At 42.7% G+C, this 144,179-nt stretch overlaps 1 protein-coding gene and 1 long non-coding RNA gene across 6 annotated transcripts; both read right to left on the bottom strand.

Moving 5' to 3' along the window:
* Positions 1-6,148: 6,148 nt before the first annotated feature.
* Positions 6,149-81,762, bottom strand: LOC110536366 (potassium channel subfamily T member 1). Of its 5 annotated transcripts, XM_090189157.1 has the most exons (31): positions 81,728-81,762; positions 57,137-57,216; positions 51,086-51,188; positions 49,730-49,792; positions 49,409-49,457; positions 49,059-49,118; positions 48,363-48,437; positions 46,636-46,719; positions 45,623-45,717; positions 43,159-43,342; positions 39,827-39,991; positions 36,877-37,013; positions 35,538-35,601; positions 35,077-35,185; positions 33,907-34,015; positions 32,079-32,228; positions 31,517-31,752; positions 28,068-28,284; positions 27,115-27,220; positions 26,554-26,726; positions 24,480-24,551; positions 23,434-23,568; positions 19,314-19,425; positions 18,845-18,946; positions 18,008-18,091; positions 17,704-17,832; positions 17,066-17,086; positions 15,676-15,982; positions 13,390-13,452; positions 9,089-9,173; positions 6,149-8,863 (listed from the first exon to the last, which is right to left on the bottom strand). In XM_090189157.1, exons 1-31 carry the CDS (start codon positions 81,745-81,747, stop codon positions 8,734-8,736), a joined length of 3,519 nt encoding a protein of 1,172 aa, XP_090045283.1. In that variant the 5' UTR covers positions 81,748-81,762; the 3' UTR covers positions 6,149-8,733. The 5 variants fall into 5 exon arrangements, with proteins under 5 accessions (XP_090045283.1, XP_090045285.1, XP_090045286.1 ...); XM_090189159.1 differs by lacking the exon at positions 17,066-17,086; XM_090189160.1 differs by lacking the exon at positions 13,390-13,452.
* A 35,834-nt stretch (positions 81,763-117,596) lies between these two features.
* On the bottom strand, positions 117,597-137,433 carry LOC149979862 (uncharacterized). The gene is made up of 3 exons (XR_016484286.1): positions 136,746-137,433; positions 119,329-119,377; positions 117,597-117,768 (listed from the first exon to the last, which is right to left on the bottom strand). It is a non-coding gene; the product is annotated as an uncharacterized LOC149979862 (long non-coding RNA).
* Positions 137,434-144,179: the final 6,746 nt, after the last annotated feature.

Raw genomic sequence — 144,179 nt, forward strand, 5'->3', positions numbered from 1 at the left:
AATATCCAAAGTAGCCATCCTTTTGTCTTGATGACAGCTTTGCACACACTTTGCATTCTCTCAACCAGCTTCATGAGGTAGTCACCTGGAATGCATTTCAGTTAACCGGTGTGCCTTGTTAATTTGTGGAATTTCTTTCCTTAATGCGTTTGAGACAATCAGTTGAGTTTTGACAAGGTGTTATACAGAAGATGGCCCTATTTGGAAAAAGACCAAGGCATGAAGGTCAGTCAATGCGTAAAATTTTAAGAACTTTGGATCCAATTTTTTTGGATTAAAAAAGCGCTATGATGACAGTCTCAAATCAAAGTTTATTTGTCACGTGCACCGAACACAACAGTGAAATGCTTACTTACAGGCTCTCATGAGGACTGCCACAGGAAAGGAAGACCACGCTTTACCTCTGCTCCAGAGGATGAGTTCATTAGAGTTAACTGCACCTTAGATTGCAGCCCAAATAAATCCTTTACAGAGTTCAAGTAACAAGAATTTGACTTGCCTAGTAAAACAATTAATGAAAAAAAGACCTCAACATCAACTGTTCAGAGGAGACTGGGTGAATCAGGCCTTCATGCTCGATTTGCTGCAAAGAAACCACTAAAGGACACCAATAAGAAGAGACTTGCTTTGCCCAAAAAACACGAGCAATGGACATTAGACCGGTGGAAATCTGTCCTTTGGTCTGAGTCCAAATTTGAGATTTGGTTCCAACCGCCATGTCTTTCTGAGATGCAGAGTAGGTGAGTGGATGATCTCTGCATTTGTGGTTCCCACAGTGAAGAGTGGGGGTGCTTTGCTGGTAACACTCAACACATAAAATTCAAGGCACACTTAACCAGCATGGCTACCACAGCATTCTGCAGCGATATGCCATCCCATCTGGTTTACACTTAGTGGGACTATCATTTGTTTTTCAACAGGACAATGACCCAAAACACACCACCAGGTTGTGTAAGGGCTATTTGACCAAGAAAGAGAGTGATTGAGTGCTGCATTAGATGACCTGACCTCAACCCAATTGAGATGTTTTGGGATGAGTTGGACCGCAGAGTGAAGGAAAAGCAGCCAGCAAGTGCTCACCATATGTGGGGAATTCTTCAATACTGTTGGAAAATAATTCCTCATGAAGCTGGTTGAGAGAATGCCAAGAGTGTGCAAAGCGTGGCTACTTTGAAGAATATAAAATATATTTGGATTTGTTTAACATGTCTTTGCTTACTACATGTTTCCATATTTGTTATTTCATATTTTTGATGTATTCACTAATATTCTAAAGAAAAACCCTTGAATGAGTAGATGTGTCCAAACTTTTGACTGGTACTGTACATGTGTATGTTCTCGTCAGAGACACTTGCAAATTCACAGTATAGTTTTGCATGCCTTGTTTTCACCCCACACCAGTTACCTAGGGATTATTGAAGGCACGCTTCACTTAAATCATTTAGGTGTTCCAAACTTGTTCCACCGGGGCTGGGCCAAAAAGACTGAATATAATTCATTTCAACCCATATCACGTCACTATAAGGGAGTTGGTGGATGTGCTGCTATCCTCCAGGCCTCCCTAGTGTGAACTGTCTCTCCCTCTACCACTCAACTGGAACAATGGTGATCTCCCAGCCATGCTTCAATGGCATGCAGCACTCATAACCATGGTAAACTGTTGCAGTCATGCATACACCTACCATGGCAACGGGCAGTTCATTCTCTTGAAGTGGCTCTCTGAGTGTCGTGTATTCACAGAACAGCACATACTGTCAAACACTCAGCTTTCTGTCCACATCTGTGGTAGATTTACTCCTCAGTTCTGTGTAAATGCTACATGTTCTAGTAGGACATAGGAGTCTCATGCAAGGCTACATTCTGAGGTAGATCATCGTGAATAGTGAGTATTATACCTATTTCTATTTACATAAGTATTCAGACCCTTTGCGATGAGACTCGAAATTTAGCTCAGGTGCATCCTGTTTCCATTGATCATCCTTGAGATGTTTCTCCAACTTGATTGGTTTCCACCTGTGGTAAATACAATTGTTTGGACATGATTTGGAAAGGCACACACCTCTCTATATAAGTTCTCACAGTTGACAGTGCATGTCCGAGCAAAAACCAAGCAATGAGGTCATTGGAACTACGAAGACTTCCTAGAGCTGACACCCCGGCCAAACTGAGCAATCGGTGGAGAAGGGCCTTGGAGAAACTCCAAACTCCCTAAAAACAGGTGTGCCAAGCTTGAAGCGCCATACTCAAGAAGACTCGAGGCTGCTTCAACAAAGTACAGAGTAACGGGTCTGAATACTTATGTAGATGTGACATCAGTTTTTTTATTCATAATACATTTCTAAAAACCTGTATTCAAATCAAAATCAAATCAAATCAAATTTTATTTGTCACATACACATGGTTAGCAGATGTTAATGCGAGTGTAGCGAAATGCTTGTGCTTCTAGTTCCGACAATGCAGTAATAACAAGTAATCTAACTAACAATTCCAAAACTACTGTCTTGTACACAGTGTAAGGGGATAAAGAATATGTACATAAGGATATATGAATGAGTGATGGTACAGAGCAGCATAGGCAAGATACAGTAGATGGTATCGAGTACAGTATGTACAAATGAGATGAGTATGTAAACAAAGTGGCATAGTTTAAAGTGGCTAGTGATACATGTATTACATAAGGATACAGTCGATGATATAGAGTACAGTATATACGTATGCATATGAGATGAATAATGTAGGGTAAGTAACATTATATAAGGTAGCATTGTTTAAAGTGGCTAGTGATATATTTACATCATTTCCCATCAATTCCCATTATTAAAGTGGCTGGAGTTGAGTCAGTGTCAGTGTGTTGGCAGCAGCCACTCAGTGTTAGTGGTGGCTGTTTAACAGTCTGATGGCCTTGAGATAGAAGCTGTTTTTCAGTCTCTCGGTCCCAGCTTTGATGCACCTGTACTGACCTCGCCTTCTGGATGATAGCGGGGTGAACAGGCAGTGGCTCGGGTGGTTGATGTCCTTGATGATCTTTATGGCCTTCCTGTGACATCGGGTGGTGTAGGTGTCCTGGAGGGCAGGTAGTTTGCCCCCGGTGATGCGTTGTGCAGACCTCACTACCCTCTGGAGAGCCTTACGGTTGAGGGCGGTGCAGTTGCCATATCAGGCGGTGATACAGCCCGCCAGGATGCTCTCGATTGTGCATCTGTAGAAGTTTGTGAGTGCTTTTGGTGACAAGCCGAATTTCTTCAGCCTCCTGAGGTTGAAGAGGCGCTGCTGCGCCTTCTTCACAATGCTGTCTGTGTGAGTGGACCAATTCAGTTTGTCTGTGATGTGTATGCCGAGGAACTTAAAACTTGCTACCCTCTCCACTACTGTTCCATCGATGTGGATAGGGGGGTGTTCCCTCTGCTGTTTCCTCACACATTTGACTTTTTCCTCATTTTACAGCCTTATTGTAAAATTGATAAAATTAATTATTTTTGATCATCAATCTACACACAATCCTCCCATTCTTCTCTGCAGATCCTCTCAAGCTCTGTCCAGTTGGATGGGGAGCGCCGCTGCACAGTTCTTTTCAGGTCTCTCCAGAGATGTTCGATCGGATTCAAGTCTGGGCTCTGGCTGGGCCACTCAAGGACATTCAGAGACTTGTCCCAAAGCCACTCCTGCATTGTCTTGGCTGTGTGCTTAGGGTTCTTGTCCTGTGGGAAGGTGAACCTTCACCCCAGTCTGAGGTCCTGAATGCTCAGGAGCCGGTTTTCATCAAGGATCTCTCTGTACTTGGCTTCGTTCATCTTTGCCTCGATCCTGACTATTCTCCCAGTCCCTTCCTCTGAAAAACATCCCCACATTATGATGCTGCCACCACCATGCTTCACAGTAGGGATGGTGCCAGGTTTCCTCCAGATGTGACACTTGGCATTCAGGCCAAATAGTTCAATCTTGATTTCATCAGACCAGAGAATCTTGTTTCTCATGGTCTGAGTCCTTTAGGCGCCTTTTTGGCAAACTTCAAGCGTGCTGTCATGTGCCTTTTAAAGGCTTGATTAGTGGAGTGCTGCAGAGATGGTTCTCCCATCTCCACAGAGGAACTCTGGAGCTCTGTCAGAGCTGGGTTCTTGGTCACCTGCCTGACCAAGGCCCTTCTCCCCCGATTGCTTACTTTGGCCAGGCGGCCAGCTGTAGGAAGAGTCTTGGTTGTTCCAAACTTCTTCCATTTAAGAATGATGGAGGTCACTGTGTTCTTGGGGACCATCGATGCTGAAGAAATGTTTTGGTGACCTTCCCCAAATCTTTCCACGACACAATCCTGTCTCTGAGCCCTATGGACAATTCCTTCGACCTCACAGCTTAGTTTTTGCTCTGACATGCTCTGTCAACTGCGGGACCTTATATAGACAGATGTGTGCCTTTCCAAGTCATGTCCAATCAATTGAATTGGACTCCAATTAAGTTGTAGACACATCTCAAGGATGATCAATGGAAACAGCTCAATTTTGAGTCTCATAGCAAAGGGTCTGAATACATATATAAATAAGTTTTATTTATTTTTACATATACATTTGCACAGGGTGGAGACCGATAGAGAACTACACAGGGTGGAGAAATACACAGGGTGGAGACTGATAGAGAACTACACAGGGTGGAGGCTGATGGAGAACTACACCGGGTGGAGGCTGATGGAGACCTACACAGGGTGGAGACTGGTGGAGAACTACACAGGGTGGAGACTGATAGAGAACTACACAGGGTGGAGACTGATAGAGAACTACACAGGATGGATACTGGTGGAGAACTACACAGGGTGGAGAACTACACATGGTGGAGACTGATTAGGAACTACACAGGGTGGAGACTGATTAGGAAATACACATTGTGGAGACTGATGGAGAAAACCTGTATAAATATATGAAGACGTCAGAGGTAGAGCAGCAAAGAGCCAGGATGTAATGAGTCCAGGTGGGAATTAGAAACCTGACAGGAAAAGATGATCTTACTGATAAAGCGAGTCAGGAACATGAAAGTGATGATGATGACTTATAGTGATGACTTATAATCTATAAAATGGCAGCAGAAATACAACCCAGGCTTCTGAGGATACAGAGATCATACCTTATCTATTGCCCCTGACTCTGCCAAACCTGACCCTGACCACAACAAAGGTCAAAGAAGGCCATAGTGAGGGTCTCCCCCATCTTGGTTCAGTGGCAGGTCCACAATGCCACACAGAGGGGGCTGAGTCTCTTCACTGACCCCGACCCTGACCAAGAGATCGAAGTCAAAGCAGACAACCAATCACCTGATCCTGACCAAGAGGTCGAATGTGAAATGGACACTATCTCAGTTGATGTTTCTCTGTGGGGGCAACACTACTGTCAGTGTTCTAGAATCTTCACCCCCAGAAGAGGACAGTGGTGAGGAGTTCAAGAGTAGACTCTGAAACAATCTCTCCAGATCATGATGTAGTCCAACTGGACAATGCTGAACCCTCAATTGAGTCAAGTGTGTCCTTGTCAAGCTTGGTCAATGCTACTCATGTCCAGTGAGGTCCTTACCCAGCTCCAGAAAAGCCTGAAGAATTGGAGAACGAACCTCAAGAAACCCCACAGTTTTCTTCAGACAGAGTTGAGTAGAGGCCAATCCAACCCAAAGGGGGTGCCAAAGAGTCGCAGCAGGGAGAGAAGAGAGTGTAGTGGTGATCCACCTAGTGGTGGTTCTCCCAGTGATGACCACCTGCTGCTGGAGAATGAATACACCTTTACTGACTTGCTGCAGGAGGTGGTTCAGAACCAGGTGTTTCAGAACCAGGTGTTTCAGAACCAGGTGGTTCAGAACCAGGGCCAATGGACCAGAGACAGGCGGTAAACGACACCAGCAAACAGAGGAAGGGACAGGACCGGCCGTGGCTTTAAGAATTTTAAAGCACTATGTAGTCTTTTTTTATATGATACTGGTGTGATATTATCTTTTTACTTCTATTGGTTTATGTTTCATAACTGTGTACATTGTCAACATTAGAGTGAATCAATACTGAACATGTGTTACCCCAACCAACGCCACCACCCTGTTAATAATGATTAACAGCAATGCTATCTCAATGCTGTTTCTGAGTGATCATTTTTCTCTGTGATTCAAACAAACAACAGGAGTGTTTATCCATTTCAATGTTCCCTGCTGCATGTAGCATTTAATGTTTCATATTTTACATCATGGTAGAGAAGTACACAGACTTCATAATAAGAAATAGTAGAAAATTGACCTTTTCACAACGAATCAAGAACATGATAAAGTGAACAGAGGTTTTTGGAGAACATGCATGGTTCCATATAAAGATATCAAATGATATGCTTACAAAAAAGAAGCGGGGAATATTATCATCAGATTCATTTTCTAGGTGTGATACTTCACACAGGTCGGCAATCTAGCTGTAGGAAAACACATCTGGTTTGGCAAGCTTTATTTAAAAACATGCTTTTTGTGTTTGCATGCCCCTTTCTAAACTACAGTATAAACTTCAAAAACCACAAACAGATTTTCTATGGATTCTAATTATATGGTGACTGATGGGATTGTACACGCTCATTGTTTCCATGGTGATCAACTGTACTCTTCTTTAGTCCTCCAGATCTGTAAACTGCCTTTCTGTGGGGGCCTGGCTAGAATCAAACATATTCTATCTACACTTACAGTAAATCAATGGACAACGTGGGAATACATCTCAAACACAGCAAGAAATATATATTAAACAACTTCAGTCCTGATATCAAAGTATCAATTGCCTTTCCTCCATCATAACAAACTTTCTCAACAACCTAATCGTATTCATGCAGTCAGGAAATGCATGTATTATGGTGTACTCTTTTTGTGTTTATTTGTATGCTGGCTTCACCCCCAAAAATTCCATCTAAATGGACAAAGTATATTGTGTCATTTACAATGACAATGAACCTTAAACTTTGCAAACTTAACTAAGTTGATATTGTGTTTATAACACCTCTCTCTGAATGTATGACTCATACTGTGCTGTGAATTTTGTAGTCTGTTTTATTGTATAGTTTAAGTTTCGGGTTAAAGGGTCATGCTATAATGCTCTTAACGACCACAGAGCTTAGTGCAAAAGTATTTCAAGACCTTGTTATAATTTCTGTAAAAATGACCCAGATTTTTTTGGAAACGAAACAATGAAGATTAAAAGTGTTAGACTATTTACAATGATAAAACCACACATATTAGTCCAACAGTATCGAAAAAAATAAAATAAAACATAAATACATCTCCTAACCCTTAAATAATGATTCAATATCTAAAGCACACACAATACTACATTTACTGTACAAGTGATTCCTGTATAAGTGAAAGGACATATTGGAATCCAGCTTGCAACACTGTACTCCAAGCCCATGTACTGGCCATACTAACAGACTTCAAGTGATAGTTAACTCCAACTCATCTTTACATTGGATTACTTTTGACATCTGAAAACATATAACAAACTTTCATTTTGTAGTGAACGTTCACTTTTCCTGTGCCTGTCTTTTATTGTGCAAAACAACATAGGTTTTCCACGGTAAACCGCTTTGAAAATCAGGATCATTGTACTGTAATGTACAATGATTCATAAAATCCTGCCAGAAATAAGGAATGGTTGTACATTAGCTTAAGTAGAACACTGACAGATATAAAATAAATATCCAGATACCATATGGCACAAATAGAGCGACATATTGTAGTGGCATGGAAGAATTTATATAGGTTCTTCAATTCCTTTACTATTCTAGACTTCTAATAAGAAATGTCATGTTATAAAACAAAATGGGGAAACATCCAGCATGAGCAGTAAAAGGGTCCCTATATAAGATACAATGTTTTCTACATTGAAAATAGGAAATAAAAAAACGAAAATCAATGTCATTTAAAAAGTGCTTATGTACTATCATGATTGATTTGTAAGAATACTGTCTTAACATTGTGATAAGGAATAACCATTTCTGTACCAAACTCCGTACATGACTTGCTATCGTAACTGATAACTACACAGTCCCCCCACACACACCAGGTGTGCTTGGTCGAGCTCACCAGCATACCATACAAGGCAGAGTTTGCTCTTGTGACACCTTTCCATTGGTCCTAAAGTGCGAGCTCCATCCACCAAGCGTGTGAACGAGCTAAATCAAACTAACCTCTAAATATTAAGAGCATCACAGGACCTCTGACATCATCATCTCTTCTGGTTGCTTACTTGTCCTGAAGGGGGCGTGCTTACTTGTCCGGAAGGGGGCGTGCTTCCAGTCCGTCTCTCTCTCCCTCCAGTGACTGGTGCACTCTTTCTGTTTTATCTGTTGCAAAGAGGGCCTGTCTGATGCTCTCCAAGAGGGCCTGTCTGATGCTCTCCAAGAGGGCCTGTCTGATGCTCTCCAAGAGGGCCTGTCTGATGCTCTCCAAGAGGGCCTGTCTGATGCTCTCCAAGAGGTGAAGTAGTTAATTAATGATGAGGCAGTCTTTATGCATCCTTCCATAGCAGCTCTGTGTGTGTGTGTGTGTGTGTGTGTGTGTGTGTGTGTGTGTGTGTGTGTGTGTGTGTGTGTGTGTGTGTGTGTGTGTGTGTGTGTGTGTGTGTGTGTGTGTGTGTGTGTGTGTGTGTGTGTGTGTGTGTGTGTGTGTGTGTGTGTGTGTGTGTGTGTGTGTGTATATATATATTGTGCCGGGGGTTGGCAATCAGGGTGAGGTGAGGGAGTTTCAGAGGTGGGTCTCGTCCCTGGTCTCAGTGCCAAAGTCTTGCCTCATCCGGCCGCCACCGCTGCTCTGCCCTTGGGCTGGATCCTCTGGCACGTTAGGGCCCGCCAGAGGGTCAGACCGGATAATGTACCTGGAGAGAGACGAGGGCAAAACCAACTCTATTGGGTCATATCCACATTTTTATAGAACACACTACTAGAGAACTGTACTGTCCAAAATAGACTGCTGTGCCCAATCGGGAACAATATTTTACCATACCCAAGGTTGTGTACAGTCGACACAGCTTGATACAGTATAGTACATACTGAAAAGAGAAGAAGAGGCCACTGATCCCACCTCTCTTGTCGGTACTTACACAATGTCATTGAGCTCCAGCATGGTGTCTGGAGGGGGGTTGATGAGAACGTAGGAAAGAGTGTTCTGGTGGTCGTTCATCTCATCTGCAACAGAACAGGGGCAGGTCTTCACAGATGGTCTGGTTTTACTAGTCAACATCAGCCCAATAATGCTCTGTTTAGCAACTGAAACTATAGGATTCCCTGACTCCTTGATCTTCAGTAAGGGTGTAGACTGGTATAAAAATTAATATGCATATAAAGCAAGTCTACAGTATATATCTTGTTTGCTACGAGTTCTGTGTTCATTTTCTTAATGTCTATTCAAATATAATCAATGGTGTGTAACTGTGTACCCCTTGATATAGGATCCCCTGACGTCCTGTGCTTGTCTTGAAGTAGGATCAAGTTGCCCCTAGTCACTGATCTAAGGTCAGAGTTGTGTGTGTTTTACCTGTTTGTGTGTAAGAGTGAGAAGCTGTGTACCTGGGACAGAATGGGGCTCAAGCTTGGGGGTTGGGGGGTAAAGTGCATCTGCTTCTCCAAACCCACCTGTGTTTGCCCCTTATAATGCCAGGCGGAGTGGGCAGGAGAGAGAGAAGGTCTAACCGTTACTGACAGGGCATGGCTGGTACAGGGTAGGCCCATGCTGCCACAAGGCAAGCGTATCTCTCCATGCGCGGTTTAAGAAAGACATGCAGACACTGTCCGACTGTATAGATTCACCTTCTGCACATTCTAGACGTCTGCCTGGTCACTCACGTCAACACGTCACCATGGTTGCCATGCCAATGACACTCAGCCCCCCATATAGAAATGTTGACAGACCCACAAACACAAATAGGACATGCTCTGGCATCCGGCAGGACAGGCTCAACCAATCGAAGTGAGGCTCAACCAAACGAGGTGAGGCTCAACCAATCGAAGTGATTCTCAACCAAACAAGGTGAGGCTCAACCAATCGAAGTGAGGCTCAACCAAATGAGGTGAGGCTCAACCAATCGAAGTGAGGCTCAACCAAACGAGGTGAGGCTCAACCAATCGAAGTGAGGCTCAACCAAATGAGGTGAGGCTCAACCAAATGAGGTGAGGCTCAACCAATCGAAGTGAGGCTCAACCAAACGAGGTGAGGCTCAACCAAACGAGGTGAGGCTCAACCAAATGAGGTGAGGCTCAACCAATCGAAGTGAGGCTCAACCAAATGAGGTGAGGCTCAACCAATCGAAGTGATTCTCAACCAAACGAGGTGAGGCTCAACCAAACGAGGTGAGGCTCAAACAATCAAAGTGAGACTCAACCAAACGAGGTGAGGCTCAACCAATCAAAGTGAGGTTCAACCAAACGAAGTAAGGCTCAACTAATCAAAGAGTGAAGCAAAATACATTGGTAGTGTGGGATTGGAAGGGGTCAAAATATAGCATCTAGGATCGTCTTGTAATGTAATTCAGAGGGACTAAAATGTGCTGAATATTACAAATGATTTGGTATTTAGGCTAATCAAATGCTAAATGGGATTATATGTTAACAACCACAGTTATATTTCTACACAATTCCCAGTGTAGCTTTGGTGTGTGGATAGCTATGAACTGTTGGCCTTCTGAACAACACAGGAATAATGCTTTCTGCTCCACTCTGTCCTGCCCCTAATGCATCTAACCACACTTTCCTGCCCTGCAGTAACTTGGTACTCCGTCTGGCCATCTCTCCTCATCCATCGCCAGTCAACAAGGCTTAGTTAACACAGGTAAAACTGATGGAGCCTACAACATATTTGACTACCGTACATCAGTTGTTCAACCTAAGTGTGAACTAGGCCTATGTCTCCCACTTCAGTCCACACAATGCAGAGGACAGAGAGAAAGAAAGACTGTGTGTCTGCCACCCACCACTGCCATCATCACACAGAGTCATGCAGTAGTGATGTTTGATCATGAGTCTCCATCTAACCTGTTCTGGTCTCCTCTCCTAACGGCTGCTCTGAAATGCCCTGTAACTCTAAGACGGCCAACACTGTTAACTCACAGGCTACTGTAGTCTTGTTCAATAACACAGCATTCTTACTCTGTCACTCACAGGCTACTGTAATCTTGTTCAATAACACAGCATTCTTACTCTGTCACTCACAGGCTACTGTAATCTTGTTCAATAACACAGCATTCTTACTCTGTCACTCACAGGCTACTGTAATCTTGTTCAATAACACAGCATTCTTACTCTGTCACTCACAGGCTACTGTAGTCACTGGCGAACCAGACACCCCCAAAGCCCCCGCAAGACAGGGGGCCACGAACTCTGGAGGGCCATGCACCTGTCATTGAGGTTTATATGTATATTTAGAAATTCTTTTGACATTAACCCTTCAAAACGTCATTCATAAACCTTTTTAATGTCCATATGTACTAGGAAGCTAAGTATTTGTTTCTTGGGCTTCAGGAATCTGACTGATCAAAGTGCCTCAGGCCTTGAAAAATGTACTATTGAACTGATTTAAAGTAAGGGGATATCGGTGAACAAATGTCATGGTCAAGGCTATGATGGCGCCAGTGTAATGAGTGGAGCTTACTCAGGCGTTCAAAAGCTCATATCAGACCGAGAGCCTAATGCTTCTTAGGTAGTTCTTTATGCGTTTTAGTTTAGAAAACAACCTTGCTGTAGAAGCGACAGTTACAGAGATGGTTAAAAACAGCTTGATTGCCGTAGCAACATCAGGGAAACTGGGCAGAAGGGAGTGGTGCATCGAATAAGAAGTTCTGCAACATCTTTAATTGAGCCTCTCATTCTCCTTTATTGCCAGACTCCAAACATTACAGAAAGAGATGAACTGTAAAGGAAGCTCTGGGGACAGGTCGTCTGGATACTGGACAGACAATAAATTGGCAGATGCAAACAGATTATCATCTTTAGCGGAGGACAAGAGTTCTTGAGGGTTGGTACAAATAAACATATGTTTGTGATATTGTTCATACCGGTGAACCAGCATTTAAGTTGTGTGCTTGCAATGTCAACAGTCCCCTATATCTGGCATATATTGGCATGCATCACTCAAGACTAAGTTAAAATTGTGTCCAGCGCAATGGACATATAATGCACAATGTCTCAGGAAAGACTGTCTGAGTTGGCAGTACTCACTATAGAAAACAGTCTGGCCCGCAATCTGGACCTACAGGCCGCGGTGAAAACATTTTCACACAAAAAGGACTTCAGGAGACCAGGGGAGTCTGGAATTAATTTAATTTACCTTGAATATTGCAGCCCATTTGTTTAGGCTTTTAGACATACGAAAAATTCTAACATTAACTGTGGCTAAATTTACCCTCCAACCAACAAATTCTTCCCTCATTGTTAGGCTAGATGATGTGTCATTTGTCTAACAACTTTATAGTAAATAGCAGACAAGTACTGTACACAGCTACAGATATTAGCCTACACTGCATAATGAAGCGATCTCTAGTGAGCTACTGTTTTGAGGGTGGACTGACTGTATTATTTAGCATTAATAGACTAGTTTTATTCACAGCAACTTTCTATCCAAGCTGGGAGAGAGTGTGAGGATGGCTCATGTCATGCAGTCAGGTTCAGGTAGGCTATACAGGGCAGTTGTATATTTAAAAATAATCAATTGGTAGCTGATTAGTATACAGTTGCATCAAACATTTATTTGAATTTCAAACTTGAATTACATTTTTGCCGCGAGTCAGCAGTCTAACTGGCAGCTTTGCGACACTGTGTATAGCTTGAGAATATGGGAAATTACAAACAGACAGGCCTACCAATAAACATGTATCTATTACCTAAAGCTAAGCTAAGCCCTGGCACCACAGAAAGACCTCCATTGATCCGATAGGCATGCAGCCACATAGACATGTTGCAGTTTCAGCACCATGGACAGTGATCGGTAGTCTGTACTTCGATTTTACTTGGGGAGAGGCGAACTCCGACCTTGCGGGGGTCCAGAGAAACTGTGTTACGCCAGTGACTGTAGTACTGTCATTCAATAGCACAGTATTCTTACTCTGTTACTCATATAGATGTGAAAAACAGTTACTACTACTGGTTCAATCCTCAACCTGCCTCCCCTTTTAGAGGGATGGTGGTAGGCCTATATTCACTACTTTGTTACAAAATATAATTATTTGAAATATTAGATGAAAACATTCCCCTAACAACATTCTTACCTGACCATAGTTCGCAGAATAGCACTACTCTCCAACATATAGGATGTCTTTTAAATGCTTTCAGAACACTTGACACGTTTAAGAGAGTGATGACTACATTAAATGTGTTGCATACTGTATGTGACCACTACTGTACGTGGGATTACCTTGTAAATATCCTAGATTTACTCGGTTCATGACATCGCTCGCGGTAAGATTAGCAACATCCTCTACAAGCCAGACGGGAAAGGCAGAAAGGAAACAGAAAGGAGAGAAGAAAGAAAAGGTCAGGCAAGCAGCAAAAATGCAAATTGCAGTTTTCAAATGGGGAAGTAAAAACAAACTAATATTCAAAGAAAGAAAAAATCATGTTCCCATGTTAAACGTTAGGCTATTAAATATGTATTCTTTAATAATTGTAGAATTCTTTGATTATTTATAATGTAAATATCTATTTCTGGCTCAAGCATCCAATTTCAAAATAACGGTAATCCTTTATTACGTATTACGTTTTTCAGTTTTTTAATGGCTTTCTGGCTGTATTACGTAATAAGCATTATATGGAATTATATGGAGAATTATATAGAGAAATAATTTTTTCTTTTGCAAAAAGAGGGCGAAGGAAGCTGAGGAGAGAGGAAAAGAAAGGGAGGAGATGCAGGCAAAATGCTTCATATGCTTCAGTCGTCCTTCCATCCAAGTGAAGGGTTATGCACATTCATAGAGCGGTTAAGCACATCCATAACAGGTTATGCAGGTTCATTGTCATACTGTCATGTAGAATACTTTGAATAATGGGGAATGAGAATGGGATACTCCTCAATGTTAATGTAAGGCATTGTGGGATGTTTATATGTTTACTGATGTTATGAGGCATTATGACACTTCTGTACACCCCTTGAAATGATGTTCAATGAAGTGAGGTGAATGGATGGCAAGGTTGTACGGTGAAAACAACTGTCTTTAAAAAACCAACACAACTTAATTATATTACTACGATAGGATTTTACATCTGCTGAGAACAGTAATTAGTCAATTGAGAAACAATAATATCTAATTTACATCAAAATATACTGCAAACATCTCTAACAATAATGTCCATCCTAAATTCTCCAACTAATCCCGTATCATTCTCATTCCATACAACACCAATTGCCAAACTATGAAAGATGACACATATACTATACTGCCCCCTCCGTAACTAAATATGACACAGCACCCTGTACTGCCCCCCAGTTAATAAATATGACATAGCACCCTGTACTGCCCCTCAATAAATATGACACAGCACCCTGTACTGCCCCTCAGTTAATAAATATGACACAACACCCTGTACTGCCCCCCAGTTAATAAATATGACACAGCACCCTGTACTGCCCCTCAGTTAATACATATGACACAGCACCCTGTACTGCCCCTGAGTTAATAAATATGACACAACACCCTGTACTGCCCCTGAGTTAATAAATATGACACAGCACCATGTACTGCCCTTCAGTTAATACATATGACACAGCACCCTGTACTGCCCCCCAGTTAATAAATATGACACAGCACCCTGTACTGCCCCTCAGTTAATAAATATGACACAGCACCCTGTACTGCCCCCCAGTTAATAAATATGACACAGCACCCTGTACTGCCCCTCAGTTAATAAATATGACACAGCACCCTGTACTGCCCCTGAGTTAATAAATATGACACAAAACCCTGTACTGCCCCCCAGTTAATAAATATGACACAGCACCCTGTACTGCCCTTCAGTTAATACATATGACACAGCACCCTGTACTGCCCCCCAGTTAATAAATATGACACAGCACCCTGTACTGCCCCTCAGTTAATAAATATGACACAGCACCCTGTACTGCCCCCCAGTTAATAAATATGACATAGCACCCTGTACTGCCCCTCAATAAATATGACACAGCACCCTGTACTGCCCCTCAGTTAATAAATATGACACAACACCCTGTACTGCCCCCCAGTTAATAAATATGACACAGCACCCTGTACTGCCCCTCAGTTAATAAATATGACACAGCACCCTGTACTGCCCCTCAGTTACTAAATATGACACAGCACCCTGTACTGCCCCTCAGTTAATAAATATGACACAACACCCTGTACTGCCCCCCAGTTACTAAATATGACATAGCACCCTGTACTGCCCCTCAATAAATATGACACAGCACCCTGTACTGCCCCTCAGTTAATAAATATGACACAACACCCTGTACTGCCCCCCAGTTAATAAATATGACACAGCACCCTGTACTGCCCCTCAGTTAATAAATATGACACAGCACCCTGTACTGCCCCTCAGTTACTAAGTATGACACAGCACCCTGTACTGCCCCTCAATAAACATGACACAGCACCCTGTACTGCCCCTCAGATACTAAATATGACACAGCACCCTGTAATGCCCCTTAGTACTACATTCTGCTCACCATATCCGACAGTGGGCAGTCCCAGGTGCTTCATGCGGTTCTTAACCAGCTCAGACAGCTCCTGTCTCTCTGAGCGCCGGTACAGGTTGAGGCGCTGCTGTGAGAACCGCTCGGTGCGGCTTGGAGGTTTGGTGTTCTTACGGCTCAGACGCCGCGCCCACTGGAGGCTCTTCTTCCTCAGTAACGGGTGTTCTGATTCGCTGGTGGTGGACATCCGGTGTGTTCTGGTCTTCTCCTTCCATGACTCGCGTCTGTTGTCCCTCTGATCATCACCGCCAGTGTCCTCTACATTGATGGAGACTTGAGACTAGAGGGAGGGTGAAGGGTTAATACCATACCAACTGTGATGAGACTAGAGGGAGGGTGAAGGGTTAATACCATATCAACTGTGATGAGACTAGAGGGAGGGTGAAGGGTTAATACCATACCAACTGTGATGAGACTAGAGGGAGGGTGAAGGGTTAATACCATATCAACTGTGATGAGACTAGAGGGAGGGTGAAGGGTTAATACCATACCAACTGTGATGAGACTAGAGGGAGGGTGAAAGGTTAATACCATATCAACTGTGATGAGACTAGAGGGAGGGTGAAGGGTTAATACCATACCAACTGTGATGAGACTAGAGGGAGGGTGAAGGGTTAATACCATATCAACTGTGATGAGACTAGAGGGAGGGTGAAGGGTTAATACCATATCAACTGTGATGAGACTAGAGGGAGGGTGAAGGGTTAATACCATATCAACTGTGATGAGACTAGAGGGAGGGTGAAGGGTTAATACCATATCAACTGTGTGGACAGTATGAGACTAGAGGGAGGGTGAAGGGTTAATACCATATCAACTGTGTGGACAGTATGAGACTAGGGGGAGGGTGAAGGGTTAATACCATATCAACTGTGATGAGACTAGAGGGAGGGTGAAGGGTTAATACCATACCAACTGTGATGAGACTAGAGGGAGGGTGAAGGGTTAATACCATATCAACTGTGATGAGACTAGAGGGAGGGTGAAGGGTTAATACCATACCAACTGTGATGAGACTAGAGGGAGGGTGAAGGGTTAATACCATATCAACTGTGATGAGACTAGAGGGAGGGTGAAAGGTTAATACCATATCAACTGTGATGAGACTAGAGGGAGGGTGAAGGGTTAATACCATATCAACTGTGTGGACAGTATGAGGATCCAATAGGATGTTTTGTTAACACTTTCCATCAGCGATAGAAGTTCTATAAACTGGAAGCATTTATGATGCATTATGGGTGACAGCTTCACCAAAGTGTTTAATGCTGAATAAAACAGAATAGCTACATAGTTGCTGTTCTTTTTTGATGCACTGCACATTTCAGCAGATAATGACAGTTATGTGACCATAATGCCATCTTACCTGTGGGTACCCATCCTTTAACTAGGAATGAGACAGACCAAACAAACAAAAACACACCATGGATGAAGTAAAAAAAAATGAACAGAGTAGCATTGACAATAGTAAATATTATTTACTTGACCAAGAATGTTTGTGTGTATGAATTGCAGCACCAAATAACTAATTGACGCATATGAAGCATCATTACAATGAATAGCAGCACAATTATAGCACAAATATATTGGCCATAATCTATGGATGACTCAAAGGCGGGCTTGTTCAAATACTTTTTCAGAATGCATCCTTCCTTTTTTCTCACCCTTGAGACAATCACTGATCATTATGTGATTTGACAAGTGAAAGCAAGGTTACTATCCCTATTGCTTTCACTTACTTCAACAAGGAAGGAACAAAATAAGAGATACTTTGGGATTTTGGCAACGAGGCCCTTTATCTACTTTCCCAGAGTCAGATCAACTGGTAGATACAATTTTTATGTCTCTTTGTCAAGTATGAAAAAACCCTGAAGTATCCTTCTAAGGCCAAAAAGGAAGAAAGAAGGGAAGGAAGAAAGGAATTAAGGAATGAAGAAAGGCAGAACGGAAGGAAGGATGCATCTTTAAAGTATTTGAACAGGGTCTGTGTCCATTCTGTCTTACCTCAGAAGAGGGGAACATGTGAGACTCTGTACGGTAGATGCCTATAGGAATCTCAGCACTGGAGGAACACAGCTTCTGGAACAACCTGCCGTACGTCCTGATCCACAGGTCCTCCTCTGTCACCTTCATCTGGGGAAGAGCAGGGAAGTAGACACATTCAGTACACACACACGCACACACGCACGCACACAAACACACATGCACGCACGCACGCACACACACACACACGGACGCACGCACGCACGCACGCACCCACACACTTACAGTACACACATCCTAACATACTGTAGATATCCATACTTACTGCACACAGGTAACCCGACCCTGGTGTCGTGTCCAGGCCTAGTAGAAGTCTTGCTATGGGAATCATATAGTCCTTCACAAATGACTGTAAAAAACAAGAGAATGCATTAACAAACAGGAGGAACCATAGACTGAAAATGCTCATTTCTAGGCCCAGAGGAAACATTATAGAGTAGGGTTAAGAAACTACTGAATGATCACATGATCACACTTAAACATACGGTAGGTCTCTCTCACTCTATTTTTCTGATTAGTATTGCCTTGAGACACTGAGCTAAGATCAGTTTTGAGGTTCTCCACCTAATAGTTCAGATTTAGAGAAGGTAAGCTGATCATAGATCTGTGCCTAAGGGAGAGACTAAGCTGATCATAGATCTGTGCCTAAGGGAGAGAGTAAACTGATCATAGATCTGTGCCTACGGGAGAGACTAAGCTGATCATAGATCTGTGCCTACGGGAGAGACTAATCTGAGCATAGATCTGTGCCTACGGGAGAGACTAAGCTGATCATAGATCTGTGCCTACGGGAGAGACTAAGCTGATCATAGATCTGTGCCTACGGGAGAGACTAAGCTGATCATAGATCTGTGCCTACGGGAGAGACTAAGCTGATCATAGATCTGTGCCTACGGGAGAGACTAAGCTGATCAAACAGTCCATTTACACTCTGCTGGCTGAGACAAGGTGATACACCGCGGACAAACTCCCTAGCTAAGTCCCAAATGGTATCCTATTCTCTACATATTCAGAAATGTCTTCAGTCCCTATGGCCCTGGTCAAACGTAATGCACTACATATGGAAAAGGTTGCTATTTGGGATATAACCCCTAATACCCACCTGGTAGAGCAGCGTATCCAGCATACTGATACTGAACACTCTGCCTGCAGCGAACGGCAGACGGAACATGAAGGCCAGGTTGGAACCCTTATCACGCTCTATCTATAAGAGGGAGAGGGAGGAGAGAGCAGAGAGAGGGGGAGGGAAGGAGAGAGAAAGGGAGGGAGAAGAGAGAGAGAATTGGAGGATAGAGCAGATAGGGGAGAGGGAGGAGATAGAGAGGGGGAGGGGGAAGAGAGAGGGGAGAGGGAGGAGATAGAGAATGAGAGAAAGAGGGAAGGGAGAGAGAGCACATGAAATGTCATCAGCTGGTTTGTTAACCCAGTCCAGAGCTTTATATCTTCATGTCTGAGTCTGTGTAACAGAGTTCACCTCCCACATGACATCCACACAGACAGAGAGTCAGTAATGAGGGCTGAAGCCTCAGATCTAAAGATGGAGGAGTTACATGCCCCCACGCTGAACTCACCTTCTCTAGTTTGGAGAGAGCCAGAGAATAGCAGTCCTTAGCTCTGAACTGCATAAATCTCATGTTGGAGGGGTGGGTCAGCTCAGTGATGATACTAAGACTGGGGAACAGCCTGGAGGGATAGATGGGTAGATAGAGGGAGAGGGTGGTGGAAGAGGAGAGAGAGAGAGAAATTCAAAAGGAAATTATCTTAATTAACAGAGAAAAATGTCCTCCTGTGTGCTACCTATATCCCCCCACTAGAATCCCCATACTTTAATGAAGACAGCTTCTCCATCCTGGAGGGGGAAATCAATAATTTCCAGGCTCAGGGACATGTACTAGTCTGTGGTGACCTAAATGCCAGAACCGGACAAGAACCTGACACCCTCAGCACACAAAGGGACAAACACCTACCTGGAGATGACAGCATTCCCTCCCCATATGCCCCCCGAGGCACAACTAAGACAACATAACCAACAAAAACGGGTCACAACTCCTGCAGCTCTGTCGCACGCTGGGTATGTACATAGTCAATGGTAGGCTTCGAGGGGACTCCTATGGTAGGTACACCTATAGCTCATCTCTTGGCAGTAGTACTGCAGACTACTTTATCACTGACCTCAACCCAGAGTCTCTTAGAGCGTTCACAGTCAGCCCACTGACACCCTTATCAGACCACAGCAAAATCACAGTCTACTTGAACAGAGCAAATCTCAATCATGAGGCATCAAAGCCAAAGGAACTGAGTAACATTAAGAAATGCTATAGATGGAAGGAATGCAGTTTGGAAACCTACCAAAAAACAATTAGGCAACAACAAATTCAATCCCTTTTAGACAATTTCCTGGGTAAAACGTTCCACTATAATAGTGAAGGTGTAAACTTGGCAGTAGAAAATCTTAACAGTATATTTGAACTCTCAGCTTCCCTATCAAATCTAAAAATCTCAAATAGAAAACCGAAGAAAACAATGACAAATGTTTTGATGAAGATTTAAGAAAGAAATTGAGAAACCTGTCCAACCAAAAACATAGAGACCCGGAACACCTGAGTCTACGCCTTCACTATGGTGAATCACTAAAACAATACAGAAATACACTACGGAAAAAGAAGGAACAGCACGTCAGAAATCAGCTCAATGTAATTGAAGAATCCATAGACTCTAAACACTTCTGGGAAAATTGGAAAACACTTAACAAACTACAACACAAATAGTTATCTATCCAAAACGGAGATGTATGGGTAAACCACTTCTCCAATCTTTTTGGCTCTATAACAAAGAATAAAGAGCAAAAACATATACAGGACCAAATACAAACCCCAGAACCAACTATTAAAGACTACCAGAACCGACTGGATTCTCCAATTACCTTGAATGAGCTACAGGACAAAATAAAAACCCTCCAACCCAAAAAGGCATGTGGTGTTGATGGTATCCTTAATGAAATTATAAAATATACAGACAACAAATTCCAATTGGCTATACTAAAACTCTTTAACATCATCCTTAGCTCTGGCATCTTCCCCAATATTTGGAACCAAGGACTGATCACCCCAATCCACAAAAGTGGAGACAAATTTGACCCCAATAACTACCGTGGGATATGCGTCAACAGCAACCTTGGGAAAATCCTCTGCATTATCATTAACAGCAGACTTGTACATTTCCTCAATGAAAACAATGTACTGAGCAAATGTCAAATTGGCTTTTTACCAAATTACCATACAACAGACCATGTATTCACCCTGCATACCCTAATTGACAACCAAACAAACCAAAACAAAGACAAAGTCTTCTCATGCTTTGTTGATTTCAAAAAAGACTTTGACTCAATTTGGCATGAGGGTCTGCTATACAAATTGACGGAAAGTGGTGTTGGGGGTAAAACATGACATTATAAAATCAAACAACACACACATTTCTTCCCACGGGGCTGTGGGGTGAGACAGGGATGCAGCTTAAGCCTCACCCTCTTCAACATATATATCAACGAATTGGCGCGGGCACTAGAAAAGTCTGCAGCACCTGGCCTCACCCTACTAGAATCTGCAGTCAAATGTCTACTGTTTGCCTATGATCTGGTGCTTCTGTCACGAACCAAGGAGGGCCTACAGCAGCACCTAGATATTCTGCACAGATTCTGCCAGACCTGGGCCCTGACAGTAAATCTCAGTAAGACCAAAATAATGGTGTTCCAAAAAAGGTCCAGTCGCCAGGACCACAAATACAAATTCCATCTAGACACCATTGCCCTAGAGCACACAAAAAACTATACATACCTTGGCCTAAACATCAGCGCCACAGGTAACTTCCACAAAGCTGTGAGACAAGGCAGGGGCATTCTTGGAAACTGAGTTGCACTTGGTGGAAACTGAGCTGCACTTCCTAACCTCCTGCCAAATGTATGACCATATTAGAGACACATATTTCCCTCAGATTACACAGATCCACAAAGAATTTGAAAACAAACCCAATTTTGATAAACTCCCATATCTACTGGGTGAAATTCCACAGTGTGCCATCACAGCAGCAAGATTTGTGACCTGTTGCCACAAGAAAAGGGCAACCAGTGAAGAACAAACACCATTGTAAATACAACCCATATTTATGCTTATTTATTTTCCCTTGTGTACTTTAACCATTTGTACATTGTTACAACACTGTATATATACATAATATGACATTTGTAATGTCTTTATTGTTTTGAAACTTCTGTATGTGTAATGTTTACTGTTAATTTGTATTGTTTATTTCACTTTTGTATATTATCTACCTCACTTGCTTTGGCAATGTTAACACGTTTCCCATGCCAATAAAGCCCCTTGAATTTAATTGAGAGTAGGAAGGAAGGAAAGAGTCAAAGAGATTCAATGCTTTGGGCTCATGGGTAAGTACCAATCTAGCAGTGATGCATGGTTTCAGTTTTGGGATGTTGAATGAAACGTTTCTACCCTGATAGATGCTCTGATAGATGCTGTTTAATACAGTTTCACCCAATGGTTTATTCATTTTACTTTCATGAAAAACAACAACATCATCTAACACTTTCATCTGACTGTCATCTAACACCTTCATCTGACACTTCCATCTGACTGTCATCTAACACCTTCATCTGACACTTCCATCTGACTGTCATCTAACACCTTCATCTGACTGTCATCTAACACTTTCATCTGACTGTCATCTGAGACTTTCATCTGACTGTCATCTAACACCTTCATCTGACACTTCCATCTGACTGTCATCTAACACCTTCATCTGACACTTCCATCTGACTGTCATCTAACACTTTCATCTGACACTTCCATCTGACTGTCATCTAACACTTCCATCTGACTGTCATCTAACACCTTCATCTGACACTTCCATCTGACTGTCATCTAACACTTTCATCTGACTGTCATCTGAGACTTTCATCTGATACTTTCATCTGAGACTTTCATCTGACTGTCATCTAACACCTTCATCTGACACTTCCATCTGACTGTCATCTAACACTTTCATCTGACACTTCCATCTGACTGTCATCTAACACTTCCATCTGACTGTCATCTAACACCTTCATCTAACACTTCCATCTGACTGTCATCTAACACCTTCATCTGACACTTCCATCTGACTGTCATCTAACACCTTCATCTAACACTTTCATCTGACTGTCATCTAACACTTTCATCTGACTGTCATCTGAGACTTTCATCTGACTGTCATCTAACACCTTCATCTGACACTTCCATCTGACTGTCATCTAACACCTTCATCTGACACTTCCATCTGACTGTCATCTAACACTTTCATCTGACTGTCATCTAACACTTTCATCTGACTGTCATCTAACACTTTCATCTGACTGTCATCTGAGACTTTCATCTGATACTTTCATCTGATACTTTCATCTGAATTTCAAATGACTTTGAATTCCCAGAGTGTATTTCATTGTTTTATGTCAGTTCCATGCTTGAAAAATGATTTTCCCTCTTGAATTGTAAAGACAGAGTATATATAATGATTTACTATACTGCAAGTAGTCCACACTGTGCCGTAATAGGTTACTTGAAATGAAGACCTGCAACCAATCTGTGTGCAGCGCATTTACTGTATATCATTAAACATAGAAGCAGGCATATCACAGCATACCTGAACATGGTCTGTACGTTGACTATGGTTTTGGCGTCTGCCATATAGTCCTCCTCAGCACTCATGGTGCTCTCCTTGTCCACCACCACCAGGTTATCAGCATAGATGATGCCACACTGCAGAAGATTGTCCAGGCTGCCACAAAGAGAACCCATCATAACACAACACATCGTGACAAGCTGCCACAAAGAGAAACCAACACAATATACCATATTATGACATTCGTGACTTTTACCTGACCTATAATATGTCATTAGACACTCGTTAATTGCAAATCCCCTGGATAGTAATATACATAATATACAGTGCATTCGGAAAGTATACAGACCCCTTGACTTTTTCCACATTTTGTTAAGTTACAGCCTTATTCTAAAATGAATGAATTAAAACTATTTAACATAAATAGAAAGCGAAAAAAGGTTTTGGACATCCTGTTTCCATTGATCATCCTTGAGATGCACACAGCCAAGACAACGCAGGAGTGGCTTTGGGACAAGTCTCTTAATGTCCTTTAGTGGCTCTGCCAGAGCCTGGACCTGAACCCGATCGAACATCTCTGGAGAGACCTGAAAATAGCGGTGCAGCGATGCTCCCCATCCAACCTGACAGAGTTTGAGAGGATCTGCAGAGAAGAATGGGAGAAACTCCCTAAATACTGGTGTGCCAAGCTTGTAGCATCATACCAAAGAAGACTCGAGGCTGTAATCGCTGCCAAAGGTGCTTCAACAAAGTACTGAGTAAAGGGTCTGAATACTAATATATATATGATATTTTAAATGTTTTATTTTGAATACATTTGCAACAATTAGTGTTTTTTGCTTTGTCATTAGGGGATATTGTGTGTAGATTGATTCGGAAAAACAACAACTTCATCAATTTCAGAATAAGGCTGTAACGTATACTTTCCAAATGCACTGTATAGCTAATTAATGTGTAAATGAGGGAGGCACTGCATAATATCATTGGGATGTCATTGGAATTGACCAGGGTCATTGGAATTCTGTGAAGTGAGGAGTTCCAGTAACGAAAGAGTAATGAACACCTACTTATCTATAGTTCCGGCCATGAAGTAGACCATTGGGAAACAGCAGATGGCTTCTAGGAAGTGGTTGTCAGGCCTGCAGGAATCACAACACTATATCATTAGGGTGTAGTAGAATTACATCATTATGTTAATCACATTACTTTTATATTAGAATGTATTCATATTAGTATTTTCACAATGTCTGTTCTTCTGAAATGAGTCTCTGAGGCTTAACGCTGACAGTTGATTTAAGATGCCTAGGTGATAAAACCTAAAGACTGCATTCCAATCCATGATTGGTGTCTGTGTGCCTGACTGCCGGTGCCAGGCAGAACCTCCCTCCAGTTTATTTCTCCCACGTGGCAGATGAATACTGGACTTCATGAATTAAGGGAAGGAACTGGTGTCCTATGTTGCATTAGTATGTTTGTTTAACAAAGTAGTTAAATGACATAGAGACAGAAACCTGGTGCAATGTAAATGTTGCATGAGAGCACAATGTACCTTCGTATAATTTCACAAATCTGTTGTTTGTCACATATTCAGGAGAATATGTCTTAACTATGAAATGCTGTGGCTTAGTTCTGCTCTTAGAGTTCTCAGTGATTACCTTAAGGGTGGTTACCGACCAACTCCGTTAGTGTAGTAATTAAATTATAAAGTTGTGTTGTTTTGAAGAAATCTAAATCTCTCTCTTTTGATTAGAATAATTCCATGACAAGGGGCAGAACATAGACAACTGCAACCACACATAAAGTACAGTACATACATACTAATGGTTATTAGACTATTAGAAGCCTCAGCAAATTTTGCAGCCAAACAATTTTCCTTTAAAAAAAATTAAACTACACAATGTCCTAAAATACTGTACATATGCAGCAAATATGTATTCTGTTTTTTGATTCTACGACAAAATACTGCTTCCTGATAACTCCTCCAGATATGCAATATAGCCAGTTGCCATGGTAACTCCTCAGGAAGTAGATAACTGTATAGTGGGACTAGGATAGATACAGTGTGAAATGTTAGTCTCTGCCCCAGACTATATGGGATTACAGAGCTCCATGGCTTTCTGTTTAGCTACACAAACTTCCCTGGAGAGTCCTCTGAAGTTACTGTAATGAAATCCACACTGAATTATTATAGGCAAAAACATCACACAAACACACACCCCTGAATCTTCCCAGAGCTCCATTTATCCAACAGAGAGGCACAGCCAGCAATATGAATAATGAAGAAATGATTTCTCATCCTGCAGCAGTTAAGTTAACTTCAGGCTGCAGCTGTTTAATCACATTACTCTCCCTACAATTACTTAATGTCACTAGATTTCATGCAGCCCAACACTAAATCTTGGCAAAACTTTATATTACAATAACCATCTGAGTGTAATGCATTTAAGTACTATACCAAGTCCTATAACAATGAATATACCAAGTCATATACCAAGTCATATACCACATCATATACCACATCATATACCAAGGCCTATACCACATCATATACCACATAATATACCAAGTCATATACCAAGTCCTATACCATATCCTATACCACATCATATACCAAGCCCTATACCACTACATATACCAAGTCATATACCACATCATATACCAATATCTATACCACATCATATACCAAGTCATATACCACTACATATACCAAGTCATATACCACATCATATACCAGGTCATATACCAAATCATATACCAAGTCATATACCAAGTCCTATACCACATCATATACCACATCATATACCAGGTCATATACCAAATCATATACCAAGTCATATACCAAGTCCTATACCACATCATATACCACATCATATACCAAGCCCTATACCACTACATATACCAAGTCATATACCACATCATATACCTTTTCAAGTCTCAATCAGCAAGTGTAATGCATTATGAAAACATGTATAGGTGTTATTATGCATTTAGTCTGTTTAAATGCATTACACACAGGTGGATACATGATATGTTATCTAAAACCATTATAAAGAGGCGCAGACCAGTCATGTGGTTGCTTATGGGGTAACCTCACCCTCAAGCTATTGCGCCCAGTGCAGTCCGGTGCGTGAAACTACTTACGGGTAGTCTAATAGCAGGACGATAGGGTTGAGCTCTTTCCTGGGGCGGTAGTAGGCCCGCAGAGGGACGATGAAGTTATAGAGGCCGTTCCCTGCCATCTCTGCAGATACTATGATCAGCTTGTTCTTAAAACCATAGGCCTTGGCATCCTCAAAACTGTTGTGCCTGCAACCCTGGATGTCATGGAAAGTTAGGTAAAAGGTCATTGTGTTTCAGGTTTGTTATGATGATTTAAATGTTTGTCAGTGTTACTGGGTGAAGTCTAAGGCAAGTTTTTTGTCCATAAACATATGATATTCCTTGAACTATTGTGACAACACTAAACAGTTAGGTTTGTCTGCTGTATTCTATTATTTCAATTCATACAGTCAAGTTTACAAGCTAATGTACAATACAATTGTTAAGACATGGTGCAACCAACACAGCTCAACACAATAAGATATAATACATTGTTTGCTGTCTTTGGAACAAGACTGTGTGGCTTAATAATTACTACATGAGAGAACAAAACCAAGTTTGTTTGTCAACTATAGACTTCATTACATCCTTGTCTCTACTCACCTTGTCCAGACGAAGGCAGCAGAACGAGGCTTTCTGGGGTAAGAGATGGCACAGGGTTGGAGAGCTGCCAATGTAGGGCGAGTTGGGAGGATATCCTTTCACAAAACTGAGGTGAAAAATTTAAATGAACAACAAATACACACACTTTCAGTCAGAGAGACTTTAGAAGAGGCAATGAACCAAAAACTTTAGCGACAAGGCAATCTATTGAAAATGTTTCAATGTCAATCATTGACACCATCTATTTGTCATTGTGTCATTGACACCATCTATTTGTCATTGTGTCATTGACACCATCTATTTGTCATTGTGTCATTGACACAGCTATTTGTCAGTGTAAAGTATTGCACACATGTTGAAGGTTAACACAAAGGATTGATGGATTGTTACATACAGTATAGAGACCGAGTGTAGCCTTTTCTCAAAGGCTTGTTTATCATGACCACACAGGGGCACTGTGGGACTTCAAGAGATGACTGTATGGCTCATGACCAGAACACAATATAAAATTCTCTCTCTCTCTCTTCCAGGCAGCAGTCTGCCATACCACAGTGTGTTACTTATGTAACTGTTGTCTAAGGGCTTCAATGGTATGCATTGAAAGATGTAAAGAAAGGGAGAAAGAAATAGAGTGAGAGAGAGAAAATAAGAAAATAAAGAAAGAAAGGATCCACTCTAACCCCCCCACACATCTTCTCTTTCCTTTGGTGATGGAATGGATAGAGTAGCTGTGTGACTCAACATTAAGCTGAACAGACGTTATAAAAGCCGACTAGACATTATCATATTGACTGTCAGTTAATAATGAAAACAATAATTCTAGCTACAGCCCAGCCATAAGCCATGGCCTGTAGCGTTGAAACCAGTGAGTGCTGATACATCCTTTCGGAAACACAGCCCAAGCCCTTCCAACTTCCCTTTGCCCTCCGCGACATCTCTGATTGGACACTCACTCGGACACCGACGAGCTCTCCTCGTCTGATTGGTTGGTCTCGTCCTCTGATTGGTCACTGAGCAGGTCGCAGGGCAGGATGGAGGAGGAGTCAGCGATCTCCAAGACGGGGGCGATGCTGGGCCGTCTGCTTCCAGACCCGTTCTCTGTGGGCAGGGTCAGTTTGCTGCTGTCCTCTGGGGGGTCCGTCGGGTTCTGGAGGTCCATGGCGACCGTCCCTGAAAGAGGTGGTTGAATGGTTGGTCGGTACAATGGGGTGGTAGTGTGATGGGATTGGGCACCACTGATAGATAGATAGATTAGTTGTTGTAATTGTTTACAGAAACCTTAAGTTGATATACTATGATTCCCTATGAATACTCTATACTATACAGTGCAGTGTAAGCACATTTATGTTGCCTTGCCTTGCATGATTCATTATCTAATCATCTTTTCGTGTGAAATGAACCAGCACAGCTGACGTGCTAACTGCACTGTCATTGCTTCTGGTTGAATTAGTGAAGTCACTTAGTCTTTTGTCCTTGCCCAAAGCAGCACACTCATCCATCAAACTCATGTGTCCTCAATGCACTGAATTTTATTAGACTTTACAGACGAATGTCCTCAATGTTATCTATTCAACACTATCCGATCTACCCCCCATCTAGTTGAACAAAAAGTACATGTATCCATATAAGACAGTTGTACTTTTCAGTACCTGGACAAAGAGCAGTTGAATACAACATGTTTTTAATAGATTGTGTCAACTGAATGAATGTCCTTGAGGTTTTTGTCCTCGTGATAAATGACATATTCTAAAGCCTTCAATCCATTTAAATGTGTCTACCTTGTATCTCATTTCTGAAAGGTTAAACATCGGGCATATCTTAATCTTGTTGTAATGGGAAGTAGCAGGTACAAGTACATTTTTTGATAAACAGAACTAAAACGATGCAAAACTATGTGCAAAAACCCTGCAAAGAACAGCAAATCACAGGAGGTTGGTGGCACCTTAATTGGGGAGGACGGGCTTGTGATAATGTCTGGAGCGGAATGGCTGGAATGGCATCAAATACAGCAAACACATGGTTTGATACCATTCCATTGGCTTCGTTCCTGCCATTATTATGAGCCGTCCTCCCCTCAGCAGCCTCCATTGCAACACATTTACAGAAAACATCAACCTATACAGAACAACTGTGTTGACAGAAATCCTTCTCCAACTACACTACGGTGTTGCCTTACAACAGGACAATTCAATAGTAGCAACATGCACAAACTTACCATACGAAGTGGCCTGATCAACTTTAACACGTCGTAGCAAAACAACAACAACAAAAACAACAACAACAACAGAAACCAAGTCAACCCAGAAAAGGAAAAAAAACAATAGTCAGACAAGAACACATGCATGAAGTCACAAGCATACAAAACAACCATCACCACCAACATGTCAATGGCAACATTGCACTGTGAAAGGTAGCATTGCACTATGAAAGGTAACATTGCACTGTGAAAGGTAACATTGCACTGTGAAAGGTAGCATTGCACTGTGAAAGGTAACATTGCACTGTGAAAGGCAGCATTGCACTGTGAAAGGTAGCGTTGCACTGCGAAAGGTCGCATTGCACTGTGAAAGGTAGCGTTGCACTGCGAAAGGTCACATTGCACTGTGAAAGGTAACATTGCACTGTGAAAGGTAACATTGCACTGTGAAAGGTAACATTGCACTGTGAAAGGTAGCGTTGCACTGCGAAAGGTAGCATTGCACTGTGAAAGGTAACATTGCACTGTGAAAGGTAACATTGCACTGTGAAAGGTAGCGTTGCACTGCGAAAGGTAGCATTGCACTGTGAAAGGTAGCAAATATATAGCAGTGACAAGTGAAGAATCCCTCCTCGCCCCCATTCTCTCACGCCCTTGCAACACTAGGCTCACTCCTCTGATTTTCCCTCCCTCCATCCCTCTATCATTCTGATCTTTTAAAGACTCTGTCATCCAACCCTCCCTCCCTCCCTCCCTCCCTGATCTTTATAACTCTGTCATTCTCCCTCCCTCCCTCCCTCCCTCCCTCCCTCCCTCCCTCCCTCCCTCCCTCCCTCCCTCCCTCCCTCCCTCCCTCCCTCCCTCCCTGATCTTTATAAGACTCTGCCATTCCTCCTCACTCCCTCCCTTCCTCCCTGATCTTTATAAGACTCTGCCATTCCTCCTCACCCCCTCCCTCCCTGATCTTTATAAGACTCGGCCATTCCTCCTCCCTCCCTCCCTCCCTCCCTGATCTTTATAAGACTCTGCCATTCCTCCTCACCCCCTCCCTCCCTGATCTTTATAAGACTCGGCCATTCCTCCTCCCTCCCTCCCTCCCTCCCTGATCTTTATAAGACTCGGCCATTCCTCCTCCCTCCCTCCCTCCCTCCCTGATCTTTATAAGACTCGGCCATTCCTCCTCACTCCCTCCCTCCCTCCCTCCCTGATCTTTATAAGACTCGGCCATTCCTCCTCACTCCCTCCCTCCCTCCCTGATCTTTATAAGACTCGGCCATTCCTCCTCCCTCCCTCCCTCCCTCCCTCCCTCCCTCCCTCCCTGATATTTTTAAGACTCGGCCATGCCTCCTCCCTCCCTCCCTCCCTCCCTGATCTTTTTAAGACTCGGCCATGCCTCCTCCCTCCCTCCCTTCCTCCCTGATCTTTATAAGACTCTGCCATTCCTCCTCACTCCCTCCCTTCCTCCCTGATCTTTATAAGACTCGGCCATTCCTCCTCCCTCCCTCCCTCCCTCCCTCCCTCCCTCCCTGATCTTTATAAGACTCGGCCATTCCTCCTCACTCCCTCCCTCCCTCCCTGATATTTTTAAGACTCGGCCATGCCTCCTCCCTCCCTCCCTCCCTCCCTGATCTTTATAAGACTCGGCCATTCCTCCTCCCTCCCTCCCTCCCTCCCTGAACTTTATAAGACTCGGCCATTCCTCCTCCCTCCCTCCCTCCCTCCCTCCCTGATCTTTATAAGACTCGGCCATTCCTCCTCACTCCCTCCCTCCCTCCCTGATCTTCATAAGACTCCAATTACCAATTACCAATGACTTTACACTGGAATAAGTTAAGCTACACTAAAGCTACCCTTAAGAAAAATTATCAAAAATGTCATAGACTACAAATTGCAAGAACAGATCACTCTGTAGTCAGATGTCAACATAATGTGTGATTTAGCCTAAAAAACACAGACATTTCAAATAGTTAGCTACACCACTACATGGCAAAACAATTTATTAATTACTGAACAAAACACTACAAAGATTAGAATTTAGATCAACTATAACCAAGCTAGTGCAAAATGTACTGTAATTAAATTACTAGTTGTTACATTACATGTAGTTCATTACCTCCCAACACTGAGGCTCACCCATCCCTCCTCCCTCTCACCTGCTCCCCTTTACTAAGCTATCCCTCCCTCCCTCTTCCGTTCGTTCCTCACCCATACTGGCGATGATGCTGTGTACAGGCAGCCTGGAGGGGGCATCGTACAGCCCGGCCACCGGCAGGCCCTTGTTGTCCTTCTCCTCCTGTTTAAAGATGAAGGCGCTGTTCTCCTCCTTGGTGATGTTGATGTAGTAGCAGGTGTCTGGGGCAGCCATGATGTGGCGAGGACCAGGGTTCAGCAGGATGCTCTTGTTGTCCTCCCTCTTCACCCCGATCAGACACACACCATACCTGAGGGGAGATGAAGAACAGCCATCTGGTATGCTGTGCTTAGTGTAATCCAGTGGTGCACAACTCTGGTTCTAAAGGGCTTCTGGCTACAGGCTATGCCGGTTTGCCTTGGTTTGACAGAGAGTGATTAACCTTGAAGACATGAACCAAGAGACAAATACCCAGGGAGCTAATCTAATCGAAACCCAAGAATATGCCACATATTTACACATGTATCAATCAAGTCCCAGGAGAAACTGACACTAAGACTGCTGTCCTCAAGGTTTGCAGAGTGTCAGAGAACAGCAAGAAGTTCTTATACAAGCCATGGCAGGAAGTCTACTCACTTCTTGTGTGCGTGGAAGGAGGCATATGTGAAACTCTTCCCATCATACTCCCCAAAGAACTTGCTGTCACAGAGGCGGATATGGTAGACCTCGTTCCCCGAGCACCGTCCGTACGTCCTCTGCCACTGTTCTGGAGACAGCTGGCCTTCCCTGTAGTCAAAAACAGAAGAAGTGGAGAAAACTCATTGTGGCCTTATGTCCCAATGGGGAGGAATATGACTGATGAAGTAAGGGGATGAAGATGACTGATGAAGTAATGTGATGAAAATGATTGATGAAGTAAGGGGATGAAGATGACTGATGACGTAAGGTGATGAAAATGATTGATGAAGTAAGGGGATGAAGATGACTGATGACGTAAGGTGATGAAAATGATTGATGAAGTAAGGGGATGAAGATGACTGATGACGTAAGGTGATGAAAATGATTGATGAAGTAAGGCGATGAAGATGAGTGATGAAGCCTTGACCTGAGATGTTAAAGAAACATGAAGGACTGTTAGAGCAATGTGAGGGCCTGTGACAGTGATGAACTATCATGTAGAGACTTTGATACCATTTTCACATTACTGTCTCCACCTGACCCGTAATGTGCTGTTTGAGATATTTTATTTTCCAGCACAGTTCCAGTAACTATAGTCAGAGAGGTCATGCCCATATGGCGCGTAGGGGCACGCGGCCCCTCAAATTTGTCCTGTTAAAAACGTTAAATGTAAAAATATATATATTTAGTATTTTCTGGTATAATTTTTTGTTGTTGTTTCTCTGTAATACTACAAGCCACATGTGAATTGTATGAAGTTGTCTTTAGCCCAGAAAGGTTACCCATCTCCCAACCTCATAACTAGCTACCAAGAAGTAATTTCAGGCTATCAATCAAGTTAGACCAGTTATCTCCCAACTCATTGTAATTCCCTGACTTGATTTGCAACTCGGCACCTTTCCTTGTCTTGATTGACAGCTCCATCAAACAAATTGCTTCTGAACTTTTATGAGCTTGTAACTCCAACCAATAATTACCTTGTTGAGAATAAGGTCATCCCAACACAGCAATTACTCTCTCTCTCTCTCTCTCTCACGCTCTCTCTATCATTCTCTCTCACTCTCTCTCGCTCTCTCATTCTCTCTCATTCTCTCTCCTCATTCTCTCACTCTCATTCTCTCTCTCTCATGCTCTCACTCTCTCACTCTCTCTCTCACTCTCTCTCACTCTCTCACTCTCTCTCTTTCTCTCTCACTCTCTCTCTCTCTCTCACTCTCTCTCACTCCGTCTCTTCTCTTTCTCTCTACCTTTTAACCTTTTAATCAATCTGATGACTTCAGAGAAAACTAATTTATTGGAGTTGTCTTTTCCCAAAAAACCTGTCACCATGTATGACATAGCCTTTCTAATTATTTCCATAAAGAGGATAAGAATGGATTCTCTGCTGCGTCAAGCTGTTGATATTATAAGGATGCTGAAAAGATTTTATCATCTTGGCTTGGTGTTGATGGCAGCGCGCAGTGAGATTGATGAGTGTGGAGGCCCAAGGTAAAGTTTATGGCAACGCAGTAGATTTCAGGGAGGAGTCATTAATTAGGTACGTGCTTTAGACTAATGACAAATGTGCCTGTTGTTGTTGTCGTAGCAACTTGGGACTTGTTTACAAAGGAGGACACCTCATTCACAAAACAAAACCTGCAACGATCTCTGTATAATAAGGCATTTTATTTGTAGAACGCTTTCTCACAAACCCAAAGATTGAGGTTTATGGTTTCAATAGTGATACCTCATTGTGGAGTTTTCAGTAGGAGGAGAGAATCATCAGTGTTTTAATGGGTGTACTCACTGTCCTCTGGAAGTGTGCACCAGGAGTGTGACCAGTGTGGATGTGGCTGGACAAACACAGTTCAGGGCCAGCATGGCGAACTTGAATTCCTCCTCACACACTACGTGATCTAACAAATAAAACAGAATACTGCAAGCCAGAGCAAATAGGTGATGTAACAACTTTGTTTTGAAAGGAATGCACCGGACAGAGATGGAGAGAGGGAGCTGGGGATGGGGGGGACTGAGGGGAGGGAGCTGGGGATGGGGGGGACAGAGGGGAGGGAGCTGGGGATGGGGGGGGCTGAGGGGAGGGAGCTGGGGATGGGGGGGACTGAGGGGAGGGAGCTGGGGATGGGGGGGACTGAGGGGAGGGAGCTGGGGATGGGGGGGACTGAGGGGAGGGAGCTGGGGATGGGGGGGACTGAGGGGAGGGAGCTGGGTAAGGGGGGGACTGAGGGGAGGGAGCTGGGGATGGGGGGGACTGAGGGGAGGGAGCAAAACACAGAGTTGGAGAAAGAGAGTAAAAAAGAGAGAGAGGGACCAGGAGACAACAGTCTAAGAGACAGGGAGACTGAGAGAAAGAGAGAGAGGGACAGGGAGACAACAGTCTAAGAGACAGGGAGACAACAGTCTAAGAGACAGGGAGAGAAGAGAGAGAAGGACAGGGAGACTGATAGAAAGAGAGAGAGGGACAGGGAGACTGAGAGAAAGAGAGAGAGGGACAGGGAGACTGAGAGAAAGAGAGGGACAGGGAGACTGATAGAAAGAGAGAGGGGGACAGGGAGACTGAGAGAAAGAGAGAGAGGGACAGGGAGACTGAGAGAAAGAGAGAGAGGGACATGGAGACAGAGAGAGAGAGGGACAGGGAGACTGATAAAAATAGAGAGAGGGACAGGGAGACTGATAGAAAGAGAGAGAGGGACAGGGAGACTGAGAGAAATAGAGAGAGGGACAGGGAGACTGAGAGAGAGGGACAGGGAGCGTGAGAGAAACAGAGAGAGGGACAGGAAGACTGAGAGAAAGAGAGAGAGGGACAGGGAGACTGATAGAAAGAGAGATTGGGACAGGGAGACTGAGAGAGAGAGAGGGATAGGGAGACAGAGAGAGAGAGGGAATGGGAGCCTGATAGAAAGAGACAGAGGGACAGGGAGACTGATAGAAAGAGACAGAGAGAGCAAGGAAAGCTCACCAGCAAACTTCACGTGGAATTTGTTCTCTGGTTTGAGTATCTGGACATACAGGGGGCAGTTTGGGGCAAAGTCCTTCACAGCCCAGGCTCTGAGGATGGTCTGGTGGTCCTGCAGGACAAAACAACATTCATTTCCATCTGCTACTTCTAACACTTTCACCCTCACTCAACCGGAAATGTAATTTCGATTGCCGTCCCGAGTCCTTTTATGAGGCCAGCCGGACTGTTATGTGCATACAATATGAGTTTATAAATCCAATACTTATTTTTCATTTCTGTCCATTTTGTAAAATCAGCTGAGTGGAAAAGTTAAATAGTTCTTAAGCCACAGGTCCAATACGCACAATCTCACTGAGTTAGAGTGGAAATATTCAGTTCATTGCAATCACAACTCAATTCATGTATTGAGTAAGGATTGCAATGCGCTAATTATGAAGTCATGAGCCTGATAATAAACTTACAGCCGCAGTGCGGTCCACCTCATTCCTACTGCTCAGGATAAAACAGGCTTCTGCATCATCCATCCTGTAGGAAACAAACTGGTTTAACAGAAACACACACACACACACACACACACACACACACACACACACACACACACACACACACACACACACACACACACACACACACACACACACACACACACACACACACACACACACACACACACACACACACACACACACACCAGGGCCAGGGAAGCTTCAGACAGGTAATATTAGTGAGAACTGTCCGAGAGAAAAGCTAAGAGGCTAAAATCTGCATGCTGTTGTAATGTTCACCGTATTGTCACACTGTATTACTGTCATGGTTTTCATCAGAGTATTTTCATGTGATAACGGCAGAGTGGATGGGTGAGCTGCTGGGTGAATTTATGACTGTTATCACTGAACGACCATGCAGTCCTGTGCTGCATTGGACAGGGTAAATGTCATGCCATCCCAGTTTCCTCTCATGGAGACAAGCAGTATTACCACAATTCAACCATCCATCACCACCCCTTAACATCCACCCTACGACTACAATAAAATCAGAGCAGCTGCATATATCAATGGCTTCCTGTATTGTGTTCCTGACAGGGCAACTTCTGCCACTGCTAACACTGCCAACACGATTTGATGTGATCGATCTCAGCTATGATTTGTGTTGATGCATATGAACTTGGCTGTTGTGATGAGAGTGAGCCGTACGGAGAAATCCCATTGCACTGATATACTAGGAGAGGACTAGCCAACAGAATTAACACCTTTGACTGACCTTTCTTGACTTTACCACTCTCTTATCTGTCAGCAGCACAAGGTGCACAAACTCACTCACAGACTCTAGATTCATATCTGAGATCAGAAAGCCTATCAACCCGTAACTGAACTGTGAGGACTCAACAACAGGCTCATTAGAGGTTTAATCTGATCTGCAATTACCAACTCAGGCCTCTGTGACCTGAACGGATGGTGTTATGATCTTCTCTGATGCCCCTTGCTTCCCTTTACACTCTTAGAAAAAAATGTGCTTTTTAGAACTTGAACTTTTTGGTTCCAGGTTGTCGTAGGTTTCTACATGGAACACAAAATAGTTATACCTGGAACCACAAAGGGTTCTAACTGGATCCAAAAAGTGTTCTCCTATGGGGACGGCCGAAGAACCGTATTGGAACCCTCTTTTTGCAAATAAAACCGTTATAGAATGGAGCTGTCAAAGTGATGTTTCTTTCTATGTATTCCACAACGTTCCCCTGCGGAACACTGCCCTTCTCTCCCATCGAGACTCTTTAGGCCCAGTGGGCGGTGGGTCACTCACTTGGCCCTCATGAGGTCTGTGTCTTTGAGCGCTGAGCCCTGGAGATAGATGACCCTCTGGGACCACAGGGGGATCTGGAGGACACGGCGCACCTGGATGTCCATCTCCGTAGGGCACAGGATCACCACATAGTAGTCCTGCAGGGTAGATACCTGTTAGACACCTAACATCAGGAGAGCAGGGTAGATACCTGTTAGATACCTAACATAAGGAGAGCAGGGTAGATACCTGTTATATACCTAACATCAGGAGAGCAGGGTAGATACAGTGCCTTGCGAAAGTATTTGGCCCCCTTGAACTTTGCGACCTTTTGCCACATTTCAGGCTTCAAACATAAAGATATAAAACTGTATTTTTTTGTGAAGTGGGACACAATCATGAAGTGGAATGACATTTATTGGATATTTCAAACTTTTTTAACAAATCAAAAACTGAAAAATTGGGCGTGCAAAATTATTCAGCCCCCTTAAGTTAATACTTTGTAGCGCCACCTTTTGCTGCGATTACAGCTGTAAGTCGCTTGGGGTATGTCTCTATCAGTTTTGCACATCGAGAGACTGAAATTTTTTCCCATTCCTCCTTGCAAAACAGCTCGAGCTCAGTGAGGTTGGATGGAGAGCATTTGTGAACAGCAGTTTTCAGTTCTTTCCACAGATTCTCAATTGGATTCAGGTCTGGACGTTGACTTGGCCATTCTAACACCTGGATATGTTTATTTTTGAACCATTCCATTGTAGATTTTGCTTTATGTTTTGGATCATTGTCTTGTTGGAAGACAAATCTCCGTCCCAGTCTCAGGTCTTTTGCAGACTCCATCAGGAGTTTTCTGCACCAGTTAGGCCTGTTTTGGTTTTTCACGTTTATTGTTTTGTATTCTGTTCATGTTGAGTTACCTTATTAAAATAACATGAACTCTAACGATGCTGCGTTTTGGTCCGCCTCTCCTTCCCAGGAAGAAAGCCGTTACAAAGGGCTCTATTCCTGTAGAGACCTACCAAATAACATAGCCCTGAACAAGGGCTCTATTACTGTAGAGACCTACCAAATAACATAGCCCTGAACAAGGGCTCTATTCCTGTAGAGACCTACCAAATAACATAGCCCTGAACAAGGGCTCTATTCCTGTAGAGACCTACCAAATAACATAGCCCTGAACAAGGGCTCTATTCCTGTAGAGACCTACCAAATAACATAGCCCTGAACAAGGGCTCTATTCCTGTAGAGACCTACCAAATAACATAGCCCTGAACAAGGGCTCTACTACTGTAGAGACCTACCAAATAACATAGCCCTGAACAAGGGCTCTATTCCTGTAGAGACCTACCAAATAACATAGCCCTGAACAAGGGCTCTATTCCTGTAGAGACCTACCAAATAACATAGCCCTGAACAAGGGCTCTATTCCTGTAGAGACCTACCAAATAACATAGCCCTGAACAAGGGCTCTATTCCTGTAGAGACCTACCAAATAACATAGCCCTGAACAAGGGCTCTATTCCTGTAGAGACCTACCAAATAACATAGCCCTGAACAAGGGCTCTATTCCTGTAGAGACCTACCAAATAACATAGCCCTGAACAAGGGCTCTATTCCTGTAGAGACCTACCAAATAACATAGCCCTGAACAAGGGCTCTATTCCTGTAGAGACCTACCAAATAACATAGCCCTGAACAAGGGCTCTATTCCTGTAGAGACCTACCAAATAACATAGCCCTGAACAAGGGCTCTATTCCTGTAGAGACCTACCAAATAACATAGCCCTGAACAAGGGCTCTATTCCTGTAGAGACCTACCAAATAACATAGCCCTGAACAAGGGCGCTATTACTGTAGAGACCAACCAAATAACATAGCCTTCCTCTATTACTGTAGAGACCTACCAATATTATAGCCTCTCTATTACTGTAGAGACCTACCAATATCATAGCCTTCCTCTATTCCTGTAGAGACCTACAAATATCATAGTCTTCCTCTATTCCTGTAGAGACCTACCAATATCATAGCCTCTCTATTACTGTAGAGACCTACCAATGTCATAGCCTTTCTATTGCTGTAGAGACCTACCAATATCATAGCCTTCCTCTATTACTGTAGAGACCTACCAATATCATAGCCTCTCTATTACTGTAGATACCTACCAATATCATAGCCTTCCTCTAATACTGTAGAGACCTACCAATATCATAGCCTCTCTATTGCTGTAGAGACCTACCAATTTCATAGCCTCTCTATTCCTGTAGAGACCTACCAATGTCATAGCCTCTCTATTACTGTAGAGACCTACCAATATCATAGCCTTTCTATTGCTGTAGAGACCTACCAATATCATAGCCTTCCTCTATTACTGTAGAGACCTACCAATATCATAGCCTCTCTATTACTGTAGATACCTACCAATATCATAGCCTTCCTCTAATACTGTAGAGACCTACCAATATCATAGCCTCTCTAATACTGTAGAGACCTACCAATTTCATAGCCTCTCTATTCCTGTAGAGACCTACCAATGTCATAGCCTCTCTATTACTGTAGAGACCTACCAATATCATTTTCTTCCTCTATTACTGTAGAGACCTACCAATATCATAGTCTTCCTCTATTACTGTAGAGACCTACCAATATCATAGCCTTCCTCTATTACTGTAGAGACCTACCAATATCATAGCCTCTCTATTACTGTAGAGACCTACCAATATCATAGCCTCTCTATTACTGTAGAGACCTACCAATATCATAGTCTTCCTCTAATACTGTAGAGACCTACCAATATCATAGCCTCTCTATTACTGTAGAGACCTACCAATATCATAGCCTCTCTATTACTGTAGAGACCTACCAATAACATTGCCTTCTTCTATTACTGTAGAGACGTACCAAATAACATTGCCTTCTTCTATTCCTGTAGAGACGTACCAAATAACATTGCCTTCTTCTATTCCTGTAGACCGACCTGTAATCTAGGATGAGCGTAGAACTCATTGAGGAAGTCCATGAGCAAGTCTATCTTCAGAGAGCTGACACACAGGACGGCGTGTTTCTCTGTCTGGGCACGGTGTCTGCTGTAGTTCCCTCCTGACTTCTGACGCTCCATCCACAGATAGGCCAACTCCTCAAACTGACACACACACACACACACGCACACACACACACACACACATATTTGAGGTTAAAACAACCTACTGTACGGTTTGTAATACACTTACGGCATAATATGTTAGGAGGGTGACAGAAAGAGAAGGGTGACAGAGGTAGGAGGGTGACATAAAGAGAAGGGTGACAGAGGTAGGAGGGTGACAGAAAGAGAAGGGTGACAGAGGTAGGAGGGTGAGAGAGGTAGGAGGGTGAGAGAAAGAGAAGGGTGACAGAGGTAGGAGGGTGAGAGAGGTAGGAGGGTGACAGAGGTAGGAGGGTGACAGAAAGAGAAGGGTGACAGAGGTAGGAGGGTGACAGAGGTAGGAGGGTGACAGAAAGAGAAGGGTGACAGAGGTAGGAGGGTGACAGAGGTAGGAGGGTGACAGAAGTAGGAGGGTGACAGAGGTAGGAGGGTGACAGAGGTAGGAGGGTGACAGAAAGAGAAGGGTGACAGAGGTAGGAGGGTGACAGAGGTAGAAGGGTGACAGAAAGAGAAGGGTGACAGAAGTAGGAGGGTGACAGAAGTAGGAGGGTGAGAGAGGTAGGAGGGTGACAGAGGTAGGAGGGTGACAGAGGTAGGAGGGTGACAGAGGTAGGAGGGTGACAGAGGTAGGAGGCTGAGAGAGGTAGGAGGGTGACAGAAGTAGGAGGGTGACAGAGGTAGGAGGGTGAGAGAGGTAGGAGGGTGACAGAACGAGAAGGGTGACAGAGGTAGGAGGGTGACAGAGGTAGGAGGGTGAGAGAGGTAGAAGGGTGAGAGAGGTAGGAGGGTGACAGAGGTAGGAGGGTGACAGAGGTAGGAGGGTGAGAGAGGTAGAAGGGTGACAGAAAGAGAAGGGTGACAGAGGTAGGAGGGTGAGAGAGGTAGGAGGGTGACAGAGGTAGGAGTGTGACAGAGGTAGGAGGGTGACAGAAAGAGAAGGGTGACAGAGGTAGGAGGGTGACAGAAAGAGAAGGGTGACAGAGGTAGGAGGGTGACAGAAAGAGAAGGGTGACAGAGGTAGGAGGGTGACAGAGGTAGGAGGGTGAGAGAGGTAGGAGGGTGACAGAAAGAGAAGGGTGACAGAGGTAGGAGGGTGACAGAGGTAGGAGGGTGAGAGAGGTAGAAGGGTGACAGAAAGAGAAGGGTGACAGAGGTAGGAGGGTGAGAGAGGTAGGAGGGTGACAGAGGTAGGAGTGTGACAGAGGTAGGAGGGTGACAGAAAGAGAAGGGTGACAGAGGTAGGAGGGTGTCAGAGGTAGGAGGGTGAGAGAGGTAGTAGGGTGACAGAGGTAGGAGGGTGAGAGAGGTAGGAGGGTGACAGAAAGAGAATTGTGACAGAGGTAGAAGGGTGACAGAGGTAGGAGGGTGACAGAGTGGGGAGTTAAACTGCTGATGCTGCAGGAAGGTTCATCAAATGTATTTCTATGTATTCTATTCATCAGTTAATTTATACTGTGGGGATTTAGTCCACATACTATATAAAAAGGTTTAATGAGGAGGGCTGCTGCTGGAACTAAGATATAGGAGGATAACTAACAAGGTGTTGTTGTGCCTCACTCTCAGCGAGAACAAAGCTTTGAGTTGTGTTCTCATTACTGACGATGGACGGTGCAAATGAGGTCGGAGCATGACACGCTAGCACCCACACTCTACACACACAGGCACAGACACACGCATACGCACACACACGCTAGCACCCACACTCTACACACACAGGAACAGACACACGCATACGCACACACACGCTAGCACCCACACTCTACACACAGGTACATTGTAATATTGTTGTATGGTGGTATTATACCTGTTGTATTGTAGATATGTAGTGGTGTAATAATGTTATATGATTAATCTTGTGTTTTATATATAATGTGCCCTGCGTTTGGATGCCAGGAAGAGTATCTGCTGCCTTGGCAGAAACTAATGGAGATCCCTAATAAACCCCAGGAAGAGTAGCTGCTGCCTTGGCAGAAACTAATGGAGATCCCTAATAAACCCCAGGAAGAGTAGCTGCTGCCTTGGCAGAAACTAATGGAGATCCCTAATAAACCCCAGGAAGAGTAGCTGCTGCCTTGGCAGAAACTAATGGAGATCCCTAATAAACCCCAGGAAGAGTAGCTGCTGCCTTGGCAGAAACTAATGGAGATCCCTAATAAACCCCAGGAAGAGTAGCTGCTGCCTTGGCAGAAACTAATGGAGATCCCTAATAAACCCCAGGAAGAGTAGCTGCTGCCTTGGCAGAAACTAATGGAGATCCCTAATAAACCCCAGGAAGAGTAGCTGCTGCCTTGGCAGAAACTAATGGAGATCCCTAATAAACCCCAGGAAGAGTAGCTGCTGCCTTGGCAGAAACTAATGGAGATCCCTAATAAACCCCAGGAAGAGTAGCTGCTGCCTTGGCAGAAACTAATGGAGATCCCTAATAAACCCCAGGAAGAGTAGCTGCTGCCTTGACAGAAACTAATGGAGATCCCTAATAAACCCCAGGAAGAGTAGCTGCTGCCTTGGCAGAAACTAATGGAGATCCCTAATAAACCCCAGGAAGAGTAGCTGCTGCCTTGGCAGAAACTAATGGAGATCCCTAATAAACCCCAGGAAGAGTAGCTGCTGCCTTGGCAGAAACTAATGGAGATCCCTAATAAACCCCAGGAAGAGTAGCTGCTGCCTTGGCAGAAACTAATGGAGATCCCTAATAAACCCCAGGAAGAGTAGCTGCTGCCTTGACAGAAACTAATGGAGATCCCTAATAAACCCCAGGAAGAGTAGCTGCTGCCTTGACAGAAACTAATGGAGATCCCTAATAAACCCCAGGAAGAGTGGCTGCTGCCTTGACAGAAACTAATGGAGATCCCTAATAAACCCCAGGAAGAGTAGCTGCTGCCTTGACAGAAACTAATGGAGATCCCTAATAAACCCCAGGAAGAGTAGCTGCTGCCTTGACAGAAACTAATGGAGATCCCTAATAAACCCCAGGAAGAGTAGCTGCTGCCTTGGCAGAAACTAATGGAGATCCCTAATAAACCCCAGGAAGAGTAGCTGCTGCCTTGACAGAAACTAATGGAGATCCCTAATAAATACAAATACAAATGAAATCTTGTGAAATTATCCTTGGAAAACAGCTGTGGTAATAGGCTATTGTGTAAGCACTGTTATATACAGTGTCATACCTGTAGCGGGAGGACCACGAGAGCCACACAGATGAGAATAACCACCAGCAGCTGAGAGGGCCAGATATGAGGTGTGACGTCACCATAGCCCACAGTAGAGAAGGTGACAATGCAGAAATACAGAGAGTTGAACAGAGTCAGGTTCTGATTGGACGCTCTCTCAAGATGCTGGATACCACATGCCCTGGAAGGAGGAGAGGGATTTCACATTTAAGGGTGACATTTTGCACAAGGTAGTCTCGCGAGCACAGATGATTGACATCGTATGTTGCTGAATTCGCGTTATGGAACCACTATAATGCCGGAACTCAGAGCTTCAGATGTCGGATCTTAACTTGATCGATCCTTAAGTCACAGGGAATTTTCCAGATGCAATTCTAAATGAGCTCCGTGCGTGGCTGAAAATGAACAGTTGTCTTTCTCTCCATGCGGGGACAGTCGAGTCATTGGGTTCAGGGTTTGCTATCAAAATAATGTTATCTCTCGCTCGCTCAAACACTAACCCTAGCTCCTACTACTGCAACATTCAAACGTATAAAATCTGTCTGAAACACAGCCATACACATCAACAACCGTCGTTTCATATACAGTGTCAAGTGTATCTTAAAGTTTTTTATTTTATTTATTTATTTCACCTTTATTTAACCAGGTAGGCTAGTTGAGAACAAGTTCTCATTTGCAACTGCAACCTGGCCAAGATAAAGCAAAGAAGTGTGACACAGACAACAACACAGAGTTACACATGGAGAAAATAAAGTCTATATACAGTGTATGCAAAATGCATGAGGAGGTAGGCAATACGAATGAACTGTCAAAGTTACAAATGAACTGTCAAAATTACGAATGAACTGTCAAAATTGAGTTCAATTGTGGCCTGGGGTAGTCTAGCAGTTAGGGCTGCTGCCTTCAGTGCGAACATATAGGCCTACTGTGTCTGCGTGGGTTTGATTACGGCCCACGGGCCTTCTGGCACAAATAACTCAATCCCCAGATAGACTTGATGTAGTTACACATTTCAAATATGGACAGTCCAAGGTTATTATACCCCCGATCTTGATAAGAAATGACCATATCAGACACTGTTGGATAACTCAAATAGGGAATGAATAGAATGATAAGAGTCAGTAGGCTACACCAACATTAGTTTCCTTTCACACAAAGTGTTAAAATGATTGGCCAGAACCGGGCGTGAACTTCTGATACTCGGCACTGAAGCTTGCTGCTCAGACCACTGCACTATGTCAGGTCACAACGCTCTAGCAAGCCTTGAGGATACTGGATGGTATGAGGTCGGTCGGTTAGCGGAGCCTTACCCGAACCATAGCCCCCTAGGTACGGTACTGCATTGTATAGCCTTCAAACACTGCTTCCAGTTGCCCCCTGGCTGTGATTATACTTTTTAAATATTTATTCAAATCCTCCTGCAGCAGGATTATTTTCCTCCTGTGAGGAAGATCCGGCATCTGTTTGCACGAGGAAAGAGCAGTGAGCTTATTTGAATAAGGACTGGTTCAATTAAAACATGGACACATTGAATGATCAATGGCTCCCGAGTGGCACAGCGGTCTAAGGCACTGCATCTCAGCGCTTGAGGTGTCACTACAGACACCCTGGTTTGAATCCAGGCTGTATCACAACCGGCTGTGACTGGGAGTCCCATAGGGCGGCGCACAATTGGCCCTGCATCGTCCGGGTTTGGCGGTGTAGGCCGTCATTGTAAATAAGAATTTGTTCTTAACTTACTTGCCTTGTGAAATAAAATTAAAAATCAAAAAGTCTAAGAGAAAGGTGAATTACACATAATGATGATCCAACGTAACCTAACTTACTTGGCCTTGGCCTGAGTCCTACTGATCTCATCACTTGTGATATTTAAACAGAGAGTTTGACATACATATACTATCTACATTGAAATTCAGCCTGGCAGATTAAGGATCAAAACCCTACATTCCCAACGATCGATGCACCACAACACTTCTGCTCTGACCTGTTGAATCAGTGAGAATCACACCATTGATTCTGCTATCTGTTCTGCCTGACTTCCTCAGTTAATTTCCTGTATTGGATAATGAGGAGTCAAGATGTCAGTGGATGGAGGAGAGGAGAAGGTCCCAGGGAGCACCAGGGATGAAGGGGGAGATCAGGGGCTGTATTTCATTCCAGAAAGTTGTTTCCTCCTAGATGCCCTTGTTCACTCCCCTTCACAGATCTGAAACAACTGGGCATGAGAAAACTGGGCATGAGAAAACTATCTGTGGGCCAAGCTGGTTGTTGATGTTGTCATTACAACCAAGTCCACCTCTTTTTTTCAATGTTGCTTACCCTTAACCAGATTCTATCAGATCTGTGAGTGGGAATGAAAAAGGGCAGATGGTAGGGAACAGCTTTGTGGAATGAGTTGTGGCCCATGAGCCCAGATTTAGGAAGCTCCAGGGAAGAGAGGCTGGGATCAGAGGACACATACCCAGTGAAGACCAGGCAGAGTAGGGTGCAGATGAGGATGAGAACCTGGTTGAACATGGCCGAGTGGGTCCTCTGAATGGCACGATGGAGATCATTCTGATGGTAAAGAGGGGGGAGGGATAGAAGCAGAGCGAGGGAAGGAGAGATACAGAGAGAGGGTTAGGGTTCATGTTAAATCGGTTGGTCAGTCAGTTGGTCTGCTGTCCTGGCTAGTCTGTCAGTCTGTCAGTCTGCTCCATCTACTGCACCATCTATCTGTCTATTTATCTCGCTTTAAAACCTATCTGCCTTGCTGGTTACTTTGATACTGATGCAGTCAACCTTTCATACAGCATACAAGCAGTGAACATGCAGCCCATGTCACACCTTGTTAATGTTTCTGTTTGGCTGAAGCCCCACTTCAGTCTCTTCAAGCTACATACCCACCATGTCCCTTCATACCTTGTTAATGTTTCTGTTTGGCTGAAGCCCCACTTCAGTCTCTTCAAGCTACCTACCCAACATGTCCTTTGTTAATGTTTCTGTTTGGCTGAACCCCCACTTCAGTCTCTTCAAGCTACCTACCCAACATGTCCCATGTTAATGTTTCTATTTGGCTGAAGCCTCCCCTTCAACCTCTCCAGGCTGGACCTGTTCTCCCTCTCAGAACTGGTCTCCTTGGCCCTGGACCTAACCAGGTGTCCACAGAGATACATGCAGGCTCTTGCTCAAATCTATACTCATTGATGGTCTGCCTTCCTAAAACGTTTTTTCTTAAACTGACAGGGAATCTACAGACTATTCATAACCAGGGAATTCTTACCAGGGCTCTTCTACACCCACATAATGCAGAGTTAAGTTATTCTATAGCAACTATTCTGCAAGCAGGCTATATTCAGCATAATCTGAAAGCTGAAGCATTTTAATAGGGAGAACTCATGTATTCCCTGCCAACAAAACTACATCATTATGACATCATTGCAACCAGTTCTGTCCAGTTTTGACTGCTGCGTTATGGCTGTAGCATATACTCACAATCATATTCTCCAGGGCACACTTGGCTAACCAGCAGTTGAGAAACACTGGGATGAAGATGTTTCTCAATGGAGGCCAGAAGATCTGAAGAGACAATTGGGATAAATTCATATGCACAGTGTGCAGTGTACACTCCCATCATATAGTTTCAACACTCCCAGTCCCACATTACCATCCTCCCAGGTCTCTAGAGCTATACTCACAATATAAAACATGAACATTGCACAGGTCATATGTTGTCTTCTACCCCCAAGCCACTGCTACTACTCGCTTTTTATTATCCATGCAGTCACTTTACCCCTACCTACCTACCTACCTACCTACCTACCTACCTACCTACCTACATGTACAAATTACATCCACTCTGTACCGGTACCCCCTGTATATAGCCTCCACATCCACTCTGTACCAGTAACCCTGTATATAGCCTCCACATTGACTCTGTACCGGTACCCCCTGTATATAGCCTCCACATTGACTCTGTACCAGTAACCCTGTATATAGCCTCCACATCCACTCTGTACCGGTACCCCCTGTATATAGCCTCCACATTGACTCTGTACCGGTACCCCCTGTATATAGCCTCCACATTGACTCTGTACCAGTAACCCTGTATATAGCCTCCACATTGACTCTGTACCAGTAACCCTGTATATAGCCTCCACATTGACTCTGTACCGGTACCCCCTGTATATAGCCTCCACATCCACTCTGTACCGGTACCCCCTGTATATAGCCTCCACATCCACTCTGTACCGGTACCCCCTGTATATAGTCTCCTTATTGTTATTTTATTGTGTTACTATTTCTTTTATTTTTACTTTAGTTTATTTAGTAAATATTTTCTTAACATTATTTATTGAACTGTATTGTAAGTAAGCATTTCACAGTAAGGTCTACTACACCTGTTGTATTCGGCGCATGTGACAAATACTATTTGATTTGACGTTCACTAATTGGCCTTGTTTGCTTTGTGGAGTATGGTTTGAGCCACTGAAATGAATCTGTTTGTCAGCACCACATTCCTCATGGTGTATCCTGTCACATGTCTCATGGTGTATCCTGTCACATGTCTCATGGTGTATCCTGTCCCATTCCTCATGGTGTATCCTGTCACATGTCTCATGGTGTATCCTGTCCCATTCCTCATGGTGTATCCTGTCACATTCCTCATGGTGTATCATGTCCCATTCCTCATGGTGTATCCTGTCACATGTCTCATGGTGTATCCTGTCCCATTCCTCATGGTGTATCCTGTCACATGTCTCATGGTGTATCATGTCCCATTCCTCATGGTGTATCCTGTCACATGTCTCATGGTGTATCCTGTCCCATTCCTCATGGTGTATCCTGTCACATGTCTCATGGTGTATCCTGTCCCATTCCTCATGGTGTATCCTGTCCCATTCCTCATGGTGTATCCTGCCCCATTCCTCATGGTGTATCCTGTCACATTCCTCATGGTGTATCCTGTCCCATTCCGCATGGTGTATCCTGTCCCATTCCTCATGGTGTATCCTGTCCCATTCCTCATGGTGTATCCTGTCCCATTCCTCATGGTGTATCCTGTCCCATTCCTCATGGTGTATCCTGTCCCATTCCTCATGGTGTATCCTGTCCCATTCCTCATGGTGTATCCTGTCACATGTGTGTGTGTGTGTGTGTGTGTGTGTGTGTGTGTGTATGTGTGTGTGTGTGTGTGAGAGATCAGGTGGAAGAAGACTCACAGTGATTATAAACGGCACGGTATTGATCATCTCCAGGATGAAGGAGATCTGGAACATCTGCTCCCAGATGTTCCCCTGAAAGAGAGAAACACAATCAACGTGTGAGTCAAGGCAATAAGCTACTGTCTCTGTCTGTAGACTAATTACAATGATAGTGATATGAAACGAATCCACCAAAAACGAGGTCAATATTTTTGAATAATCAGACCTCGGTTCTAAGTGTGCCTGGCACAATGGAACTAATTCTGCTAATCCCGCCCATCTGACGCTCCAGACAGGCGAGAACACAATGACAGGATTCGTTAAAACAATTTGGGAATTGAAGCCATCTGCCAAAACGAAGCAAAACAAAAAACACACTGTTATTTGTCTTCCTAAAGTACAAGTAAAACAGCCTAATTGATCAAAGAAAGGGAAGTAGCACTGCAGCACTAATGAGTTATTTAAGGAAAGAGCCCAATTTAAAGAAAAAAGTAGGACGGACACCTCATTTTTTATTCATTTGTAAAGTGTATTAATGACCTGTTCTTCTGGCTCAGGCTAGAGCAGAGGCTCGCGGTTAAAACACATGCCAGAAAATTCGCCAATTAATTGCAATCTCACGCAGACACGCCACACGACTCTGCCTGATAGAATGAATGAAACTTCCTTTGTGGCGGCGATCAGTGTGAAAGGAGTAGAGCTGAGGTGTCTTACTTTGTAGCTGAGATATGTAAGGAGCATGGCTTCCAGGAAACTGATTAAGGCCACGATCACCTGGAGCAGAGCAGAGTGGAGGTACACACATTACCAGGGCTGCAATCTGGTCACATAACCTCTCAGGCAATCTACAGTACACATCACTGGGGAAAATATGTGCTGTAAAGTGTTTTCTGTTGTAAAATATTTCTTGTTTTTCTAATGTATTGGTCACAGGGGAAGGGGGAGATTGTCAATGAAATGTTCACTTGTGAGTTTGACCCATTGTGGCTACTGTTGAATGGAATACTTGAGAATCCAGTACTGTATTACCAAAGCAGTGTTAGTGAATGTCAGTATTCCTTTACCTGTATCGCCCACACAGGTACCCTTCTGTTCACCCAGAAAATCAACTCCCTTTCACAAGACAAAACAATGATTATACTCTATACATTGATTATACTCTATATATTGATTCATTGACAAAGATGATTCCAAATAACACAAGATAGCAAATGAGATGAACAACTCCCTTTCAGAAGACAAAACAGTGTTATTGATGATGAATTACACTGTATGGGTTAGGCAAGACTCATTTCAAACACCACCTGATAGCTATGAGATGAACACAATCAGAAACACATTCGAAGCCCGGGACAGCACGTCAATGTTAGACCCTCACAACTCACCAGTTGATTTCGGTGCTTTCTGTAGATTCTGCTGTGGTGCTTGTTCGGTTCTGACAGTTCACACTGCAGAGGAAAGCCATAGCAAAGGGAAGTCGTTCAGACAGAATGTGTGGTGAAATATTTATCCTGTGGCTAATAGGCACCTTCACTCACTCTGCATGTTGCCATGGTGACGGACGGGAGGCAGAGGGACGGTTTCTTTAAGAGTTGCCGGCAGCAGTGTATACCATAAAGACCATATGCTGCTTCCATTTCACTACACTGAGAGAGACCATCGCTGCTGCTATTTAAAGCCCTTTGTGTCTCAGACAGATACAAATGAATTCCAAACTCTGGATCTATCTTATCTTGGCCAAATACAATTTTATTTTCAACTTTGGGTAAAAGTTAGAGGTAGATTCTCTGAATCACACAATACCTGAATAGATGCCATCTTTTTTAGAATTGATCTGACTACTGAACAAAAATATAAACGCAACATGTAAAGTGTTGGTCCCATGTTTCATGAGCTACAATAAAATAACCCAGAAATATTCTATAGGCACAAAAAGCATATTTCTCTAAAATGTTGTGCACACATTTGTTTACATTCCTGTTAGTGAGCATTTTTCCTTTGTTAAGGTAATCCATCCACAGGTGTGGCACATCAAGACGCTGATTAAACAGCGTGATCATTACACAGGTGCACCTTGTGAACTGGGGACATTAAAATGTGCAGTTTTGTCATACAACACAATGGCACAGATGTCTCAAGTTTTGAGGGAGCGTGCAATAACAGAGCTGTTGCCAGAGAATGATAATTGCTCTACAATAAGCCACCTCTAACATAATTTAGAGAATTTGGCAGTACATCCGACTGGTCTCACAACCACAGACCACGTGTAACCATGCCAGCCTAGGACTTCCACATCTGGCTTCTTTACCTGTGGGATCGTCTGAGGAGGGGGATGGTGGGTGCTGAGGAGTATTTCTGTCTGTAATAAAGCCCTCAAAACTCATTCTGATTGGGGCACACCCCCGGCTGTGCCCCTCCCCAATCATGTGAAATCCATAGATTAGGGCCTAATTAATTTATTTCAGTTGACCGATTTCCTTATATGAACTGTAACTCAGTAAAATCATTGAAATTGTTTCATATTGCGTTTAAATTTTTGTTCAGTATATATCATTATATCAGAGGAGAATTTGGTCATTTCCATATTATTGTCTATATTCTAATACGAGATGCTGATGCACTTATTCTGCCCTCAATCTCAAACACCAAAATTAGAAATCACAGTTTAACAAATGCTACGGTCACTAGTAATAAATGAAATAACAGGACTTCATCAGGAGGTTAAATTAGCAGTTACTCACCATACACCAGTGACCTGTTCGGGATCATCCAGAGACACTCTGAGGACATATAGGGCACACGTCAACAGCTTCAAGGAGAAGTTAAACAGACGGATCCTCAGGCCTACATGGAAACAAATGCAATAGAGAACACTAAAGGCCAGATTTACTAAGTAATTGCATTGGGAGTAAATCTTAACCTGTTTCCCAGAGGGAATTGAAGAGGGAATTGAACAATTATAGTTGACAAAGGTCAAATAAAGCTTATGGGAAGGAACAACATACCATGGAAAAGAAAAGAGTAACTGAATTTGTGCTGATTTATATTGAAAAACGAATCTGTTTAATCAGGCTCATATGAGTAAATCTGGCTAATGTTTACAGTCATGTTTTTGTAATGCAAGACACATTGGTATGGGAATGTCTAGAAAGTTTGTTTTTAACTGCCCAGAAACTGAACTTATCGCAGACCAATGAAATGAGCTGGCTAGTGAGTCCGACAGGTACTACTGGACGTCTCTCCTCAGAACTGGTGTCTCTACCCTACTGGACATCTCTCCTCAGAACTGGTGTCTCTACCCTACTGGACATCTCTCCTCAGAACTGATGTCTCTACCCTACACCAGACATCTCTCCTCAGAACTGGTGTCTCTACCCTACACCAGACATCTCTCCTCAGAACTGGTGTCTCTACCCTACACCAGACATCTCTCCTCAGAACTGGTGTCTCTACCCTACTGGACATCTCTCCTCAGAACTGATGTCTCTACCCTACACCAGACATCTCTCCTCAGAACTGGTGTCTCTACCCTACACCAGACATCTCTCCTCAGAACTGGTGTCTCTACCCTACTGGACATCTCTCCACAGAACTGGTGTCTCTACCCTACTGGACATCTCTCCTCAGAACTGGTGTCTCTACCCTACTGGACATCTCTCCTCAGAACTGTTGTCTCTACCCTACTGGACATCTCTCCACAGAACTGGTGTCTCTACCCTACTGGACATCTCTCCTCAGAACTGGTGTCTCTACCCTACACCAGACATCTCTCCACAGAACTGGTGTCTCTACCCTACTGGACATCTCTCCTCAGAACTGGTGTCTCTACCCTACTGGACATCTCTCCTCAGAACTGATGTCTCTACCCTACTGGACATCTCTCCACAGAACTGGTGTCTCTACCCTACTGGAAATCTCTCCTCAGAACTGGTGTCTCTACCCTACACCAGACATCTCTCCTCAGAACTGGTGTCTCAACCCTACTGGACATCTCTCCAAAGAACTGGTGTCTCTACCCTACTGGACATCTCTCCTCAGAACTGGTGTCTCTACCCTACACCAGACATCTCTCCTCAGAACTGGTGTCTCTACCCTACTGGAAATCTCTCCTCAGAACTGGAGTCTCTACCCTACACCAGACATCTCTCCTCAGAACTGATGTCTCTACCCTGCTGGACATCTCTCCTCAGAACTGGTGTCTCTACCCTACACCAGACATCTCTCCTCAGAACTGATGTCTCTACCCTACTGGACATCTCTCCTCAGAACTGGTGTCTCTACCCTACTGGACATCTCTCCTCAGAACTGGTGTCTCTACCCTACTGGACATCTCTCCTCAGAACTGGTGTCTCTACCCTACTGGACATCTCTCCTCAGAACTGGTGTCTCTACCCTACTGGACATCTCTCCTCAGAACTGGTGTCTCTACCCTACTGGACATCTCTCCTCAGAACTGATGTCTCTACCCTACTGGACATCTCTCCACAGAATTGGTGTCTCTACCCTACTGGACATCTCTCCTCAGAACTGGTGTCTCTACCCTACTGGACATCTCTCCTCAGAACTGGTGTCTCTACCCTACTGGACATCTCTCCTCAGAACTGGTGTCTCTACCCTACACCAGACATCTCTCCTCAGAACTGGTGTCTCTACCCTACTGGACATCTCTCCTCAGAACTGGTGTCTCTACCCTACACCAGACATCTCTCCACAGAACTGGTGTCTCTACCCTACACCAGACATCTCTCCACAGACCTGGTGTCTCTACCCTACTGGACATCTCTCCTCAGAACTGATGTCTCTACCCTACTGGACATCTCTCCACAGAACTGGTGTCTCTACCCTACTGGAAATCTCTCCTCAGAACTGGTGTCTCTACCCTACTGGACATCTCTACTCAGAACTGGTGTCTCTACCCTACTGGACATCTCTCCACATAACTGGTGTCTCTACCCTACTGGACATCTCTCCTCAGAACTGGTGTCTCTACCCTACACCAGACATCTCTCCTCAGAACTGATGTCTCTACCCTACACCAGACATCTCTCCTCAGAACTGATGTCTCTACCCTACTGGACATCTCTCCACAGAACTGGTGTCTCTACCCTACTGGACATCTCTCCTCAGAACTGGTGTCTCTACCCTACTGGACATCTCTCCTCAGAACTGATGTCTCTACCCTACACCAGACATCTCTCCTCAGAACTGATGTCTCTACCCTACACCAGACATCTCTCCGCAGAACTGGTGTCTCTACCCTACTGGAAATCTCTCCTCAGAACTGATGTCTCTACCCTACTGGACATCTCTCCTCAGAACTGATGTCTCTACCCTACACCAGACATCTCTCCTCAGAACTGGTGTCTCTACCCTACTGGACATCTCTCCTCAGAACTGTTGTCTCTACCCTACTGGACATCTCTCCACAGAACTGGTGTCTCTACCCTACACCAGACATCTCTCCTCAGAACTGATGTCTTTACCCTACTGGACATCTCTCCTCAGAACTGATGTCTCTACCCTACTGGACATCTCTCCTCAGAACTGATGTCTCTACCCTACTGGACATCTCTCCTCAGAACTGGTGTCTCTACCCTACTGGACATCTCTCCTCAGAACTGGTGTCTCTACCCTACTGGACATCTCTCCTCAGAACTGATGTCTCTACCCTACTGGACATCTCTCCTCACGACTGATGTCTCTACCCTACTGGACATCTCTCCACAGAATTGCTGTCTCTACCCTACTGGACATCTCTCCTCAGAACTGGTGTCTCTACCCTACTGGACATCTCTCCTCAGAACTGGTGTCTCTACCCTACTGGACATCTCTCCTCAGAACTGGTGTCTCTACCCTACACCAGACATCTCTCCTCAGAACTGGTGTCTCTACCCTACTGGACATCTCCTCAGAACTGGTGTCTCTACCCTACACCAGACATCTCTCCACAGAACTGGTGTCTCTACCCTACACCAGACATCTCTCCACAGACCTGGTGTCTCTACCCTACTGGACATCTCTCCTCAGAACTGGTGTCTCTACCCTACTGGACATCTCTCCTCAGAACTGGTGTCTCTACCCTACTGGACATCTCTCCTCAGAACTGGTGTCTCTACCCTACTGGACATCTCTCCTCAGAACTGATGTCTCTACCCTACTGGACATCTCTCCACAGAATTGGTGTCTCTACCCTACTGGACATCTCTCCTCAGAACTGGTGTCTCTACCCTACTGGACATCTCTCCTCAGAACTGGTGTCTCTACCCTACTGGACATCTCTCCTCAGAACTGGTGTCTCTACCCTACACCAGACATCTCTCCTCAGAACTGGTGTCTCTACCCTACTGGACATCTCTCCTCAGAACTGATGTCTCTACCCTACTGGACATCTCTCCACAGAACTGGTGTCTCTACCCTACTGGAAATCTCTCCTCAGAACTGGTGTCTCTACCCTACTGGACATCTCTCCTCAGAACTGGTGTCTCTACCCTACTGGACATCTCTCCACATAACTGGTGTCTCTACCCTACTGGACATCTCTCCTCAGAACTGGTGTCTCTACCCTACACCAGACATCTCTCCTCAGAACTGATGTCTCTACCCTACACCAGACATCTCTCCTCAGAACTGATGTCTCTACCCTACTGGACATCTCTCCTCAGAACTGGTGTCTCTACCCTACTGGACATCTCTCCTCAGAACTGGTGTCTCTACCCTACTGGACATCTCTCCTCAGAACTGATGTCTCTACCCTACTGGACATCTCTCCACAGAATTGGTGTCTCTACCCTACTGGACATCTCTCCTCAGAACTGGTGTCTCTACCCTACTGGACATCTCTCCTCAGAACTGGTGTCTCTACCCTACTGGACATCTCTCCTCAGAACTGGTGTCTCTACCCTACACCAGACATCTCTCCTCAGAACTGGTGTCTCTACCCTACTGGACATCTCTCCTCAGAACTGATGTCTCTACCCTACTGGACATCTCTCCACAGAACTGGTGTCTCTACCCTACTGGAAATCTCTCCTCAGAACTGGTGTCTCTACCCTACTGGACATCTCTCCTCAGAACTGGTGTCTCTACCCTACTGGACATCTCTCCTCAGAACTGATGTCTCTACCCTACACCAGACATCTCTCCTCAGAACTGGTGTCTCTACCCTACTGGAAATCTCTCCTCAGAACTGGTGTCTCTACCCTACTGGACATCTCTCCTCAGAACTGGTGTCTCTACCCTACTGGACATCTCTCCTCAGAACTGATGTCTCTACCCTACACCAGACATCTCTCCTCAGAACTGGTGTCTCTACCCTACTGGAAATCTCTCCTCAGAACTGATGTCTCTACCCTACACCAGACATCTCTCCTCAGAACTGGTGTCTCTACCCTACTGGAAATCTCTCCTCAGAACTGATGTCTCTACCCTACACCAGACATCTCTCCTCAGAACTGGTGTCTCTACCCTACTGGACATCTCTCTATACCACAACCCTACCTGTTTAAGTGTCATGGTGTTGTCCAGGCTGTGTTGGTACTCTGTCAGGTCTAAAGTGACTATATCTGGCTATGCACAGAGCCGTGACTATCAGGCTTCATGCTGGTCTGGCAGACCATCACAACTGATGTCTCTGATACAGAGGGCTTGGGTTAAATACGGAAGACCTATTTTGGTTGAATGCATTCAGTTGTGCAGTGAACAGCTATGTGTCAGATCCACAACGATATGACACCCTGTGGGGGGAGATGCTGGATGTTGTGGCAGGTATATATAGCAGTGGAATAGAGGACGGCTTATTGTGATATATAAGGATTAAGACCCAATAACACGACATGCTGTCAGTAAAGCCTTGCACACACACACACACACACACACACACACACACACACAGGCAAATCATCACCCACACAACTTACCTGACTGCAGATACACATGTCAGTCAGAGGGTGGCGCCAGCTGCCTTAAACACTGTTCATGTTTCAATCAACCAAGCCTCCCATTTCATCTCTTTGCAGTATTAACACAGCAGTGACACAGTTGCAAGAAAAACACCCACATCAAATGCTTCACAATGAGTTTGTATTGTACAGGGGCCAAAACAATCTGACTCAGCAGGAAGCTCTATAGAGTTGGGTTGGCCTTTCTATTTGGCCCTAATGTTTTCTCTGTAACTGATGGGAAGTTGTTCAGAGATATTGACAAGCACATAGGAAGCACTAACAACATACTGCAGCCATTACACATGCACGCACGCACGCACACACACACACATGTAAAAACACAAAAACACCCACGCACACACACACACATGCATGTAAAAACACAAAAACATGCACGCACACACACAAATACACACATGTACAAACACACAGCACACAAACACACACAGGCACACACACATATTTATAAACATACAGAGAGACTGTAGACATGATGCATTGTGGGTGGCAAGTTGTACAGTTCCAATGTCTTTTTCAGAATGCAGGAGAAATCCCACCCTGGCTGTATCCATGCCTTAAGTCCTAATAAGAAATGATAATACCCTATCAGTTAACAAAATACCTAAAGCATTGTCCTCTTCACAGCAACATGGTGTGCAGACCTGAGACACAGCACCATGCGTCAAGACAACTAATTAAAGACCCAGACTGGAGCTGAAATTGGATCTGCAATAGACCTTAATGACTTACGTTACAGTATTACCCTGCATTAGGAGGATCTTTATGACTTCCTAGGTCTGTTGTCTTACATGAGACAGTAATAAAGTCCAAACTTCTCTGTGCTCTACTTACTTGACCTTTGGTTTTTGATGAAGAACAGCTTGAGCCTCTCCTTGAAGGTGTTTTCATTCACATAGAACTCCACCTGAACCCTGGAGAGAGAGACAGTCAGTACATTTACCATAGAACACATGAACCCTGGAGAGAGACAGAGACAGTCAGTACATCTTCCATAGAACTCCACCTGAACCCTGGAGAGAGAGACAGTCAGTACATCAACCATAGAACCCATGAACCCTGGAGAGAGACAGAGACAGTCAGTACATCTACCATAGAACACATGGACCCTGGAGAGAGACAGAGACAGTCAGTACATCTACCATAGAACTCCACCTGAACCCGGGAGAGAGAAACAGAGACAGTCAGTACATCTACCATATAACTCCACCTGAACACTGGAGAGAGACAGAGACAGTCAGTACATCTACCATAGAACTCATGAACCCCGGAGAGAGAAACAGAGACAGTCAGTACATCTACCATAGAACTCATGAACCCTGGAGAGAGAAACAGAGACAGTCAGTACATTTACCATAGAACTCATGAACCCCGGAGAGAGAGACAGAGACAGTCAGTACATCTACCATAGAACTCACGAACCCTGGAGAGAGAAACAGAGACAGTCAGTACATTTACCATAGATCTCCACCTGAACCCCGGAGAGAGAAACAGAGAGAGTCAGTACATCTACCATAGAACTCATGAACCCTGGAGAGAGAAACAGAGACAGTCAGTACATTTACCATAGAAGTCCACCTGAACCCTTGAGAGAGAAACCGAGACAGTCAGTACATTTACCATAGAACTCATGAACCCTGGAGAGAGAAACCGAGACAGTCAGTACATTTACCATAGAACTCCACCTGAACCCCGGAGAGAGAAACAGAGAGAGTCAGTACATCTACCATAGAACTCATGAACCCTGGAGAGAGAAACAGAGAGAGTCAGTACATTTACCATAGAACTCATGAACCCTGGAGAGAGAAACAGAGAGAGTCAGTACATCTACCATAGAACTCATGAACCCTGGAGAGAAAAACAGAGATAGTCAGTACATTTACCATAGAAGTCCACCTGAACCCTTGAGAGAGAAACCGAGACAGTCAGTACATTTACCATAGAACTCCACCTGAACCCCGGAGAGAGAAACAGAGAGAGTCAGTACATCTACCATAGAACTCATGAAACCTGGAGAGAAAAACAGAGATAGTCAGTACATTTACCATAGAAGTCCACCTGAACCCTTGAGAGAGAAACCGAGACAGTCAGTTAATTTACCATAGAACTCATGAACCCTGGAGAGAGAGAAAGTCAGTACATTTACCATAGAACTCATGAACCCTGGAGACAGAGACAGTCAGTACATTTACCATAGAACTCCACCTGAACCCTGGAGAGAGACACAGAGACAGTCAGTACATTTACCATAGAACTCATGAACCCTGGAGAGAGAGACAGAGTCAGTACATTTACCATAGAACTCATGAACCCTGGAGAGAGAAACAGAGACAGTCAGTACATTTACCATAGAACTTCACCTGAACCCTGGAGAGAGAAACAGAGACAGTCAGTACATTTACCATAGAACTCCACCTGAACTCTGGAGAGAGACACAGAGACAGTCAGTACATTTACCATAGAACTCATGAACCCTGGAGAGAGAGACAGAGTCAGTACATTTACCATAGAACTCATGAACCCTGGAGAGAGAAACAGAGACAGTCAGTACATCTACCATAGAACTCCACCTGAACCCTTGAGAGAGAAACCGAGACAGTCAGTACATTTACCATAGAACTCCACCTGAACCCCGGAGAGAGAAACAGAGAGTCAGTACATCTACCATAGAACTCATGAACCCTGGAGAGAGAAACAGAGAGAGTCAGTACATTTACCATAGAACTCATGAACCCTGGAGAGAGAAACAGAGAGAGTCAGTACATCTACCATAGAACTCATGAACCCTGGAGAGAAAAACAGAGATAGTCAGTACATTTACCATAGAAGTCCACCTGAACCCTTGAGAGAGAAACCGAGACAGTCAGTACATTTACCATAGAACTCCACCTGAACCCCGGAGAGAGAAACAGAGAGAGTCAGTACATCTACCATAGAACTCATGAAACCTGGAGAGAAAAACAGAGATAGTCAGTACATTTACCATAGAAGTCCACCTGAACCCTTGAGAGAGAAACCGAGACAGTCAGTTAATTTACCATAGAACTCATGAACCCTGGAGAGAGAGAAAGTCAGTACATTTACCATAGAACTCATGAACCCTGGAGACAGAGACAGTCAGTACATTTACCATAGAACTCCACCTGAACCCTGGAGAGAGACACAGAGACAGTCAGTACATTTACCATAGAACTCATGAACCCTGGAGAGAGAGACATAGTCAGTACATTTACCATAGAACTCATGAACCCTGGAGAGAGAAACAGAGACAGTCAGTACATTTACCATAGAACTTCACCTGAACCCTGGAGAGAGAAACAGAGACAGTCAGTACATTTACCATAGAACTCCACCTGAACTCTGGAGAGAGACACAGAGACAGTCAGTACATTTACCATAGAACTCATGAACCCTGGAGAGAGAGACAGAGTCAGTACATTTACCATAGAACTCATGAACCCTGGAGAGAGAAACAGAGACAGTCAGTACATCTACCATAGAACTCCACCTGAACCCCGGAGAGAGAAACAGAGAGAGTCAGTACATCTACCATAGAACTCATGAACTCTGGAGAGAAAAACAGAGATAGTCAGTACATTTACCATAGAAGTCCACCTGAACCCTTGAGAGAGAAACCGAGACAGTCAGTTAATTTACCATAGAACTCATGAACCCTGGAGAGAGAGAAAGTCAGTACATTTACCATAGAACTCATGAACCCTGGAGACAGAGACAGTCAGTACATTTACCATAGAACTCCACCTGAACCCTGGAGAGAGACACAGAGACAGTCAGTACATTTACCATAGAACTCATGAACCCTGGAGAGAGAGACAGAGTCAGTACATTTACCATAGAACTCATGAACCCTGGAGAGAGAAACAGAGACAGTCAGTACATTTACCATAGAACTTCACCTGAACCCTGGAGAGAGAAACAGAGACAGTCAGTACATTTACCATAGAACTCCACCTGAACTCTGGAGAGAGACACAGAGACAGTCAGTACATCTACTATAGAACTCATGAACCCTGGAGAGAGACACAGAGACAGTCAGTACATTTACCATAGAACTCATGAACCCTGGAGAGAGAGACAGAGTCAGTACATTTACCATAGAACTTCACCTGAACCCTGGAGAGAGAAACAGAGACAGTCAGTACATTTACCATAGAACTCCACCTGAACTCTGGAGAGAGACACAGAGACAGTCAGTACATCTACTATAGAACTCATGAACCCTGGAGAGAGAAACAGAGACAGTCAGTACATCTACTATAGAACTCATGAACCCTGGAGAGAGAGACAGTCAGTACATTTACCATAGAACTTATGGACCCTGGAGAGCAGCAGCAGAGTGAAGGCAAACAGGTAAAACAGGATACTTCATCACATGTAACATGAAAAAATGGTTTTAGTGTAAAATGGGTTTAGTGTAAAAAAACAAAAAACAATCATAATGATCCCTTTCCTGGATTGGGTTTAGTGTAAAAAACATCAATCATAATTGACCCCTTTATAGTCTCCTATATTACCCACAGTGGCCAATTACTGTCATGACAACAAGGAGATGTAGAGTAACCATGGTAATTTGGAACTATCTATTAGAGAGTGAATATTGTGTTGATATGACTCTGAAGATAACCAAGCAGAAATTCTGAGGCACGCAATCTGTTTCAACACCATTGTCTGTCTGGCTGGAGAAGACTGCTGCCTGACTGTTGAAATGTGTGATGTGACATGAGGCACGCAATCTATTTCAACACCATTGTCTGTCTGGCTGGAGAAGACTGCTGCCTGACTGTTGAAATGTGTGATGTGCAGCTGAGGTTAAAGCCACACCAACTTCCATTTGAAGCTCTGATAGCTACGTAGTTATGGTGATATCATTATCATGGAGGATTTTAAAAGACCCTTAAATTATGTATGCCTCTAAACTGCGAAGGCTCCTCCAACCAAATTAGTTATTTTACATTGCTGCTTCGAGCATAATTATAGTTTACTTCTTCTCCCATGATGCAATTCACAAAGCACCCAGCCAACCCCTTAGTAGGCCTATAGTACAATATCCCCCAGCAACTTAGATACTGTACATAGCAGTGTAGCTTTAATCATGTAGGAAGTAGGAATGCTCATTAATCATTTGAGTCAACATTAGATCATATTCTCCTCATAATGCTATTTCTAAACATATCACATAGACTGTAGATTCTAGCTGTAGAAAGCCCCTCCCTACCCACCACTTCCTGTGTGTGACATCACCACAGACCAGAGGTTCTAAATATTTATATCCTGCACCCTCATTGGTCCCTCAGCTATTCCATATATTCCAGATTGAACTCTCCTATTCAATAATTTCATGAATAAGTAAAAAGGAACAGTGTAGTGACTGTGACTTATGGATCACCCCTGTGGTGCAATTCATTCATACTTGACAAGCTTGTCACTTTAAAATATATATTTAATTTTATACGGTCCTCCTGTACACCCAACATTACATATTTTTGTTGTAGCCCCTGACAAGCACACCTGATTCTACTTGTCTACTAATTATCAAGCCCTTGACAGGTTGAATCAAGTTTTTTTGTCCGGGCTACAACAAAAATGTGTTCTGTTGGGGGTAGACAAGGGCTGGAGTTGGGAAACACTGGTCTACGCAATCTAATGAAACACTTTGACGTTAATGTAAAGCAAGTACATTAATAAAGGCCCATAAACTGAATATTGGGGTGTGTCTGGGAGGTTATAAATGAAAGGAGAGCTAACTTTGACTTCTCTATCATGAATAGATGTAGATGAATCTAAAGTGAGGGTGAAAGAGATCTATTTGATGTGTGGTTGCCTCCCCTAATGACAGCGATAAAGGGCTGTAAACTCCTGCAGGGCCCTTGGAGCCTTCTGACAAGATTAACAGGGAGGAGAGGAAGGTATGAAGAGGAGAGAAAAGGAGGAGAGCAATTACTAGAGCCTTATCCTGTGGGAAGCAGAGAGAGAGAGAGAGGGAGGGTCTGCATACTAAGAGATGTGTAGCTTAACCTGCTGTCCAATCCTCCTCTCCTTTTGGCCTTCCTCTCTCTCTCTCTCTCTCCCTCCCTCCCTCCCTCCCTCCCTCCCTCCCTCCCTCCCTCCCTCCCTCCCTCCCTCCCTCCCTCCCTCTATTTCTTTACCACATGGAGACTGCCTCCAGGCAGGAAACGTACACTCCACTCTCATGTGGTGAACCAATAACTGTATAGGTGCTGTAAAGGCCAGGAACCACTCGTACACACTACACACACATGCTCACAATAGAAACACCCAGCAAAGAAAGAGGGACCGGGGCCAAGCTTCCTGCTATCCAGGACCTCTATGTCAGGCGGTGTCAGAGGAAGGCCCTAAAAATTGTCAAAGACTCCAGCCACCCTAGTCATAGACTGCTTCCTCTGCTACCGCACGGCAAGCGGTGCCGGAGCGCCAAGTCTAGGTCCAAGAGGCATGTTGACATAATCAATATCACAGCATGGATACACATGTACATAGAGACACAGAGGCACAGGTACATAGAGACACCGAGGCACAGGTACTTAGAGACATAGAGACACTAAGACACAGGTACATAGAGACACAGAGACACTGAGACACAGGTACATAGAGACATAGAGACACTAAGACACAGGTACATAGAGACACAGGTACATAGAGACACAGGTACATAGAGACACAGGTACATAGAGACATAGAGACACTGAGACACAGGTACATAGAGACACAGAAACACTGATACACAGGTACATAGAGACACAGGGACACTGAGGCACAGGTACATAGAGACACCGAGGCACAGGTACATAGAGACACAGAGACACTAAGACACAGGTACATAGAGACACAGAGACACTAAGACACAGGTACATAGAGACACAGAGGCACTGAGACACAGGTACATAGAGACACAGGTACATAGAGACACAGGTACATAGAGACACAGGTACATAGAGACACAGAGACACTGAGACACAGGTACATAGAGACACAGGGACACTGAGGCACAGGTACATAGAGACACAGAGACACTGAGACACAGGTACACAGAGACACAGAGACACTGAGACACAGGTACATAGAGACACAGAGACACTGAGATACAGGTACACAGAGACACAGAGACACTGAGACACAGGTACACAGAGACACAGGTACATAGAGATACAGAGACACTGAGACACAGGTACATAGAGACACAGAGACACTGAGACACAGGTACACAGAGACACAGAGACATTGAGACACAGGTACACAGGTACATAGAGACACAGAGATGCAGGTACATAGAGACACAGAGACACTAAGACACAGGTACATAGAGACACAGAGACGCAGGTACATAGAGACACAGAGACACAGGTATATAGAGATACAGAGACACTGAAACACAGAGACACAGGTACATAGAGACACAGAGACACAGAGACACAGGTACATAGAGACACTGAGACACAGGTACATAGAGACACAGAGACACAAGTAAATAGAGAAACAGAAACACAATTACACAGATACACAGGTACATAGAGACACTGAGACACAGGTACATAGAGACACTGAGACACAGGTACATAGAGACACAGAGACACAAGTAAATAGAGAAACAGAAACACAATTACACAGATACACAGGTACATAGAGACACTGAGACACAGGTACATAGAGACACTGAGACACAGGTACATAGAGACACTGAGACACAGGTACATAGAGATACAGAGACACTAAGACAGAGGTACATAGAGACACAGATACACTGATACACAGGTACATAGAGACACAGAGACACTAAGACACAGGTACATAGAGACACAGACACAGGTACATAGAGACACAGACACAGGTACATAGAGACACAGATACACTGATACACAGGTACATAGAGACACCAAGACACAGGTACATAGAAACACAGACACAGGTACATAGAGACACAGACACAGGTACATAGAGACACAGACACAGGTACATAGAGACACAGAGGCACTAAGACACAGGTATATAGAGGAGAAGTCGATTAATGGCCGATTAATTAGGGACGATTTCAAGTTTTCATAACAATCGGAAATCTGTATTTTTGGACACCGATTTGGCAGTTTTTTTTTTTACACCTTTATTTAACGAGGCAAGTCAGTTAAGAACACATTCTTGTTTTCAATGAAGGCCAAGGAACGATGGGGTTAACTGCCTTGTTCAGGGGCAGAACAACATATTTTTACCTTGTCAGCTTGGGGATTCGTTTTTGCAACCTTCCGTTTACTAGTCCAACGCTCTAACCACCTGCCTTACATTGCACTCCACGAGGAGCCTGCATGGCAGGCTGACTACCTGTTACACGAGGGCAGCAAGAAGCCAAGGTAAGTTGCTAGCTAGCATTAAACTTATCTTATAAAAAACAATCAATCTTAACATAATCACTAGTTAACTACACATGTTGGGGAATAATCAGAATTAGTTGGTAACATAGGTAAGATGTTTTATATTCATCATATGTTTGTAAGTTACTTGTCATCAGAATGTTATTTTTGTATAATACTGTGGCGGGGTTGCAGTCATCTGTTCTCTGTCAGGACTAAGTTACTTGGGCCGCAGAGAGGGGAGAGGTCAAGCGTGGATCTCTTGGCTCCACAATGTCTGTGTGCCAGTCAATGTGTCTCTGTGATCTTGTCAAGGAGGGGTGGATTTGATATATGCCTGTTGATGTGAGGATTTGTTTTATGGTTCTGAGTTTGGGAAAATAACATAGTTTAGGAGACAAAGCTGAACGATAAATTATGGCCAATGCTGTCTGGCTATGTGTGTCTTTGCTATAAAGGATCTCAGTTGCAATGTGTAAGGGACTCTCAGAGAATTCATTGATAGACACTGAATTGATCAGAGAGTCACAGGGTTGTGATGGAGCTCATATAATTAAAGATGGACTTTATGATAACTCTGACTTGTGTGTGGTTTGCTCACATGATTTGGTAAATACAGGACATTTCCACGACACACATGGTTGATATTATTAGTTTATCTAGTGTGTCCTGCGCTGCATATAATCGATGCGGTTCCTGTTAATTTCACATTGATTCACAGAATACTTCGCCAAACGGGTGATGATTTAGCACTGTCGTTGCACCAAACCTAACCATAAACATCAATGCCTTTCTTTAAAATCAATAAACAAGTATATATTTTTAAACCTGCATATTTAGTTAATATTGCCTGCTAACATGAATTTCTTATAATTAGGGAAATTGTGTCACTTCTCTTACGTTCCGTGCAAGCAGTCAGGGTATATGCAGCAGTTTGGGCCGCCTGGCTCATTGCGAACTGGGTGAAGTCCATTTATTCCTTACCAAAACCGCAATTAATATGCCAGAATTGTACATAATTATGACATAACATTGAAGGTTGTGCAATGTAACAGCAATATTTAGACTTAGGGATGCCACCCGTTAGATAAAATATGGAACGGTTCAGTATTTCACTGAAAGAAAAAAGGTTTTGTTTTCTAAATGATAGTTTCTGGAATCAACCATATCAATGATCAAAGGCTTGTACTTCTGTGTGTTATTATGTTATAATTAAGTATATGATTTGATATTTGATAGAGCAGTCTGACTGAGCAGTGGTAGGCAGCAGCAGGCTCATAAGCATTCATTCAAACATCACTTTCATGCGTTTGCCAGCAGCTCCTCGCCGTGCTTCGAGCATTGAGACGTTTATGAATTCAAGCCTATCAACTCCCGAAATTAGGCTGGTGTAACCGATGTGAAATGGCAAGCTAGTTAGCGGGGTGCGCGCTAATAGCGTTTCAAATCGGTGACCTCACTCGGTCTGAGACTTGGAGTAGTTGTTCCCCTTGCTCTGCATTACCATACGTTCCTGTTGTTACCATACGTCCCTGTTGTTACCATACGTCCCTGTTGTTACCATACGTCCCTGTTGTTACCATACGTCCCTGTTGTTACCATACGGCCCTGTTGTTACCATACATCCCTGTTGTTACCATACGTCCCTGTTACTACCATACGTCCCTGTTACTACCATACGTCCCTGTTGTTATCATACTTCCCTGTTGTTACCATACATCCCTGTTACTACCATACGTCCCTGTTGTTACCATACGTCCCTGTTGTTACCATACGTCCCTGTTGTTACCATACGTCCCTGTTACTACCATACGTCCCTGTTGTTACCATACGTCCCTGTTACTACCATACGTCCCTGTTACTACCATACGTCCCTGTTGTTACCATACGTCCCTGTTGTTACCATACGTCCCTGTTACTACCATACGTCCCTGTTACTACCATACGTCCCTGTTACTACCATACGTCCCTGTTGTTACCATACGTCCCTGTTGTTACCATATGTCCCTGTTACTACCATACGTCCCTGTTACTACCATACGTCCCTGCTACTACCATTGGTCCCTGTTGTTACCATACGTCCCTGTTGTTACCATACCTCCCTGTTACTACCATACGTCCCTGTTGTTACCATACATCCCTGTTACTACCATACGTCCCTGTTACTACCATACGTCCCTGTTACTACCATACGTCCCTGTTACTACCATGCGTCCCTGTTGTTACCATACGTCCCTGTTACTACCATACGTCCCTGTTGTTACCATACATCCCTGTTGTTACCATACGTCCCTGTTGTTACCATACGTCCCTGTTGTTACCATACGTCCCTGTTGTTACCATACGTCCCTGTTGTTACCATACGTCCATGTTGTTACCATACGTCCCTGTTGTTACCATACGTCCATGTTGTTACCATACGTCCATGTTGTTACCATACGTCCCTGTTGTTACCATGCGTCCATGTTGTTACCATACGTCCCTGTTGTTACCATACGTCCCTGTTGTTACCATACGTCCCTGTTGTTACCATACGTCCATGTTGTTACCATACGTCCCTGTTACTACCATACGTCCCTGTTACTACCATTTGTCCCTGTTGTTACCATACATCCCTGTTACTACCATACGTCCCTGTTGTTACCATACGTCCCTGTTGTTACCATACATCCCTGTTACTACCATACGTCCCTGTTGTTACCATACGTCCCTGTTGTTACCATATGTCCCTGTTACTACCATACGTCCCTGTTGTTACCATACGTCCCTGTTACTACCATACGTCCCTGTTACTACCATACGTCCCTGTTGTTACCATACGTCCCTGTTGTTACCATACATCCCTGTTACTACCATACGTCCCTGTTACTACCATACGTCCCTGTTACTACCATACGTCCCTGTTGTTACCATACATCCCTGTTACTACCATACGTCCATGTTGTTACCATACGTCCCTGTTGTTACCATACGTCCCTGTTGTTACCATACGTCCCTGTTACTACCATACATCCCTGTTGTTACCATACGTCCCTGTTACTACCATACGTCCCTGTTGTTACCATACGTCCCTGTTACTACCATACGTCCCTGTTACTACCATACGTCCCTGTTAGTACCATACGTCCCTGTTGTTACCATACGTCCCTGTTGTTACCATACGTCCCTGTTACTACCATACGTCCCTGTTGTTACCATACGTCCCTGTTACTACCATACGTCCCTGTTGTTACCATACATCCCTGTTGTTACCATACATCCCTGTTGTTACCATACATCCCTGTTATTACCATACATCCCTGTTGTTACCATACGTCCATGTTGTTACCATACGTCCCTGTTGTTACCATACGTCCATGTTGTTACCATACGTCCCTGTTGTTACCATACGTCCATGTTGTTACCATACGTCCCTGTTGTTATCATACGTCCCTGTTGTTATCATACGTCCATGTTGTTACCATACGTCCCTGTTGTTACCATACGTCCCTGTTGTTACCATACGTCCCTGTTGTTACCATACGTCCATGTTGTTACCATACGTCCCTGTTGTTACCATACGTCCCTGTTGTTACCATACGTCCCTGTTGTTACCATACGTCCCTGTTGTTACCATACGTCCCTGTTGTTACCATACATCCCTGTTGTTACCATACGTCCATGTTGTTACCATACATCCCTGTTGTTACCATACATCCCTGTTGTTACCATACATCCCTGTTGCTACAGTACCAGTCAAAAGTTTGGACTCACCTACTTATTTTTTGTACTTCTTTCTACATTGTAGAATAATAGTGAAGATATCAAAACTATGAAATAACACCTATGGAATCATGTAGTAACCAAAATAGTGTTAAACAAATCAAAATATATTTCATATTTTATATTCTTCAAAGTAGTCACCCTTTATCTTGATGATAGCTTTGCAAACTCTTGGCATTCTCTCAACCAGCTTTATGAGCTAGTCACCTTCGTCACAGACCTAATTACACGTTTATATGGTGGCAACACACATTATAAAACACGAAAAGACCTGGTTCAAAAGCCATCCATAGTAATAAACTACGGCAGGAAAACATGATCTACATGTAAAGGAATAGTGAGGCAGCATACACACCCCTTCAGAAGAAAGTACTCATTAGAATGGGCCACGTAACCATAGACACAGACACCACTCTTTCCTTCCACCTGCAGTTCAGTTTGATTGTCTTTTATCAAATGAACATATGGATTGATACTGTAGAGGTGCACTGTTAGTGTCTACATTAACACACATGCTAAAAGTTATCAAGATGCAACATACATGCACAGACCATTGCCTACAAGAAGATAGGGAAGACATACTGTATATATGCACTGTGCACTGTAAATTAACATCTGTTATCTGACTCACTGTTATCTGACTCACTGTTATCTGACTCACTGTTATCTGACTCACTGTTATCTGATGGGAGAAGTCAATGAAACCATGATTATCTGACTCACTGTTATCTGACTCACTGTTATCTGACTCACTGTTGTCTGATTCCCTGTTATCTGACTCACTGTTATCTGACTCACTGTTATCTGACTCACTGTTATCTGACTCACTGTTATCTGTTGGGAGAAGTCAATGAAACAGTGATAAACAGAAGAGAGATGCTTCATACCATACAATCTGTCTTGTTTTAATAACATACATATCAGTAGCATAAGATGCACAGGTCAGTGATTGTAATGATGGGGGAATGACTGAAACACATCCAAACAGTTGTAGCACACTTGGATAATTACTCAAATCCCAATCAGATCAGTTATCCCATTGGCTGAAGATGGTTTGATATGAGACACACAGCTGTGTTGACTTCCCATGCTATCTGTTTCAGTTGTCAATAGCCTTGGTTAAGTGTCTTGCTTAGGGCACGGCAGCACTTAGCCCGTCTGGACTTGAGACTTACACTGTCAATTGGCCACAATTCCATTTCAATTCTCTGACCATTACATAAATGCAGTGACCTGTCATCTTCCTCTGCGATTTATTTGCATTTCTTCTATGTCTTATATCTTGCTCTATTTTCAAACCATTTGAGACTCAAAATGTAGTCACTTGTTCATAATTTCATTTCTCAATTCTCAGACCATTACAGCAATACCATTTGTCCTCTCAGCACTCCTCTTCATACAGTAACATCTGACCTCTCACGTTCATATTCTTCCCTGTGAAACTATTTCAATTTCCATGTCTTACATCTCATACTATTTAAACTCAATTTCATCTCAATTCTCAGATCATTACAGAAATATAGTTTCCCTTTCAGTTCTTGCGTTCTTACTATTCTATGAATCTATTTACATGAATTGTCTATATTAGTCCAGGCAATATGTGAGATTTTAAACTTGCTCTCTTTTATCCTTTTGACACACAAACAGTCCCGTAACAAGCAGTACTAATCATTTTCTCCTGCTGAACTTCAGATACTGTGTAAGGGCAGCAGGGACTTCTATAAATATCAAGAACAGACATGAATATTAAAACAGGAACTCCCCCCCCCCTCCATCCCCCTCTACATATCTCTTCATGTCTCCATCTCTCTCGCTCTCTTTATCCCTCTCCCCCTCCCTCCCTCCCCTCCATCCCCCTCTACATATCTCTCTTCATCTCTCCATCTCTCTCGCTCTCTTTATCCCTCTCCCCCTCCCTCCCCCCCTCCATCCCCCTCTACATATCTCTCTTCATCTCTCCATCTCTCACGTTCTCTTTACCCCCTCCCTCCCCCTCCCTCCCTGACCAGCCAACTAGCTCCACTGCACTCCAGTCAACCTACTTAAAATAGTGGTGCGTCCTCGAAACACGAAGTCTGTTAAGAGATACTGCAAGTAGATGAAAGCAGGGCATGATGGTGTGGATCCTTCAGCTCATCAAACTGGAGGTGTATCACGACACAGAGACACCAGCTCTGAGGAAGAACAAGCCAGCCGCCCCCTGTATGTCTGACACCTTCTACTTGTACTGTAATTAGAATTGCCTTCTAATTAACGACTCCTCCACATGCTCCACATTCAGTCAATAGGAATGTACAGTATACATGACATAATCTATCTTCCCTTGTTCAGACTCCTGCAGTAGACTGTGATGACACATCCTCAAGAAACACTACTGCGTTTAGCGGTTAGCTGGTTTTTACCACCTCTTTGGTAACACGATCAAGATCGATTAGAATCATGTTTTTCCATTCTAGAGTGGTGTTTCTGAGTCAATTCCAAAGCCTGGTCACATATCACATCCTGTGGGATCTCAGATATCCACTTTGACCACAAGAACAAAACACCATTTTATTACTATATCAGTGTACTACAGCTGTTGTTAGTTTAAACCAAATGTTTGTTATGACATAAGAGACCATTCCAAAAGTAATTTGAATTTGAACTAGTCGTACATCCAATTAACAGATTTAATAGCATCTTCTACAGAGCCAAACCGTTTTACTCAAAATCTCAAAAGCATAATATGGAAATACTGTGAGGAAAACTCTGTTTCCAAAGAATTTCCACACACTGCTTAATTTATTCTCTCTCTATAAATGGCAAACAAAAATGTTTTCTCTAACAGAAAAGCTCTGTCTGTCTAGGAAGCAACAGATTCAGTTTGATCAAATTGCAGAAAGACAGCAAGCACTCTAAAATACTTGACATGTATAATAAAAGAAAGATAATTTAAGCTGATAAAATCTGTGGCTGGACTAGCCGACACCTGAGAATGAAAAGATGATGAAGACATACGATGAAGACATATGATGAAAACATGATGAAGACACATAAGGAAGACATGATGAAGACATGATGAAGACATGATGAAGACATATGATGAAGACATATAATGAAGACATGATGAAGACATAATGAAGACATGATGAAGACATAATGAAGACATGATGAAGATTTATGATGAAGACATATAAGGAAGACATGATGAAGACTATGATGAAGACTATGATGAAGACATATAATGAAGACATGATGAAGACATGATGAAGACATGATGAAGACATATGATGAAGACATATAATGAAGACATGATGAAGACATAATGAAGACATGATGAAGACATAATGAAGACATGATGAAGATTTATGATGAAGACATATAATGAAGACATGATGAAGACTATGATGAAGACTATGATGAAGACATATAATGAAGACATGATGAAGACATAATGAAGACATGATGAAGACATAATGAAGACATGATGAAGACATAATGAAGACATGATGAAGACATAATGAAGACATGATGAAGACATAATGAAGACATGATGAAGACATATGATGAAGACATATAATGAAGACATGATGAAGACATAATGAAGACATGATGAAGACATAATGAAGACATGATGAAGACATAATGAAGACATGATGAAGACATAATGAAGACATGATGAAGACATATGATGAAGACATATAATGAAGACATGATGAAGACATAATGAAGACATGATGAAGACATAATGAAGACATGATGAAGACATAATGAAGACATGATGAAGACATATAATGAAGACATGATGAAGACATAATGAAGACATGATGAAGACATATAATGAAGACATGATGAAGACATATAATGAAGACATGATGAAGACATAATGAAGACATGATGAAGACATATAATGAAGACATGATGAAGACACATAATGAAGACATGATGAAGACATATAATGAAGACATGATGAAGACATATAATGAAGACATGATGAAGACATATGATGAAGACATAATGAAGACATGATGAAGACAAGATGAAGGCATATGATGAAGACATATAATGAAGACAAAAAATGAAGACATGAGGAAGACACAATGAAGACATAAAGATGAAGACATAATGATGAAGACATATGATGAAGACATGATGAAGACATAATGAAGACATGATGAAGACATATGATGAAGACATATGATGAAGACATACAGTGCCTTGCGAAAGTATTCAGCCCCCTTGAACTTTGCGACCTTTTGCCACATTTCAGGCTTCAAACATAAAGATATAAAACTGTATTTTTTTGTGAAGAATCAACAACAAGTGGGACACAATCATGAAGTGGAACGACATTTATTGGATATTTCAAACTTGTTTAACAAATAAAAAACTGAAAAATTGGGCGTGCAAAATTATTCAGCCCCTTTACTTTCAGTGCAGCAAACTCTCTCCAGAAGTTCAGTGAGGATCTCTGAATGATCCAATGTTGACCTAAATGACTAATGATGATAAATACAATCCACCTGTGTGTAATCAAGTCTCCGTATAAATGCACCTGCACTGTGATAGTCTCAGAGGTCCGTTAAAAGCGCAGAGAGCATCATGAAGAACAAGGAACACACCAGGCAGGTCCGAGATACTGTTGTGAAGAAGTTTAAAGCCGGATTTGGATACAAAAAGATTTCCCAAGCTTTAAACATCCCAAGGAGCACTGTGCAAGCGATAATATTGAAATGGAAGGAGTATCAGACCACTGCAAATCTACCAAGACCTGGCCGTCCCTCTAAACTTTCAGCTCATACAAGGAGAAGACTGATCAAAGATGCAGCCAAGAGGCCCATGATCACTCTGGATGAACTGCAGAGATCTACAGCTGAGGTGGGAGACTCTGTCCATAGGACAACAATCAGTCGTATATTGCACAAATCTGGCCTTTATGGAAGAGTGGCAAGAAGAAAGCCATTTCTTAAAGATATCCATAAAAAGTGTTGTTTAAAGTTTGCCACAAGCCACCTGGGAGACACACCAAACATGTGGAAGAAGGTGCTCTGGTCAGATGAAACCAAAATTGAACTTTTTGGCAACAATGCAAAACGTTGGCGTAAAAGCAACACAGCTGAACACACCATCCCCACTGTCAAACATGGTGGTGGCAGCATCATGGTTTGGGCCTGCTTTTCTTCAGCAGGGACAGGGAAGATGGTTAAAATTGATGGGAAGATGGATGGAGCCAAATACAGGACCATTCTGGAAGAAAACCTGATGGAGTCTGCAAAAGACCTGAGACTGGGACGGAGATTTGTCTTCCAACAAGACAATGATCCAAAACATAAAGCAAAATCTACAATGGAATGGTTCAAAAAGAAACATATCCAGGTGTTAGAATGGCCAAGTCAAAGTCCAGACCTGAATCCAATCGAGAATCTGTAGAAAGAACTGAAAACTGCTGTTCACAAATGCTCTCCATCCAACCTCACTGAGCTCGAGCTGTTTTGCAAGGAGGAATGGGAAAAAATGTCAGTCTCTCGATGTGCAAAACTGATAGAGACATACCCCAAGCGACTTACAGCTGTAATCGCAGCAAAAGGTGGCGCTACAAAGTATTAACTTAAGGGGGCTGAATAATTTTGCACGCCCAATTTTTCAGTTTTTGATTTGTTAAAAAAGTTTGAAATATTCAATAAATGTCGTTCCACTTCATGATTGTGTCCCACTTGTTGTTGATTCTTCACAAAAAAATACAGTTTTATATCTTTATGTTTGAAGCCTGAAATGTGGCAAAAGGTCGCAAAGTTCAAGGGGGCCGAATACTTTCGCAAGGCACTGTAATGGTGAAGACATATGATGAAGACATATGATGAAGACATGATGAAGACATATGATGAAGACATAATGATGAAGACATATGATGAAGACATGATGAAGACATAATGATGAAGACATATGATGAAGACATATGATGAAGACATAATAATGAAGACATATGATGAAGACATGATGAAGACATAAAGATGAAGATATGATGAAGACATGTGATGAAGACATGTGATGAAGACATGTGATGAAGACATATGATGACGACATATACATTCCGATTAGAAGAGCTTGACTAGTGTTTGTGCAGACTGAGTGCACTCTGAAGTTGAGCTGTGGCAACAAAGTATTTTCTAAGACAACAACAACAAAAAATCCATACTGTGGAGTATGGAAGAAGTTTCCCGCAGACACCGATATACCGTCAGTTTTGCGGGTTCACCCTAAAGGTCACGATAGAGGGCAAGATAGAGGGCAAGCTCTAAGTTAATCAGTGCCTAAGGGCAACTTCTACCCACAGCAGTAGGTTTGCACTTGGCACACATACACTTCAGGGACCTCTATGGCCTCGGGTGAGGAAGTCAGGACAGGGATCACACTGCACTCAAAACAAATCCAGCAGGATGACAACCATTATGAACAGATCTCTCTCTCTCTCTCCCTCCCTCCCTCCCTCTCTCTCTCTCCATTCTCCCCTCCCTCCCTCCCTCCCTCCCTCCCTCCCTCCCTCCCTCCCTCCCTCCCTCCCTCCCTCCCTCCCTCCCTCCCTCCCTCCCTCCCTCCCTCCCTCTCCCATTTCTCCCTCTCTACATCCCACCCTCCCTCTCCCATTTCTCCCCTCCCTCTCCAATCTCTCCCCTCCCTCCCTCTTCCAGCCACACCTCCATAGGGGAAAGAACATATGAGACAACACTCGTGCCAACACTTACAGTAGGCCAAGCTGTATGCTTCTGAATCTGAACCACCAGCACTTACAGCATCCCTAAGGAACCCCATGCACCATCCATTTCCCCGACAGAGATAGTACAGAAACCACAGAGAGAATAGAGAGCATGTTATCACTTCCAGCCCACCAGGCATAGTAACCACACAAAAATGTACCACACACACATTAAAGACTAATTGCTTTTTGACTTAGAGTTGGCAATTGTTGAGCGGACCGGCACTGTGTTGATCTGATTTTAGATGTAGTCATCGTCCATAGACGCTTTAGGCCACCTTGATAATTTAATAAAATGCTGAGGAAGCGCCTATCAAACCGGCTGTCATTGGTTAATAGGCATTCCACAATGAAGACAATCAATCATTTACACTTCTAGATAGTACAGTATGTACCAAGTACCATTACAATGCCTGGGGTGACAACATAATAAACAGACAGCCAAGCAGACAGGCAGACAGGCAGAGAGACAGACAGTCAGCAGACAAGCAGCAGACAAGCAGCAGACAGGCAGAAAGCAGACAGACTTACAGGCAGCAGACAGGCGGCAGACAGGCAGAAAGGCAGACAGACATCAGACAGGCAGACAGCAGACAGGCAGACAGCAGACAGGCAGACAGGCAGGCAGACAGGCAGACAGACATCAGACAGGCAGACAGCAGACAGGCAGACAGCAGACAGGCAGGCAGACAGGCAGACAGCAAACAGGCAGGCAAAAAGACAGCAGACAGACAGGCAGTAGAAGTACTCCAACCAAGTGTCCAAATCACTAAGAACGTAAACACACATGCACACAGTTGTGAAGAAGAGGCGCAACAGCACTTCTTCCTCCTCCGGAGGTTGAAACAGTTTGGAATCGGACCTCAAATCCTCAAAAAGGTCTGCAGTTTAACCAATGAGAGCATCTTGACTGGCTGCATCACTGCTGCCCTCGAGCGCACGGCGCTACAGAGGGTTGTGCGGACTGCCCTGTATATAACTGGGGCCAAGCTCTATATCAGCATGACCTGGAAAATCCACCCAAGCCATAGACTATTCTCTCTGCCACCGCACAGCAGGCGGTGCCGGTGAATTAAGTCTGACACCAACAGGCTCCTGAACAGCTTCTATCCCCATGCCATAATACTCCTAAATAACTAACTAAAGAGCTAACAATATGGCTACAAGGACTGAGTTGACCTGTGTATTTCATTATTATTTTTACACTGCCTCTATGCACACTCACAGGGCCCTACACACTACACACACTGATACTCCAAAACACACGAACACTCACTGCATCATCTGCTCACTCACACAAATGCACATACATTTATACTGACACTACACACACTCACATACAAACTGCTGCTACTCTGTTTATACTCTCACATACAAACTGCTGCTACTCTGTTAATACTCTCACATACAAACTGCTGCTACTCTGTTAATACTCTCACATACAAACTGCTGCTACTCTGTTTATACTCTCACATACAAACTGCTGCTACTCTGTTAATACTCTCATATACAAACTGCTGCTACTCTGTTAATACTCTCATATACAAACTGCTGCTACTCTGTTTATACTCTCACATACAAACTGCTGCTACTCTGTTTATAGACTCACATACAAACTGCTGCTACTCTGTTTATACACTCACATTCAAACTGCTGCTACTCTGTTTATACTCTCACATACAAACTGCTGCTACTCTGTTTATACACTCACATACAAACTGCTGCTACTCTGTTTATACACTCACATACAAACTGTTGCTACTCTGTTAATACACTACTCTGTTTATACACTCACATACAAACTGCTGCTACTCTGTTTATACTCTCACATACAAACTGCTGCTACTCTGTTTATACTCTCACATACAAACTGCTGCTACTCTGTTTATACTCACATACAAACTGCTGCTACTCTGTTTATACACTCACATACAAACTGCTGCTACTCTGTTTATACTCTCACATACAAACTGCTGCTACTCTGTTTATACACTCACATACAAACTGTTGCTACTCTGTTAATACACTACTCTGTTTATACACTCACATACAAACTGCTGCTACTCTGTTTATACTCTCACATACAAACTGCTGCTACTCTGTTAATACTCTCACATACAAACTGCTGCTACTCTGTTTATACTCTCACATACAAACTGCTGCTACTCTGTTAATACTCTCACATACAAACTGTTGCTACTCTGTTAATACTCTCACATACAAACTGCTGCTACTCTGTTTATACTCTCACATACAAACTGTTGCTACTCTGTTTATACACTACTCTGTTTATACACTCACATACAAACTGCTGCTACTCTGTTTATACTCTCACATACAAACTGCTGCTACTCTGTTAATACTCTCACATACAAACTGCTGCTACTCTGTTTATACTCTCACATACAAACTGTTGCTACTCTGTTAATACACTACTCTGTTTATACTCTCACATACAAACTGCTGCTACTCTGTTTATACTCTCACATACAAACTGCTGCTACTCTGTTAATACTCTCACATACAAACTGCTGCTACTCTGTTTATACTCTCACATACAAACTGCTGCTACTCTGTTAATACTCTCACATACAAACTGTTGCTACTCTGTTAATACTCTCACATACAAACTGCTGCTACTCTGTTTATACTCTCACATACAAACTGTTGCTACTCTGTTTATACTCTCACATACAAACTGCTGCTACTCTGTTAATACTCTCACATACAAACTGTTGCTACTCTGTTAATACTCTCACATACAAACTGCTGCTACTCTGTTAATACTCTCACATACAAACTGCTGCTACTCTGTTTATAGACTCACATACAAACTGTTGCTACTCTGTTTATACACTCACATACAAACTGTTGCTACTCTGTTTATACACTCACATACAAACTGCTGCTACTGTGTTATCATTTATGCTGATGCATAGTCACCTTACCCCTATATATATCTACATCTATCGATCCAGTATCCCTGCACATTGTAAATATGGTAGTGGAACTGACACTGTATATAGTGTGCTTCCTTACTTTATCGTATTCTTCTTATTTCAGATGTTTAACTCTTGTGTGTTTTTGTTCTACCTTGCTATTTTTAGTATTACATTGTTATTGATTACTGCATTGCTGGGGTTAGAGCTTGCAAGAAAGACATTTCTGTACTTGTGACATTAAAACTTGAAACCATATCCACTGACTGCACCATTGAACTAAATCCAATAATTTGGAGGCGTTGGTGTTGCCCAAGGCAAGAGTATGTGGAGACCCCTTCAAATTAGTGGTTTTGGCTATTTCAGAAACAGATGTTGCTGACAGGTGTATAAAATCAAGCACACACACATGCAAACATTGACAGTAGAATGGCCAAGCTCACAGAACGGGACCGACGAATGCTGAATGCCAGGATAACACTACCTGCCCCAAATGCATAGTGCCAAATGTAAAGTTTGGTGGAGGAGGAATAATGGTCTGGGGCTGTTTTTCATGTCCCCTTAGTTCCAGTGAAGGGAAATGTTAACGCTACATCATATCCATGACATTCTAGATGATTCTGTGCTTCCAAATTTATGGCAACAGTTTGGGAAAGGCCCTTTCCTGTTTCAGCATGACAATGCCCCTGTGCACAAAGACAGGTCCATACAGAAATGGTTTGTCGAGATCAGGGTGGAAGAACTTGACTGGCCTGCACAGTGCCCTGACCTGAACCCAATCAAACACCTTTGGGATGAATTGGAACGCCGACTGCAAGCCAGGCCTAATCGCCCAAAATCAGTACCTGTCCTCACTAATGTGGCTGAATGGAAGCAATGTTCCAACATCTAGTGGAAAGCCTTCCCAGAAAAGTGGAGGCTGTTATAGCAGCAAAGAGGGAGACCAACTCCATATTAATGCCCATGATTTTGGAGTGAGATGTTTGATGAGCAGGTTTCCACATACTTTGGGTCATATAGTGTACTTCTATAAATGAATCAATCACAGAGGCTCAACAGATTAATATGGTGCTGAGACTGAGGCTGGTGCTGGTGTTGAGACTAATGCTATATTTTAATCTGGTGCTGAGACTAATGCTATATTTTAATCTGGTGCTGAGACTAAGGCTGTAGTTTAATATGGTGCTGAGACTAATGCTGTAGTTTAATCTGGTGCTGAGACTAATGCTGTAGTTTAATCTGGTACTGAGAGTAAGGCTGTAGTTTAATCTGGTGCTGAGACTAATGCTGTAGTTTAATCTGGTGCTGAGACTAATGCTGTAGTTTAATCTGGTGCTGAGACTAATACTGTAGTTTAATCTGGTGCTGAGACTAATGCTGTAGTTTAATCTGGTGCTGAGAGTAAGGCTGTAGTTTAATCTGGTGCTGAGACTAATGCTGTAGTTTAATCTGGTGCTGAGACTAATACTGTAGTTTAATCTGGTGCTGAGACTAATGCTGTAGTTTAATCTGGTGCTGAGAGTAAGGCTGTAGTTTAATCTGGTACTGAGAGTAAGGCTGTAGTTTAATCTGGTGCTGAGACTAATACTGTAGTTTAATCTGGTGCTGAGACTAATGCTGTAGTTTAATCTGGTGCTGAGAGTAAGACTGTAGTTTAATATGGTGCTGAGACTAATACTGTAGTTTAATCTGGTGCTGAGACTAATGCTGTAGTTTAATCTGGTGCTGAGAGTAAGGCTGTAGTTTAATCAGGTGCTGAGAGTAAGGCTGTAGTTTAATCGGGTTCTGAGAGTAAGACTGTAGTTTAATATGGTGCTGAGACTAATACTGTAGTTTAATCTGGTGCTGAGACTAATGCTGTAGTTTAATCTGGTGCTGAGAGTAAGGCTGTAGTTTAATATCGTGCTGAGAGTAAGGCTGTAGTTTAATCTGGTGCTGAGAGTAAGGCTGTAGTTTAATATGGTGCTGAGACTAATACTGTAGTTTAATCTGGTGCTGAGACTAATGCTGTAGTTTAATCTGGTGCTGAGAGTAAGGCTGTAGTTTAATATCGTGCTGAGAGTAAGGCTGTAGTTTAATATGGTGCTGAGACTACGGCTGTAGTTTAATCTGATGCTGAGAGTAAGGCTGTAGTTTAATATCGTGCTGAGACTAATGCTGTAGTTTAATCTGGTGCTGAGAGTAAGGCTGTAGTTTAATATGGTGCTGAGACTAATGCTGTAGTTTAATCTGGTGCTGAGAGTAATACTGTAGTTTAATCTGGTGCTGAGACTAATGCTGTAGTTTAATCTGGTGCTGAGAGTAAGGCTGTAGTTTAATCTGGTGCTGAGACTAATGCTATATTTTAATCTGGTGCTGAGACTAATGCTGTAGTTTAATCTGGTACTGAGAGTAAGGCTGTAGTTTAATATGGTGCTGAGACTAATACTGTAGTTTAATCTGGTGCTGAGACTAATGCTGTAGTTTAATATGGTGCTGAGACTAATACTGTAGTTTAATCTGGTGCTGAGACTAATGCTGTAGTTTAATCTGGTGCTGAGAGTAAGGCTGTAGTTTAATCTGGTGCTGAGACTAATACTGTAGTTTAATCTGGTGCTGAGAGTAAGGCTGTAGTTTAATCTGGTGCTGAGACTACGGCTGTAGTTTAATCTGGTGCTGAGACTAATGCTGTAGTTTAATCTGGTGCTGAGACTAATGCTGTAGTTTAATATGGTGCTGAGACTAATACTGTAGTTTAATCTGGTGCTGAGACTAATGCTGTAGTTTAATCTGGTGCTGAGAGTAAGGCTGTAGTTTAATATGGTGCTGAGACTAATACTGTAGTTTAATCTGGTGCTGAGACTAATGCTGTAGTTTAATCTGGTGCTGAGAGTAAGGCTGTAGTTTAATACGGTGCTGAGAGTAAGGCTGTAGTTTAATCTGGTGCTGAGACTAATACTGTAGTTTAATCTGGTACTGAGACTAATACTGTAGTTTAATCTGGTGCTGAGAGTAAGGCTGTAGTTTAATCTGGTGCTGAGAGTAAGGCTGTAGTTTAATCTGGTGCTGAGACTATAGATGCATTACAAATGACACACTACCCACAGATGTAAATTAATTGAAAATGACATGGAAACAACATTGATTCAAGCAGTGTGTGTTCCCTTTACAGTTGCTTTTGACCATGGCCCATAGTATAGGCCAGGGATTATTTTATTTGTAACCTTTATTTAACTAGGCAAGTCAGTTAAGGACAAATTCTTATTTACAATGATAGTCTACTATCAGCGAGATAACTGCCTTGTTCAGGGGAAGGATGACAGATTTTTACCTTGTCAGCTCATGGATTCGATCCAGCAACCTTTCGGTTACTGGCCCAACACTCTAACCTTGGGGCGGCTACCTGCCGCCCCAGGGATAGAAGAACAACAAGCTGTGTGTGTTAATCAACCTCCCGTAAGAGGCCGGAGTCACAGGACACATGCCATGCCATGCTAGCATGATGCTGGAACTGTGTCCCGAATGGCACCCTATTCCTCACATAGCGCACTACTTTTGACCTGGGCCCTGGTCAAAAGTAGTGCACTATATAGGGAATAGGGTGCCATTTGGGATGCATCCTGGGACTTACTGGGCGTTGGTAGAGTCCATACTGTACTCTTCCTGATACCTATAGGCACAGTAGACAGATAGGGGACAGGTTAGGTCATTAGGAGGCAGGAAGGGAGGGAAGGCGGCATGCTTTCACAGAGGACATGCAAAACAGAAAAACAGAAGCGTCTCAGAGTAGGAGTGTCGATCTAGGATAACGACCCGGAAGAACTCAATCCTAGATTAGGATCACACATTAGGATTGACAGGGATTCTCGGATAAAATTATTTGATTAGTTTGGGAACAGACGGGAGACTGAATGCAAACCACAGGAGACCAGAGGATAGCAGCAGGAAGCAAAACCTACTGGGTCGGTCTCAATGGCTTCCACGTTCAAATGACGACAAATCGGACAAATTGGACAGATTCCGTACTGTAGCAGCTTGAATGGATGTATCGGGGTGACATTGAAATCAATCAACAAACAGAGAATGAACATGTTAAGAACATGTTGAGAATCAGAGACACTGTCAAACGTGAAAACGTCAGATTCTTCTAGATCTGTATCACACTTCATACTCAGGTAGATGGTAGTTAAAGGTATAAACCTCTAGGGGTTTTCTAATATGAATCATGAGAATCGAGAATCAACCACACCATTCCTATATTTACAATGTCCTTTTGATCAAACAGTCATAAGAATAAATGAATATGGACCAATTGAATTATTATGAAGAGTGCTCTGTATGACCAGTTCACTTGTCACGTCTTGACCTTAGAGACCCTTATTTATTCTCTATGTTTGGTTAGGTCAGGGTGTGACTCGGGTGGGAGAATCTATGTTGTTTTTGCCTAGTGTGGTTCCCAATCAGAGGCAGTTGTCTATCGTTGTCTCTGATTGGGGATCATATATAAGTTGTCATTTTCCGTTTGGGTTTTGTGGGGTGTTGTTTTCCGTTTAGTATCTGTGCCTGACCGAACTGTTCGGTTTCGTATTTGTTATTTTTGTTTGAGTGATTCTTGACAATAAAGATCATGAACACTTCCCACGCTGCGCTTTGGTCCACTCTTCCTTACGATGACGAGCGTGACATCACTAAATATGATCTTCTTCAAATCCAAAGAGATAAAACCCTTTTTGGATTTGTCACTTCTTATAGTCTCACAGAATGTAGAACCTACATTGAACACCACACATTGGCTGCAACTACAGGCTGAATGATAGAAAAGCTATTTCCATATTAAAATGTTATGGGATGCATTTTCTCCATTGTTTTTGATGGTAGGCCACTCTTGTAGGCTGTTATAACTGTAACTTAAAGTGGGTAGAGCCTCAGTGTTCACAGTAAAAGTAAGCCAGAAGTCAGAAGACGTGACATTTGCTCAGTGCCCCAAAATAATTTGAGGGAACATTGGGGGGTGTCCGCTTTGTTGTTGTTTCAACTGTTAATTGACAATTTAAATCTATTTTTGGAACACATTCCTGATCGAAGCATTTCTGAGGCCAAACTCTATAGAGCTGAACCTAAATGCCTGAGCTACACTCTATTCAGCCGGAATAAGGATGACGTGCTGCACATCACAATCAGGAAGTACTCAGGACCCAAGAGAGGTCCAGTACATTTAACATTTTAGTATTATTCAGAGCGACTTACAGGAGCAATTAGGGTTAATTGCCTCGCTCAAGTGAACATTAACAGATTTTTCACCTCGTCTGCTCTGGGATTTGGGTTACTGGCCCAACGCTCTTAACCACTAGGCAACCTGCTGCCAATAACCACTCAGGTGTGAACAGGGATGGAAGACAATACGTTTTACCAACACAACTCTAAACTAGAACTCAGGACCTTCTGAGTCTCTTAAGTCCTCTGTGACTGCCAAATAAACATCTTCACACACTGTAAAACCTATCTGAACCTCTTTATTTCCACATTCTCCAACACATTATCTATTACACCAGTGATTTTCAGTGTTTTCATTCAAATATATTTGTTGTTTGCCCTGAAAATCCCAATTTTGGCATGTCCCGCATCACGGGTAGCCAACCCTGTTCCTGGAGTCCTACAGGTACTGCAGGATCCTGTTCCAACTAGGCACCGCACCTGTTATGGCTAATTTAGTGAAATCGTCAACCCTGTTACGCTTAACTGTTACTTTCATTGGCCTTTTATAGCAAATTTTCTTAATTTAACCTCTTGAGATGGGAATACATGTTTTTTATTTAGTTGAACATTACTCTTTGTGTCAGAATTTTAAAATTAGGTGAAATAGTAATTTTCGACTAAATTACACTAGCCAAAAGGCCCTCTATTCGTGGAATGACCCAGCTGAGTGATTGAGTCAGGTGTTCTTGTCCAGGAATAGAACGAAGATGTTCACCTAATCAATCAAAACAGTCCGTTTGGTTTATTAAATTGGTTCAAATCAGTTAAAATTCCAACTGAAACTGAAAGTCTGTTGATAGTCAGAGCAAGGTACAGACCATCTACTGTATCGAGGTCGAAACTATCTAAATTAAGTGAGACCAATGTCACCATGGTAACAGGGTGTTGCTGTCACCAACTCTTTTTGAGTGTCAGTCTGTTTGATGGCAGTAGTTCAGGGCTCTGAAATGAACATAAACATAATACCTGAGATGTTCTTACTGTAATTAGCGCTGTCGATTCCATATCTGCTGCTACCACATCAAACACCGTCTCTATCTCTGCCTCTGCTATCAGAGGCATCACAGAGCGATAGAAGAGCCTGAATGTTTCTGTTGTCTTGGTAATCATGCAGGTAACCTATCATAAACACTGCCACACTCTTTAGCCCCCAAGGCATGCAACGCAGGAACAAATTGATTTTCACCTCACCTTGACAGTAGTGCTAGTGCTAGTGCTAAACTGGTGCTAAACACTGCAGGTATTGGAGAAATAACATAGATCCATGCTGTTGAACCTGTCTGAGTCCTCTGTCACCTGTCCTCTCAAGGACCTATTGAAATGTTATCCGACCACATGAGTCTCTGCAGTCATTTAGAGGGCTGCTGGGACTTGTAGTTTTCTATCTGTTTCCCAAAACTACACTTCCTTAGCCTGAGTAGCATTTGGCATTGAGTGCTCCAGAGGTGTACAAGCCAAGGGAAAGACACAGCTCATCATGACCACTGGAACAAGGCTTCCTGAAGTCACACCTACCTCTGGCAACATCTCTGAAGAATGACTCTCTGTTCTTATAGTCCAAAGGGACAGAACCTCCACAGTACAGTGACCTAAATATGCAATGAAAGGCATATGCATAAAGTGTGTACATGCATGTGTTCTGTCTGAGCATGTGTGCGTGTCCCTGAGAGGGAGAGATAACAGAGAGAGAACGGAGACATAAGAAAGAGAGAGAGAGAAAGAGAGCATTTTCTTTTCTGAAATGTGTCGGTAGCTCCTTGTCTCTGTCAGAACACATTAAATAGACCATCTTAATCCATAATAGCCCTTGTATAAGTAGGCTGTCCCGTTAATTCAGAACGCTATGCACTGTACCCTCCCTCTATGTTGTGTTTCTGACCTCTCCTTAACATCAATGTCTATAACCATGCTCTTTCGAGATGCTAGAATGTCCTGTATGTAGTTCTACCTACCTATGATTTCCCATGATTTCAGCTCTCCCTGTTAGCATTGGAATCCAGCTCCCATTGCAACTGGCTGTGATGGGAATAAAACTCCCTCACTGTGGTGTCTGACTGAGTTAGACAACGCCATGCCCTCTCTCTCTATTGATTCTCCTCTGACGGATGCTTTCAGGCACAGGGATGGGTGTAATATAGACAGTAGTTTGTGTGGACACACATAAACAGCCGAGACGCACGTGGGTTACACGCACGCATGCACGCTCACACACACGCACACACATGGCACACACACACACACTTCTATACTGAGTGAGTATTTGTGGCAGCTTTTAGCTCCACTTGACCATTTAAGCCTTTTTTTAAAAGCACATTTTCGTCAAGGAATGTGGGATTGTGGGTAGGAAGTCGCAACGCAACAATCACGACTATGTTTCCATGGGGGCTACTTCGCCTTTCAAGTCAATTGATGAGAAAGTGCTTCCGTCCCAGTTTAATATCGCCTTAATGATAACAAATGTTACAGAATTTACCCAGCGGACCACATTAAAACAGCTCATTAAGATGGAGTTGCTCAAAAGCAAGGACATCATAACTGTACAGTTATATTAAGAAAGAGCCGCTTTAAATATGCACCAGCACAGCAACATAGATGGACATTTCAGTTGCAAGTCCTTCTAGGCTGTAGCTTCAGTAACACTGAGGGAAAGAGGCAGCAGGTAATTGAGTTGAAGAGTTCTAGATCTGGTTGAATATCAAATAAGTTGTAGGCTAATTAAGGCAGTTAAAGATGCAACCAAAATCGCAATTAAATTGAGTAAATGGGCAGTTTAATAGGCATATACATGATTACAGATTAATTGATAAGAAGACATGCTATCCTTGAAGAGATCCTATAAGAGATCATAGATAACAGATCCTAGAAGAAATCATAGAAGAGATCATAGATAATAGATCATAGAAGAGATCATAGATAATAGATCCTAAAAGAGATCATAGATAATAGATCCTAGAAAAGATCCTAGATAATAGATCCTAGAAGAGATCCTAGAAAATAGATCCTAGAAGAGATCATAGATAATATATCCTAGAAGAGATCATAGATAATAGATCCTGGAAGAGATCATAGATAATATATCCTAGAAGAGATCATAGATAATAGATCCTAGAAGAGATCATAGATAATAGATCCTAGGAGAGATCATAGATAATAGATCCTAGGAGAGATCCTAGATAATAGATCATAGAAGAGATCATAGATAATAGATCCTAGAAGAGATCCTAGAAGAGATCATAGATAATAGATTCTAGAAGAGATCCTAGAAGAGATCATAGAAGAGATAATAGAAGAGATCATATATAATAGATCCTAGAATAGATCATAGATAATAGATCCTAGAAGAGACCATAGAAGAGATCATAAATGATAGATCATAGAAGAGATCATAGATAATAGATCCTTGATCATAGAAGAGATCATATATAATAACTTGGGGTCGCGCTCTCTTCCCTCTAAAGGAAAAAAATACAGCATTGAGTTCAATCGACTAAGAAGCTCGTGTTTAACAAGGTAACCCCTTAACAAGGTGCTCTGGAGGTGTGGGGATATAATTTGTATCTGCAAAATAAAAAACATACTGCCAACTGTACAGGCAATGAGCCTTAATGTATACCGACTGGCACAACATACAGTATGTAAATTATGATAGTGGCCATATATTGAACAATGTCGGAATAGAATAGGCCAATATGCAATCATTTATTGTGGTGCAGGGGCCTTAGAAAGGATGTGTGATGTTGTAAGATATTAAGAGGGCAGAGAATTAACAAACAGAAAGGACATTGTATTTCAGTCATAGCCCTCACTTAGGCAGCAGCCACAGCCAGCAGAGCAACAAACAAAAATTCCTCTGCAATCCCTCACCAGCATCCATCCAGCCCTTCCTATCCCTGCAGACTTTCCTCGACAGAAGCTTTTGTACACCAGAGCAGTGTGATCCAGCCAGTCTTCACTGTCATGACATGTATGGGCACAGTGTCCTTGGGATCCGAAAAAGCTCTAGACTTAAAATGAAATACATCATCATTAACATCATTATCATTACAATGTCTGGCTGTAGTTGGAGAGGCAGTGCCAACTGTCAAGCCATGTGAAGGAGATGGCTATTATATCTGAGGCTGTGCTATGCAACAGGGAATGGGGGAGTGGGTGAATGAAGGAATGGGTGAGTGGGGGAATAGGCGAGTGGGGGAATAGGTGAATGGGTGAGTGGGGGAATGAGTGAGTGTGGGAATGGGGGAGTTGGTGAATGGGTGAGAGAGGGAATGGGTGTTCTTTAATAGAAGTCTTCACACAAAGTTGCCACATGCATAATTGACCCAAGCAGACTGCACACGGGACACAAATGCAGTTAATAAACGCTACAGGAAACCACTACAATACAGTCTATTAAACAACATGTGCCTCTTTGAGCTGCCCTTGTGACTCTTCACAGTCACAAATGTGACAGGCCTATGCACAATTCACTACAGGCATCTCTGTCACAGACATGAAGTCTGATAACAATTCAGAGGCATGAGGTCTAGGCTAGTTTCCTTTCCAGTCCCAATCCTACTGAAACACAAATCCCTGACTCCTGTTTTCTGTAATCCATAGGTTGCATTATAAAAGCATGTCTCTGGCTGGTTTCCTCCGCTTCTCTGCGCTGTCTCATACTTGCTGCCCATAAGAGAGCTTTGGTATAAAAATTATAATCAACAAAACGGTATGAGAGTAGATATGGATAATATTACCCCCTCCCTTCCCCTCCTGTCTCCTCAACCCTCACCTCTCCTCACTCCTCACCTCTCCTTTCCTTCCCTCGCTTCTCCTCCCCTCTCTTCTCTCCTCCTCTCTCCTCCTCTCTCCCCCTCTCCTCTCTTCACCCCTCCCCTCTCCATATGGTAAACAGTTGGTCCCCATTAAGATACCTTGACATTTAAAACATGTCCTCTCTCTGTTATTCATGAGCTGATCTGCTATCCGTATAATCATCAACTTGATTTTTCCAAATATAAGAGATATTCTATCATATTTTGAAGGAGGTTATCTAACTGGCTTAGCAACTTTGGTCATTTTAATTTTGTCTGAGTGCCGTTACACTTTGGATGTGCTATGTGCGTCCTGTGCACACTCTGTGTGGTGATAGCTTCCTGCTGAAATGTGATGAATTAGTTGAGGAACATGATACCGATGGGAATTTATGAACGGCCTGTTTCGCAATTCACAACAATGTCGATCAAAGATAGTTACTTTATCATTACTACATAGGTTATCAGTTTCATTTGCTCTAAAATCTTTACTAGAGGTGCAGCCAAGCCGAAAAGGTGGCACAGTGACCTTCCTATTTGGGGTGAACCCTGGCATAGTGATTTTTCCAAATATAAGAGATATTCTATCATATTTTGAAGGAGGTTATCTAACTGGCTTAGCAACTTTGGTCATGTCAATTTTGTCTGAGTGACATGTTGGTTTTAAACGCTTTAATGGGAACTTCCGATATTTTTGGTATTTCCCGGGACTCTGGATACTGAAACTCCGGTTGCCATGTTGGTATGAAGGGTAGGGAGACAGATGCAGGAATGCGTAGTAATACGTTTTTTATTATACCCAAATGACGGAGTGCCGCGTAAAGGCATGGGGACGAAGACCAAACAAACACGTAACAAAACACAGGGTAGTAACCCTAAACAAAAGAGCGAGGCGCACCTCAAATAAATAACACACGCGCACAATGATACCACACGGGACGAGACACGTAATCATCTGCGCAATCCATAAGGGCGCGAAAGCCCAAAACACACAGCACAGGTACTCACACGCACCAACGGACATTGTAACAATAATCGACTGCCCAATGGAAACCAAAGGGCACATATATACAAATACAATCAGTGGGAATAGAGGCCAGGTGTGCATAAGGAAAGTTCCAGAGGGATCTGTGACACCAGTACTGAAACTTGATACAAGTGCCACAAAGAGGCACATAGGTAAATTATAGTTGGCCCAGAACAGAGCAGCACGGCTGGCCTTTAAATGTACACAGAGAGTTAACATCAATAACATGCATGTCAATCTCTGCTAGCTCAAAGTAGAGGAAAGATTGACTGCATTACATCGTTTTGTTCACTCGCTAGGTAGTTTTTCAATGTTAGTTTGAGTTTGCTGCAACCGTCTGCTGCTAGGCAGATTTTTTTTTAATCACAGACAAGCTGGTGCCCAGGTTACCATGGTAACAATCCATCCCTTACATGGGCAACTGAAAATGATTGTCTCACCTAATGACTGCGCTTGATTGAGCATGGATTACTCCCGAAAACTTTTATTCATGAATGTTTGGTAATTTCTTTTCATTAAAACACTCAAATATTTTAATTGTTCTCCTAGATTTATTTAGTACTCCTTGTACTTAGTACTCCTTGTCAAAAATGTCAGCGTAGAGCCCTGAACTCTAATAATATAAAAAACCTGTGCTACTCAGCATTTTGTGGCAGGATAGGCATTTTGTTGGTTCTTGATGGTTGGTTCTTGGTGAGTGGGTGAGAGGGTGAATGGGGGAATGGGTGAGTGGGTAAGTGGGGGAAAGGGGGAATGGGTGAGAGGGTGAATGGGGAAGTGGGTAAATGGGTAAGTGGGGGAAAGGGGGAGTGGGTGAGTGGGTGAGGGGGTGAATGGGGGAATGGGTGAGAGGGTGAGTGGGGGAATGGGTGAGAAGGTGAATGGGGGAATGGGTGAGTGGGTGAGTGGGGGAAAGGGTGAGTGGGTGAGTGGGTGAATGGGGGAATGGGTGAGAAGGGGAATGGGGGAATGGGTGAGTGGGTGAGTGGGGGAAAGGGTGAGTGGGTGAGTGGGTGAATGGGGGAATGGTAGTAAAGAAGATCTAATGATGAGGATCGTAATGAGATAAAAGCCCAGTTGCTTGGTGCTCTAGAATCTGGAGGAGGAATCTGGAGGAGGTAGTTAGCTACAGTATACAATTTTCTATCCCTCCCTATAGCGTAACAAATATGAGTAAGTAACATCTCAACAGAGCTTGTAGATGTCCACGCACTTCATATATTTTTTCATGATTAGGAACATTATTTTCCCCTGGTGCATATTAAACATGAGCAACTTCATCTGTATTTTAAGTTACCAGGCATGGGGCACAAGTTCTGGAAGCATAACACATAGCATATTCCCATAATCATTATATAATGTATCCCTAATGTATCAAACTTGAGTAACATCTCAATTGGTTCTGTAGGGATACAGATAAACCAACTTTCTCTGTCTTTTTTGTTTCATCAAACTCACTCAAGAGGCTTTGGTGACTGAGTATGTAAAGCTGCATGGGCTCCCAGTCATAAACACCATCAATATCATCTAAAAACAACCATCTTGTTCCTGCTAGCTGTGATGGGGACTATGTGTGAAACATGCACGCACAGACAGACCGGGCCTCTCTATAAGCTTCCCAAATGTTATCTTGTCTCAGATCCTAGGGCTGACAAAGTTTTCTCTCTCTCTCTCTCTCTCTCTCTCTCTCTCTCTCTCTCTCTCATCTCCGTTTAGAGGGACATCCCTGGATCTCTAACACACCATGGCATCTCTGTGAGTCTGTCAGGTGGATAAACAACAACAGGGGTTACAAACTAAGTAGGCAGGGTGGACTGGAGAGGACAGGACAGGGGAGGAGAGGTGAGGGGTGAGGAAAGGAGTGGGGAGGGGAGGAGAGAAGAGAGGGGAGGAGAGGGTTGAGGGGAGGCAAGGAGAGGAGGGGAGGGGAAGGCAGTAGAGGGGTGAAGAGAGGAGAGGACAGGGGAGGTGAGGGTAGGGTTGAAGAGAGAAGAGGGGAGGAGAGGAGGAGATAGGGGAAGGGGAGGGAAGAGAGGGGTAAAGAGAGGAGAAGACAGGAGAGGAGAGGGGATGAGAGAGGAGGAGAGAAGAGAGGAGAGGAGGGGAGAGGGGAAGGGAGGAGAGGGGTGAAGAAATGAGAAGAGAGGGGATGAGAGAGGAGGAGAGAAGAGAGGAGAGGGGACGAAAGGAGAGGGGTGAGGAGAGGTGAGGGTTGAGGAGAGTAGAGGAGGTACTCCAGAGGCTTTGTGAACTGCTACAGTTGTTCTACAGTATACAAGCTACTTCACTCAGACCCCAAAAAGCCACTGCTGCATTTTCAGATGGTGATGGTGCAGCATTGTGTCTTTCGAGTTCTACCTGTATTAGTGATGTGAGATCCTGCCTTTGAAAAATGAACATAAGAAGGACTGTATGTGGAGTGGACACTGTCTATCATTCAAAGGCAGTATACTGTATATCTTTATGTTTGAAGCCTGAAATGTGGCAAAAGGTCGCAAAGTTCAAGGGGGCCGAACACTTTCGCAAGGCACTGTATATAAGCAGTATACTATAGCCATTTCTTATTTAAATAGCTTTCACAGAAGTCTTGTGGTAAGAGAGAATGATTAACAGTTAGTGAATAGTTCATGATGGCACTGGTCTTAAGGACATGGGTCTTTATAGTAGGCCTACCTGGGTACATGTACAGTATGTGGATGCAATATCAAACTAAACATCACAGGCATTATAGAACTGTGGCAAACCGCTCTAATGAACAAAATTGACCACCAACCTGGCTTTGCCCCTCCGGCTTTTGCTAAACAGCAGAAATACTGTAGCAGACTCTAAACATTATTGTTTAGTAGTCCCATTCATGTAGTCCCATTCACAGAGAGCTGCATCTCCCCCTTAATGAAACCATGTAGTCTCATTCACAGAGAGCTGCATCTCCCCCTTAATTAAACCATGTTGTCCCATTCACAGAGAGCTGCATCTCCCCCTTAATTAAACCATGTAGTCCCATTCACAGAGAGCTGCATCTCTCCCTTAATGAAACCATGTTGTCCCATTCACAGAGAGCTGCATCTCCCCCTTAATGAAACCATGTAGTCCCATTCACAGAGAGCTGCATCTCTCCCTTAATGAAACCATGTAGTCCCATTCACAGAGAGCTGCATCTCTCCCTTAATTAAACCATGTTGTCCCATTCACAGAGAGCTGCATCTCCCCCTTAATTAAACCATGTTGTCCCATTCACAGAGAGCTGCATCTCCCCCTTAATGAAACCATGTAGTCCCATTCACAGAGAGCTGCATCTCTCCCTTAATGAAACCATGTAGTCCCATTCACAGAGAGCAGCATCTCTCCCTTAATGAAACCATGTAGTCCCATTCACAGAGCTGCATCTCCCCCTTAATGAAACCATGTAGTCCCATTCACAGAGAGCAGCATCTCTCCCTTAATGAAACCATGTAGTCCCATTCACAGAGAGCAGCATCTCTCCCTTAATGAAACCATGTAGTCCCATTCACAGAGAGCAGCATCTCCCCCTTAATGAAACCATGTAGTCCCATTCACAGAGAGCTGCATCTCTCCCTTAATGAAACCATGTAGTCCCATTCACAGAGAGCAGCATCTCTCCCTTAATGAAACCATGTAGTCACATTCACAGAGAGCAGCATCTCTCCCTTAATGAAACCATGTAGTCCCATTCACAGAGAGCTGCATCTCCCCCTTAATGAAACCATGTAGTCCCATTCACAGAGAGCTGCATCTCCCCCTTAATGAAACCATGTAGTCCCATTCACAGAGAGCAGCATCTCATTTGACTAACAAATACGCTGGGAAGTTCAGCACCCAGGTACACTACTCCAGTGCCATTTCTGATTTGCTCTGACAGACATGTAAGCTGCACACACACTCACATGCATACACAATCACCTGAGGTTTGCATTGCAAAGCAGCTAGTCTATAATGTTGATAACAATATATTAACTCACTGGAATGAGCAAAAATATTCATACAAAGTGTCAACCTGTGGCAACCAACACAGCGATTGTATCTTCGATACATCTTCATTTACCATGATATATGATATTGCTTCTGACATGTATAATTGCATTGTTAGAGTTGCAGCATCTTCAGAATTGCATAAGCTTTGCACAGAACGTACTGCAGACATAAATAAAACCTCAGAAAAACCTAGGATAGGATGCTGAGAAAAATATGACTGACAGGAAGAGGATGGTTGAGTCAAACACTGAGCCAATTTGAGCTACTGTAACAGTGCCATTGTGTGCTGTCGGTGTTGACAATCTGTCACAAATCAGATTCATGAACCGAGCATATCCTGTGTCAAAATTACCAGCATGAGAACAGAGACAGCTACCTCCCGGCGAGCCACGGTTATGTCATTCAAATATTTTCCTTATAGTCGATTATTGAATCTATATATACGATATAAATTTAGCCTAATGATAAATGCACATTCTTTGCCTAAAGATAAGGATCTATGGGATCATTAAACTGCGCTTTACCGCTCGCGACACCACATCGGTTTGTGAAGATGCTGCAGGTTTGATATCGAACTGGTACTCTGAGTCTGAGACATGCAGCGGCTTCATGCGGGTCTATCTGGGGTACCTTTGCCCAGCATCACTCCCAAAAGAACCCATCGTCCGTATCGACGGGTTGACCCAAGTCGGCTCCTCTGAGGATTTCGTGGCCTCGGTCTTGACGTCTGGGTCTATCTCCGAGGGAGACGGTGTGAGTTTAGCGCCTGCCATCTTTACTTCTCCCGCTCCTAAATTAACTCCAGCGGAGAATTTCCAATATGTTACCTCTCTCTTGTCAATACCAGATAATGGAATCAGCAGCGACTAAAAGTGAAACCCGCATCCTGAATGCACTACCGCTGCAAGTAAGACCAAGGTAGACTTCCCCTTCCTTTCTGCAATAGTCTACTAAATCCTCTGAGAAAGTGCTGTGTGCTTCTTGTGATTCAGCAGCACTCCATCCTTTAGAGATGTGTGCTCCGTTGCGTCTTAGCCTGCTCGAGTCGTCATCCCAACGTCAAACCATTCGACCCAGTAGACTGGCGCCTCTTGTTGCAACTGTAGCTGCAACATTATTCATTGATTTTGAAAGGGGGATATGTTCAAATGTGTTTTCTAATCATTTAAAATGGTATCAGCTGTCATTCGATGCACCTAAACATGATGTGTACTAACAGTTACATTTGTACAGTGTAAAGTGCCATTACTGCATTGTGAATACTTTTACATAATGCATCGAATCACTATGACTTATTTGTTTTACAAAGCAAAAGTGATGGATGACTCATTCATACTGTGACATCTCAGTAATGCATCAGCAATCGTCACCAGATATGACACTTCTATAATCAATCATCAACATCAGTCAGTGACAGATCTGCAGAAGGCTACCAGTATCATCTAAATTGAGTAGTCAGTTACATTGCAGACACAGCAGATGCAGCAGTCCAGACCCACAGGCTGTTGATGAACAGCTGCACACTAGCAGGCTTGTATGCACTTAATACAGGACATGATTTATAACTCTGAAACAGAAATGAAAAAAATCCATTGCTCACCACAAATGTTCAGGAGCACTGCACTGCATATAATGCTTGTATACACTTAATACAATACATAATGATAGGCTACCAAAACCAAAATTAAACATTCACCTCCTCACAATATATTGTACAAAAACATTACTGAACCCTAAAACCTTTTGTTCTGTAGGTCAATAAAAGGAAATACTAAGACAGCTTGTCACAAACACATTGTAGATTGATGAGTAGATGTGTTATTCAAACTCAGATTGAAGATATCACCCATTATCTTTGTGTTTGGTTTTGATTTTTATTGAAAACTGAAGCGGAATAAGACAAGTGAAGGAGGATTAGGTCTAGTATTAAAAAATGTGAAGGGAAGTGTGATATAACTGTGATGGAGACTAAGGGAAGTGTGATATAAATGGAATAGAGACGAAGGGAAGTGTGATATAACTGTGATGGAGACTAAGGGAAGTGTGATATAAATGGAATAGAGACGAAGGGAAGTGTGATATACAGTGGGGCAAAACAGTATTTAGTCAGCCACCAATTGTGCAAGTTCTCCCACTTAAAAAGATGAGAGAGGCCTGTAATTTTCACCATAGGTACACTTCAACTATGACAGACAAAATGAGAAGAAAAACAATCTAGAAAATCACATTGTAGGATTTTTAATGAATTTATTTGCAAATTATGGTGGAAAATAAGTATTTGGTCATATACAAACAAGCAAGATTTCTGGCTCTCACAGACCTGTAACTTCTTTAAGAGGATCATCTGTCCTCCACTCGTTACCTGTATTAATTGCACCTGTTTGAACTTGTTATCAGTATAAAAGACACCTGTCCACAACCTCAAACAGTCACACTCCAAACTCCCTATGGCCAAGACCAAAGAGCTATCAAAGGACACCAGAAACAAAATTGTAGACCTGCACCAGGCTGGGAAGACTGAATCTGCAATAGGTAAGCAGCTTGGTTTGAAGAAAGCAACTGTGGGAGCAATTATTAGGAAATGGAAAACATACAAGACCACTGATAATCTCCCTCGATCTGGGGCTCCACGCAAGATCTCACCCCGTGGGGTCAAAATGATCACAAGAACGGTGAGCAAAAATCCCAGAACTACACGGGGGACCTAGTGAATGACCTGCAGAGAGCTGGGACCAAAGTAACAAAGCCTACCATCAGTAACACACTACGCCGCCAGGGACTCAAATCCTGCAGTGCCAGACGTGTCACCCTGCGTAAGCCAGTACATGTCCAGGCCCGTCTGAAGTTTGCTAGAGAGCATTTGGATGATCCAGAAGAAGATTGGGAGAATGTCATATGGTCAGATGAAACCAAAATATAACTTTTTGGTAAAAACTCAACTGGTCGTGTTTGGAGGACAAAGAATGCTGAGTTGCATCCAAAGAACACCATACCTACTGTGAAGCATGGGGGTGGAAACATCATGCTTTGGGGCTGTTTTTCTGCAAAGGGACCAGGACGACTGATCCGTGTAAAGGAAAGAATGAATGGGGCCATGTATTGTGAGATTTTGAGTGAAAACCTCCTTCCATCAGCAAGGGCATTGAAGATGAAACGTGGCTGGGTCTTTCAGCATGACAATGATCCCAAACACACCGCCCGGGCAACGAAGGAGTGGCTTCGTAAGAAGCATTTCAAGGTCCTGGAGTGGCCTAGCCAGTCTCCAGATCTCAACCCCATAGAACATCTTTGGAGGGAGTTGGAAGTCCGTGTTGCCCAGCAACAGCCCCAAAACATCACTGCTCTAGAGGAGATCTGCATGGAGGAATGGGCCAAAATACCAGCAACAGTGTGTGAAAACCTTGTGAAGACTACCAGAAAACGTTTGACCTCTGTCATTGCCAACAAAGGGTATATAACAAAGTATTGAGATAAACTTTTGTTATTGACCAAATACTTATTTTTCACCATAATTTTCAAATAAATTCATAAAAAATCCTACAATGTGATTTTCTGGGGAAAAAAAATCTCATTTTTTTCTGTCATAGTTGAAGTGTACCTATGATGAAAATTACAGGCCTCTCTCATCTTTTTAATTGGGAGAACTTGCACAATTGGTGGCTGACTACATACTTTTTTGCCCCACTGTAAATGGAATAGAGACGAAGGGAAGTGTGATATAAATATGATGGAGACTAAGGGAAGTGTGATATAAATGGAATAGAGACGAAGGGAAGTGTGATATAAATGGAATAGAGACAAAGGGAAGTGTGATATAAATGTGATGGAGACTAAGGGAAGTGTGATATAAATGGAATAGAGACGAAGGGAAGTGTGATATAAATGTGATGGAGACTAAGGGAAGTGTGATATAAATGGAATAGAGACAAAGGGAAGTGTGATATAAATGGAATAGAGACAAAGGGAAGTGTGATATAAATAAGATGGAGATGGAAGAGAAGTGTGATATAAATGTGATGGAGATGGAAGAGAAGTGTGATATAAATGTGATGGAGATGGAAGAGAAGTGTGATATAAATAAGATGGAGATGGAAGGGAAGTGTGATATAAATGTGATGGAGATGGAAGAGAAGTGTGATATAAATGTGATGGAGATGGAAGGGAAGTGTGATATAAATGTGATGGAGATGGAAGGGAAGTGTGATATAAATGTGATGGAGATGGAAGAGAAGTGTGATATAAATGTGATGGAGATGGAAGGGAAGTGTGATATAAATGGAATAGAGACAAAGGGAAGTGTGATATAAATAAGATGGAGATGGAAGAGAAGTGTGATATAAATGTGATGGAGATGGAAGGGAAGTGTGATATAAAAGTGACTGAGACGAAGGGAAGTGTGATATAAATGGAATAGTGACGAAGGGACGTGTGATATAAATGTGATGGAGACTAAGGGAAGTGTGATATAAATGGAATAGAGACAAAGGGAAGTGTGATATAAATAAGATGGAGATGGAAGAGAAGTGTGATATAAATGTGATGGAGATGGAAGAGAAGTGTGATATAAATGTGATGGAGATGGAAGAGAAGTGTGATATAAATGTGATGGAGATGGAAGGGAAGTGTGATATAAATGGAATAGAGACAAAGGGAAGTGTGATATAAATAAGATGGAGATGGAAGAGAAGTGTGATATAAATAAGATGGAGATGGAAGAGAAGTGTGATATAAATGTGATGGAGATGGAAGAGAAGTGTGATATAAATGTGATGGAGATGGAAGGGAAGTGTGATATAAATGGAATAGAGACAAAGGGAAGTGTGATATAAATAAGATGGAGATGGAAGAGAAGTGTGATATAAATGTGATGGAGATGGAAGGGAAGTGTGATATAAAAGTGACTGAGACGAAGGGAAGTGTGATATAAATGGAATAGTGACGAAGGGACGTGTGATATAAATGTGATGGAGACTAAGGGAAGTGTGATATAAATGGAATAGAGACAAAGGGAAGTGTGATATAAATAAGATGGAGATGGAAGAGAAGTGTGATATAAATGTGATGGAGATGGAAGAGAAGTGTGATATAAATGTGATGGAGATGGAAGAGAAGTGTGATATAAATGTGATGGAGATGGAAGGGAAGTGTGATATAAAAGTGACTGAGACGAAGGGAAGTGTGATATAAATGGAATAGTGACGAAGGGACGTGTGATATAAATGTGATCGAGATGGAAGGGAAGTGTGATATAAAAGTGACTGAGACGAAGGGAAGTGTGATATAAATGGAATAGTGACGAAGGGACGTGTGATATAAATGTGATAGAGATGGAAGGTAGTGCAAGAAAAAAGTCATTTAGAATGAAGGCTGTGAAAGGGATGAGGAGAAAAATATGTGATGAGTAGAGTACACAGACTGCACAGAGACACCTGTTGGTGATGGAGAGAACTGCAGGCCTAACTCTAGCCTTACAGACACTGAGCAGTAGCAGCAAGCTACCAGAAGGAGACAACTGAATGATGGGCAAATATGTATAATATATATATAATGTAGCTGTAAATATGTATACTGGAACAACTGCCGATATACACTTAGTGTAAACAACATTATGAACACCTGCTCTTTCCATGACATAGATTTACCAGGTAAATCCAGGTGAAAGCTATGATCCCTTATTGATGTCACTTCTTAAATCCACTTCAATCAGTGTAGATGAAGGGGAGGAGACAGGTTAAATTAGGATTCTTACATTTTGAGACAATTGAGACGTGGATTGTATATGTGTGCCATTCAGAGGGTGAATGGGCAAGACAAAAAATGTAAGTGCTTTTGAACGAGGCATTGTAGTAGGTGCCAGGCGCACCGGTTTGTGTCAAGAACTGCAACGCTGCTGGGTTTTTCACGCTCAACAGTTTCCTGTGTGTATCAAGAATGGTCCACCACCCAAAGGACATCGAGACAACTTGACACAACTGTGAGAAGCATTGGGGTCAACATATGGAACACTTTAGACACCTTGTAGAGTCCATGCACTGATGAATTTAGGCTGTTCTGGGGGCAAAAGGTGGGGTGCAACTCAATATTAAGAAGGTGTCCTTAATATTTTGTCCACTCAGCGTAGAATAGAAATATAACTGCAACAGGAGCAGACAGACACAACTGAATTGTATTTGAATCAGTATTTGATGGGCAAATATGGCCAATAGCTCATAGGACAAGTTGCTTCATTGAATCAGTGAATATGTATGCAACAGTTGGGATTCACTCTCGCTTGGGAACCCAACATCTTAACCAATAGCCCAACTATTGGGCTTTACTGTTGAGGCTCAGGCAGGGCTAGGTCATGATGGTGTGATTTCAAATCACCTCTGCTACAACAACATACAATAACAACATACAACATACTGTAGAGTTGTTAGCAGACTGAAAAGTCAGGTGATTGAACAGTTGGCAGGTTGAACAGTCAGTAAATTGAACAGTCAGCTGATTGAACCGTTAATGGGGTGAACAGTCAGCGTGTTAAACATTCAGCTGATTGAACAGTCAGCTGATTGAACCGTTAATGGGGTGAACAGTCAGCATGTTAAACATTCAGCTGATTGAACAGTCAGCAGATTCAACAGTCAGCTGATTGAACCGTTAATGGGGTGAACAGTCAGCATGTTAAACATTCAGCTGATTGAACAGTCAGCAGATTCAACAGTCAGCTGATTGAACAGTCAGCAGATTAAACAGTCAGCTGATTGAACCGTTAATGGGGTGAACAGTCAGCATGTTAAACATTCAGCTGATTGAACAGTCAGCAGATTGAACAGTCAGCAGATTCAACAGTCAGCTGATTGAACCGTTAATGGGGTGAACAGTCAGCATGTTAAACATTCAGCTGATTGAACAGTCAGCATGTTAAACATTCAGCAGATTGAACAGTCAGCATGTTAAACATTCAGCAGATTGAACAGTCAGCAGATTGAACAGTCAGCAGATTCAACAGTCAGCTGATTGAACCGTTAATGGGGTGAACAGTCAGCATGTTAAACATTCAGCTGATTGAACAGTCAGCAGATTGAACAGTCAGCAGATTCAACAGTCAGCTGATTGAACTGTTAATGGGGTGAACAGTCAGCATGTTAAACATTCAGCTGATTGAACAGTCAGCAGATTGAACAGTCAGCAGATTCAACAGTCAGCTGATTGAACTGTTAATGGGGTGAACAGTCAGCATGTTAAACATTCAGCTGATTGAACAGTCAGCATGTTAAACATTCAGCAGATTGAACAGTCAGCAGATTGAACAGTCAGCTGATTGAACAGTCAGCAGATTCAACAGTCAGCATGTTAAACATTCAGCAGATTGAACAGTCAGCAGATTGAACACTCAGCAGATTGAACCGTTAATGGGGTGAACAGTCAGCATGTTAAACATTCAGCTGATTGAACAGTCAGCAGATTGAACAGTCAGCAGATTCAACAGTCAGCTGATTGAACCGTTAATGGGGTGAACAGTCAGCATGTTAAACATTCAGCTGATTGAACAGTCAGCATGTTAAACATTCAGCAGATTGAACAGTCAGCAGATTGAACAGTCAGCAGATTCAACAGTCAGCTGATTGAACCGTTAATGGGGTGAACAGTCAGCATGTTAAACATTCAGCTGATTGAACAGTCAGCAGATTGAACAGTCAGCAGATTCAACAGTCAGCTGATTGAACTGTTAATGGGGTGAACAGTCAGCATGTTAAACATTCAGCTGATTGAACAGTCAGCAGATTGAACAGTCAGCTGATTGAACTGTTAATGGGGTGAACAGTCAGCATGTTAAACATTCAGCTGATTGAACAGTCAGCAGATTCAACAGTCAGCTGATTGAACAGTCAGCAGATTGAACAGTCAGCTGATTGAACAGTCAGCAGATTCAACAGTCAGCTGATTGAACCGTTAATGGGGTGAACAGTCAGCATGTTAAACATTCAGCAGATTGAACAGTCAGCAGATTGAACAGTCAGCATGTTAAACATTCAGCAGATTGAACTGTTAATGGGGTGAACAGTCAGCATGTTAAACATTCAGCAGATTGAACAGTCAGCATGTTAAACATTCAGCAGATTGAACAGTCAGCATGTTAAACATTCAGCTGATTGAACAGTCAGCAGATTGAACACTCAGCAGATTGAACAGTCAGCAGATTGAACAGTCAGCAGATTGAACAGTCAGCAGATTGAACAGTCAGCATGTTAAACATTCAGCAGATTGAACAGTCAGCATGTTAAACATTCAGCAGATTGAACAGTCAGCATGTTAAACATTCAGCAGATTGAACAGTCAGCAGATTCAACAGTCAGCTGATTGAACAGTCAGCAGATTGAACAGTCAGCAGATTCAACAGTCAGCTGATTGAACCGTTAATGGGGTGAACAGTCAGCATGTTAAACATTCAGCTGATTGAACAGTCAGCAGATTGAACAGTCAGCATGTTAAACATTCAGCAGATTGAACTGTTAATGGGGTGAACAGTCAGCATGTTAAACATTCAGCTGATTGAACAGTCAGCAGATTGAACAGTCAGCAGATTCAACAGTCAGCTGATTGAACTGTTAATGGGGTGAACAGTCAGCATGTTAAACATTCAGCTGATTGAACAGTCAGCATGTTAAACATTCAGCAGATTGAACAGTCAGCAGATTGAACAGTCAGCTGATTGAACAGTCAGCAGATTCAACAGTCAGCATGTTAAACATTCAGCAGATTGAACAGTCAGCAGATTGAACACTCAGCAGATTGAACAGTCAGCAGATTGAACAGTCAGCAGATTGAACAGTCAGCAGATTGAACAGTCAGCATGTTAAACATTCAGCAGATTGAACAGTCAGCAGATTGAACAGTCAGCTGATTGAACAGTCAGCAGATTCAACAGTCAGCAGATTGAACAGTCAAGTTCCTTGGTGTCCACATCAACCTCAAACTAGAATGGTCCAAACACAGCAAGACAGTCGTGAAGAGGGCACGACAAAGCCTATTCCCCCTCAGGAAACTAAAAAGATTTGGCATGGGTTCTGAGATCCTCAAAATGTTCTACAGCTGCAACATCGAGAGATGGTTGCATCACTGCCTGGTACGGCAACTGCTAGGCCTCTGACCGCAAGGCACTACAGAGGGTAGTGCGTACGGCCCAGTACATCACTGGGGCTAAGCTACCTGCCATCCATGACCTCTACACCAGGCGGTGTCAGAGGAAGGCCTTACAAATTGTCAAAGACCCCAGCCACCCCAGTCATAGAATGTTCTCTCTACTACCACATGGCAAGCGGTACCGGAGTGCCAAGTCTAGGACAAAAAGGCTTCTCAAAAGCCATAAGACTCCTGAACAGGTAATAAAATGGCTACCCGGACTATTTGCATTGTGTGCCCCCCAACCTCTCTTTTACACTGCTTTTACTCTCTGTTTATCATATATGCATAGTCACTTTAACTATACATTCATGTACATACTTCCTCAATTGGGCCGACCAACCTGTGCTTCCGCACATTGGCTAACCGGGCAATCTGCATTGTGTCCCACCACCCACCACCCACCAACCCCTCTTTTACACTACTGCTCCTCTCTGTTCATCAAATATACATCGTCACTTTAACCATATCTACATGTACATACTACCTCAATCAGCCTGACAAACCGGTGTCTGTATGTAACCTCGCTACTTTTATAGCCTCGCTACTGTATGTAGCCTGTCTTTTTACTGTTGTTTTGTTTCTTTACCTACCTATTGTTCACCTAATACCTTTTTTTTGCACTATTGGTTAGAGCCTGAAAGTAAGTACAGTATTTCACTGTAAGGTCTACCTGTTGTTTTCGGCGCATGTGACAAATAAACTTTGATTTGATTTGATTCACCAGTCAGCAGGTTGAACAGTCAGCTGATTGAACAGTCAGCAGATTGAACCGTCAGATAATTGATAATGGGCCTTTTGGGATTGGGTCAGAAAGGTCCCCTTAAAACGACCACATTCAGACACTGAAAAAAAGGCTCATTTTCAGCCAGACTAGCAGTGTGCCTCCCTACCTCATTCTAGGCTGCAGATGGGAGCAGAGAGCCACAGCACCACTGGTCTGTCAAATCAAATTAGAACCAAACAGCTTCAAGCTCCCCAGGGTCCATGACACCACAGCTGTCTGCTTCAACATAACATGGCCAGAGTGGGAGACAGGCTACCTAGTCAACACCACTGCCACTATGGACAAAAACACATATCCACACACATTGTAACGGTATTACCGTTACCAGGCCAAACACATAAACACACAAACACATACCATACCAGGCCAAACACATAAACACAACATTGAAAAAAGAACATAGACTACCCACCCCAAATCACGCCTTGACCAAACTAAAACAAAGACATAACAAAGGAACTAAGGTCAGAACGTGACACACATACAGTGCATTTGTAAAGTAATTAGACCCCTTGACTTTTTCCACATCTTGGTTTCATCAGACCAGTGTCGTGACGTGACTATCATTAATGCGATGACAGCTATTTTATCAAATAAATTAACTATGTTTAATTATTACGTGATTAAATTAATCATGTAACAATTAATTCATTAGTAACTTGGGGCACCACGGAAAAAGTTTTAATGAGTTACTGTTTCCTGAATTAACTCAAGAATATATCAGAATATATTGTTATCATACCAGTCATCCGGATTTAGAAATGCAACATATATTTAGCTTAGCTTCTCTCTGTTGAAACCACTCGATCCGTCTGTGACAAATAGTTAGACAGAAAGTCTCTGGTTGTGTAAGTCTCTCGTTGTCTACCATAGGTCACAATGTCCTCAGTTGTAGGCCTCTTTGTCTCTGACTGTTCATTCCATTGATAAGATCTTTCTTGTGTCTTTGGTCAAAGTTCTAGACTACTTTACATTACCCAGCTGCAGACTGAGAATGTCTGGTATAGTCTTCGCCTTCTGCACTCGTCGAGTTTCAGAGGGTCTTACCATTTCGCAACATTCAGCTCACGCTGGTCTGTATTTAAATTGCAACCATTTCAACATGTAGCCACGCGTAGCTACTTCTACACGTTGGTCTGATAAAGTCTAACCATTCGTGACCATTCGTGACATAAGGCTCAACACCATCCGCCTGCTTGGTCTCAATGGTTGATTATTCAGGGTTCAGCTCCCAACCATTTTACACGCCAGTAGCAACCCGGCAATGTACTGGTCTAATGTAAATTTCGTTAGCAGTCCTTTTATGTACTCGCCTTGAAGGGCGGTTCCAGCATGTTGCCACAATTTCTGTGCTCATGTGGGCGTGGTTACTGACTTTGCAAAAGTTTATATAAAAACAATTCTCATTTAGAAGGCTAAAATCACATTTCATCTTCTCATAAAAATAGTTGAATATTTAATCTTATAAGTTTTACAACATTTAGATGTACTGTCCCTCCCCTTAGGTTTTAAGGTAAGACCCAGATGCAGACTGTGTCGGAGTAACAATGTTTATTATGGCAACAGGTCAGGCAAATGACAGGTCAAGGCAAGCAGGGGTTGATAACCAGAGTAGTGAGGGAAAGGTGCTGGCAGGCTTAGGGTCGGGTCAGGCAGAGGTTGGTAATCCAGAGGTGGGGCAAAGGTACAGGATGGCAGGCAGGCTCAGGGGCAGGAAGGCGAGCTCAGAGATGGGACAGGCAAGGGTCAAAACCAGGAGGGCGAGAAGAAAAGAGAATGGGTAGAAGCAGGAGCTGAGCTGAAAAACGCTGGTTGACTTGACAAACAAGACGAACTGGCAAAAGACAAACAGAAAACACGGGTATAAGTACCCAGGGGATAATGGGGAAGATGGGCGACACCTGGAGGGGGGTTGGAATCAAGCACAAGGGCGGATGAAACAGATCAGGGCGTGACATGTAAACCTGATTACTAATTTGTAGAGGTACAGTTATTATGTTACACCGTCCTTAATGATATCACAAAACAATACACTTTTGACAGGCTGCATCGTTTGGATCCCCACCAACCATTCCAGGCATGTGGATTTGAGAACTAATCTTCCAATGCCCAATCTTTAGATGTTTGAAGTTTTGGCAAGATTCTCTCTTTACACACAAAGGATTTTTGATTTCTCTATACTGCAGTGCACGAGAGAGAAACTTTACAACCGACATTAAAGTCATAGAATGTTGTTTAGATGTTTTAACAACTTGATTGGAGTACACATGTGGTAAATTCAATTGATTGGACATGATTTGGAAAGGCACACACCTGTCTATATAAGGTCCCACAGTTGAGTGCATGTCAGAGCAAAAACCAAGCCATGAGGTCGAAGGAATTGTCCGTAGAGTTCCAAGAGAGGATTGTGTCGAGACACAGATCTGGGGAAGGGTACCAAAAAATGTCTGCAGCATTGAAGGTCCCCAAGAACACAGTGGCCTCCATCATTCTTAAATGGAAGAAGTTTGGAATCACCAAGACTCTTCCTAGATCTGTCAGCCTGGCCATACTGAGCAATTGGGGGAGAATGGCCTTGGTCAGGGAGGTGACCAAGAACCCAATGGTCACTCTGACAGAGCTCAAAATCAATTCAAATTGTATCGGTCACATACATGTGATTAGTATATGTTATTGCGGGTGTAGCAAAATGCTTGTGCTTCTAGCTCCGACAGTGCAGTAATATTGTCACATATACTCCCTCTCCGGCCTCTAGGTCATCAGGCTGCTGATTATCCCGCACCCCTGTCACCATCGTCTCGTGCACCTGCGCCTCATGACACTCACCTGGACTCCATCACCTCCTTGATTATCTTCCCTATATCTGTCTATATCCCTCCCCTATATCCCTCCCCTATATCCCTCCCCTTGGATCTTTCCTCAGGTGTTATTGACTCTGAATCTGTTTCTGTTTCATGTCTGTGCGTTGTTCATGTTTTTTTGTATTATGTTTTAATTTATTTATTAATTGATTCACTCGCTGAACTTGCTTCCGACTCCCGACTCGAATCTAACAAATTACACAACATATACCCAATACACACAAATCTAAGTAGGAATGAATTAAGACTATATACATATATGGATGATACAGTAGAATAGTATAGAATACAGTATATATATATGAGATGAGTAATGCAAGATATGTAAACATTATTAAGTGACTAAGATATGGTAGAATGGTATAGAATACAGTATATACATTTGAGATGAGTAATGCAAGATATGTAAACATTATTAAGTGACTAAGCTATGGTAGAATAGTATAGAATACAGCACATACATATGCGATGAGTAATGCCAGATATGTAAACATTATTAAAGTGACTAGTGTTCCATTCCTTAGGTCAGTACAGGAGCATCAAAGCTGGGACCGAGAGACTGAAAAACAGCCTCTCGGTCCCAGCTTTGATGCACCTGTACTGACCTTGTCTTCTGGATGATAGCGGGGTGAAGAGGCAGTGGCTCGGGTGGTTGATGTCCTTGATGATCTTGTTGGCCTTCCTGTGACATCGGGTGCTGTAGGTGTCCTAGGGGGCAAGTACTTTGCCCCCGGTAATGCGTTGGGCAGACCGCACCTTGATGTGTACACCAAGGAACTTGAAGCTTTCCACCTTCTCTACTGCGTTCCCATCAATGTAGATAGGGGGATGCACCCTCTACTGTTTCCTGAAGTCCACGATCATCTCCTTTGTTTTGTTACCGTTGAGTGAGAGGTTGTTTTCCAGGCACCACACTCCCAGAGCCCTCACCTCCTCCCTGTAGGCTGTCTCGTCATCGTTGGTAATCAAGACTACTACTGTTGTGTCGTCTGCAAACTTGATGATTGAGTTGGAGGCGTGCTTGGCCACACAGTCATTGGTGAACAGGGAGTACAGGAGGGGTCTGAGCACGCACCCTTGTTGGGCCCCAGTGTTGAGGATCAGCGGAGTGGAGGTGATGTTTTCTACCTTCATCACCTGGGGGCGGCCCGTCAGGAAGTTCTGGACCCAATTGCACAGGGCGGGGTGCAGACCCAGGGCCCCGAGCTTAATGAGGTGCTTGGAGGGTACTGTGGTGTTGAATCCTGAGCTATAGTCAATAAACAGTCTTCTTACATAGGTATTCCTCTTGTCCGGATGAGATAGGGTAGTGTGAAAAGTGATGGCGATTGCATCGTCTGTGGATCTATCGGGGCGGTAAGAAAATTGAAGTGGGTCTAGGTTGGCAGGTAAGGCAGTGGTGAAATTATCCTTGACTAGTCTCTCAAAGCACTTCATGATGACAGAGGTGAGTGCTATGGGGCGATAGTCTTTAAGTTCAGTTACCTTTGCCTTCTTGGGTACAGGAACAATGGTGGCCATCTTGAAGCATGTGGGGACAGCAGACTGGGATAGGGAGAGATTGAATATGCCCGTAAACACACCAGCCAGCTGGTCTGCGCATGCTCTGAGGACGTGGCTAGGGATACCGTCTGGGCCGGCAGCCTTGCGAGGGTTAACACGTTTAAATGTTTTACTCACATCCGCCACGGAGAAGGAGAGCCCACAGTCTTTGGTAGCGGGCCGCATCGGTGGCACTGTGTTATCCTCAAAGTGTGCGAAGAATGTGTTTAGCCTATCCGGAAGCAAGATGTCTCGGCGACGTGGACGGTTTTCCTTTTGTAGTCCGTGATTGTCTGTAGTCCCTGCCACATACGTCTCATGTCTGAGCCATTGCATTGCGACTCCACTTTATATCTATTCTGACATTTAGCTTGTTTGATTGCCTTGGAGTGAATAACTACACTGTTTATATTCTGCCATATTCCCAGCCACCTTGACATGGTTAAATGCGGTGGTTTGTGCTTTCAGTTTTGCACGAATGCTACCATCTATTCACTGTTTCTGGTTACGGTAGGTTTTAATAGTCACAGTGGGTACTACATCTCCTATACACTTCCTTATAATCTCAGTCATCGTATCTGTGTATGCGTCTAGATAATTTTTTCGCAAGCTACCCGGAACATATCCCAGTCCACATGATCAAAACAATCCTGAAGCATGGGTTCTGATTGGTCAGATCAGTGTTGAATAGTTATTAGCACGGGTACTTCCTGTTTGAGTCCATTCAGGCGATTTGGAACTTTCAAACAGTTGTTATGAATGCGGTCGGACGGGCGAGGGTGACGGCGGTGTGACTTCAAGAGACGTCTTCACAGAAGAAGTTGTGCGCACACAGCGAGCTGCAGGAAATATACATTTAGTAATAAGGTTGAATTTAAAAGATGGAGTCGTGGTCAGATTTGCCAAAATGAGGGAGCATTCCGGAAGTTTGAATAGCAATGGTCAAGAGCCTTAGCAGCGCGAGCAGTACAGTCAATTAGTTGATAGAACTGTGGCAGCCTAGTCCTCAAATTTTATTTGGTAAAGTCCCCAGCTACAATAAATGCAGCCTCAGGATATGTGGTTTCCAGTTTGCATAAAGTCCAGTGAAGTTCTTTGAGGGCCGTTGTGGTATCGGCTTGAGGAGGGATGTAAACGTCCGTGGCAATGACGGAGGAGAATTCTTTTGGGAGATAATATGGCCGGCATTTGATTTTGAGGTATTCTAGGTCGGGTGACCGAAAGGACTTGAGTTCTTGTATGTTTCTAGAATTACACCATGAGTCGTTCATCGTGAAACACACCCCTTCTGCTTCCCGAGAGATATTTATTCCTGTCTGCGTGATATACTGAGAACCGTGCTGGCTTTACTGACACTGACAGTGTCTCCCGAGAGCCATGTTTCCGTGAAACAAAGTATGTTACAGACCCAATGTCTCTCTGGAAAGAAATCCTTGCTCTAAGCTCATCAACTTTCTTATCCAAAGACTGAACATTAGAGAGTAATATACTCGGAAGCGGTGGGGGGGGGTGTGCGCCTCCTAAGTGGAACCAGCAGGCCGCCTCGAGTGCCTCTCCTCTGCCGGCGATGTTTTGGGTCGGCCTTTGGAATAAGTTAAATTTCTCTGGGGAGAGTGAACAAAGGATCTGCTCCAGGGAAATCGTATTCCTGGTTGTAATGCTAGGACTTCTGGTGAGTTACCGCCGCTCTAATCTCCAATAGTTCTTCCGGGCTGTATGTAATGACACAAAACATTTCCTGAGCTAAATATGTAAGAAATAGTACAGTTTCCTAAGAGCTAGTCGTGATGCTGCCATCTCCGTTGGCACCATCTCCGGTCGGTGCTCTAGAGTTTCTCTGTGGAGGTGGGAGAACCTTCCAGAAAAACAACCATCTCTGCAGCACTCCACCAATCAGGCCTATATGGTAAAGTGACCAGACAGAAGCCACTCCTCAGTAAAGGCACATGACAGTCTGCTTGGAGATTGCCAAAAGCCACCTAAAGAGTCCCAGACCATGAGAAACAAGATTCTCTGGTCTGATGAAACCAAGATTGAACTCTTTACACTGAATGCCACATCTGGAGGAAACTTGGCACCTTCCCTACAGTGAAGCATGGTGGTGGCAACATCATGCTGTGTGCGTTTTCTTCAGCGGCATGGACTGGGAGACTAGTCAGGATCGAAGGAAAGATGAACAAAGCAAAGTACAGAGAGATCTTTGACGAAAACCTGCTCCAGAGCACTCAGGACCTAAGACTGGGGCGAATGTTCATCTTCCAACAGGACAACAACCCTAAACACACAACCAAGACAACGCAGGAATAGCTCAGGATGAGTCTCTGAATGTCCTTGAGTAGCCCAGCCAGAGCCCGGACTGAGTGAAGGGTCAGAATGCTTATGTAACCGTGATATTTCATTTTCTTTCTTTTTTTACAAAACCTGTTTTTGCTATGTCATTATTAAAATTCTAATATTAAATTCACATAATTGCCTTAATGAGGGAAATCAAACAAGCAAAACAACATGGCAGTGATTTAGACAGAGCAAAGACATTTCAGCTTATGATTTCACCTGACAGCTTTATTCACAGGCAAATGAAAGATGGTTGTAATATGCTACAATAATTGTACTATTGGGGGATATGAAACCTAAGACAAAAGTGGTAACCAACATGGAAAAGATGTTGAATTGACGTCTGTGCCCAGTGGGATGAACACATATACAAAAACATATTTATTTTCAGACAAATCGAAACACTAGCCATGAGGTCCTTTTCTATCCATTCCACCTGCCTGCACAGAGAGGAGAGAGAGCAGAATGATCCTGCTGCCATATCTCACAGAAACCATTTAACCATTTCCCCTAACCATTTACCGTCTCCACAGCAACCTTCAAGGTGACGACCAGACAGGTTCATACTATTTTAAATATTATACTCTGGGTGTTTGTTTTAGCCTGCAGATAGACTGGGTTCACTGATTTCCATCTACTCTACTGCTTCCATAAGATATAATGCCAGGAAAACTCAATTAAGCACAGCTAAAATATTTGAAAATGATTTTGAATAGTACTTGAACCCAGGTCTGGTTACATAGCTGTGTTTTCTTGTCCTCCTTAGTCTTTCCTCTGATGAGCTCCTTATGTCCCAGTCATTACAGCAGCTGATGCAGCCTGACAACCAGAGGGCTCCAGCCTACACCAATGGCAGCTAATTAATTTGGCCAGACAAACAAACGTCTGAGGGTTAAATTGCTGCTCCAATAATGACCTAATACAACGAAATGAGAGAAATATGTTATAACAGAGAGCTCTCCGCTGATGATTCTCTTTTATCTCCTCCCAGAAGTCTACCTTCAACTGCAGATCCCACTAGAACGGGCCTCGTGAGACCGTGCTGCTTGATAACCACGACAATTAGTATCATCTGAGACGTGGCTATAAAACAGTAACCATTCATACAGTAGACACTCTAGAGCTGAGGCAAAGCGATGTCTACTTCAATCTATTTCTATGTGTGAACTAGAGAAATTCATTATATTTCTAAATATAGAGAAATTCTGAAAGTGTTCAAAACCTTATATCAAAAGGTAGAAATATAATCTCAGAAACACAATGCAATTCTCATACTGATTGAGCTACAGTACATTCCACAATGCAGATGTAAAGTACAGTGCAGTCAATTTAAAATGAAACTAAAACAATTTCTAGTGCTGATGAGGGTGATAGGTGAGAGCTGTAACTGTGGCCCACCCACACACGAACATGATGACTAAGCCTACCTATGGTCTAGACTCCAGGCTCTGAATCTGACAGCGTGTGTGTGTCTGAGCTTAGAGGTGCCTTGTCTTGGCAGCAACATAGCCCAACACTCCAGGCACATCACATATCCTCGGAACACAGACCATTGGATACAAACAAGCAGGAAACAGTTGACCCTTCTAACTGACCCTCCCTGAAGCACATACAGCCCTTGAAGCATTCAGAGGACACCATCACCATCATCATCATCATTATCACTGCTACACCCTGCCATAAACACAGTGATAGAAAACCAGTTAGGCTCTTGTTCTTGGCTGCGTTGTTGTTGCCATGGTGTGTGACGCGTTTTCAAAGTACTTCATGCTTATTTCTCTAGTAAACATGCTATAGAAAGCAGGGTCTGTTGTCAAACTATGTAATTCCCCCTCAAAGGAGCAGTTATTGTTGATTTAGCATGTAATTACCACCACTCATTCCATATAGCTTCCATAAGCGTCATGAAAAGAGGGAGGGGGTAGGGAAACAAAGTGATTCATCGGAAAGAAACGTAGGTGGAACCAATTATCACAAACGTCACCCTGCTACTCGTTCAGGTTTCAATCAAGTGGCGTTTCTATTTATGATTTGGGTCGTATCTACCAACCACTCTTCCTCCTGTCTTCCTCTCCTCCGTCAGCCCTCCTTCCTCCCATCCTCCTGTCATATGCGTGCTCCCATTGTGCCTGTTAATCTCTAGCTTCCAGCCCTGAAGATAATGAAGGCCAGGGAGGGGATCCCTTCTGAGGAAGCCCATGCTAGCCTGCAACACCAGCCAACCAGGGAGCATCAGTCAATCAGGGAGACAGACAGCACTGACAGACCCCACTAGCCTAGCATAGCCTACTACTGAGACGGACAGGGAGACAGGGAGGGAGACAGACAAGGAGACAGGGAGGTAGACAAACGGGGAGACAGACAGGGAGACAGACAGAGAGACAGACAGACAGACAGGCAGGCAGGGAGAAAGACAGCACTGGCAGAGCCTGATGGGCCTCACAACTACCCCTCCCCTCCCACCCACTAGCCTCGGCTGGTAATATTAATGATTATATTTCATAATGTAAGGATGAGAATTGGATGTTAGTGACTGATTAGTAATGCCTGACGAGTCCCTATAAATTGGTCTATGTCATGCCAGATAATTGAGTAAGCATGCCAAACGGCATGTTAAATAGCTATTTTCTAAAAACCAAAGACAGTAAATATTGCTTGGGTTAGGATAGAGGGAGAGAGAGACCAAGAAAGAGGGAGGAGGGTGAAGGATGCAGAACATCCTATATATCAGCACAGAGCATAGCAAAACCAAAATGAGTTTTATTTTCTGCTTACTGTAAGCTCTGGAGTTAGGAAATAACCAAGCAGCACTGATGAGGAACTAATTACATGTGCTTCCATTTTGGATAATGTTCTTCGAGACGAGCTGATAAAAACTGTAAGTGCGTGAAGATGCTTCTCACATAAAACCCACAGACAGCGATTAGGGAAGACAGACTCTGCCATGGAGATCTCCATAAATTATAGTGTCTAAATGGATAGAAAACACTGTGGTAGCCCAGCAACCAGCTACAATTATCTTCAACAATGTGACTTCTGAGACACCCAAGGGAAAACATACGTGAAGGAGTATGCATTGGGAGGCATTGTGTTTTCAAGTTATTCTGGCTTTAAGGGAGAAATATACTGTTACATATTAATAGTCAAATATGTTATGTGATATTCTCTGTGCAGTAAAATGAAACACCTTATCAACAAATCTGCTGATGCATACAATATTACTCTAAAGCAATCTCTATGAGCTTCGGATCAACATTCTTTCATCCGACCTTGATAATTCTTTAAAAAACTGCACATAAAATGGACCACTGCTCTGGCAAAGAGAAAATATGTAATGTACATCTTCTCTCAGTAAGGAAAATACTGAGAAATCAGTATCCCACAACAAAAAACATACTGTCCAATTTGTGCAGGAAAAATACTACAATATTTTGAATAGGACTGTCAAAGTTACCGTGTTTATAACGCATTAACCCGTGACATGTTTAGCGCTGTAAATTGTTTTGACAAGGTTAATCGCCATTTCTTCACAGCACGAGACCATTTATGCACACCTGTTTTCGCATCAATCCTTTTAAGTGCAGAACACAACACGGAACACAGCTACAGCCTTTACATAGCTGAAGACTGTATTCTTCTAGCCAAAATCTTGTCAAAGTTATATTACTGGAGCTATGATTTGTCTTTCTGCCGCGGATTCGTGTGCATGTCACAGGCCATTTTAAACTACTCGCAAGACACATTTTTGGGGTTTGATATAAAAAACATTGTTTAGCTAGCTAATCATGTTACCTACCTAGCTAGCTACCTGATAACTGACAACCAGAGGTGAGAGAGAGGGGATGTGGGAGAGAGAGGATGTGGGAGAGCGGGAGTAAGTGAGAGAGATGATGTGGGAGAGCGGGAGTAAGTGAGAGAGATGATGTGGGAGAGCGGGAGTAATTGAGAGAGATGACGTGGGAGGGTGAGAAGGTGTGAAGGCCTATGTGTGTAAAGTTATCTGAACAGTACAGATGGTTACAGTGTTTTCAGAACATTGTTGGACAAGTTTAAAAGCTCTTTGTTTTTTGTATCCATAGAGATAGTTACACTCATTTAGAATGCCTGAAGATTAACAGTACTGTGTGTGTGTGTGTGTGTGTGTGTGTGTGTGTGTGTGTGTGTGTGTGTGTGTGTGTGTGTGTGTGTGTGTGTGTGTGCTGTGCTGTGCAATAACAGTGATAAGAGGGAGTAGGCCTACTTAACCATTGGGAGCATTAATAGTTCTATGTTAGTGACTTTTGTGTTGTTTATGGTGAACATGCTATTAAAATATCCTGATGTAGATAATTTTGTGTTGATCATGATGAACATGCTATTAAAACATTCCAATGTACATAATTTTGTGTTTCTATCCATTACCATCAAAGTATGCCTGTAACTCAATGTACTTCTTGTTAAATATATGTTTTTATCAAATTCAAAAATGTAATTTAAATGTAATTAACTAATGCAATTAACTCGATTCATTATTTTACTCGTTTGACAGCACTAATTTAGAAACGTCAGTACTAGGCATGGTGAGAATAGAGTTCAGCTTTACGGCGCTGATATAAAACATACTGAAAGCAATTTCCTGCTGAGAGAGAGATAAGGAGAGAAGAGAGATACAGGGGGAGAGAAAGATGGAGAGACAGAGCGAGAATGTCCTGGGGCTCTGTTCACAAACACAAACAGACCCCACAGAGCCCCAGGACAACAACACAATTAGACCCAACCAAATAATGAGAAAACAAAAAGATTATTACTTGACACATTGGAAACAATTAACAAAAAAACTGAGCAAACTAGAAAGCTATTTGGCCCTAAACAGAGAGTACACAGTGGCAGAATATCTGACCACTGTGACTGGCCCAAATTTAAGGAAAACTTTGACTATGTACAGACTCAGTGAGCATAGCCTTGCTATTAAGAAAGGCCGCTGTAGGCAGACCTGGCTCTCAAGAGAAGATAGGCTGTGTGCACACTGCCCACAAAATGTGGTGGAAACTGAGCTGCATTTCCTAACCTCCTGCCAAATGTATGACCATATTAGAGACACATATTTCCCTCAGATTACACAGATCCACAAACAATTCGAAAACAAACCCAATTTTGATAAACTCCCATATCTACTGGGTGAAACATCATAGTGTCATCACAGCAGCAATATTTGTGACCTGTTGCCACAAGAAAAAGGCAACCAGTGAAGAACAAACTCCTATGTAAATAATAACAATAAATAATAACAATAAATAATAAATACATACCCATATTTATGTTTATTTATTTTCCCTTTCGTACTTTAACTATTTGCATATCGTTACATCACTGTATATAGACATAACATAACATTTGAAATGTCTTTATTGTTTTGGAACTTCTGTGAGTGTAATGCTTACTGTTACTTTTTATTGTTTATCTCACTCTTGTTTATTATCTACCTCACTTGCTTTGGCAATGTTGACATATGTTTCCCATGTCAATAAAGCCCTTAAATGGAATTGAATTGAGAGAGAAGGACAGAGAGAAAAGAGTCAGAGAGAGGGAGTGAGCAAGTGGGAAGGATAAAGAGAGGACGAAGTGACAGAGAGCGATGTGAGACGTCACATTGACTCTCACAAAAGCCGCTTTACCTTGAAATTTCAGGCAGCAGCAGAAAGGGATTTCACTCTTTCCAGCAATAAAAATCCATACAGTTGATGTACTAGCTAATCAGGCCACAGCGATATTGGACATGTTCAGAATAAATACAATCTACAGACGGTAATGGACTCCTGGGTGAGACGTGTGCTACTGGAATTGACATGTTGACTGTAGAAATAGAGAAATAACAATGTACTCTTGCTCTGATTTTTTAAGAAGAATTTATATAACCAATTGCTACTGGCAGACTAAATTCTCCCAATGGCGATATCTGTCAACAAACGAATGAGCTTCAATCCACAACACATCATGCCAATACCTTTGGTTACTTTTGATTTTGTTGGGTTTAGGTGTTTTTATTACCGAATTCCAACTCATTTGTCGTTAATCACGTAGCTCACACTGTAAAAAGTATTCATATGGCTCGAAGCTCAGTCTTTACTGCAACACTATATCAAATCAGCCAGCCTGTCAGCCAATCAGAGCTTGACCCACGATACAGTCAGGTAGCACTCCCACGGTGACAGGCAGCTGCTGATGTTGATAGACCACTAGTGCTTACAAATTCTCAGAAAACAAGCTAGCTACAGATGCTGTATCTTAATTTGATCATCCTGTTGTTGCAGGATTTTTCTTGCACAGCAGGAAATGAAAACTTGTAGTGTATCCACGGTTTAAAAAGGCTTCTAAGGTTGTTGTATCCAATTTAACATTACAGACTTGATTTGCCCTAAGGAAACATTTATTTACCCCTACAAAAAAATGTTAATTAATTATAATCCACATAACATTTCACATTTCCTGTTGATGCAGGATTATTTTCAGGGTCTGAAATGAAGATAAAGCATCTGTACTCTCAGAAGAACGCTCCACAATCACCTAATAGAAAACCCAAAACCCTTCAAATGACTTTTAAACAGTAGAATCCCATCTGGACTAAAGTGTGTTATAAAGACTTAGTAACCACATTAAGAAACTATGCACAATTTTACACCAACCACTAGGCTACATCTGCCTGTTGCAAATAAACATAAAACTCCATTCTGTTCTTCCCACACTGATTTTCATTCATTTCAGCACCACCTTGAAGGACATCTCCACATAACAGCAGTGAAGCAGAATGCATTTATACAATGACTGAGGGAATTCAGTTCCAGTTCTCTTGAGTCATGATGGCAGTCAAATTCCATGTGACTGTTTAGTCACAGTAACTAGGCTTCTCCCAGCTCTGATACTGCTGATGTTCATTAGTAGTCTACCAAACTTGCTAACTGCCTGGTACTCAGCAGTCTATCGTCCCTCTAATCACTCTGACATCATTGCAAATGTAATCGAAAATCTAAATCAAACAGTTCATGAGAACCCATGAGCTCATGTTGTGCAGCATTTCTATAGGCTATGCAATTGCGTGAGAAAACAGAGTGATGCCCTCTATATCAGCTTTCTATCGGCTAGACCTACTATATTTATTTCTCAACTTTCCTAATATTGAGCACATTGCTCCTCTTAACAACAGGAGTATAGCCTACCTGGCTGGCATTAATTATACTTTTTAAAATGTAGATGTTCCAAAGGTCTGCACCAGTGACTTGTACGCTATGCGTGGAAGCCAGGAGATGTTAAACGTGTTTATGTTAATGAACAGTAAATTACCGTGAGACTGGCTGTTTGCATGACAATCACCGGCTGACAAAATGTAATGACCGCCACGTCCCTAATTATGATCAATTAATTGCAAAGAAGAAAAACTACCGTACACACACACACATCTTCACAGGTGTGTTGTGTAATCTTTACAGGTGTATTGTTAATCTTTACAGGTGCATTGTTGATCTTTACAGGTGTATTATATAGTCTTTACATGTGTATTGTTAATCTTAACAGGTGTATTGTTAATCTTTACAGGTGTATTATATAGTCTTTACAGTTGCATTATATAATCATTACAGGCGTATTGTATAATCTTTACAAGTGTATTATATCATCTTTACAGGTGTATTATATTACAGGTGTATTATATTATCTTTACAGGTGTATTATATAATCTTTACAGGTATATTATCTTTACAGGTGTATTACCATTACCTGTCGTCATTCTGAAAGGACTGGTCCCCCAGCAGCAGGTCCCTGAAGCGGTAGCGGGGCGGTAGAGGAGGGACCTCAGAGTCCACCTCCAACTTGAGGGCTGAGATGTCCAGAATAACTCCACTGTTGCTGCTGTTGTTCTTCTGGAGGGTCTCCGTGGAGTCAGACCTGACAACATACAAAGAAATCTAAGAAAGACATACTGTATAAGAAATCTAAGAAAGACATACTGTATAAAAAAATATGTAGGGTTGGATGACTTAAGACACGATCTCTGATTGCTGGCAAGCAGCTTTTGATATGATCTCTGACACTGACATACTGAGTTGCTGACAGAGCACTGAGGAGGTTAGAATATAGTCTCACACTGGGATATGATACGTTTTGAGTTGTTGACAGGACAGAGGTACAACTATGATATGTCTCAATGGTTGACAGCAAGGTTTAACAAGCACATCCATGTACTTTATCTCCTCTTATTCTGTAGCGTTCCATTGCAATGAAAGGGAAAGGAATGACAAGCAAGCAGAGAAGGAAATTACATTTTTATCAAGGGATTTGTTCATATCTGGGTCGATGCAAGAGTATGTGTGTGTTTGTGTGTGTGTGCATGCACATGAGTGTTTAAAGTGAGCAAAACAGAGTTGTACAGATCCACAATGAGCACTAACACAAATATATAAAATCTGATTAAATCAATGGCCTGATCAACTGCCCAGAGTCTGGGCCATCCACATTTTCACCACATGAGCAAAAATGTATAAATAAATGCTGAATAGAATTCCAACCATTTTTGGCATTAGATGGGATTTTTTGAAACAGACCTGTTGGAGAGGGAAAATGTTAAATCCATCAACTTGTGCAGTAATTGAATGGTAAGATTATCCTAAGCAATTTGGATCCAGTTAAAATGGAAAGGTTTCTCTCCGCATTAAATAACTACACCACAAAGTCTACACATTTTGATGATGTGAAATTTGATGTCTGAAGACGATTTCCACAGTGACAATACATGATGTATTCATGATGCATTAAACCCCCTAGGGAACACAGATCATCTCCCTAGCTGAACATACAGCCTGCATCCCAAATTGACACCCTATTTCCTACAGATGCCGTATCTTCATTTGAGGAAGTTTGAAACCACAGCATGAAAATAATCCTGCAAGCAACAGGTCATGTGAATTGTTATGTGGATTATAATGAATGGAATTTTTTTGTAGGGGTTGATACATTTTACGTTAGGGTAAATATTTTAACGTGGAAATTACTAACTTTAGAAGCCTTTTTGAACCTTGAGTACAAAACAAGTTGGCATTTCCTGCTGAGCAAGAACATTCCTGCAACAACAGAATGATCAAATTAAGATACAGCATGTGTATATAGCTACAGTAGTGCACGATTTTTGAGCACAGCCCTCTGGTCAAGAGTAGTGCACAACATAGAGAATAGGGTGTCATTTGGGAGGCAAGGTTTAATAAATGTTCTGTACAGAACGGTAGTATTGGTCGGAGCAGTCCACTGAATACACCATTAAACATAGTCAAATGAAGATAAACAGGTTTCAATTATCCAGGATCACTCTGGGACCGTTTCATTATGGCTGCTCTATTGATACTGGTGGAATGTTTAAGTAGAAGATCAAACAAACATAGGCTTACAGCCAATACAAACACACACACACACTATTTTCATGTCAGTCCTTGTCACGTTGACAAGACACATTACCTGTCACCATGGGATCTCGAGGATCGACGCAGCGGGCTCATGGTAGCGTCTTGGTGAGGGATATAGGAATATTTGAGAGAGAGAGAGAGAGAGAGAGAGAGAGAGAGAGAGAGAGGAAAAGAGAGAGAGAGAGAGGAAAAGAGAGGAAAAGAGAGGAAAAGAGAGAGGAAAGCAGAGTTCAACATGAATAATACATCTACAAGGTGGGGGGTATACGGTGTGTAACAATAACACACACAGCATACATATCAGCTTAACTCTGTGCTGCTGCTGAGGCAAACCAATCCCTCTGAAGTTACCTCTTCTTTTACATTCCTTCTTTAAGGATTACTCCAACATGCGGTTGATGGCTAAGACGAGTTGTGTTATGTCTCACTATAACACAGTTTCATGAAAAGTCAAAGTAATGTTTTAGATCAGTGGTATTCAAAGTCAGGGTCGCAATGGAAACAGCAGTAGGGTCGCCAAAAACTAAAGAAATATATATATTTAAGAGAATGGAATACATTTTTTGAGAAAGATAATTTGACAAATACAATTTTATTGAGTAAATGTATTTATTGGTTTCTTTTAATTTTGATAAGAGATGAAAATGCAATGAAACTGAAAGTTATTTGATGATGTCTAATCAAAATGTACCGATTTTAAGGTTGTGTCATCAGATTTGGGGTGGGACCGCAAGAAATTCTTGGGGAAAAAAATGGGGTCCCTGCTGAAAAATTCTTAATACTACTGTTTTAAATTTAGGCAATGTGCTACGTGGAGCCTTTGATAATCAACAAGCAGTAAAGTGCCTCTCTGATTTGCTGTAAAAACACTAAGTGGACAATATGGGACTCAAATGGGTTATTTGCTGATCTTGTGTGTGACGATGCTTCACTCCAAAAAAAGGACATCATTTCTAAACCCTTTGTTTTGTCCTTCAGAAATGTACAGACTTTATCAAGCAACTAATTAACTTACAGACATAAAAACACAATGATTTCTGTGTTAATATGGAGGAAAGAAAAGTAATCTCTCTTTTGTATACTAGTGGTGTGCTGAAAATGTGGACTCAATAGTAGTGGGCTCAAAGCATAAATGTTGGCACAGAGGTAGATAGATGTACAGTATGTACTCTGAACATATACATATACATATGGAGCCACTGCAGATTTGGCCCCTGGGGGGCGTGGCAGCCACTATAACTCTCTATAACAAGTCTCTATAACAAGTTCCGTTGAGAGCCCATAGCATTCCAAAGTTAAAGTTAAAAGACTGATGGCACCGGTGCCCATATACTGTAGCCTATATAACATATCAGCATAGCATAGCAGTGGCTATTTTTGTTAATACTGGTATGTCAGATTAGCTCAATCGCCAAATTCAACCTCTGAAAAAAAACATAAAATAACCATTCAAAACATGAAAAACATACATAAACATAGAATTTGATTTTTAATTGTGTGAAAATGTTCTAATGTGTGTACAATATGCTTATTTTTGGAAATGTAAATAATTTACTTGTGTTGCAAAATGTTAATAAAATAAAAAAGTGTTACTGTTTGACAGAAAGTATCTTTTTGCCATCATTTCCAGTTTGAGGAGGAAAAAAATACCAGTTTTTGTGCTTTTAGTGGTCGAAATATGTTGGTGCTTTTAGGGTCAATCTTTGTACCATGCTCAACGTCCCAACTCCTTATCTGGAGCTCTCCTACAGTACATTAAGTACATAGGGAGCTCTCCAATGCACACACATGGCTAATGACTATATGGGTCAGCCCTGTAGGCGGTCATCATGAGAGAATGGACAGGCTGGAGTGGGCTCATGAGAGAGAGAGAGAGAGAGAGAGAGAGAGAGAGAGAGAGAGAGAGAGAGAGAGGCAGACCTGGCTTTCAAGAAAAGACAGGCTATGTGCACACTGCCCACAAAATGAGGTGGTAACTGAGCTGCACTTCCTAACCTCGTGCCAAATGTATGACCATATTAGAGACACATATCAGGATGCTTTACTGTTGGCATGACACAGGACTGATGGTAGCGCTCACCTTGTCTTCTCCGGACAAGCTTTTTTCCAGATGCCCCAAACAATCGGAAAGGTGATTCATCAGAGATAATGACTTTACCTCAGTCCTCAGCAGTCCACTCCCTGTACCCTTTGCAGAATATCAGTCTGTCCCTGATGTTTTTCCTGGAGAGAAGTGGCTTCTTTGCTGCCCTTCTTGACACCAGGCCATCCTCTAAAAGTCTTCGACTCACTGAGCGTGCAGATGCACTCACCTGCCTGCTGCCATTCCTGAGCAAGCTCTGTACTGGTGGTTCCCCGATCCCGCAGCTGAATCACCTTTAGGAGGCGGTCCTGGTGCTTGCTGGACTTTCTTGTGCGCTCTGAAGCCTTCTTCACAACAATTGAACCGCTCTCCTTGAAGTTCTTGATGATCCGATAAATGGTTGATTTAGGTGCAATCTTACTGGCAGCAATATCCTTACCTGTGAAGCCCTTTTTTGTGCAAAGCAATGATGACGGCACGTGTTTCCTTGCAGGTAACCATGATTGACAGAGGAAGAACAATGATTCCAAGCACCACCCTCCTTTTGAAGCCTCCAGTCTGTTATTCGAACTCAATCAGCATGACAGCGTGATCTCCAGCCTTGTCCTCGTCAACACTCACACCTGTTTTAACGAGAGAATCACTGACATGATGTCAGCTGGTCCTTTTGTGGCAGGGCTGAAATGTAGTGGAAACGTTTTTGTGGGATTCAGTTAATTTGCATGGCAAAGAGGGACTTTGCAATTAATTGCAATTCATCTGATCACTCTTCATAACATTCTGGAGTATATGCAAATTACCATCATACAAACTGAGGCAGCAGGCTTTGTGAAAAATAATATTTGTGTCATTCTCAAAACTTTTGGCTACGACTGTTGAATGTGTAATGTTTGCAGTTCATTTTTCATTTTTTTATTGTTTATTATCTATTTCACTTGCTTTGGTAATGTTAACATGTTTCCCATGCCAATAAAGTCCATAAATTGAAAGAGAGAGAGAGAGAGAGAGAGAGAGAGAGAGAGAGAGAGAGAGAGAGAGAGAGAGAGAGAAGTATCATCAACAGCAGACATCTACATTTCCTCAGTGAAAACAATGTACTGAGGCTCTGATTTGTTGATTTGTTGATAAAAATATATATATTTCGACTCAATTTGGCATGGAGCTCTGCTGTAAAAATTTATGGAAAGTGGTGTTGGGGGAAAATATACAACATTTTAAAATGGTTTTTATTCAACCAGGTAAAACCCATTAAGGTTAAAAACCTCTTTTGCGAGGGTGACATGGCAAGAAGCCAAAACAAGGAAATAGCAGTGTGTCCACAAAATATTACAGAAAAATACAAAATACACACACAGGACCAAGTGTCACAAGTTAAAGATACAATTGAAGATTAGAAACAACTGCAGTCATCACAAACAGTGTTGTCGATCAGAGTCTTTAAAACAGACAGAAACACTAACTCCCCTAACTTTAAAATCTTCTGAATCATGTTCCAGGATGAATGGGAATTTTTCCCATCTCAGTTCTAGCCTTATGAACAGACAAGGACAGCAGCGACATTATAAAATCCATTAACACAAACAACAAGTGTGCGATTAAAATTGGAGAAAAAAAAAGTTGTATTTTCACAGGGCCGTGGGTTGAGACAGGGATGCAGCTTGAGCCCCACCCTCGTTCAACATATACAGTACATTCGGAAAGTATTCAGACCCCTTGACTTTTTCCACATGTTGTTACGTTTCAGAATTATTCTACAATGGATTAAATTATATATATTTCTCATCAATCTACACACAATAACCTATAATGACACAGAGTCCCCCGGTACTGCTGCTCATTCCATGCACCAGGTCTATTTCACCAGCTTTCTAGGCATCACTGAACTTGATTCATTACCACCAACCCCGGGCTGTCTTGTCTCATTACGCACACCTGGTTCCCATTCCCCCTGATTAGTATGTTATATATGTGCTCTCTGTTCCCCATTGTACTTGTCGGTTACTGTTCCCATGTCAGTTGGTCTTGTGAGTACCTGTGCTTTATTGTTTAGGCTTTCGTGATACGTGTATTGTGCACTTGTTATTTCGGGTCTGGTCCTATGTAGTGTTATGACGGGTCTCGTCCCATGTAATATTAAGAGGTTTAAACCTCGCTCTTTTGTTTGGGTTACATCCCTGTGTATTTTATAGATGGGTTTGTTTTGGGCTTCGTCCCTGTGTTGTCCCCGTGTCTTTTTCAAACATTATTTACATAACTATACAGACCCTTTGCTATGAGACTCGAAATTGAGCTCAGGTGCATCCTGTTTCCATTGATCATCCTTGAGATTTTTCCACCTGTGGTAAATTCAATTGACTTGACATGATTTGGAAAGGCACACACTTGTCTATTTAAGGTCCCACAGTTGACCGTGCATGTCAGAGCAAAAACCAAGCCATATGGTCAAAGTATTTGTCGGTAGAGCTCCGAGACAGGATTGTGTCGAGGCACAGATCTGGGGAACGGTACCAATATTTTATTTGCAGCATTGAATGTCCCCAAGAACACAGTGGCCTCCATCATTCTTAAATAGAAGAAGTTTGGAACCACCAAGACTCTTCCTAGCCCGTGCCAAACTGAGCAAATTGAGAAGGGCCTTGGTCAGGGAGGTGACCAAGAACCAGATGATCACTCTGACAGAGCTTCAGGGTTACTAAAGGACTCTCAGACCATGAGAAACAAGATTCTCTGGTCTGATGAAACCAAGATTGAACTATTTCGCCTGAATGCCAAGTGTCACATCTGGAGGAAACTTTGCACCATTCCTACGGTGAAGCATGATGGTGGCAGCGTCATGCTGTCGGGATATTTTTGAGTGGCTGGGACTGGGAGACTCGTCAGGAACGAGGGAACGATGAACGAAGCAAAGTACAGAGAGATCCTTGATGAAAACCTGCTCCAGAGCGCTCGGGACATCAGACTGGGGTGAAGGTTCACCTTCCAACAGGACAACGACCCTAAGCACACAGCCAAGACAACGCAGGAGTGGATTTGGGACAAGTCTCTTTGGCCCAGCCAAAGCCCGGATTTGAACCCGATCAAACATCTCTGGAGAGACCTGAAACTAGCTGTGCAGCGACACTCCCCATCCAAGCTGACAGAGCTTGAGAGGATCTGCAAAAAATAATGGGAGATACTCCCCAAATACAGGTTTGCCAGCTTGTAGCATCATACCCAATAGGACTCAATTATGTAATCTCTGCCAAAGGTGCTTCAACAAAGTACTGAGTAAAGGGTCTGAATACTTATGCTAATGTCATAATTCAGTTTTTATTTTTAATACATTTGCAAAAAATTCTAAAAACCTGTTCTTGCTTTGTCATTATGGGGTATTGTATGTAGATTGATGAGGGAAAAAACTATTTAATCATTTTCAGAATAAGGCTGTAAAATAACAAAATGTGGAAAAAGTCAAGGGGTCAGAATACTTTCCGAATAAACTGTATATCAACGTATTGGCGAGGGCACTAGAACAATCTGCAGCACCCGGCTTCTCTAGTAGGGCTTCACCCTACTAGAATCTGAAGTCAAATGTCTACTGTTTGCTGATGATCTGGTGGTTCTGTCCCAATCAAGGAGGGCCTACAGCAGCACCTAGATCTTCTGCACAGATTCTGTCAGACCTACCTGGGCCCTCACAGTAATTCTCAGTAAGACAAAAAGAATGGTGTTCCAAAAAAGGTCCAGTTGCCAGGACCACAAATACAAATTCCATCTACACACCGTTGTCCTAGAGCACACACAAAACTATACATACCTCCGCCTAAACATCAGCGCCACAGGTAACTTCCACAAAGCTGTGAACGATCTGAGAGACAAGGCAAGAACGGCCTTCTACGCCATCAAAAGAAACATAAAATTCGACATAGGATCTGGCTAAAAATACTTGAATCAGTTATAGAACCCATTGCGCTTTATGGTTGTGAGGTCTGGGGACTGCTCACCAACCAAAAAACACCAAATATCCTGTGTACAATGTAAAACAAATAATGCATGGAGAGACGAATTAGGCCGATACCCACTAATTGTCAAAATGCAGAAAAGATACATTAAATTCTACAACCACCTAAAAGGAACCGATTCCCAAACCTTCCATAACAAAGCCATCACCTATAGAGAGATTAACTTGGAGAAGAATCCACTAAGCAAGCTGGTCCTGGGGTTCTGTTCACAAACACAAACAGACCCAACAAAGCTCCAGGACAGCAACACAATTAGACCCAACCAAATAATGAGAAAACAAAAAGAGAATTACTTGAATTAACAACAAAAAAACTGAGCAAACTAGAATGTTATTTGGCCCTAAACAGAGAGTACACAGTGGCAGAATACCTGACCACTGTGACTGACCCAAACTTAAAGAATGCTTTGACTATGTACAGACTCAGTGAGCATAGCCTTGCTATTGAGAGAGGCAGACCTGACTCTCAAGAGAAGACAGGCTATGTGCACACTGCCCACAAAATGAGGTGGAAACTGAGCTGCATTTCCTAACCTCCTGCCAAATATATGACCATATTAGAGACACATATTTCCCTCAGATCACACCATCACAGCAGCAAGATTTGTGACTTGTTGCCGCAAGAAAAAGGCAACCAGTGAAGAACAAACACCATTGTAAATAAACCCAATATTTATGTTTATTTATTTTCCCATTAGTACTTTAACTATTTGCACATCGTTACAGCACTGTATATAGTCATTACAGTGCCTTGCGAAAGTATTCGGCCCCCTTGACCTTTGCGACCTTTTGCCACATTTCAGGCTTCAAACATAAAGATATAAAACTGTATTTTTTTGTGAAGAATCAACAACAAGTGGGACACAATCATGAAGTGGAACGACATTTATTGGATATTTCAAACTTTTTTAACAAATCAAAAACTGAAAAATTGGGCGTGCAAAATTTTTCAGCCCCTTTACTTTCAGTGCAGTAAACTCTCTCCAGAAGTTCAGAGGTCTCAGAGGTCCGTTAAAAGCGCAGAGAGCATCATGAAGAACAAGGAACACACCAGGCTGAATAATTTTGCACGCCCAATTTTTCAGTTTTTGATTTGTTAAAAAAGTATATGACATTTGAAATGTCTTTATTCCTTTGGAACTTTTGTGAGTGTAATGTTTACTGTTAATTTTTTATTGTTTATTTCACTTTTGTTTATTATCTGTCACTTGCATTGGCAAAAGAAACATATTTGTCCCATGCCAATAAAGCCCTTAAATTGAAATTGAATAGGGAGGGAGAGAGAGAGAAAGAGAGAGAGCAAGAGAGAGAGATACTCTGATTAGCAGCCCAGAGGACAAACCCCAAGAAGCCTCCTGTAAGGAGGGATGAGAGTGTGGTGAGATGACGTGAGAGGGCCAGTGACCTTTGTATTTCATTGTTATTTTTACACTGCCTCTATGCACACTCACAGGGCCCTACACACTACACACACTGATACTCCAAAACACACGAACACTCACTGCATCATCTGCTCACTCACACAAATGCACATACATTTATACTGACACTACACACACTCACATACAAACTGCTGCTACTCTGTTTATACACTCACATACAAACTGCTGCTACTCTGTTTATACACTCACATACAACTGCTGCTACTCTGTTTATACACTCACATTCAAACTGCTGCTACTCTGTTTATACACTCACATACAAACTGCTGCTACTCTGTTTATACACTACTCTGTTTATACACTCACATACAAACTGCTGCTACTCTGTTTATACACTCACATACAACTGCTGCTACTGTGTTTATACTCTCACATTCAAACTGCTGCTACTCTGTTTATACACTCACATACAAACTGCTGCTACTCTGTTTATACACTCACATACAACTGCTGCTACTCTGTTTATACACTCACATTCAAACTGCTGCTACTCTGTTTATACTCTACTCTGTTTATACACTCACATACAAACTGCTGCTACTCTGTTTATACACTCACATACAAACTGCTGCTACTCTGTTTATACACTCACATTCAAACTGCTGCTACTCTGTTTATACTCTACTCTGTTTATACTCTCACATACAAACTGCTGCTACTCTGTTTATACTCTCACATACAAACTGCTGCTACTCTGTTTATACACTCACATACAAACTGCTGCTACTCTTGTTTATACTCTCACATACAACTGCTGCTACTCTGTTTATACACTCACATACAACTGCTGCTACTCTGTTTATACACTCACATACAAACTGCTGCTACTCTGTTTATACACTCACATACAAACTGCTGCTACTCTGTTTATACACTCACATACAAACTGCTGCTACTCTGTTTATACACTCACATACAACTGCTGCTACTCTGTTTATACACTCACATACAAACTGCTGCTACTCTGTTTATACACTCACATACAAACTGCTGCTACTCTGTTTATACACTCACATACAAACTGCTGCTACTCTGTTTATACACTCACATACAAACTGCTGCTACTCTGTTTATACACTCACATACAACTGCTGCTACTCTGTTTATACACTCACATACAAACTGCTGTTACTCTGTTTATACACTCACATTCAAACTGCTGCTACTCTGTTTATACACTCACATACAACTGCTGCTACTCTGTTTATACACTCACATACAACTGCTGCTACTCTGTTTATACACTCACATACAAACTGCTGCTACTCTGTTTATACTCTCACATACAACTGCTGCTACTCTGTTTATACACTCACATACAAACTGCTGCTACTCTGTTTATACTCTCACATACAACTGCTGCTACTCTGTTTATACACTCACATACAAACTGCCTTTACTCTGTTTATACACTACTCTGTTTATACACTCACATACAAACTGCTGCTACTCTGTTTATACACTAACATACAAACTGCTGCTACTCTGTTTATACACTCACATACAAACTGCCTTTACTCTGTTGATACACTACTCTGTTTATACACTCACATACAAACTGCTGCTACTCTGTTTATACACTCACATACAAACTGCTGCTACTCTGTTTATACACTCACATACAAACTGCTGCTACTCTGTTTATACACTCACATACAACTGCTGCTACTGTGTTTATACACTCACATACAAACTGCTGCTACTCTGTTTATACACTCACATACAAACTGCTGCTACTCTGTTTATACTCTCACATACAACTGCTGCTACTCTGTTTATACACTCACATACAAACTGCCTTTACTCTGTTTATACACTACTCTGTTTATACACTCACATACAAACTGCTGCTACTCTGTTTATACACTCACATACAAACTGTTGCTACTCTGTTTATACACTCACATTCAAACTGTTGCTACTGTGTTTATACACTCACATACAAACTGCTGCTACTCTGTTTATACACTCACATACAAACTGCTGCTACTCTGTTTATACACTCACATACAACTGCTGCTACTCTGTTAATACTCTCACATACAAACTGCTGCTACTGTGTTTATACACTACTCTGTTTATACACTCACATACAAACTGCTGCTACTCTGTTTATACACTCACATACAACTGCTGCTACTCTGTTAATACTCTCACATACAAACTGCTGCTACTGTGTTTATACACTACTCTGTTTATACACTCACATACAACTGCTGCTACTCTGTTTATACTCTCACATACAACTGCTGCTACTCTGTTTATACACTCACATACAAACTGCCTTTACTCTGTTTATACACTCACATACAACTGCTGCTACTGTGTTTATACACTCACATACAACTGCTGCTACTCTGTTTATACACTCACATACAAACTGCCTTTACTCTGTTTATACACTCACATACAACTGCTGCTACTGTGTTTATACACTACTCTGTTTATACACTCACATACAAACTGCTGCTACTCTGTTTATACACTCACATACAAACTGCTGCTACTCTGTTTATACACTCACATACAACTGCTGCTACTCTGTTTATACACTCACATACAAACTGCCTTTACTCTGTTTATACACTCACATACAACTGTTGCTACTCTGTTTATACACTACTCTGTTTATACACTCACATACAAACTGCTGCTACTCTGTTTATACACTCACATACAACTGCTGCTACTCTGTTTATACTCTCACATACAACTGCTGCTACTCTGTTTATACACTCACATTCAAACTGTTGCTACTCTGTTTATACACTCACATTCAAACTGCTGCTACTCTGTTTATACACTCACATACAACTGCTGCTACTCTGTTTATACTCTCACATACAACTGCTGCTACTCTGTTTATACACTCACATTCAAACTGCTGCTACTCTGTTTATACACTCACATACAACTGCTGCTACTCTGTTTATACTCTCACATACAACTGCTGCTACTCTGTTTATACACTCACATTCAAACTGTTGCTACTCTGTTTATACACTCACATTCAAACTGTTGCTACTCTGTTTATACACTCACATACAAACTGCTGCTACTCTGTTTATACTCTCACATACAACTGCTGCTACTGTGTTTATACACTACTCTGTTTATACACTCACATACAACTGCTGCTACTGTGTTTATACACTCACATACAAACTGCTGCTACTCTGTTTATACACTCACATACAAACTGCTGCTACTCTGTTTATACACTCACATACAACTGCTGCTACTCTGTTTATACTCTCACATACAACTGCTGCTACTGTGTTTATACACTCACATACAAACTGTTGCTACTCTGTTTATACACTCACATACAAACTGCTGCTACTCTGTTTATACACTCACATACAACTGCTGCTACTGTGTTTATACACTACTCTGTTTATACACTACTCTGTTTATACACTCACATACAAACTGCTGCTACTCTGTTTATACACTCACATTCAAACTGCTGCTACTCTGTTTATACACTCACATACAAACTGCTGCTACTCTGTTTATACACTACTCTGTTTATACACTCACATACAAACTGCTGCTACTCTGTTTATACACTCACATACAAACTGCTGCTACTCTGTTTATACACTCACATTCAAACTGCTGCTACTGTGTTTATACACTCACATTCAAACTGTTGCTACTCTGTTTATACACTACTCTGTTTATACACTCACATACAAACTGCTGCTACTGTGTTTATACACTCACATACAAACTGCTGCTACTCTGTTTATACACTCACATACAAACTGCTGCTACTCTGTTTATACACTACTCTGTTTATACACTCACATACAAACTGCTGCTACTGTGTTTATACACTCACATACAAACTGTTGCTACTCTGTTTATCATTTATGCTGATGCCTAGTCACCTTACCCCTATATACAGTGGGGCAAAAAAAGTATTTAGTCAGCCACCAATTGTGCAAGCTCTCCCCCTTAAAAAGATAAGAGGCCTGTAATTTTCATCATAGGTACACTTCAACTATGACAGACAAAATGAGAAGAAAAAGAAAAATCCAGAAAATCACATTGTAGGATTTTTAATGAATTTATTTGCAAATTATGGTGGAAAAGAAGTACAGTGCCTTGCGAAAGTATTCGGCCCCCTTGAACTTTGCGACCTTTTGCCACATTTCAGGCTTCAAACATAAAGATATAAAACTGTCTTTTTTTGTGAAGAATCAACAACAAGTGGGACACAATCATGAAGTGGAACGACATTTATTGGATATTTCAAACTTTTTTAACAAATCAAAAACTGAAAAATTGGCCGTGCAAAATTATTCAGCCCCTTTACGTTCAGTGCAGCAAACTCTCTCCAGAAGTTCAGTGAGGATCTCTGAATGATCCAATGTTGACCTAAATGACTAATGATGATAAATACAATCCACCTGTGTGTAATCAAGTCTCCGTATAAATGCACCTGCACTGTGATAGTCTCAGAGGTCCGTTAAAAGCGCAGAGAGCATCATGAAGAACAAGGAACACACCAGGCAGGTCCGAGATACTGTTGTGAAGAAGTTTAAAGCCGGATTTGGATACAAAAATATTTCCCAAGCTTTAAACATCCCAATGAGCACTGTGCAAGCGATAATATTGAAATGGAAGGAGTATCAGACCACTGCAAATCTACCAAGACCTGGCCGTCCCTCTAAACTTTCAGCTCATACAAGGAGAAGACTGATCAGAGATGCAGCCAAGAGGCCCATGATCACTCTGGATGAACTGCAGAGATCTACAGCTGAGGTGGGAGACTCTGTCCATAGGACAACAATCTATTGCACAAATCTGGCCTTTATGGAAGAGTGGCAAGAAGAAAGCCATTTCTTAAAGATATCCATAAAAAGTGTTGTTTAAAGTTTGCCACAAGCCACATGGGAGACACACCAAACATGTGGAAGAAGGTGCTCTGGTCAGATGAAACCAAAATTGAACTTTTTGGCAACAATGCAAAATGTTATGTTTGGCGTAAAAGCAACACAGCTGAACACACCATCCCCACTGTCAAACATGGTGGTGGCAGCATCATGGTTTGGGCCTGCTTTTCTTCAGCAGGGACAGGGAAGATGGTTAAATTGATGGGAAGATGGATGGAGCCAAATACAGGACCATTCTGGAAGAAAACCTGATGGAGTCTGCAAAAGACCTGAGACTGGGACGGAGATTTGTCTTCCAACAAGACAATGATCCAAAACATAAAGCAAAATCTGCAATGGAATGGTTCAAAAATAAACATATCCAGGTGTTAGAATGGCCAAGGCAAAGTCCAGACCTGAATCCAATCGAGAATCTGTGGAAAGAACTGAAAACTGCTGTTCACAAATGCTCTCCATCCAACCTCACTGAGCTCGAGCTGTTTTGCAAGGAGGAATGGGAAAAAATTTCAGTCTCTCGATGCGCAAAACTGATAGAGACATAACCCAAGCGACTTACAGCTGTAATCGCAGCAAAAGGTGGCGCTACAAAGTATTAACTTAAGGGGGCTGAATAATTTTGCACGGACAATTTTTCAGTGTTTGATTTGTTAAAAAAGTTTGAAATATCCAATAAATGTCGTTCCACTTCATGATTGTGTCCCACTTGTTGTTGATTCTTCACAAAAAATACAGTTTTATATCTTTATGTTTGAAGCCTGAAATGTGGCAAAAGGTCGCAAAGTTCAAGGGGGCCGAATACTTTCGCAAGGCACTGTATTTGGTCAATAACAAAAGTTTATCTCAATACTTTTTTATATACCCTTTGTTGGCAAAGACAGAGGTCAAACATTTTCTGTAAGTCTTCACAAGGTTTTCACACACTGTTGCTGGTATTTTGGCCTATTCCTCCATGCAGATCTCCTCTAGAGCAGTGATGTTTTGGGGCTGTTGCTGGGCAACACGGACTTCCAACTCCCTCCAAAGATTTTCTATGGGGTTGAGATCTGGAGACTGGCTAGGCCACTCCAGGACCTTGAAATGCTTCTTGAGAAGCCACTCCTTCGTTGCCCGGGCGGTGTGTTTGGCATCATTGTCATGCTGAAAGACCCAGCCACGTTTCATCTTCAATGCCCTTGCTGATGGAAGGAGGTTTTCACTCAAAATCTCACGATACATGGCCCCATTCATTCTTTCCTTTACACAGATCAGTCGTCCTGGTCCCCTTGTAGAAAAACAGCCCCAAAGCATGATGTTTCCACCCCCATGCTTCACAGTAGGTATGGTGTTCTTTGGATGCAACTCAGCATTCTTTGTCCTCCAAACATGACGAGTTGAGTTTTTACCAAAAAGTTATAGTTTTGTTTCATCTGACGATATGACATTCTCCAATCTTCTTCTGGATCATCCAAATGCTCTCTAGCAAACTTCAGACGGGCCTGGATATGTACTGGCTTAAGCAGGAGGACACATCTGGAACTGCAGGATTTGAGTCCCTGGCGGCGTAGTGTGTTACTGATGGTAGGCTTTTTTACTTTGGTCCCAGCTCTCTGCAGGTCATTCACTAGGTCCCCCCGTGTCGTTCTGGGATTTTTGCTCACCGTTCTTGTGATCATTTTGAACCCACGAGGTGAGATCTTGCGTGGAGCCCCAGATCGAGGGAGATTATAAGTGTTCTTGTATGTCTTCCATTTCCTAACAATTGCTCCCACAGTTGATTTCTTCAAACCAAGCTGCTTACCTATTGCAGATTCAGTCTTCCCAGCCTGGTGCAGGTCTACAATGTTGTTTCTGGTGTCCTTTGACAGCTCTTTGGTCTTGGCCATAGTGGAGTTTGGAGTGTGACTGTTTGAGGTTGTGGACAGGTGTCTTTTATACTGATAACAAGTTAAAACAGGTGCCATTAATACAGGTAATGAGTGGAGGACAGAGGAGCCTCTTAAAGAAGAAGTTACAGGTCTGTGAGAGCCAGAAATCTTGCTTGTTTGTAGGTGACCAAATACTTATTTTCCAACATAATTTGCAAATAAATTCATTAAAATCCTACAATGTGATTTTCTGGATTTGTTTTCTAACTTTGTATGTCATAGTTCAAGTGTACCTATGATGAAAATTACAGGCCTCACTCATCTTTTTAAGTGGGAGAACTTGCACAATAGGTGGCTGACTAAATACTTTTTTTGCCCCACCTCTATCGATCCAGTATCCCTGCACATTGTAAAAATGTTAGTGCAACTGACACTGTATATAGTGTGCTTATAGTGTGCTTAATAACAACAACAAAAAACACCTCCTCCTCCATGCTTCACAATGGGAAGCACACATGCGGAGATCATCCGTTCACCTTCTCTGCGTCTCACAAAGACAGTGGTTGGAACCAAAAATCTCTAATTTGGACACATCAGAAAAAATCTGACAGATTTCCACCGGTCTAATGTCCATTGCTCGTGTTTCTTGGCCCAAGCAAGTCTCTTCTTATTGGTGTCCTTTAGTGGTGGTTTCTTTGCAGCATTTCAACCATGAAGGCCTGATTCACGCAGTCTCTTCTGAACAGTTGATGTTGAGATGTGTCTGTTACTTGAACTCTGTGAAGCATTTATTTGGGCTGAGGTCTGAGGTGCAGTTAACTCTAATGAACTTATCCTCTGCAGCAGAGGTAACTCTGGGTATTCCTTTCCTGTGAAAGTTCTTGAAATGTTCCGGATTGACTGACCTTCATGTCTTAAAGTAAGACTGTTGTTTCTCTTTGCTAATTTGAGCTGTTCTTGCCATAATATGGACTTGGTATTTTACCAAATAGGGCTATCTTCTGTATACCATCCCTACCATGTCACAACACAACTAATTGACACAAATGCATTAAGAAGAAAATAAATTCCACAAATTAACTTTTAACAAGGCACTCCTGTTAATTAAAATGCATTCCAGGTGACTACCTCATGAAGCTGGTTGAGAGAATGCCAAGAGTGTGCAAAGCTGTCATCAAGGCAAAGGGTGGCTACTTTGAAGAATCTCAAATATAAAATATATTTTGATTTGTTTAACAGTTTATTAATTGAATGAAGTCACAATGTTCATTCTGTTCTGTTCTTTGCAAATTAAAGTACATTTAAAAAACAATGTAACAAACCCGAAAACAAGTTGGACCACAATAGTTCATCTTAGCCTGTCATGCAATTGGATTTCAAATGTACTAAATCAGATTAAAACAATGCCATTCACTAATTCTCCTTTCTAAATATTTATTTTCTCCAGATTAGACATCCAAATAAACATGCTTGGAATTATCGCAAAGATACACAGCAGACTACAATGTTAAAAGTTGAATGGACTGACGGCAACAGTGCATTGCCAGCTAGCAGAGATGGGACCAAATCACAATTTTGTAAGTCCTGAGCAAGTCTCAAGTAATGTCCCAAGTTCCACAGCTCAGGTCGAGTCAAGTCCCTCCCTACTTTCGGGGTTCGAGTCCTCAAGTCAATGGTTAAGTGTTTTATGCCAATTTCATTGCAGTTGCAATGCATCAGTGATTTTGGACCCACATATTTTACAAACTGCACCTCTTATGTCCTCCACTACCACATAGTCTTTGAAACCAAATGCAACCATTTTGGGGACTGATGATGCCCTGATGCACCACAGGTCCCAGAGTGGTGGGGCAAATTGTTTTCCCGGAGGCCTGGAGCTTTCACTAATCTGGTAACCTAACCAGGTGCAAATCAGGATCATATAGAGTATGACAGTGATTCATTATTAGTTGTAAAAATGTATTTATATGGGAGTGGGACCACACTAACATTTTAGTCATTTAGCAGACGCTCTTATCCAGAGCAATTTAAAGGAGCAATTAGGGTTAAGTGCCTTGCTCAAGGGCACACCAACCAATTTTTCACCTGACCGGCTCAGGATTCAAACCATTGACCTTTCAGTTAATGGCCCAAAACTCTTAACCACTAGCCTACCTGCCACCTAGATATACAAATATTTTCTAAACAGGTCACATGGTTTTAAAGAAACTCTGGAAAAATTCAGGAGCCCAAACCTTTACAGACACAACCACTGCAATTGGACAATTTGTTACGTTTTTCAGATCAAATATTGTAATCAGATTACAGATACTTTTGAAAAACTAGATGATTACTTTGAGGACAACTTTAAAATTCAGAAAGGATGTTTGGGGGAAAAAATATTATATTATTATATGTAATAGAAAGCGATGGGTTAGAAAGCGGCTGGTAGCCTTCTAATCCATGTAATAGAAAGCGATGGTTTTGGGGCGGCAAGTAGCCTATTGGTTAGAGCGTTGGGACAGTAACCGAAAGGTTGCTACATCAAATCCCAGAGATGTCGTTCTGTCCCTGAACAAGGCAGTTCAATTAACCCTCTGTTCCTAGGCCGTCGTTGTACATAATAATTTGTTCTTAATAGGGTTAGGGTTAGGGTTACTGATTTGCCTAGCTAAATAAAGGTTAAATAAATAAAACATTAAAAAAAAGAAGTCTACATAACCAACCAATAAAGTAAAATGTAGTATGTCGGGAGCGATGTGTAATTACGTTTGCTAAATAAATACTGGAGGACAGTGGATCGGCGCGCGCTTTGCTGGAATACGTGCTTTGTGCCCGGCCTGCGCAACCTCTGATTTCTGTGAATCTGTTTGGTCGAGACACAGAACAGAACGCACAGAACCTCCAGTACTCCAATATAAAGGACAGATAGGCTCACATTGTGCGCGAGGTCACAAATCGGGTCTCTAGGGTCGTACAGCTCAAGTCCAAGTTAGGTCACGAGTCATAGATGGTCAGGTCGAAGTCGAGTGACAAGTGTTTTTTCTTTTTGCCAAGTCAAGTCTGAAGTCGCAAAATGTGACTCGTACTCGAGTCCAAGTCACGTGACTCGAGTCCAAATTTCTCCCAAATAGGCTACAGATGTTTGGCTCTCGGTCAATTTCACTGCACTCGGCGTTAGCCAAGAAGCCAAGGCTGTTTTCAGTTCAGTCCTTACCTGGCTCTGTCGGTGTCCGCGGTCCCATCATCGTAAACACACGTCTTGTTTATGATAGAATATCTGCTGCACATTGTCCGTGCAGCCCCGAGTGTATCACGCTGGTGGTGGATGTCTTCCGATAAAAAAATTAACCCTGGCTTGAAACATTCGTCTTATTCATTGATTATATAAGAGGGGCGAAAAGGGAAGCGACCCCCGCGGATGGCACTTGAAGAGGGTCCACGACCACGGAAAATGCACCGGGGAGGTAGAGAAATTCGAGCATCTTCTGGTCCTCATGGATACATTATGATTAGTTTACACTAGGCGATCTCCGAAATTATTTTCCTTTTATCTTTCGATTTTACCAGGCTGCTGTTCTTTTTGAAAGACTACTTGAAGTTGACATTTTTTTTTTTGCAAAACAGTAACATCAACTGTCTCTAGTTACGTGAATGGATTGGTTAAAAAATATACTGTTTTCTTTTAAAAAAGATCAAACCCATTTCAAACCAGTCAAGTGACAGCATCTATGTGATCCCTTCAGGATAACATCATCCATGCTTTTTCTACTGTCACACAGCAACTGTCCTCCTCCTCCGTCCCTGTGTAAGGGCTGTGTTGATGGAATGGATGGGATAACACACGTTCTCAGAATCCGACCAAATCTCCCTGTCCACCCATACAACCCAACCATACACACCTCGCCATCTACTGGACAACCTTGCAATTATGTTTTTGCATCTTCTTCAAAATAGACGTGTAATAAACTGCAATGAGTAGACTCCGCGCCCTATTATTACAAGGTTTTAAAAGAATACGGCGTTTACAAGTGATGCAGACGCACGTGCCTTACTCCCTAATTGGCAATATCTGTAGATGTGGGTTTTAATTTGAACTCGTCATAATTTCTACAGAAAGCTTGCCCGTAGGGAATTATATGACTCACTTGCAAGGGAAGGTTGCAGGCTTCTGTATATAGTTGGCTTTCGGGGGTTATTGTAGCGAAGTGCACTTCATCACTCAAGAGTCCTCTGGTGGCGTGTGATGGGATTGCAGCTCTTCCTTCTCTGAGATTTAAGTGATGTCTTGTTTACACAGCAGCTAATTTTGGAATAACACTGACCTAGAATTGTTGTGTTTGTATAACAGTGTGTTGTATTGGCCTACATGTTGATGTCTGTAAATGTATGACTGCTTCTCTAAGCTCAATAATCAAACCCTATTTACAAATAGTACAACCGTTTTTGAATTTCAACAATAAATCACAATCATTTATTTCCTTTGGTAAAACATTTAGAAATTAAAACACAAGAAAATAAATGGAAGCCCAATAAATAAACACTTATGTAGGCTACATGCAAAACACCAGACAATGCTACTAGCCTTTCTCTATGATTCTACATACCTTCAATCTTCCTGTCTTCAGCAACTGGTTGTTTATATATTCCCCTTATATTGAAGAACATATTCATGTTCTGTGTAGAGAGCAGTCACAGAGATCTGGACAGAGTTGTACAGCCCTTCAGAAAACAGCATAAATGCTCACCAGCTGCTAACGTGAGTTCAAATGCTGGAGGTTTTGTCAATGCTCTGGGGGCAACTGCTTTGCTGCTTCCATTGTCATTACTTCCAAAGCATCTTATCCACTCAGAACTTTCCCAAACATTCAGTCATCGGTCAATTTATCTCCCTTTAAAATCTAATTTTCCCACATATTTGGTTCTCCCCTGGTTGTAGTTGTTATAATCTGACCAGGGACATTGTTTTCTTTGCCTTTGCAAGAGTTTTGTAAGTTATAAAGCGTAGTGAATGTTGGAACTTCTGATTGCTCTGACATTTAGGGGATGACACAAAGGTTGGTACACACACACACTGTTAATTGACATTGATAAGTGCTACTACAACAGGCAACTGCACTACCGAACAACAGTTTTAGAACACCTACTCATTCAAGGGTTTTTTCTTTATTTAAAAATGTTTCTACATTATACAATAATAGTGAAGACATCAAACTATGAAATGACACATTGAATCATGTAGTAAACAAAAAAGTGTTAAACAAATCAAAATATATTTTATATTTGAGATTATTCAAAGTTGCCACCCTTTGCCTTGATGACAGCTTTGCACACTCTTGGCATTCGTTCAACCAGTTTCATGAGGTAGTCACCTGGAATGCATTTCAATTAACACGTGTGCCTTGTTAAAAGTTAATTTGTGGAATTTATTTTCTTCTTAATGCATTTGAGCCAATCAGTTGTGTTGTGACATGGTAGGGGGGTATACAGAAGATAGTCCTATTTTGGTAAAAGACCAAGTCCATTTTATGGCAAGAACAGCACAAATAAGCAAGGAGAAATGACAGTCCATCATTACTTTAAGACATGAAGGTCAGTCAATGCGGAACATTTAAAGAACTTTCAAAGTTTCTTCAAGTGCAGTTGCAAAAAACCATCAAGCACTATGATGAAACTGGCTCTCATGAGGACCGCCACAGGAAAGGAAGACCCAGAGTTACCTCTGCTGCAGAGGATACATTCATTAGTTACTAGGCTCAGAAATTGCAGCCCAAATAAATGCTTCAGGTAGTTCAAGTAACAGACACATCTCAACATCAACTGTTCAGAGGAGACTGTTTGAATCAGGCCTTCAGGGTCGAATTGCTGCAAAGAAACCACTTCTAAAGGACACCAATAAGAAGAAGAGACTTTCTTGGGCCAAGGCACATGAGCAATGGACATTAGACCGGTGGAAATCTGTCCTTTGGTCTGATGAGTCCAAATTGGAGATTTTTGGATCCAACCGCCATATCTTTGTGAGATGTGATGTGGGTGAACGGATGATCTCCACATGTGTATTTCCCACCATAAAGCATGGAGGGGAGGTGTGTTGGTGTGGGGTTGCTTTGCTGGTGACACTGTCAGTGATTTATTTAGAATTCAAGACACACTTAACCAGCATGGCTACCACAGCATTCTGCAGCTATACGCCATCCCATCTGGTTTGGGCTTAGTGGGACTATCATTTGTTTTTCAACAGGACAATGACTCAACACACCTCCAGGCTGTGTAAGGGCTATTTTACCAAGAAGGAGAGTGATGGAGTGCTGCATCAGATGACCTGGCCTCCACCTCAACCAAATTTAGATGGTTTGGGATGAGTCGGACCGCAGAGTGAAGGAAAAGCAGCCAACAAGTGCTCAGCATATGTGGGAACTCCTTCAAGACGGTTGGAAAAGCATTCCAGGTGAAGCTGGTTGAGAGAATGCCAAGAGTGTGCAAAGCTGTCATCAAGGCAAAGGGTGGATATTTGAAGAATCTCAAATATAAAATATGTTTTGATTTGTTTAACACTTTTTGGGTTACTACATGATTCCTTATGTGTTATTTCATAGTTTTGATTTCTTCACTATTATTCTACAATGTAGAAAACCTATTCTGAACCTAACAGCCATCTGAACCTATTCTGAACCTAACAGCCATCTGAACATTTTCTGAACCTAACAGCCATCTGAACCTAACAGCCATCTGAACCTATTCTGAACCTAACAGCCATCTGAACCTATTCTGAACCTAACAGCCATCTGAACCTATTCTGAACCTAACAGCCATCTGAACCTATTCTGAACCTAACAGCCATCTGAACCTATTCTGAACCTAACAGCCATCTGAACCTATTCCGCAGGTGCTGGAGTTGTAGGCAAACTCATGGAAAACAGAAAAGAAAACTCTGCACACTGCTGCTCATGCTCCCAGGTGATATTTATTTACAACATTTCGACCCTTAGGTCTTCCTCATTGACCCATATCCCAGGTGGGAGTGGAAGGTCCTATAAATAGGGGCAGTACTCAGTGACATCACTTCCTGAAACAAGAGGTAAAAATGTATAACATAGTTTCACAATATTAACATTCAATATATCAAAATATTTGATCATACACAGAGAATGTGATCAATATTTATAGAAATATAAATACACATATAATATTCAATTAGGACAAAAACAAACACAACTTAGAATGATTGAAGCCATAAGAATGGTTTCAAGTCAAACTCCTCGTTGAGTCCAATCGGGGACATGTTCAGCCTATGGATCAGAAAGATTCCCTTTGAAGATGTTTCCTCTCAATGTGCCCTCCCCTGTGTGACATCTTGACCATTTCTATTCCAATGTATCTCAGAGAACTAATAGGATGTCCAGCTTGTACAAAATGTGCAGCAACCAGATTTTTTGTCTCACCAGTGTCTTCAGGCTTCTACGGGTTTTCCCTATGTAAGACAGACTACAAGTGTAACAGATTTCCTCCTGTTCGTCTGAGGAGGAGTAAGGATCGGACCAAAGCGCAGCGTGGTAAGTGTTCATGATGATTTTAATTAGAGAAAGCACTGAACACTGAATCAAAACAATAAACAATGATGTGAATTTACAAAACCCGAAACAGTACCGTCTGGCCCAAACACTCACACGGAAACAAACACCCACAACTCAAAAGTGAAACCCAAGCTACCTAAGTATGTTTCTCAATCAGGGACAACGATTGACAGCTACCTCTGATTGAGAACCATACTAGGCCGAACTCAAAACCCCAACATAGAAAAACACACATAGACTGCCCACCCAACTCACGCCCTGACCATACTAAAACAGAGACAAAACACAGGAACTAAGGTCAGAACGTGACAGTACCACCCCCAAAGGTGCGGACTCCGGCCGCAAAACCTGAACCTATAGGGGAGGGTCTGGGTGGGCGTCTGTCCGCGGTGGCGGCTCTGGCGCGGGACGTGGACCCCACTTCACCACAGTTTTTCTCTGCCTCATTGTCTGCCTACGTGGCCTCTTAAACACGGTGACCCACGCCGCCGACCTCAGACTGGGGACCCTAGAAATGGGTCCCAATGGAAGGGAGACTCCGGCAGCTCCGGAGTGAAGGGCGATTCTGGCATTGCCTGGCTGACTGATGGCTCTGGAGGCTCCTGGCTGACTGACGGTTCTGGTGGCTCCTGGCTTGCTGACTGATGGCTCTGGCGGCTCCTGGCTGACTGACGGCTCTGGCGGCTCCTGGCTGGCTGGCGGCTCTGGCGGCTCAGGACAGACTGGCGGCTCTGGCGGTTCAGGACAGATGGAAGACTCTGGCGGCTCAGGACGGACGGGAGACTCTGGCGGCTCAGGACAGACGGGAGACTCTGGCGGCTCAGGACAGACGGGAGACTCTGGCGGCCCAGGACAGACGGGGAGACTCTGGCAGCTCAGGACAGACGGGAGACTCTGGCGGCTCAGGACAGGCGGGAGCACCTGTAGGAAGAAGACGGAGAGACAGCCTGGTGTGGGGGGCTGCCACCGGAGGGCTGGTGCGTGGAGTTGGCACCGGATAGACCGGACCGTGCAGGCGCACTGGAGCTCATGACCACCGAGCCTGCCCAACCTTACCTGGTTGAATGCTCCCCGTAGCCAGACCAGGCTGTGCTGGCGAACCGGGGACACCATGCGTAAGGCTGGTGTCATGTACGATGGCCCAAGTAGACGCACTGGAGACCAGATGCATAGAGCCGGCTTCATGGCACCTGGCTCGATGCCCACTCTAGCCCAGCCGATACGAGGAGTTGGAATGTACCGCACCGGGCTATGCACACGCACCGGGGACACCGTCATAACACAGTGCCTGCCCGGTCCCTCTCGCTCTCCGGTAAGCACGGGGAGTTGACCCAGGTCTCCTACATGACTTAGCCACACTGCTCCAGAGAATCCCAGGCGGGCTCCGGCACTCTCCCTGTCTATCTCCTCCCAAGTAGTGACATAGTCCAGATCTCGCTCCCATGTCCAGGAGTCCTGCGATCGCTGCTGCTGCCTGTTACCACACTGCTTGGTCCTTTTGTGGTGGGTGTTTCTGTAACGGATTTCCTCCTCTTCGTCTGAGGAGGAGTAAGGATCGGACCAAAGCGCAGCGTGGTAAATGTTCATGATGATTTTAATTAAAGAAAGCACTGAAAACTGACTCAAAACAATAAACGATGACGTGAATTTACAAAACCCGAAACAGAAACGTCTGGCCCAAACACTCACACGGAAACAAACACCCACAACTCAAAAGTGAAACCCAGGCTACCTAAGTATGATTCTCAATCAGGGACAACGATTGACAGCTGCCTCTGATTGAGAACCGTACTAGGCCGAACTCAAAACCTAAAACAAAGACAAAACAAAGGAACTAAGGTCAGAACGTGACAACGAGGACATTTCAATATGTAAATGACATTGGTGACATGCAAGTAATCAGGCCCTTGATCTTACATCTTTGTCCTGTGTGTAAATCGGTTGCATTTGTAAGTAAAGCTGCATTGAGCACATTGGCCACATTTGTAAATACCCTCCTTCAAACTTGTCCAAAAAGTTTCCCCTTTCCTCTGGTAGGTAATCAGAATTAACCACAATATCTCTCAAGTTCGGAGGTCTTATAAAAAACATACGTGGGGGATATATAAAAATGGGTTTCAATTGTGGGTCAGTATCAATAATGTACCAGTGATTCCTGATAATGCCCATAAATGCCTTCCCCAATGGTGAGTGTTGGGTAAAGCATGATGGGACATGTTCTGATTATTCTTTTACTCTTGGTTTTAGGCTTTCCAACTGTGTTAGTCTTTCAAAACAACCATTGGCATGTTTTACCCAATTGTCTTTGTACCCCTTGGCATAGCTCCTAGTATATGTCCGTTATGTTTATGTGGGGTCAATCAAGGAAGATATCCTCTTCTGCAAACCACTGGAAACCAGGACAACAGGACAGGATATTGGACTGCTTTGTGACATCAAATGGACTTTGATGACAGGGAGACATAGTGGAGTGGTAAGACACGTTCAAGCAGTTGCTCCAAATGCCACTTGGGTACACTGCAGCATCCACCGAGAGCCTCTTGCTGCCAAAGGAATGCGTGTGCAAATTGATTTGGTCCCCCCACATCAAACGCAATCACAACACGTAGGTTGAAATATCAAAACAAACTCTGAACCAATTATATTAATTAGGGGACATGTCAAAAAGCATTAAACATATGTGGCAATTTAGCTAGCTAGCTTGCAGTTGCTATCTAATTTGTTCTATTTAGCTAGCTTGCTGTTGCTAGCTAATTTCTCCTTGGATATACACATTGAGTTGTTATTTTATCTGAAATGCACAAGGTCCTCTACTCTGACAATAATCCACACATAAAGCAGTCAACCGAACCGTTTCTAGTCATCTCTCCTCCTTCCAGGCTTTTCTTCTTTGGACTTTATATGGTGATTGGCATCTAACTTTCATAATAAGGTGTATTACCGCAAATGACCGACAGACCTCAGTTGATCTTTCAATCACTCACGTGGGCACAACCAATGAGGAGATGGCACATGTGTATATGCTTCTATAAACCAATGAGAAGATGGGAGAGGCAGGACTTGCACCGCATTCAGCG

The sequence above is a fragment of the Oncorhynchus mykiss genome, chromosome 11, assembly GCF_057628025.1.
Source record: "Oncorhynchus mykiss isolate SJ-2025 chromosome 11, ASM5762802v1, whole genome shotgun sequence".
Lineage (NCBI taxonomy): Eukaryota > Metazoa > Chordata > Actinopteri > Salmoniformes > Salmonidae > Oncorhynchus > Oncorhynchus mykiss.

Excerpts from the sequence above, each read along its gene's own strand:
- LOC110536366 (XM_090189157.1), bottom strand. The coding sequence starts at position 81,747 with ATGGACTCTACCAACGCCCA. Across the intron at positions 51,189-57,136 it reads CATCAAAAACCAAAGGTCAA|GCCTGAGGATCCGTCTGTTT; the intron begins GTAAGTAGAGCA and ends GTTTCCATGTAG. Across the intron at positions 8,864-9,088 it reads CTGGAGCTCAATGACATTGT|GTACATTATCCGGTCTGACC; the intron begins GTAAGTACCGAC and ends GTCTCTCTCCAG.